This window comes from Haliotis rubra, unplaced genomic scaffold, assembly GCF_003918875.1.
Source record: "Haliotis rubra isolate DU_JTF1 unplaced genomic scaffold, ASM391887v1 Scf453, whole genome shotgun sequence".
NCBI lineage: Eukaryota > Metazoa > Mollusca > Gastropoda > Lepetellida > Haliotidae > Haliotis > Haliotis rubra.
Genome location: NW_025767139.1, coordinates 166134 through 276760, shown reverse-complemented (window position 1 = coordinate 276760; position 110627 = coordinate 166134). Strand labels below are relative to the sequence as shown.

The window sequence follows — 110627 nt, the reverse complement described above, 5'->3', positions numbered from 1 at the left end:
CATTCCACAAATCCCCATTGTCAATGTTTTTTATATTGTAAATATGACATATGACATATGTAACTTCTGGGAGAGGGCGTTCCTAAGTTGGATAACTTTCCATTTCATTTTCGAAGAAAATACGTTGAAAACAAAGTAAGAATGAGGCTATAGATCACCAGCAAGTAAGGTCGCCATGATAGGTGTTCAGAGTTCATTAAACGATATCAACCATTTCATAGGCGTAGGTTCATAATCGCTGTCGACCCGTGAAGATCCGGGTTAGAATATTGGTCTTCAGTAACTCATGCTTGTAGTAAGAGGCGACTAACGGGATCGGGTGGTCAGGTTCGCTGACTTGGATGACACATGTCATCGGTTCCCAATTGCGCAGATCGATACTCATGCTGTTGATCACTGGATTGTCTGGTCCAGACTCTATTATTTACAGACCGCCGCCATATAGCTGGAATATTACTGAGTGCGGCGTAAAACTAAACTCACTCACTCATGAATCGCTGTCAGACATCGTATTTGAATAATGCTCCAAAACAAGTCAGTCGAAGGGGTGTGCATGCAATGCATATGTCACTTCAACAGAATGATACGTGGTTTCCACCAGACATGAAACGATCTATGTTATCGGTAGGCCAGAAGAGGTTCAAGTGATAAAGAAACTGAGGTAAACGACCTCTCAAACCAGAATCATATTAGTCCTTAAAAATGGCGTGTTTCCAGATGGTATCATATGCTTTGTCTCAAGATCAAAGAAAATTGATACCATGTGTTGTACGGCAACATTTTTGAAAAAGGATTCTAATTGTTTTTAATGATCAATAAAACATATTGAGTATTTGTTATTAGTTTATTTGTTTCCAGATACCAAATGTATCTATTATTTACAAATTGTTCATGGTTTTACCGACACAGTAACCTGGCTTCAGATATGTGAGGAGACGGCCCCCTTGAGGTTGTGATTGCATTCACTCTGAACAACCAAACAGACAATTTCTCCATTGTTCGGGATAATACCTTTACGAGACTTATACAGTATGTTAAGTCAAACATATTCAGCCTCTTTTTGAAAATGCCGCTACTTCTTCTTTGATACTTATAATTATTTACCCAATGTGTAACAGCATCCAAGCAGTCTAAAGGCATGGGACACTAGAAATGACCTTCACGTAAGGGAAACAAACGTGTATTCAAACGCTTAAGGAGTGCTGAGATTGACAGCTTGGACACTCCACTCTGTTCAAAATTATAAGATTATCACGATCATTATAATAAATTATCATATGCTATACAATGTTATACATTGATAATATAACTGCAAGTGAGTGAGTTAATATTTAACGTCACATCGGCAATGTTTCAGCCATGTCGTGACGAGTACAATTTTGACGTTGATGAAGAATATCTAAATATTATAAAACCTGTCATCAAAGGAGAGTAAAACAACTATAGTATCACAGTCAGAACTAAAACTAGCATGTTAAGTTAAAACTAGTAGCACTATTTGGGCAATACAATATAAAAACAGGCTACAGGTCGCCAACAACTGAAGATAGATCACCACACTAGGGTCCATGGGGACTTTTGCTACCTGCATAGATCCTAGCTGTATTTACACCATCCCATTGGCGATTGCGCTTCCTTAAAAAATGTGGAAGATCCAAATTTACTTCAAATGTTTACTGCAAGTGGCATTTCAGATGGGGAGAAAAGTAGTTGAATATTTGCAGATTGTTTCACACGTGTATATTTTAATCAACGACTTTGATGATGACTTGTTTAGAGTGAGTGAGTGAGTTAAAATTTATGGTCACATCGGCAGAATTTCAGCCATTTCGTGACGAGAACAATTAATTGTTATACATGGTAATTAATGGTAAATTATAAATAAAACTGTGAAGGAAGGACAGTAAAATAACACGATTATCACATTTATTAATATAAAACTAGTATTTAAATCTAAAACATTTTAACTATAGATGACAAGACAATATAAAAACAGGCTATAGATTGCCAACAACTGAAGGTAGATCACCATACTAAGGACCACGGACTTACTGTACAATTGCTTCCTACATGGACCCTAGCTGGATTTACGCCATCCCTTCAGCTATTAGTAATTTTAGATAATCTAGCCTCAAATTAAAAGAACATATATTCTACGATTAAAATAGTAGTAGGTTTAAATTTATTTTGAATGTTTTGGGACTTATGTACCGATTAGTTTAGAAAATTTGGTAAGTAAACACTTTGTGTATCCAAGGCAGACAACATTTCTTTGCTTATCATCATATACTATGTAGTAATCAAAATAATACTGGTAGAATTTCAGAAAACCAATATTTTGTGTAATGCCACACTTGAAACATGGTCAGTTATAAAAATGAAGCTGTGTATGAACAGGCAAACTGAACACTCTTATAAAGATTCTATAGATAGGTTCACAGCGTCAGGCTGCATTCCTGTCATTCCTGACAGAGATAACCCGGACAAATATATTCTGCCATAGCCTATTTTACGTTTTATCTGAACTAAATACTTGACATATCTCCACGTGTGCTCATAACAATTGTACGCCGTCATCCTTCACCAACGTTTTACTGAAATGGATTAAAAGTATCTGATTTCACTTTACTTCACAGGCAATAAACAGTGTTTCTAGAGGTAACAAGGCAGATTTTTTTTTCTGGCCATTAGGCTATATTTTGCGCGAAATATGCCGTAGGCTGGGCATATACTGACCTGATTCTCTGATATGACTCACAATAGGGCGTGTCAGCAGATCTAGGTACCGTCTTTGGTAAGTGTCTGTGAGTGAGTTAATATTTAACGTCACATCTGCAATATGTGAAGGTAGATCACCATACTAGGAACCATCGGGACTTACATTACATTGGCAACCTGCATGAATCCTACTGGATTTACACCATCCCTTCAGCCGCTGGTGATGTAGGAAGATTTAGCCGAAAGTTAAGATAACAAAAATATAACGATTGAAAAGTATGTTTTTTACGAAATTGACTTTGAAAGTGTTTGGGACTTATGTTCCCTCTCAGGAGGACAATAATTTTCCGATACTTTAACCCCCTTTGAGGATACAGCCACTAAAAAATCGCAGCTGCTAATTCATACTACCATGTTTAAAATAACATTTATCTATGTACAAAACATATTATTCAAAATTTATGCAATAATACTATTTCCTTTAAAAATTCAATTATTAAATGATAATTAACATTATAAAAAAGATCCTTAATTGTTTTGACATTAAAATATTTATCCCTTGTGATGGAAAAATCAATGCAAGGTAGATTTACATACTAGGTAAGTGTCAGTTTTCTCACGAGCAGCAACCCTTTCTTGTGGATATATTATATATACAGTTAATGCATCCTCAGTTATCCAGCATCTCATATCTCCGTAATGTGTGGACTACTCAAGCTTCATGTCTTCATTACCGAAGCTATACTATTCACACTTTGCTCAAGGGTCAAATCATTAATTCAACAGAAAACAGTTGTTGGGTCTAATTTAGTTTAAATATCTAAGCTTATTGTAAGCATGGATCGTAGGTTTCAGTATGTCACTGCATCTTGTGGATCCCATACCTGCTATTGACATGTGTTGTGTACTTGTCTCTTTGTATATCAAATATATTGGCGAGCTGCTTTGTGAGAAAGCTACTAATCATTAGCCTTATGCTGACGATACTCAGTTGTTTGATGGCATTACCTGGGGCTGTGACAACAATTCTGTCTTAACCAGAATTAAAGACCATATTGGTACGTAGATGTTCAGTAACAAACTAAAACTAAATGAACACACGATAGGGGTTATGATTGTTGGCACAAGTAACATGTTATTAAAATCACAACATGATCAGTTGAAAGTTGGAAATATGGTCATTCAGCCTTCTCCATATGTCAGAAATCTTGGCGTCCTACTCCAACCTGAGCTCTCCGTGAAGAAACAGATTTCGGATGTATGCAAAAATGTTACTTCCATCTCCATAACATTGGACAGATCAGACATCTACTGACACAGGATGCTGCGGCTGCCCTGGTGAGAACACTGATTCTTTCACGACTTGACTATTGCAACAGCTTGTTGGTTGCAACTTCACAAGAGTCCATCCAAAAGTTTCAACGAATCCAGAGCACAGCTGCCCGCACAGTTGCTCTCCAACCTAAACATTGCCGCATCACATCGTCTCTTCACTTGTTGCCTATTGAAGCTCGCATTGACTAGAAGATGCTTCCTCTTGCTTATAAGTCCATTCATGGTGCTGCACCTGTGTATCTTCAAGAACTCCTCTCTCCTTACATGCCAACAAGAACTCTGAGTTCATCCTCGCCTAATCTGTCCTGTGTACCAAAGTGGAGCCACAAATCATTTGGCTTCAAGTCTTACCAGAACATGGCATCTTTCAATTGGAATTCTCTCCCTGATGAACTTAAGCTGTCTACAACCCTTGAAAACTTTAAGCATCACCTCAAAACCATTCTCTACAAAAAGTTCTGTGGACTTCAATAATTCCTTATTCATTGTTAGCGCTATCGTAATACCTGGTGTGGAGTTTGCCGCTATATAAATGGACACATTTATATTTGTCAATGACTCATTCCATGATTTGCAAAATGGTTGGTTGGTCCAATGAAAAATATTTTAATGGTTACTCATGTATCAAGTGCAAATTTATCCAGTTTTAAATGGATACAATTTCAAATTCTACCATGACTTCAGTAAACACTGGATTGTGATTGGTTAATTAAAGTCATTCAGAAGTATATAATCACGTTATACAGGTCTCTGTTTTCCGTGCGCAATCATACATGGTTTACGGTAATGCACTATTTTTGTCTGCCCACTAACATGGCGGACACCAAACAACCTACCAATGCATTGATAAATTACGGCGATTTTACTGTCGGAAATTACACATATGTCTTTAAAGATGGATTTAGCGATGACGGGCTCGACTCACTACTTGCGTAAATCACAGCAATAGGTGTTTATACATACAAAAGTACTTCGAAAGCATGGAAACAAATATTCAGTCGAACAAGATCAAAACATCGTCTGCTTTCCGAATAAAAATTCAGCAAAAACAAATATGTTTACGTTGATTCTATGTTATGTCAGAATAGATCCAGCAATAGACTGCTAAATAATTTCCGTGTTAAATTTATTATCAGTTTTCGTCAACGATATCGCCACTGATCTTGATCCGGTAACGGAGGATGCATTAACATCGAACGCCGAAGAAATTGTAATGCCTTCCGTCCACATAAATAAACAGTTGGGTTATCAATTCAAACAAAATGATATTTTGAAATTTGTACTGTTTCAAATTTAGAGGTAGTAAAACACAATTACAGAATCTGCAAACCTTACCGTGTTTATGCCAGAGGTACACCCTCATGTCCTGATCCATCCTTTCTGAAATATCACCACAAATCTGGCTCTTTGTCAACAGACTCGCGAACATGCCAGCGAATCCGATTCAATTTGAATTTACTACACTTTGAAGCCACTAGGTCACAAAACACTTTCCAAAATGTAGAAAATAATATCCGTAGAATCGAATTTGAGCACAAAGTTCACACATGGGTGTGTAAGAGTCACCATGGCAGTCGCACGCAGACGGAGAGGTGAGTGAAATCATCAAGTTGACAGGGCGCAAAACTCAACAGTATCTAAATTCGGTAGAACACGGACTTCTCGTTACAACAAAAGCTCCTCTACTCTTAAATTTTGTACCAGTACCAGTAATTAGATATCAAAGACTATCTCAGTCATACAATCAGGTTAACCTTGCGCAAACTGTCAGAGGCTCTCCTGTCGCATCTTCCCAAATTTGCACGTAAATGTAAACAATGACTTCCGAGAAAAGGTCAAGGCCATGAGGTTGCTGCCATTATTCTGGTGGGGTAAATGTCTACGGTGGAATTTTCAAATGTGAACCAAGCTTTTTAAACTTATTTGATATATGTTTTCCAAATTATCAGTTAATGATTGGTCATTGATGCATTGAAAAAACAAAACGTTATTTGTTATTACTGAATCTGGAGTTTGTTAGTCATTGACGGTTTGCCACCAATCACCCCGTTTCGGGCGATGCCACTTGAGATTGGAATGCGAGGCCGCTTCACGTATTGACTCGTAACCAAAGAAAGAGCTCCAACTGAAATTGTTCATAAAATTGTCATGGTAGAATGGAGATAAACCTACTGTGTGGGAAAATCAGAGGTATATAACGAAATTATAATAGCTCTAAATTTCATTTAAAACCGAACGCGTAGCGTGAGGTTTTAAATGAACAATTTAGAGCTATTATAATTTATACCTCTGATTTTCCCACACAGTAGGTTTATCTCCTAATTATAACTCAATGTTTAAGTAAAGTTGGGAATTTTTGTGATCCTTAGCAAAGTGTGAGTTAAACGCCGTAGTACGGCGAGGTCGAAATGTTCGACGTATGTTATGACTACAGTATAATGGCGTATTGACAGCGTTTAGGGAAACTGGTAGATATAAAAATGGGGGTTCACAGGAGGAAACCGTCAGTACTCCTCAAGATTCCATGGTGAGCGGATGTCCATGATGGAGGATCAAGCAAGGCCCAGGAGCGAATACCTGCCATCTGTCCTTCAATAACATCATGACCTCATCTATTTCACACTGTACAAGTTCGACCCGTGAAGACCCGGGTTAGAATTGATCTTTAGTAACCCATGCTTGTCGTAAGAGACGACTAACGGAATCGGATTGCCACATGTCATCGTATCCCAATTGCGCAGATCGATGCTCAGTTTATCAACGGACTGTTTGGTCCAGACTTATTATTTACAGATAGTGTGTGAGGGAGTTTAGTTTTACGCCACACTAAGCAATATTCCAGCTATATGGCAGATGTCTGTAAATAATCAAGTCTGGATCAGGCAATCCAGTGATCAACAGCATGAACATTGACCTATGAAATTGGGATACGAAGACATGTGTCAACCAAGTCAGCGAGCCTGACCACCCGATCCCGTTAGTTGGCTCTCACCACAAGCAAGGGTTACTGAAGACCAATTCTAACCCGGATCTTCACGGGTCCACTCACCACTCAGGAATTGGGTGCGGTAATTGATCGGAGGGAGGGGGTGGATGGGTAGATCTGTCAGTTCTGGGGCGCTGTCACCGCTCTTCATCTTGTCGGGACGGATGTGGGTGTCTTGCAGCAACCTGGACCACCTTCAAGGTCCTCGACAGTCTTCCCCATGATTTTGCCTTCAGATACTCCCATAGCTTTGCCTTTTTTGTCCTCCCTCTGGTAGTCAGTCTTCTTAATGTCACAGAGGATGGCGTGCTCGAGAAGAAAGTCGCGAAAGAGCTGCGCCTCTTGAACATCAACACAAAACTGTGTCTTCTTGGCCCAATCCTTCTTGGCCATGGTTGGTTGACAGGAGGCGGATTGATAGGACTCCACTGACGGTGCCCGAGAGGCGCTGGAGTCAGCATCATCGCCTTAGGAGGGTGATGCTGTAGGTGACGATGGATCACGTGCTCCATGTCACGGTCAGGAGACTTCTTTGCAACTTTTTTGAAACAAAATTATACGTCGACAAACGCTGGCTAAATCCTCATTGTGTGACAGGGCTTTTACAATTTGCATATCTTCTATCGGAAGACTGTCACATGATTTTCTGAGCTCATCTGAAGTATTGTATTTCAAGGCTAATTATAGAGTCGTTACATGCATATCGGTCACACAAGGAAGGTCCAGGGTTTGCTATCTGTTTCTTAGTTACTGCTCAATTATTAAGATTCATTTGCCTGGGATCACCATGTTGTTGTTTCACAGTCTCATTTCTCAATATCGTTTTTAATATGATGTGACTCTAGTCGTGTAGGGGCCGGGGGTAGCCTAGTGGTTAAAGCGTTCGCTCGTCACGCCGAAGACACGGGTTCGATTTCCCACATGGCTACAATGTGTGAAACCCATTTCTGGTGTCCTCGACGTGATATTGCTGGAATATTGCTAAAAGCGGCGTAAAACTATACTCACTTTAGTAGTGTAAGGACCTATGTGTTGGATGATATTGATTAATACCACCGCATTCTAAGCAATTACATTTGTACAAAGCAGAGTCCCATTTATCTGCACTGAGCTCGAGTGAGTGAGTGAGGTAATATTGTATGTCACATCGGCAGTATTTCAGCCATACCGTGACAACAGCAAGATTTTATAATAAATAAAGGTAAAATATAAAGCCCTGTCAGTGACAATAAAACAACAAGAATATCACAGATATGAATATAAAACAAGTATGTAAATAAAAAACATATTAATTATAGAAGACAATACAATATAAAAACAAACTCTGGACTAAAGGTAGGTCACAATACTAGGGACCATATAAACGTCCGAGCTCGAGTATCTTTAGATTTTGTTTTCTTTGCTCTTTACCACTTGACGGAGCACAATACCAGTTGGTTGACAGTGATACAATAACAAAATACTTACAGTAGATGTAAAGTACATCCCTGAGTGAGTGAGTGAGTGAGTGAATACTTACCGTCACATCGGCAATATATCAACCATATCGAGACGAGAAAAATTACTTATTATATGAAAGAACACTAAAATTAGAAATTAAAAGCCTGTTAACAAGTACATTCCTGAAGAGACAAAATGTAAATATCTGGTTTAGTGTCTTGCAATGGAAGACTCAATATAATCACCATACAGTTAGTATCTGGTGAACATTGCCGGCAGTGAGTATATATTTTTAATACCTTAAACATGGATTCTCACACGTCTAGGCTAATGTTTACCGTAAAGAATATTACATTGACCTGATGAAATGGAAAACTTTTGTCTTTCACAGACTAACCCCGACTTTTCTTTATCGTGTGACTGACTTAAATGTGGGCCACTGACCTTGAACTGAAATACAGCATTGCATCGGCATTGTTTCAGCTTGGCATTGAATTGACCAAGTGTGTGCATGTTCATGATATACCACAATATACAAGACAAATTTGTTATACAGATTCAGATAGAGCACTGTTTACGATATGAATACACAATGCCATAAATAATACGTGCAACATGTGTTAGTCGAACTGTTTGGAAATGGGCTATTGAGCTATTGGTCACCATCGACTATAGCTTGGCCATTTAGCAGGGAATGTGGAGGATGTATGTTAACACTTTAGCTACCGGTACTTGAACATAATGCTAGGTCGTCTGAACTAAATGTTAAGTAATTGGTTGGCATATATCACGTGTTAATCATTACTTTGATTTTAATAGGAAATGGGGAAACCAATTTACAGTATTTCAACTTCCTGGACAGAATCTTCGATAGTCACCACATCAAAATCAAATGCAGACCAAAGAATTAAGTTTGCATTAACATTCTATGAATTTCCCATGTTTTATACATTTAATAATACATGCCAATTTCTTTCAAGTGGCATTGGATGTACTGGCATTGGATGCTCACACAGGAAAACAGATCGTTTATTGCAGATTTATTACTTTGTAATGTGAATCGCTTGCAGTTTTAGAATACACCTAGTCAAGGGACATACTCCTAATCTTGAACATCGTCGGGGTCTACTTGAGAGGCTCGCCTTCATGTCTGTTGAGCATATATTTGTGACTAAAGCTCACGGTGCCAATACAACATCATCGCAAAATGCCCTTGTCTTGTACAGAGCTCCATATGGCCATTTATACTCATGTAATAATAATGTTTGGCTGCATGACGATTTTGACCCTTCCGGTGCACCATACATTCATTATAAGTGAACAGTTTCAAGAATGCACTCTTACGTATTAGAATTTCAACAATAGTTGATGGGAGGTTATCATATGAATAACCTATCAAATATATGATAAATTTAGAATAGCCACAAATGTTAATGCTGCAGAGTGTTCCGAAATATACTGCTACCGCTGTGCCAGTGCCACATGGTTATAGGAAAAACGTCCTCGATAAAAAAGTCCTTTTGTAGTAAAAACTAATTTAGTTATATTCACTCGACAATATATTGATTAAAAAAACATGAAGAAATCACATATAATGACATTATTTTTTAAAATTGTTGTTCGACCTTTTAAACGACATCTAAGTAAACATGATGTGCTCACGGATTAAATATCTAAACTGACTTTGATCTGTAGTAAAGACAGTTTAAGTGTTTCAGTGTGTAAGCATCTCACCCAGAGCTAGTTTCAAATGTACCAGTAAAAACATATTGCAGGAATATATATATCCTGCTATCCTACAATATGAGTACCAATTCCACCATGTAAGTTATCCAGACCAACAAGGGTGGTTTGAGGCTAGTCTTGGATGGGTATATGTTCACCAAACACGCAAGTCGCAAAGCCAAGATTGTATGGAAATGTTGTCGTACGTCCAGTACCGAATACATGTGATGCATTATACAACATAAAAAATAGAAGGAGCAGTGTTTTTCTATACATTTCCTGTTAGAAAATGAAAAGGGGACCTTTCTCCGATGACTTTTTGACCAGGGCAAAGATAGGACTTTTTCTGATTACTTTTTACCGGTACTTCTTTACCGAGGACTTTTGTACCGAACACAGCACACAACACTACGTTGTCTGGGTCAATTGTTAAGGTCCAATGATTTATGTGTGCCTCTTGACAAAGGTATGGTTAATCCTAGATGGCTATACGTGCTGCTAACATAAGCGTTAGTGAGTGAGTGTGATTTTAGACACTTATAGCAATATTCACACACCCATGTGGGGAATCGAACTGGGGTCTTCGGCGTGACGAGTGAACTCTTTAACCACTAGGCTACATACGTGTAGCGCGGTGAGCAACATCTGCCACGTTCATCACATGGTCCAATCAGTTGATTCATCTCGGTTAGAGTATAATAAGCAACCAACTCGGTAAGCACACTATTGAAACGTTTTATCACCTCAAAGCTGAAATATTGCCGAGGTGACGTTAAATTTTAACTAACTCACTCATAACGTCAAAGCACTTTGACGCAAGTGTCGCTCATCTTTTACTAATAGCACAGGACAGAGACATACCTCATCACAATACACATACGGATTTATTCTTTTCAGTGTCATGAAGCCATCTACAGGAGTTTCATTCATAAGAACCGCCATTGAGGGGGAAGTGTTATCCCTATATTTTTCCGACAATGAGGGCAACAGATGACACATGACCACCGTCTCCATCAAAGGTCATGTTGACGTTGTTTGTTGTAAGAACCTGTGTTTCAGGGACCATGAAAACCCACACGTTCCATTTGGTTTTCCCGTCGGTCTTCATAGAATCAAACAGCATGTAGCTTGAAGACAATGTCTGGCCATTGAACACAACTGCCTTGGGTTTTGCATTGGCATTCTTGTCGCAGCTAACTCCCACCCTAAGATGCGCAGAGTTGTAGCCAGAGCTAGGTAGATAGACGGTTGTCTGTGCATGTCCATTGCTGATAGGAATGACCATGTCTTTGCCATAGTATGTGCTTTGGTTGCACGTGGGCATTCTGTCAATGTTGTAGTTGGTTTTAAACGTGTAGAAGCAGGTTGACGATCCAGGCAGTCCGACGGAACCATGATCCTTAGATATGTTGAAATGGTAATTGGGATGAATAGCTGGATTACCATTTTCGAAAAGAACGCATGTTTCATCACCAGTGGAAGGACTGACCCAACTGTTAGAGAAGTCCAGTTTTACATTTTGCCACTTACGGTCATAGTTGTGGAGAAGAACTACCACCTCTTTGGTGAGAGGGTTTGCTAGGGCAAGAGGTGCAACTGTTCTTTCTCGTCCACTGTATTGACTTGAAACACGAAGAAACTTTTGATCATAAACAAAGTTTGTCCAGAACGTGAAATATTTCGTCATGTTAAGAGCATGACCATCTTTTGTAAATAGGGAATCCCGTAGGGTGGGATGACCCGGATATTGAACATTTCCGTGCAGAAAAACTAAAACTATTTCGATAAACTCTCTCAAGTTAAGGAAAGTAAACATGAAACCATTGGGTTGATAAATGGTCTCAAAGTCAATCATTCCATTTTCGAAACCGGGGGAAGCTCCGAACACATTTCCTCTACCAAACTCACTGACAACTAACGGAACATTTTTGCCTTTCTTGAGATGGGAGTAATTCTCCACCATGTCAATAGAAGCGACCAGACGAGCTTCGTTGATGCCAAAACGTGCATAGTTTCCACCTGACACACGCAGATAACTGTAGGAATGGAAAGAGAAAAAGTCCAAATGATCAAGCGTCATGTCCATAAACTTAGCAGTTCTCTTCCAGTAGCTGAAGTTATTTTCATCTGCTTGTCGTAAAGCCATACTGGTGTAGGTTGGTCCAGCAACTTTCATTCCAAATCTTGATTTCAGCTTTTGGGCAACGGCCTTGTGGAAATCTATGTTGGTTTGTTGGTCAATAATCTTTTCGACCCAGTCAGGTTCATTGATGACTTCAAATGTGTAAGGAAGGCGCCCTCCTGTGTAGTCTTTAGCACTCTGAACCATCAGCGACACAAATTCTGCTGCAGCATCAACGTTGTTTGGGAACTGACCTTCATGACGAGACTTATTGATCCAGTCGGGCCAGCTCAGACCTGTAAAGAAAAGTTTGATTAAAAAGGAAAGTCAAACATTATCAGCCCGTGTTGAACTACTTTCCGTGTAACCCATGAAGGTCCTGGTCAGAATATAGATCTTCAGTAACCCATGCTTGTCGCAAGGGCGAGTAACAGGATCGGGTGGTCAGGCTCGCTGACTTGGTTGACACATGTAATCGGTTCCCAATTGCGCAGATCGATGCTCATGTTGTTGATCACTGGATTGTTTGGTCCAGACACGATTATTTACAGACCGCCGCCATATAGCTGGAATATTGCTGAGTGCGGTGTAAAACTAAACTCACTCACTCACTTTCTGAGTAAATTAGTGTGAGTTGATAGACTGAGTGATACATGTTTACGACTGTTGGTGGAGTAGTGAGTGAGTCAGTAATATTTCAGCCACATCGTGACTAGAATAGGTCATATGTTAATAATGGGTAATGGTGTATAATAAAGTCTGTCGCCGTAGGACAGTAAAACAACTAGAATATCTCAGTTACAGATTAAAACTAGCTCGTAACGCAAAAGGTATATCACTATAGAAAACAACACAATATATACACGTGCTCATGATCGCCAGCAACTGAAGGTCGATCACCACATTAGGGACCATGGGGAGGTATAGTACTTTTGCTACCATCCATGTAGATCCTAGCGCTTGGGGACACTATTTATTTCCAGAATTTCAACCACAGTGCAATGCATACCCTGTGAAGAAACCTGGAAGAGAATATAGGAACACTTGTACATTTATGTGTTTCCTTATTCGTTTCCATGAGAATACTTTGAATGTTTAGCGGGCATACAGGGGCATACATGATTTCAGCAATAAGTTGGTGAGGTACAAGATCACGGGAATATTAGGAACTAAATGGAAATCGAACCAATGACAGACAAAGAAGCAACTTAGTGTGTTGTGGAACTGCTGTTCCTTATTTGGTTATGGTTCAGTTATCTCTGAAAAAGTTTATTCCTCTCTGTAGATATTTCTTCAATCAATCTAATGACTTTTGGCACCTTTTATGTTCCAGACCATGTTGTCGATGGCACTCCCATAGCCATTTAGTTGTCGCATATACGTCGCCCAAGTCTTTGACTGAAGTGTATGGTCCTGGAGATAGCTGGGGTCTGGGTACCCAGAGTGACTAGGACTCTCTGGCCACTGAAAATAAAATGATACATTGCAGTATGGGTGTGTCAGTTTTTCTGTTGACAGCGTTAATACGTTTTATTTCCATGTTGTGATGAAGCCCATTTCTGGCCTATTATTGCTGGAATATTGCTAAAAGCTACGTAAAACCTCACTCACTCCATGTTGGGATGAAATGAATATAAATTGTCCCAGGCCAACTTTGTCAAAGCAAACAAGTTCAAGGTGAGGTGAGGTGAAGTGGGATTTAACGTCGCACTTAAAGATTATTTCGCTCATATGACGACGTGCATGCGTGTGTATGTGTGGCTGGTTTTACTAGCCCAGACTTAGGCTTGTATTTTAGTGCTAGCTCACTGAGATACCATGCCACACTGAATACCCCACTCAGACACATTATACTGACTCCGAGCCCACCAGTCCTTGTTGTACCCATTAATGTCGAGCGCCAGGCAGGGACCAAACAAGTACCATATTTTAACGTCTTTTGGTATGACGCGAACGAACCCGCGACATTACCCTCCCCGGCCTGACGCTCTTACCACTACACCACGGAGGCGGTCACAGTTCAAAAGATGATTTAGCAAATATGTTGCGAAACAGTTTTAGGATTGTATTTACCAAAACATATTGCCAATATCAATTAAACTAATATATATTCAGGCTGTTGAGAAATAACATGGTAAGCCCTACAATATTACATGAATGGATACTTGGCCACTGACATCATTCAATAAGCAAATCATTTACCAGTATATCTGCCGCCTGCAAAATGCGTTTTATGGCATACATACATTTGGGAAGAGGTTTTATTTGCTTGCTGCATTTGGAATGAGGTTATCATTGAGGTCTCTGTTCAGCCAACGCCCAGCAGCTGTCCCGATTGATTTACATTTTGGAATTAGGTTCCCTTGCGTGAGCCCATTGATTTTGTTCCATCTTTCAAGTTCATAGTGGACATGTCCACCCTGGGAGAGCCACTCGTTGTAGATTGTGACAGTTGTGTAAGAAAACGCTGATCCCCACAGCAACAAGGTGCACAGAACCGGTAGGAACATTCTGCGGGAGTACTATGCCACTTTGGTCCTCTGACAGGAGCTTTAAACCTTAAGTTTAAGGTAATGTGCTTGTGAAAATGACTTGTGCAGAGTCATGTGAGATAAGAGAAGACAGAAGAATTGATAACGAAAGGTGCATCAGACCCAATAAATAACCTCCCTCTGCTCTCCCTGTTAAATGTATACGTAATCTGTGGGCAGCTTGAGTATGTAACGTTGTTAAACGTTGACCGGAACCTCTACACAGTAAACAATAATTGTTAGGGTCAATGGGCGAGTGAGTATAGTTTTATTCCGCCTTTAGCAATATTTGAGCAATATGGGTTTCACACATTGTAACCATATGGAGAATCGAACCCGGGTCTTCGGCGTGACGATCGAACGCTTTAACCACGAGGCTACCTCACCTCCCTTGTTAGTGTCAGACTGTGATAAAACAGAGAGTATTTTAAAATCTGATACTTAACTACACATCGTTACATTTCTCTAAAGGGTTTATTTCAGGCTATCGCAGATTAAGAACAAACCATCGAGGATATTCTACTGACTGATGATATTGCGTATAATAAATACTGTCTAGTCTTTGAGTTAATGGTACAACATATACGATATATGCCTTATAAATAATTTTGTAATCTCTATCACAGTCCCAGCGCCACGTTATTTCAGTGATGCAAAACCTGTAAACGAAGCCAATCCAGATTCCCTGACGTTTCGCCTTCATGCGGTATGCACCTACCCTGCCATCGGCAAAATTCAATGAGAGACAGAAGAGTTGATAACGAAAGGTGCATCAGACCCAATAAATAACCTCCCTCTGCTCTCGCTGTTAAATGTATACGTAATCTATGGGCAGCTTGAGTATATAACGTGGATCAGAACCTCTACACAGTAAACAATAATTGTTAGGGTCAATGGCTGAGTGAGTACAGTTTTACGCCGCCTTTAGCAATATTTGAGCAATATGGGTTTTACACATTGTAACCACGTGGAGAATCGAACTCGGGTCTTCGGCGTTACGATCGAACGCTTTAACCACGAGGCTACCTCACCTCCCTTGTTAGTGTCAGACTGTGATAAAACAGACAGCATTTCAAAATCTGATACTTAACTGCACATCGTTACATTTCTTTAAAGGGTTTATTTCAGGCTATCGTGGATTAAGAACAAACCATCGAGGATATTCTACTTACTCATGATGATACTGAGTATAATAAATACTGTGTAGTCTTTGAGTTAATGGTACAACATATACGATATATGCCTTATAAATAATTTTGTAATCTCTATCACAGTCCCAGCGCCACGTTATTTCAGTGATGCAAAACCTGTAAACGAATCCAATCCAGATTCCCTGACGTTTCCCCTTCATTCGGTATGCACCTACCCTGCCATTGGCAAAATTCATTCTTTTGGTATGACGCGAACGAACCGGCGACCTTACCCTCCCCGGCCGGACGCTCCTACTAATACACCACGGAGGCGGTCAAAGTTCAAACGATGATTAAACAAGTATGTTACGAAACAGTTTTAGGATTGTATTAACCAAAACATATTGCCAATATCAATTAAACTAATATGCTTCAGGCTGTTGAGAAATAACATGGTAAGCCCTACAATATTACATGAATGGATACTTGGCCACTGCATCATTCAAAAAGCAAATCATTTACCAGTATATCTGCCGCCTGCAAAATGCGTTTTATGGCATACATACATTTGGAAAGAGGTTATATTTGCTTCCTGCATGGACACTTATATGATGATTTTACCGCATACGTACGTTTGGAAAAACCTCTATGTCTCTGTTCAGCCAACGCCCAGCAGCTGTCCCGATTGATTTACATTTTGGAATTAGGTTCCCTTGCGTGAGCCCATTGATTTTGCTCCATCTTTCAAGTTCATAGTGGACATGTCCACCCTGGGAGAGCCACTCGTTGTAGATTGTGACAGTTGTGTAAGAAAACGCTGATCCCCACAGCAACAAGGTGCACAGAACCGGTAGGAACATTCGGCGAAAGTACTATGCCACTTTGGTCCTCTAACACGAGCTTTAAACCTTAAGTTTAAGGTAATTTGCTTGTGAAAATGACTTGTGCAGAGTCATGTGAGATAAGAGAGACAGAAGAGTTGATAACGAAAGGTGCATCAGACCCAATAAATAACCTCCCTCTGCTCTCGCTGTTAAATGTATACGTAATCTATGGGCAGCTTGAGTATATAACGTGGATCAGAACCTCTACACAGTAAACAATAATTGTTAGGGTCAATGGCTGAGTGAGTACAGTTTTACGCCGCCTTTAGCAATATTTGAGCAATATGGGTTTTACACATTGTAACCACGTGGAGAATCGAACTCGGGTCTTCGGCGTGACGATCGAACGCTTTAACCACGAGGCTACCTCACCTCCCTTGTTAGTGTCAGACTGTGATAAAACAGACAGCATTTCAAAATCTGATACTTAACTGCACATCGTTACATTTCTTTAAAGGGTTTATTTCAGGCTATCGCGGATTAAGAACAAACCATCGAGGATATTCTACTTACTCATGATGATACTGAGTATAATAAATACTGTGTAGTCTTTGAGTTAATGGTACAACATATACGATATATGCCTTATAAATAATTTTGTAATCTCTATCACAGTCCCAGCGCCACGTTATTTCAGTGATGCAAAACCTGTAAACGAATCCAATCCAGATTCCCTGACGTTTCCCCTTCATTCGGTATGCACCTACCCTGCCATTGGCAAAATTCATTCTTTGGTATGACGCGAACGAACCGGCGACCTTACCCTCCCCGGCCGGACGCTCCTACTAATACACCACGGAGGCGGTCAAAGTTCAAACGATGATTAAACAAGTATGTTACGAAACAGTTTTAGGATTGTATTAACCAAAACATATTGCCAATATCAATTAAACTAATATGCTTCAGGCTGTTGAGAAATAACATGGTAAGCCCTACAATATTACATGAATGGATACTTGGCCACTGCATCATTCAAAAAGCAAATCATTTACCAGTATATCTGCCGCCTGCAAAATGCGTTTTATGGCATACATACATTTGGAAAGAGGTTATATTTGCTTCCTGCATGGACACTTATATGATGATTTTACCGCATACGTACGTTTGGAAAAACCTCTATGTCTCTGTTCAGCCAACGCCCAGCAGCTGTCCCGATTGATTTACATTTTGGAATTAGGTTCCCTTGCGTGAGCCCATTGATTTTGCTCCATCTTTCAAGTTCATAGTGGACATGTCCACCCTGGGAGAGCCACTCGTTGTAGATTGTGACAGTTGTGTAAGAAAACGCTGATCCCCACAGCAACAAGGTGCACAGAACCGGTAGGAACATTCTGCGAAAGTACTATGCCACTTTGGTCCTCTAACACGAGCTTTAAACCTTAAGTTTAAGGTAATTTGCTTGTGAAAATGACTTGTGCAGAGTCATGTGAGATAAGAGAGACAGAAGAGTTGATAACGAAAGGTGCATCAGACCCAATAAATAACCTCCCTCTGCTCTCGCTGTTAAATGTATACGTAATCTATGGGCAGCTTGAGTATATAACGTGGATCAGAACCTCTACACAGTAAACAATAATTGTTAGGGTCAATGGCTGAGTGAGTACAGTTTTACGCCGCCTTTAGCAATATTTGAGCAATATGGGTTTTACACATTGTAACCACGTGGAGAATCGAACTCGGGTCTTCGGCGTGACGATCGAACGCTTTAACCACGAGGCTACCTCACCTCCCTTGTTAGTGTCAGACTGTGATAAAACAGACAGCATTTCAAAATCTGATACTTAACTGCACATCGTTACATTTCTTTAAAGGGTTTATTTCAGGCTATCGTGGATTAAGAACAAACCATCGAGGATATTCTACTTACTCATGATGATACTGAGTATAATAAATACTGTTTAGTCTTTGAGTTAATGGTTCAACGTATACGATATATGCCTTATAAATAATTTTGTAATGTCTTTCACAGTCGCAGCTCCACGTTGTTTCAGTGATGCAAAACCTGTAAACGAAGCCATTCCAGATTCTCTGATGTTTCCCCTTCATGCGGTATGCACCTTTTTTTGCCATCGACAAAATTCAGTGAGTCGTCACTGAAGATAATCCTGCTTCACTGCTTGGTGAATCTATATGGCTGAACCATTGCCGATGTAACGTAAATTTTAACCCACTTACCTATGATTATGAAACATGATAGGGGTATGATATATATCCCATATTTATGTTAGAGCACTGCAGTTTAGTGCATAGGGTTTATGGTTTGGGAACCACATGGTTATTTTTTACATTAATTAAATGCTCATGCTGTTGACCACTCGATTGTCTGGTCCTGACTCAATTATTTACAGACCGCCACCATATAGCTGGAAGTTCCTGGTTGTGTTATTTCCAAACGATTTGTATGATATATTATGTCCACTTTTGTGAATTAGCGCACACGTTCAGCTTGCTGTCCAGGAGATCAATGTATGCGACCAGTTCAAACTTTCGATGAGGAATGAATAACTTCATGCTTTATGTAATGAGGGAAACCACGGTAACCCCGCATTTTCTTCTGAAATAATTGACTTCCTGACTCCAATGGCCTTTATGGCGGTGTGGTAGTCGGGTGGTTAACTCGTCACATTGTAGTGATCTACCGTCAGTTGCTGGAGATCTATAGCCCGATTTTATATTGTTTTTGTTTTGAAAAGATGTGACATTTTACACTGAACTCAAACAACGTAAAATTTGAACTCACTCACTCACTCGTCACATTGTAACACTCTTGACGTTAATTGCTCCCTGAACCCGGATGTACATACCATTGATAGGAAAATCGTAGAATATCAACGGTTTCCGATCTTGTCTCAAAACCATCCTCTTCAAACGAGCATTCGACTAAGCGCACATGAGCAGGACTCTGGATATGTAGGGCTATACAAATGTCTATTTTGATTTGATTTGATTTGATTTGATTGATGGCGATGACAAAACCCTCCCCTGTGGAAGGACTGCCTGTATTGTGGCAGCTCCCAACAATAATATGATTTAGAAAAGGATCGGTTGAGTTTAGTTGCAATATATTTTGTCTGATGGAGAACTTGCAGAGTTATTACTCCTCAGGCCTATGCAATCACCTCAAGACTTGTCTAATGTGTGAGGTGGTCTGTGACATGTGGCAACCAAGTCAGCGAGCCTGACCACGCGACCCCTTTAGTCGCCTCTTACGACAAGCATCGGTTGCTGAAGATCAATATTCTAACGCGGACCTTCAAGTGCAGTGACATATACGTAACACAAACGATCACACACCATACCACACACGCCTTGACACAACATTACACACCCCTTAACACGCCTCAAGACACAACACGATACCTATCGCATAACACACCCCTTAACACATCTCAGGACACAACAAGATAGATATCTCAACACAGACATCTTGACACAACATTACATCCCCCTTAACACATCTCAGGACACAACAAGATACCTATTGGCATTGGCCAGTAGCAAGCTCATTATACAATTCAATAATTTCTAATAAAAGTGGATGTTTACAAGAAAGATTTTCAATAGCCTGAAGACACGAAAGAGAATCGGAAAAGATTATGTATCGTTTATATTTACGGTGTTTATTAACATATGTAAGAGCTGTTAATATGGCGTTAGCTTCTGCTGTGAAAATAGAGCTATCATTTTGTGGTCGAAAAGATAGTGTTCGGGATCCAATGCCAGTGGCACATGCCACCACGCCACCATCCTTGGACCCATCTGTAAATATGGATTTGTATGTATTATATTTATTGTTTAATTGATTGTATTCTTATTTATATTGTAATTCATTAGTTTCAGATTTTCAAGACTTTGTCAGAGTTAGGTCAACTTCAGGCCTGACCAGTTGGCAAGGAGGAGAAGAAAGAAGACGGGAAGGAGATATATTTTACAGCTCAATGCCGGCAGCAGAAATGAATGGTTTAGTTCTTAGCCCAAGAGGCGGAACAAGAGATTTCTTATCGTACAAATCCTCATAAAGAGGATTAAAGATACAGTGAAATGCAGGATTAGACTCGTTAGAATATAGTTTAGTAATATATTGTAATGATAATTTTATACGGCGTTGGGTAAGAGATGGTTCATCTGCCTCGACGTAGAGACTGTCAACAGGAGATGTTCTGAATGACCCAAGACAAAGTCTCAGACCTTGGTGGTAGACAGAATCTAAAAGTCTTAGGTAGCTTTTGCAGGCTCCACCATATACGATGGAGCCATAATCAAGCTTCGAGCGGACCAGTGATCTATATAGGTGGACAACCATGAGCAATCTCAAGGCTCAGTTGCAGGATTTTCTCAGTTTCTGAAAAGTGACTCGTAGGCAATCAGAAACAAAGCCCCAGCTCATGGAAAATATCCGGCAGCATAAAAAGCCAATCCAGTACATCACTGACGAACTAGCTGCAAAACCAGGCCACATAGTTCTGCGTACAGCCCTATAAAATGTCCGCAACAGAACGCCAGACAGTGGGAAGACACGGAAGACTAATCAGTACTGATACAGAACGCCGACGTCTTAACAGCGGAGCCTCCATTGCCGTAGACCTTACCGTGGACCTATCCTCACCCCTCGTCATCGTCGTGAACGTGTACAGTTTGTCCTACAACACCAAAACTGGCGATACAGGCAATGGAGAACTGTTCTGTTCAAAGATGACAGTCGGTACTGCGTATCAACTGCAGATGGCAGAACGAGAATATGGCGACGACGTGGCCAGCGTTACTCAGACCAATGTGTTATTGAAAGAGACTCAAGGAGAGGTTCAAGCATCATGGTATGGGGTGGAATAGGCCTGAACCAGAGAGTGGGTCCTGTGGTGTTCCAGAACCTTGGTCCAGGGAGAGGAGGTGGCATCACAGCGGTGCGCTACATCGACCAAGCTCTCAGACCTCACTTCATACCATATTTTGCATGTCACCGGAAGAACATTTTCCAGCATGACAACGCCCGGGTCCATACTGCCAGAGCTACACGGGACTTCCTACAGCAGAAAGGTGTCAACATTATGCAGTGGCCAGCCCTTAGTCCTGATTTAAACCCAATTTAACATCTTTGGGATGAAATTCAGATGAGACTAATGAATAATGTCATACCAAGGCCGAACACAGCTAATTTATTGCGCCAGGCCTTTCTCAGAATTTGGTTCCAGGTGCCAATGGCCTTCATCAATCGATTAGTGCACTCCATGCATAGACGCTGTGCTGCAGTTATTGCCGCTCGTGGTGGTCATACTAGATACTGAGGTCAAGAGTCTGAATGGACTGCAAACGTTTACGTAATGTCTTGGAATTGTGCTGAGTTATTCATTCATGTGTCAGGATATTGTACAGAAAAATGTTTTTGATCCGCTTATAATGTCCATTTCCGTAATGATTTGATAACGGTGCCTATCTAATTTTGAATTCGTACTGACGTTTTCTTTTGCTGCTGAGTATATATATATAAACCCGTGAACAGTGCAGTCTAAATGTATACATACATTACAAGGGATGCAAGGAATCATAGTGGCCGGTCAGCTCACAAAACATTTGTTCTTGAAGACTACACAGCATAGGCGGATCCAGGGTGTGTGTGTGTGTGTGGGTGGGGGTGGGGGTATGCAGGAGTGCGCACCCCCCTTTTGTGCTGTGTGCTGAAAGTTTGTTAAAGGACCATTGAAACTCGGTTGAAAATGAAGTGTTCACCCCTCCTTTTCTCAATAATGTGAGAATTAGGTTCTGTTGGGTGAGGCCGTTTATTTTATTCCGTCTTTCAGGTTCATAATGTACACGTCCACCTTGGGAGATCCACTCGTTGTAGATTGTGACGGTCTTGTCAGCGAACGCCGCTCTGCACAGAAACAAGGAGCACAGAAGCAGTATCAACATTCTGTAGTGAAAGTATGATACTTCTGTTTACCACCAGCAACTTTTAAATGTTTTTTTTTGTCAAACATGGGAGAGCAGCACGTGACAGTTTTAGATAGTCCCATTATTTCAGATAGGTAGAAAAAGTGGGTGATAAGACGGGTCTAGTCCAGACTCAAATATTTACAGACCGCTGCCATGTAGCTGGAATATTGCAGAGTGCGGCAAGCAAAGCAACCAAGCAACCAACCAACCTCGTTCCACTAAGCTCTCGAAAGCCTAAGATCTCGTACCTTTTCTCGCAGCATTTGTACTTCCTATACTGTAACATTTACTTACAATAGTCGTAGCGCTACGAGAGCTTTGTCTGACTGAGTATGGTTTTACGCCATTTTTTAAGCAATATTTAAACAATATCACGGCGCGGGATACCAGAAATGGGCTTCAGAAATTGTACCCATGTGGGGAATCGAACCCGGGCCTTCGGCGTGACGAGCGAACGCTTTAACCACTAGGCTACTCCACCGCCCCTACGAGAGCTCTGTGAAACGGGGCCCAGGTGTCTCAAACTCAACAGTGTTCTCCTCTGCTCTTTCTGCAATATTTCAACGTCAATAGCCTTCTGAATAGTTGAATTTAGGTCCTTTCAGTTTAGAGATGAAAACGATAAATGCATCATCGCCAGGAATATGAAATATGTCACAATACAAGGGTGAATGTGTGCCATGCTATCATACTATGAATTAAATACTATGCTATATACTTGACCAAGCTGGAATAAAGCAGATATTATCTCTTCCAAAGTGTCTCTGACTGAGCAGAAAGTTCACCAAACGTCTCCGCTTATAGAACAAAAGCTACACGTGCAAATACATGTTTGCATGTTTTGCAGCGGAATGCAGTCTATTTATATACAAAGCACACAAGGTAAAGGCGAGACAATACCCCAAATTAGTAGTAGTTGAAGTAGTAGCCTTAATTACACACACCGATATCATCGTCACCATGGTGAACATCATCTGTGCTATGTTACAGATAACATCTAAAGTGCACTCATCACAAGGACCTTCTGGCACTCGTGAAGAGCAACCTCCTCGTGGTGAATGCTGGGCAACGCTAATAGGTCTTCCCGCGTGTGGACCTGGGGCAGAAAAGGTCCTCAACGCCCCATTGGTGGTCGATAGAGGCGACTAAATTAGGCAACCTGTCTGCTGTTCATTGCACCCCTGTGTCGGTGGAGGAAGGGATGCTGATGGTTGCAGGAATAACGTTCCTTTGCCCTATACACCACACAGACGTGCCTTCTTCTCAGTCACCCTATGTAAAGGTTTAACATCAGTTTAAACTCATGCAGTCAATGGGAGTCGACCCTAACCCCATTCAAGAACTCCATTACCATTATTCGAAGGAAATGCATAGAGTTAAGAAACATTTTGATGATTTACAAATACTTTTACAAGTTTTTGAACTATCATCGTTTTGTTTGCAGGAAATCTATTTCAAAGAAAACGATCATTTTTTCAGTACAATTCATACAACTCCTTTTCTCCTCCAGGTCCAAAAGCAACTGGAGCCTCTTCAATATTAGTGGGACGGAGCGTAATACACAGACCGTTCCCTCTGAATGCTTCCCTTTAATGGATGTAGATCATTATCTTCTGGATTACCGGATAACAGCTCTATGTTCACAGCAGAATCAGGGAGGTGGGGGTAGCCTTGTGGTTAAAGCGTTCGCTCGTCGCGCCAAAGACCCTGGTACGACTCCTCATAAGGGTACAACGTATGAAGCCTATTTCCGGTGTCCCCGCCGTGATATTGCTAAAAGCGGCCTAAAACCACACTTGCAGCAGAAGCAAACACCACATTAGCGTCTCTTGAATATATTCAAAACCACCCTTAATATATACAATCTAAAATATTTTTGGAATTCTTGTCTTCCGGCTACGAAAGTATGTCGTGTAAACATCCTTTTTTAATAAAAATACTTGAATTATATAATGATCTTGCTACTGGCCAATACGACACCGTTCTCTGATTGTTTTCCAACCATGTTTGAAGTTCTGGTAATACAATGGCCAATTCTGCTGCTATGGTAGCATTGAACAAATCTGTGACACCAGTTGTCATACCACACGTCGTTTTCAAGAAGGTGATCAGCTCTTACATCCCTGGGTCCCGTTCCTCAAGGCGATCGTAGCGCTAAGTTGATCGTAACTCCTATACTTTAACATAGACTTACGACTGTCGTAGCTCTACGATCGCCTTGAGGAACGGGGCCCTGATCTAATGCAAGAGATGCAAGTAAATATAAATACACATAAAATTAAACAAAATATCGGTTGCACCTGCTTGGGACTATGCAACACATCTTGTAAACATCCACTTTTAAACGAAATAATCAAGTTTTATAATAATCTTGCTACTGACCCAATTCGACATCGTCGTCTGTTGGTTATCCAGTCATGTTGGCATTTCTGGTAAACACAATGGCAGATGCTGCTGCTAAGGTAACACTCGACAAATCTGTGACACCATTTCTATTCCCATACTGATTATATCTCTTACAAAATAATGCAAAAGAAGTGGGATTCCCAAGTTGGTATCAATAAATGACATCAAATAAAACCAAGAGTCTCTTACACCTGCTTGGGATGTTGGTCAAGATTTGAACAGTTCATTGTGCGACGATGTATTGGCCGGACGTTGGGGTAGCCCAGTGGTTAAATTATTCGCTCGTCACGTTGAAGACCCGGGGTCGATTCCCCACATGGGTACAATGTGTGAAACCCATTTCTGGTGATCCCCGCCGTGATGTTGCTGGAATATTGCTAAAAGTGGAGTAAAACCATACTCACTCACTCACTCTGGCAACTGCAGATACACTAATAAATACCTATTAACATTTGATGATCCTCTATTATGTGTCCCTTCTGATGAAGGAATCATGGTTTAGCATCTGTTTCAAAGTTTTATCAAAGAAGGATCTTTGAAATATAGTTAAATAGTTTTCATTTAATTGTTGATTTTTAAAAATATTTTATTATATGCTTTGTTAATTGGTATGTGCTATTTTAAAGTCTTTAGATCACATTGATAACTAACAATGTTAGTGGTTGTTTCCTCAAAGGTAAGTAAAGTATTGTAAAAGTTATCTTGCTCCAGAGCACGTTAGACCAAGTCTTTCAAAGTAAATTTAAGGCTACTATGTTTTAGTCTATTTGAATTCGTTGCTGGATTTGTTTATAATCGCAAGCATCTGATGGGATGGTGAAATCGACCGAGGGTCCATGCAGCTACCACAAGCACTGTACGTCCCCATGGTCGTTAGTGTGGTGTTCTGCAGTCCGTTTTTGTAGCTTGAGTAAGTAACCTAACTCAGTGTGTATCGTGTATCAGGACCCTCCTCTATACTCTGATCAACCTCACTTAATCCATCATTCTTAATCTTGTATGTAAATCCAAATAATCACAGCATCGCCCGCTCTTGGGATGTCCTTTCTCTTGTATGATTTCAATCAAACGAAACCAAATATTCTCATAGTGAAATTTATCTACAGAAGTTTCCAAACAACGAGTGCGACGGATGTCACGTGGCCACCATCTCCATCAAAGGTCATGCTGACGGTGTTGGTTGCACGGACCTGTGATGAAGGGACATTGAACACCCAAACGTTCCATGTTGTTTTCCCGCCAGCCCTCATAGCATCAAACAGCATGTAGCTTGAAGACAATGTCTGACCATTGAACTGAACTGCATTGGGTTTTGCATCGACCTTACGGTCTCTGCTCACTGCCACTCTAAGTTGAGCAGTATCGTATTTGGAGCTAGGTAGACTTATGGTTGTCTGTGCATGTCCGTTGGTGATGGGGATGACCATGTCCTTGCCATAGCGTGTGGTCTCGTTAGTCGTGCGTATTCCAGCAAAGTTGTAGTTGGTTTTGAACTTGTAGAAGCAGGTTGATGATCCGGGGAGACCAACAGTGCCATTAACCTTCGATATGTTGAAATGGTAACCAGCATGAATGGTTGGATTACCATTTTCTAGCAGAACACACGTTTCTTCACCCGTGGTAGGGTTGAGCCAGTTGTTGGGAAAGTCCAGTTTAACATTCTCAAATGTACTGCCATAGTTGTGGAGAAGAACTACCATCTCGTTGGTGAGAGGGTTTGCCAGGGCAAGAGGCGAAACCATTCTCTCCTGTCCATTGTATGGACTTGAAACACGGAGAAACGTTTGGTCGTTAGTAAAGTTTTGCCAAAACAGGAAGAATTTGGTTGGTTGAAGAGGTTGACCATCAACGGTAAATAAGGAATTCCGGATGGAAGGATGACCCGGGAATTGTTCATTTGAGAGGAGAAATATGGTAACTCTGTCTATGAACTCTCTCATATTAAGGAAGCTAAACATGAAGCCGTTTGGTTGATAAATGGTTTCAAACTCTATCTGTCCATTTTCCAAATTGGGACTGACCCCGAAAACGTTACCTCTCCCAAATTCAGTGTTCACTAACTGAACATATTTTCCTTTCTTGAGGAAAGAGTAATTCTCCACCATGTCCAGAGAAGCAACCAAACGAGCTTCAATTATGCCAAAATATGAATAATTTCCACGTGAAAAACGGAGAAAGTCGTAGGAATGGAAAGAGAAAAAGTCCAAGTGATCAAGAGACATGTCCATAAACTCAGCAGTTCTCTTCCAGAAGCTGAAGTTATTTTCGTCCGCTTGTCGTAAAGCCATACTTGTGTACGATGGTCCAGCAACTTTGATTCCAACTCTTGATTTCAGTTTGTCAGCGACGGCCCTGTGGTAGTCAACATTAGTTTGTGGGTCAATATATTTTTCCTTCCAATCAGGTTCATTAATGACTTCAAACATGTAGGGAATTCGTCCTCCCGTGTAATTATTGGCACCCTCAACCATCAGTGACACAAGTTCTGCTGCAGCATCAACGTTATTGGGGAACATGCCTTTATGCTGCGACTTATTCATCCAAACCGGCCAGCTCAAACCTGTAAATGAGAATATATGACACTTAAGTCAAACACATGTATTCCGTGTTAAACTACCTTCTGTGTAGTATAAGACATATTTGGGATTTCACTTTCTCCATAAGCTACAGATTCTGGTAAGATTTAGGTTCAGTTCCTTTCGGGATCAAAACCGATATTCACTGCCACTCAATTCAGCCGGGGACACTGGGACACTGACTTATCTCCATCTATGTTTCTCTGAAAACGCTTTGGTGACTTACCCTGTATGTTCCAGACCATGTTAGAGATGTTTTTTCCATAGCCATTCAGTTCTATCATGTAGTTCGCCCATGCCTTTGTCTGGCGTGCTGGGTCCTGGAGGTACGTCGGGTCTGGGTAACCTGGCTGAGTAGGGCTTTGTGGCCACTGGATGAAATAGAATGGTGTGATATAAATTAGCCAGTTATCTCTGTGAAAGAAAATTGTTAATGTGTGCGTTACTTTCATGTGTGGGTTAACCCGCGAAATATCCAGTTTAGAATTCGTCTTCAGCAACTCACGCTTGTCGTAAGAGGCGACTAACGGGATTGGGTGGTCAGGCTTGCTGACTTGTCATCGTATCCTAATTGCGTGGAACTATGCTCATGATGTTGATCACTGGACTGTCTCAATTATTTACAGGCCGCCGCCATATAGCTGGACTATATTGCGGAGTTGGCAGCGTAAAACAACAAACAAACCAAACTCATGTGAGGATTAAATACAATACATGTTCCCAGGACAGGATTGCTGAACAAAGATTTCTTTACAAAGGGTGACAGAAACTGAGATTACCAAATAAGTTTATTGGGCCCTCGTACTGCATATGTAACATATAAATAATGCTTGTATTAAATTTGTGATAATTCCATGATTTCTTATTTGTTTGTTTGTGGCAACATTTCAGCTGTAAAGCAACTGTCTTTAAATAATCGAGCCTGGGCCACGCAATCCAGTGACCACCATCAAGAGTATCGATCTTCGCAATTGGGATATGATGACATGTGTCAAGGAAGTCAGCAAACTGATCCTGGTTCTACGTCGAATACAGGGTATAAACGTGATTAGATTAGTAGTCTTTTCATAATAAACATGGCCTCCTCCGTGGTGTAGTGGTTAGAGCGTCCGCCCGGAGAGCGGAAGGTCGCGGTTTCGATCCCCGACCGCGTCATACCAAAAGACGTTAAAATATGGTACTTGTTGGTCCCTGCCTTGCGCTTGGCATTAATGGGTACAACTAGGACTGGTCGGCTCGGAGTCAGTATAATGTGTCTGAGTGGAGTATTCCTGCTTCACTGCGGCATGGTATCTCAGTGGGCTAGCACTATAAAACCAGCTTAAGTCTGGGCTAGTACAAGCAGCCGCACATACACATGTGAAATATTCTCAAGCACGACGTTAAACCCAATTTCACTTCACCTCACCTCCCCTCATAATAAACATAGTTTTTCGTGTTATGTAATCTAGAAAATACTGCATCATTGTTATTACACTACTTACTGTCTGGGTTTGTTAAACACCGGCTTGAACCGTGAAGGTCCGGGTTACAATTGATCTTCAGTAACCCATATTTGTCGTAAGAGGCGACTAACGGGATCGGGTGGTCAGACTCGCTGACCACCCGACACGTCATCGGTTCCCAATTGCGCAGATCGTTGCTCACGCTGTTGATCACTGGATTTTCTGATCCAGACTCTTCAGTTGTTGGCAATATATAGCATGTTTTTATCTTGTATTGTCATTTATAGTTACACTGTTTTAGATTCAATTATTTGTTTTAAAGTCGAATCTGTGATAATCTAGTTATTTTACTGTCCTTCGTCGACAGGTTTTTACAATTTACCATTACTTACTATGTATACAATTCATTGTTCTCGTCACGATATGGCTGAAATATTGCCGATGTGACGATACATTTCAACTCACTCACTCTGATCCAGATTCAGTTATTTACAGACCGCCGCCATATAGCTGCAATATTGCAGAGCGCAGCGTAAACTTAAACTCACTAAGCAATATTCCAGCTATATGGAGGTGGTCTGTAAATAATCGAGTCTGGACCAGACAATCCAGTGATCAACAGCATGAGCATCGATCCGCACATTTGGGAACCGATGACATGTGTCAACCAAGTCAGCGAGCCTGACCATCGCCTGACCTGATCCCGTCGCCTCTTACAAGCATAGTCGCCTTTTGTGGCAAGCATGGGTTGCTGAAGACCTATTCTACCCCGAATCTTCATGGGTCCCAAAGAAAAACGATTGTCACAATTTTACTGTCCACACTTACTGTTAGTTTAATCCATATCTTATAGTCATGCATGTCTGTTCTGTTGTCACCTGCTGTGATATTGCCAGAATATTGCTAAAAGTGGCGTAAACTCACTAAATCACTCGTGCATGTCTGATCAATACTTTTGTTCCCGTTTACAGTATCGAAGTGAACACGGTAAGGCTAAAGGGTCTTAGTAGGTGTAGATTGCTGGAATATTGCTGAAAGCGGCGTTAAACCCAACTGACTCATTCACTATTACAGATTCGATTATTTTCTAGAATAATGTTTCGGCGTTCACCAACAAACAAATAAACAAACAATATCCTAGTGTGCAAAGTTAAAGTCTCCACGGCATAAGAGTCTTAGCAGGTGTGGATCTTGGCTAAGTGGTGCCATAGACTATCGAATATAGCCAGAGCTAGACAATTTAATAATGGTAGTATCAACAACAATCTGCTCCGTGATCATAAAAATACATTAACTCACACACTCGGACTGCCTAGTTCAACTTTTAAGGAAGGTAAAACAAGATTCTAACAATAATCTCCTCAGACAAAGTATAAATTCGGTAGGAACACATCAACAAGGACCATGAATTATATTTCCTAACTTCCTTTCATGTATGCATTATGCTTTTTACCTTGTACTTACATTTGGAAAAAAATCATCCCTCAGGTCTCTGTTCACCCACCGTCCGGCCGCCGTCCCGATAGATTTACACTTTGGAATTAGGTTCTCTTGGGTGAGGCCGTTTATTTTATTCCATCTTTCAGGTTCATAATGTACACGTCCACCTTGGGAGAGCCACTCGTTGTAGATTGTGACGGTTGTGTCAGCGAACGCCGCTCTGCACAGAAACAAGGAGCACAGAAGCAGTAACAACATTCTGTTGTGAAAGTATGATACTTCGGTTCACCAGCAGTAGCTTTTAAATGTTTTATCAAACACGTGAGAGCAGCACGTGACAGTTTTATACATATCTAAATATTTGAGATAAGAGTAAACAAAGTGGATGATAAGACCGGAGGTCTTAAACTGAGCTGTTAACATTCTGCATTATTTCAACGTCAGTTTTAAAGTGTGTCAAGCTATCATACTAAGAACTGGGCGCAGCTGGAATAAATTTGAGATAAGAAGTATTATCTCTTCCAAATTGTTTCTCTCAGCAGAAAGTTCCCCGAAATTTTCCGCTTCTAGGACAACCCTACACTGGCAAAAGTACATGTGCTTTGCAGTTTAATGTTGGCATATCAGTCCAAATATGACAGATTAAAGGTCACATGAAGCGTAAAACACAACTTTGCAGATTCTGATACCTTTCGGTATGGACGTACCGAAACAAATCATCAAAAATGCAAATTCAACTTATAAAGTTGAAAAATAACGCAATGAAACAAAACCGCGCGAAATAGGAGTTCAAACGATTCACTAATTTCCCCCCAGCGCTGGGGGCAAAAAGTGGTTCCAACAGCTGGGCTACGCTACGCTGGGTTGCGCTCATAGCACATGCACAGTGAAATAGGTTCGCGCAGCTTGGAAGCGGGTTGTCCGGTGAATACTCAGTGAAAGGCTTTGGTGTGAGCTATTTTTCTAATGTTTTGTTGATATTTCACAGGCGCGAGCTTTTTTATATGTTATGACAGTAGATTGCCGATTGAACTGTTTATATAATTTCACTTGTCTACTTCACCACACGTTCTTCTTACAGAGTCACTTTCTCAGTTCGATACTTAAAAGCAATTTCATTATTTAGCGTTGACAGAATTTCTAACTGTGATTTAGATATGTCGTTGTCACAGACAAAACTCAATGTCTGTTTTATTGACACCTATGTTTCTGCCTGCCTGCCTGTCTGCTAATGACAATATTCAATACGCAACTTCGATCACTGACCACATGCAATTTGAACTCAACACCTATCAGGCTGTACACCATAAACAAAACGCATTGATTTATGGCCCGAGTTCGGTCTGTGTCATATATGTAATTACACAGACAGGCAGGTGTGATACTTGTACATAAGACATGTTGATTGCAAATGTCTGTTGATTGCAAAATGTTATACACAGAAAATGAGCATGTATTTAGAAAACCCAACATCTCCATATATACACGCCCAATGGGCCGTGAGGGCATCTTCAAATGAACCAGCCGTTACACTTGAGTGTACACCCACCCGCTCTGACTGGGTTCGGTGTCCCGGGTGCTTCGTTTCTTGGGAAGTAAACCCAAGTACAAAATATTGCACTTTTGATTTGCGATTGTACGTTTATAATTTTGTTTATATGTTTTTTCATAATCAGCAATGTATATTATATGTCATGAATAAGTGATAATTGTGTTTTAATTATGTTTGATTTTTTGGTTGCATGTGGCCTTTAACAATTTCCTATATTACACACACCGCTATCACCAGGGGCCGGATTCACTAAATTTCTTAGAATATTCTTAAGCCTTAAGAATTCTTAAGTCTGGTAAGAATTCTTACTTTCCATAGCAACCTATCTAAAACAACGATTTTTGCTTAAGCAATATTCATCAAACCTCTTAGTGCTTAAGATGTTTTCGCATGTATGATGATAAAGATGATTTGTGATATGCCACAACTAATATCTGAAGTACATTCAACACGAGGACGACGTTCTTGCACTCGTGAAGAGCAACCTCCTCGTGGTGAGTAATTGGTAACGCTAATAGGTCTTCCCATGTGTGGACCCGGGGCAGAATAAGTCCTCAGCACCCCTTTGCTGGTCGTAAAAGGTGATCGAATTAGGAAATCTGTTTGCCGTGCATTGCTCCCTGTGTAGGTGGAGTCTGATGATCAAGGACCCCAGGTCCAGGTCTAGTGTCCCGTTGCCCAATACACCACTTCCGACCTAGAGAGATGGTAGAATGCACCCGATTAGATCCATTGGTTGGTAACGCCAAGCCCTGTGCATGCTGAATATTTTGCATATTTAGTTGCTAATTGCGTCTTCGTCAATTCGATTTCTGATATAAAATACTGGTATATCAAATTGCCTTCACTCCTATACCGGAAGGCTGTTGATCATGAGCCAATCTGGTAATGTTGACTTCAAAATAATGTGTATCTCATTTTTGGGGTGCTGTGGGCCGACCCAGTCTGACATGGAACTGGAACTACAAATATTCGTGTCAGATTCGCTTGAGTATATCACCCCTGCATCCCTGGTGTCATCTTTGACATCGTCCTTCTTGACACTCCATGGTGGGTGCTGAATCATTTTCTTTTCAACATGAATCTACAACCATCTGGTTTATTGTGTAATGAAATAGAATGACGTTTTGAAATAAAAAAATGCCGATCTCCCCATTAAACCCTTTTGCTATTTCTAAGGCTATCTCAGGATTTGAGGGGTGGTGAGGTGGCCTATTGGCTAAATTGTTCGTTAGTTACGCCGATGGCCTAGGTTCGATTCCTCGCATGGACACAATGGGCGAAAGCCCATTTCTGGTGTCCCCTGCAGTTGCAATCCTGGAATATTGCTAAAAAAAAGCATAAAACCCAAATCACTCACTGACTCACTCAGGGATTTATAAAAACATGTCGGCGAAGGACAGTAAAAGTAACTACAATAAAACTGTAAAACTAGTATGAAAATCTAAAATATCTTAACTATGTAAGACAATGCAATATAAAAAAAACGTGCTATAGATCACCAACAACTGAAGGTAAATCACCATACTAGGGACCATGGCATTTTACAGTACCTTTGCTACCTGCATGGGTGAAGTAAAGTAAAGAACGATCACAGAGACAGCAACCTTTCAATCTTTTGTCCGCCAATGTTGAAGTTGCTGTGTCTGCGAACTTCATGTTGTGGAATCCGTGTCGGAGAGAGATCCTTCAGCAACCTTTCAATCTTTTCGGGTGGTCAGGCTCGCTGACTTGTCAAATGTCATCGGTTGCCAATGTTGAGGATTGCTGTGTCTGCGAACAGAACATTAAATTCATGTCGAGGCATCACTCAATCGCTCCAACATGTCGGAGGAGGATATTACCTCAGAGCTTGTAGATCGGGGTGTTACAGCTGTCAAACGTTTCACCTTTGAAGAAAGAGGGCATTATTATAAAAGCCCACACATATATTTTAACGTTTGCTCGTACATCCCTACCACAGACACTTAAAGCCGACTAGATGTATTTCTATAACATATATCTTCACTTTAACGGTATAAATGTCAGAAGTTGGGTCATGGGTCCAACTCTGTTAAATGCCTCCGTTGTGGTGACGGCCATGAGAACCCAGATTGCGACAAAGAATGTAAATGCGCAAATTATCTTCGTCGTCATGGTGCGTCATTCAAATCCTGCCTGTGTGGCAAAGGGAATACAAAATTTAGACAAACATATCGTGGTTTGACACCAAAACGCTACTGACAAATGAGATCTCAAATATTACATTCTCTGCCGCAGTCACTTGTTCTGTGGCTACAGGGGATGTTGGGGTTGCCTGGTGGTTAAAGCGTCTGCTTGTCATGCCTAAGGCTCAGGTTCGATTACCCACATTGGTACAATGTGTGAAGCCCATTTCTGGTTTTCCAAGTCCTGATATTGCCGGAATATTGCTAAAGCGGCTTAAAACTAAACTCACTCACTCACTGTGCCTACATCCTCTGTGACATGTCAGATTGACTTGACATGGAGCAAGTCAGAAAACCTGTTACTTCAGCTTCAGTCATAACATCGAAATCCCGAGTCACTCAGTCTTCATCTGGATTTCAGACTGAAAATCAGACTGAGACACCATCACAATCATCTGACAAACAGCCTGACGCTGTGTGTGAGTGAGTTCATGTAGTTCATGTTTATCGTCACATCGTCAATTTTTCAGCCATATCGTGACGAGAACAGTTAAGTAAAATTATTCACTGGAAAAAAAGTCCATGTTTACAAGACATTTCCAATTTTGGAAAGATGATGTTTCCAAAGATTTACAATTTTGGAAATGTCCACAAGGGGAGATAACTGGTTGATGATGGTAAATCATTGTTATTTGCACGCCCCGGGACCTAATCCCTTGTTGATTGATGAGTGAGTCAAGGCAAGTAATAGTCACCAATTAACAAGGCCTACTGCCTTGTTAATTAACAAATTTTTATGCCTCTTACAGAAGCCTCTGGAAGTAAGTTAAATCTTTGATGGGCATTAAGAAGTGGAATGCAATACTGTGACCTGATTTTCACCTGATGAAGGAGCAAGCATATGCTCCGAAACTTCGTGTTATTCACAATAAAGAAGTTGACATCCATAAATCTTGCTTTTCTTATTAAAAAGATAAGTTATTAAAATCTGCTGAGCTGTAGGCTTGTTAATCATGTTGCGATGTGATTATCGCTCTAACACACCTGAGATATTCGTCAACAGTGTGGTATGCACAGGCGGTGAAACTTGTATTGTATTACATTGGGTTGGTTGCATATTGTTTTGTGTTATGCTGTCAGTTTATATGAATGTGTGGATGAGGAAGCTCACATATTATTACATTGAAAACAGACTAAACGTAACATTTATTCCATGGTCAATATCGCAATGTTAGTTATATGGTAGGCCATAGGTTGCCAACAACTAAAGGTAGATCACCATATCAGGGGCCATGGGGACTTACAGTACTTTTGCTACCTGCATGCCTGACGCTGTGTATTCACCAAAAAAGGAAAGAAATTAAACAGAAAACAGAAACATACCATGCCACTACCTTCAGAAGTTCCTGTAGAGAACCCATATGGACCTCTAAACATGGACATTACCCTGTCCTAACAGGAAAGACGGAGGAAGAGGTCTTCTCACACAGGAAAGAAGGAGCAACAACTCTTCCTCACATCATGCAAAAGATCGTCAATTGAGCAACCGTGACACCGTTGCCACTTGTAATTGCAGAGGTTTTTCAAAAGCCTAACCCACTCCGTCAACACGGCTTCCTTAAAAATGGAAGTCGGACAACTGGTAGTCTTGACCGCGGACTTAATGTACCTCCTGATAAGTGTGAATTTGCACGGCTCCTACGGCAGAAAGCTATGAATACACAATGCCATTTCGAATGTGGTCAAATGCAGCACATTATATATTTGGGATTACACTTTTAAGTAAAGTACAGATTTTAGTAGTTTTGACGGATTGAGACCAACCCACACTCTCAGAGTCAGGCACCTTATCGCCAGCACACAAAATCAGCCGCCTAACCCACTCGGCCTCTGCGGCTTCCAGGCAAATGGTAGTCAGACAACTGGAAATCTTAAACGTAGTGTATCTTTGATTTGTAAATTATTGCTAGATTTGACCAAAATCGCCAGCGGCTGAAGGGATGTTGTAAATCCAGCTTGAGTATTTATTTGATAAAATATACAATTAATATTAACTATACAAAAACTCACAAAAATAGCAAAAGTTTACAAGACAAAATACGTACTGGAACTTCATAGCACTGTATGAACTACATTTTGTTAGCACTGGAAAACATTACAATTAAAGTCCAACTAGCCTTGAATTGAAAATGAGACCATGTGAGATGGGATAATATATATATATATATATATATATATATATACACATATATATATATATATTAAACCTGCAAATAATTGAAAATTGCTTGTATGCTTTCTCGTTGCAGAAATGGCTGGACAGGAGGGAAAATGTGATATGACCGAGGGACTGTGAGACAAACCAGGGCGAATGGGTTGAGTAGACAGCCCAACAGCTGTTGAAATCTGAAAAGCTAGAACTATCTTTCCTCAAGATAAGTCATCCAAATCCTCAAGTTACCCTGATCACAATCCACTCAGAGTGACTGAGTGTGTGAGCGAGTGCGGTTTTACAACAATATTCTAGCAATATGATAACGGGGCACATAAGCAAGGCCATGCTACAATACACCACTATTTCATAAATATAAATTGCAAATATGATTAAAAGAATAAAACAAAACAGCTCGAGAAATGTTTAACTCCCATACAATTTCAGAAATTCTATTAGCTTAAATGCAATTTGAAATGTAGATTTGAGGCATGAACCAGAGATATGCCACGAAAAGAAGATGAGCTCTGTTATCTGTACGTTTTTCATCACAAGATGTCACCACGTAACCTAGACCAGCGAAAAAGACTGGTCTGTGATATTTACTCTTATATAATATTTCTTCTGATCCGAGCAATTTCCCACCACTGGATAATCTTTAAAATATTTTCACTTTTATTGTATACATTGTGAGTATTAAACTCACTCACTTACCCCACCACTGGAGGTGATACGTATGGTAGTTAATATATGGATATGATATGGTAGTTTATATATGGTGCTGCAGGGTAAGTAAAGCAACATCTTCACCTTCGGGTGACATGTGATTGGTTATTCACATTTATTCAACGCGGAGAGAAAAGCATAATTTTTCTGCTTTTTCTGTCGCATTTACCCTTGAACAACTCGACCCTTTTTCCGGACACTTTCTGAAAGCTATGCAATTAATAAGAATTATTTGAGTTTACGTCATTTTCTCAGCTAATACGTGACGTTGTGGGAACGTTGTGGATTGGTAACGTCATGACAAAACGTTGTGACAACGTTAAAGTGAATTTCTGCTTTGTTTCTTATGTACTGTTCACTACTGGGATTTTAGTCACAATAGGGCTGAAATATTACCGATGTGAACATTTAACTCACTCACTACTGGGAAACCTATTCAACGATTAACGTTAAATAGAACGTTAAGACAACGTCAAATACGTTAGCATAAAAAACTTAGCTTTTGCCGACGTAAAAATGGCGTGTGACAACGTCAGGCCAGAACGTTGTGACAACGTAAATGGGAGTCTACTCACGGATAGTCAACAGGTTGGCTAATTCCATATACAGGGAATGTTGGTTGTATATATTCTGTATTTACGTTTGTGAATCTCACATGTTAACAATTGTCCTCCTGAGAGGGTACGTAAGTCCGAAAACATTCAAGGTAAATTTAAACTTTTTTAGTCGTAGAATATGTGTAATTTTAATATATGGCTAGATTTGTCTAAATTGTTAACAGCTGAAGGAATGATGTAAACCCAGCCAGGGCCCATGCAGGAAGCAAATGTACTGTAAGTCCCAATGGTCCTTAGTATGGTGATCTACCTTCAGTTGTTGGCAATATATAGCCTGTTTTCACCTTGTATTGTCAACTATAGTTAAACTGTTTTAGATTCAATTACTCGTTTTAAATTCGAATCTGTGATAATCTAGTTATTTTACTGTCCTTCGTTGACAGCTTTTTACAATTTACTATTAAGTACTATGTATAAGATTTATTGTACTCGTCACGATATGGCTGAAATATTGCCGATGTGACGATAAATTTTAACTCACTCACTCACATGTTAAGAACTATACAAGCAAGTACATTTAGTTAGTTCCTATTATGTTATACTCACATTATGGAAAGACAACAATTTTCTGTTTTGCTTTTAGTCTTTGTCCTCAAATATTCAGATTAACTATAGTAACTGTGTTGACATAGAAACGAATGTGACGACACACTTGATGAAATAGTGCCATTCGTAAGTTTTACGGCGTTTGTGACTGAGTAGATGCATTATCAATGAACGGCACTTACTAGAAAGAGTTCCTGCTAATTGGATTATATTTGCTTAATATTGGGTTTATGATGGAATTGGCTCTGCGTCAATCTCATCTCTATCGTCAACTCAACTTCACTTTATGCATCATTCTTAATCTGGTATGTGAATAAAATATTCATCTGCTCTTGGGATGTCATTTCTCATGTGTGATTTGAATAAAAACAAGCAAAATATGCTGAAAGTGAAATTTATCTACAGAAGTTTCCCAATAACGAGTGCGACAGATGTCACGTGACCACCATCTCCATCAAAGGTCATGCTTACGGTGTTGGTTGCACGGACCTGTGATGCAGGGACCATGAACACCCAAACGTTCCATGTTGTTTTCCCGTCAACCTTCATAGCATCAAACAGCATGTAGCTTGAAGACAATATCTGACCATTGAACTGTACTGCATTGGGTTTTGCATCGACATTAAGGTCTCTGCTCACTGCCACTCTAAGTTGAGCAGTATCGTATTCGGAGCTAGGTAGACTTATGGTTGTCTGTGCATGTCCGTTGGTGATTGGGATGACCATGTCCTTGCCATAGCGTGTGGTCTCGTTGGTCGTGCGTATTCCAGCAAAGTTGTAGTTGGTTTTGAACTTGTAGAAGCAGGTTGATGATCCGGGGAGACCAACAGTGCCATTAACCTTCGATATGTTGAAATGGTAACCAGCATGAATGGTTGGATTACCATTTTCTAGCAGAACACACGTTTCTTCACCCGTGGTAGGGTTGAGCCAGTTGTTGGGAAAGTCCAGTTTAACATTCTCAAATTTACTGCCATAGTTGTGGAGAAGAACTACCATCTCGTTGGTGAGAGGGTTTGCTAGGGCAAGAGGTGAAACCATTCTCTCCTGTCCATTGTATGGACTTGAGACACGGAGAAACGTTTGGTCGTTAGTAAAGTTTTGCCAAAACAGGAAGAATTTGGTTGGTTGAAGAGGATGACCATCCTTGGTAAATAAGGAATTCCGAATGACAGGATGACCCTGGATATTCTCGTTTGTGAGGAGAAAGATGGTAACTCTGTCTATGAACTCTCTCATATTAAGGAAGCTAAACATGAAGCCGTTTGGTTGATAAATGGTTTCAAACTCTATCTGTCCATTTTCCAAATTGGGACTGACCCCGAAAACGTTACCTCTCCCAAATTCAGTGTTCACTAACTGAACATATTTTCCTTTCTTGAGGAAAGAGTAATTCTCCACCATGTCTAGAGAAGCAACTAAACGAGCTTCAATTATGCCAAAATATGAATAATTTCCAGCTGATACACGGAGATAGTTGTAGGAATGGAAAGAGAAAAAGTCCAAGTGATCAAGAGACATGTCCATAAACTCAGCAGTTCTCTTCCAGAAGCTGAAGTTATTTTCGTCCGCTTGTCGTAAAGCCATACTTGTGTACGATGGTCCAGCAACTTTGATTCCAACTCTTGATTTCAGTTTGTCAGCGACGGCCCTGTGGTAGTCAACATTAGTTTGTGGGTCAATATATTGTTCCTTCCAATCAGGTTCATTGATGACTTCAAACATGTAGGGAATTCGTCCTCCTGTGTAATTATTGGCACCCTCAACCATCAGTGACACAAGTTCTGCTGCAGCATCAACGTTATTGGGGAACATGCCTTTATGCTGCGACTTATTCATCCAATCTGGCCAGCTCGAACCTGGAAATGAGAATATATGACACTTAAGTCAATCCGTATTAAACTACCTTCTGTGTAGTATTAGACATATTTGGGATTTCACTTTCTCCATAAGCTACAGATTCTGGTAAGATTTAGGTTCAGTCCCTTTCGGGATCCAAACCGATATTCACTGCCACTCAATTCAGCCGGGGACACTGGGACACTGATTTATCTCCATCTATGTTTCTCTGAAAACGCTTTGGTGACTTACCCTGTATGTTCCAGACCATGTTAGAGATGTTCTTCCCATAGCCATTCAGGTCTATCATGTAGCTCGCCCATGTCTTTGTTTGGCGTGCTGGGTCCTGGAGGTACGTCGGGTCTGGGTAACCAGGCTGAGTAGGGCTTTGTGGCCACTGGATGAAATAGAATGGCGTGGTATGAATTAGCCAGTTATCTCTGTGAACGAAAACTGTTAATGTGTGCATGACTGTCATGTGTGGGTTAACCCGCGAAAGATCCAGTTTAGAAATCGTCTTCAGCAACCCACACTTGTCTTACGAGGCGACTAACGGGATTGGGTGGTCAGGCGTGCTGACTTGTCATCGTATCCTAATTGCGTAGAACGATGCTCATGATGTTGATCACTGGACTGTCTCAGTTATTTACAGGCCGCTGTCATACAGCTGGACTATATTGCGGAGTTTGCAGCGTTAAACAACAAACCAACCAAACTCATGTGAGGATTAAATACAATACATGTTCCCAGGACAGGATTGCTGAACAAAGATTTGTTTTCAAAGGGTGAAAGAAACTGAGATTACCTTATTGGGCCCTCATATGTTCAAGTAGTTGTACCTCAATTACATACTGTACATGTAACATATAAATAATACTTGTATTTAATTTGTGATAATTCCATGATTTCCTATTTGTTTGTTTGTGGCAACATTTCAGCTGTATGGCAGCTGTCTTTAAATAATCGAGCCTGGGCCATACAATCCAGTGACCACCATCAAGAGTATCGATCTTCAAATTGGGATATGATGACATGCGTCAAGGAAGTGAGCAAACTGATCCTGGTTCTACGTCGAATACAGGGTATAAACGTGATTAGATTAGTAGTCTTTTCATAACAAACATGGCCGCCTCCGTGGTGTAGTGGTTAGAGCGTCCGCCCGGAGAGCGGAAGGTCGCGGGTTCGATCCCCGACCGCGTCATACCAAAAGACGTTAAAATATGGTACTTGTTGGTCCCTGTCTGGCGCTCGCCATTAATGGGTACAACTAGGACTGGTCGGCTCGGAGTCAGTATAATGTGTCTGAGTGGGGTATTCCTGCTTCACTGCGGCATGGTATCTCAGTGGGCTAGCACTATAAAATCAGCTTAAGTCTGGGTTAGTACAAGCAGCCGCACATACACATACACACGCATGCACGTCGTCATATGAGCGAAATATTCTCAAGCACGACGTTAAACCCAATTTCACCTCACCTCAACTCACCTCATAATAAACATATCTAGAAAATACTGCATCATTGTTATTATTATTGTATTGGTTGCATATCCGAAATACACTACTTACTGTCTGGGTTTGTTAAACACCGGCTTGAACCGTGAAGGTCCGGGTTACAATTGATCTTCAGTAACCCATGCTTGTCGTAAGAGGCGACTAACGGGATCGGTCAGACTCGCTGACCACCCTACACGTCATCGGTTCCCAATTGCGCAGATCGATGCTCACGCTGTTGATCACTGGTTTTTCTGATCCAGACTCTTCAGTTGTTGGCAATATATAGCCTGTTTTTACCTTGTATTGCCATCTATAGTTAAACTGTTTTAGATTCAATTACTAGTTTTAAAGTCGAATCTGTGATAATCTAGTTATTTACTGTCCTTCGTTGACAGGTTTTTACAATTTACCATTACTTACTATGTATACAATTCATTGTTCTCGTCACGATATGGCTGAAATATTGCCGATGTGACGATACATTTCAACTAACTCACTCACTCACTCTGATCCAGATTCAGTTATTTACAGACCGCCGCCATGTAGCTGCAATATTGCAGAGCGCAGCGTAAAATTAAACTCACTCAGCAATATTCCAGCTATATGGAGGTGGTCTGTAAATAATCGAGTCTGGACCAGACAATCCAGTGATCAACAGCATGAGCATCGATCTGTGCATTTGGAAACAGATGACATGTGTCAACCAAGTCAGGGAGCCTGACCATCCAATCCCGTTAGTCGCCTCTTACAAGCATAGTCGCCTTTTGTGGCAAGCATGGGTTGCTGAAGACCTATTCTACCCCGGATCTTCACGGGTCCCAAAGAAAAACCATTGTCACAGTTTTACTGTCCACACTTACTGTTAGTTTAATCCATATCATATATGTAGTCGTGCATGTCTGTTCTGGTGTCACCTGCTGTGATATTGCCAGAATATTGCTAAAAGTGGCGTAAACTCACTCACTCACTCACTCGTGCATGTCTGATCAATACTTTTGTTCCCGTTTACAATATCGAAGTGAACAAGGTAAGGCTAAAGGGTCTTAGAAGGTGTATATTGCTGGAATATTGCTAAAAGCAGCTTTAAACCCAACTGACTCATTCACTATGACAGATTCGATTATTTTCTAGAATAATGTTTCGGCGTTCACCAACAAACAAATAAACAAACAATATCCTAGTGTGCAAGGTTAAAGTCTCCACGGCATAAGAGTCTTAGCAGGTGTGGATCTTGGCTAAGTGGTGCCACTTTGCAATAGTTTGGTACCAGTGTCCAAGAAAGAGACACCCTTGGTTCTTTGAATATAATTCTTCAGTTACGTCTATGTACACATATAACTGCAACTAACAAATACTTGCAGCAAAGAAAATGTTATAGAATATAATCAGAGCTAGACAATTTAATATTGTAGCATCAACAACAATCTGCTCCGTGATCATAAAAATACATTAACTCACACACTCGGACTGCCTAGTTCAACTTTTAAGGAAGGTAAAACAAGATTCTAACAATATTCTCCTCAGACAAAGTATGAATTCAGTAGGGATACATCAACAAGGACCATGAATTATATTTCCTAAATTCCTTTCTTGTATGCATAATGATTTTTACCTTGTACTTACATTAGGAAAAAAATTATCCCTCAGGTCTCTGTTCACCCACCGTCCGGCCGCCGTCCCGATAGATTCACACTTTGGGATTAGGTTCTTTTGGGTGAGGCCGTTTATTTTATTCCATCTTTCAGGTTCATAATGTACACGTCCACCTTGGGAGAGCCACTCGTTGTAGATTGTGACGGTTGTGTCAGCGAACGCCGCTCCACACAACAAGGAGCACAGAAGCAGTAACAACATTCTGTAGTGAAAGTATGATACTTTGGTTCACCAGCAGTAACTTTTAAATGTTTTATCAAACACGTGAGAGCAGCACGTGACAGTTTTATACATATCTAAATATTTGAGATAAGAGTGGATGTGGATGATAAGACTGGAGGTCTAAATCTGAACTGTTAACATTCTGCATTATTTCAACGTCAGTTTTAAAGTGTGTCAAGCTATCATACTAAAAACTGGGCGCAGCTGGAATAAATTTGAGATAAGAAGTATTATCTCTTCCAAATTGTTTCTGACTCAGCAGAATGTTCCCCGAAATTTTCCGCTTCTAGGACGCTGCACTGGCGTACATGTTTTGCAGTTTAATGTCGGCAATAGGACAGATTAAAGGTCACATAAAACGTAAAACACAACTTTGCAGATTCTGATACCTTTCGGTATGGACTTACCGAAACAAATCATCAAAAATGCAAATTCAACTTATAAAGTTGAAAAATAACGCGATGAAAAAACGATGAGTTCAAACGATTCACTAATTTCCCCCCAGCGCTTTGGGCAAAAAAGTGGTTCCAACAGCTGGGCTACGCTACGCTGGGCTGCGCTCATAGCACATGCGCAGTGAAATAGGTTCGCGCAGCTTGGAAGCGGGTTGTCCGGCGAATACTCGACGAAGGCTTTGGTGTGAGCTATTTTTCTAATGTTTTGTTGATATTTCACAGGCGCGAGCTTTTTATATGTTATGACAGTAGATTGCCGATTGAACTGTTTATATAATTTCATTTGTCTACTTCACCACACGTTCTTCCTATAGAGTAACTTTCTCAGTTCGATACTTAAAAGCAATTTCATTATTTAGTGTTGACAGAATTTCTAACTGTGATATAGATATGTGGTTGTCACAGACAAAACTCAATGTCTGTTTTATTGACATCTATGTGTCTGCCTGCCTGTCTGCTAATGACAATATTTAATTCACAACTTCGATCACTGACCACATGCAATTTGAATTTAACACCAATCAGGCTGTACACCATAAACAAAACGCATTGATTTATGGCCCGAGTTCAGTCTCTGTCACATTATGTAATTACACAGACAGGCAGGTGTGATACTTGTACACATGACATGTTATGATGTCTGTTGATTGCAAAATGTTATACACAGAAAATGAGCATGTATTTACAAAACCCAACATCTCTATATATACACACACAATGAGGGCATCTGCAAATGAACCAGCCGTTACACTTGAGTGGACACCCACCCAATCTGACTGGGTTCGGTATCCCGGGTGCTTCGTTTCTTGGGAAGTAAACCCAAGTACAAAATATTGCACTTTTGATTTGCAATTGTACGCTTATAATTTTGTTTATATGTTTTTTCATAATCAGCAATGTATATTATATGTCATGAATAAGTGATAATTGTGTTTTAATTATGTTTGATTTTTTGGTTGCATGTGGCCTTTAACAATTTCCTTTATTACGCACACCGATATCACCAGGGGACGGATTCACTAAAGTTTTTAAGCCTTAAGAATTCTTAAGTCTGGTAAGAATTCTTACTTTCGATAGCAACCTATCTAAAACAACGATATTTGCTTAAGCAATATGCATCAAACCTCTTAGTGCGTAAGACTTTTTCGCATGTATGATGATAAACATGATTTTTGCCATGCCACAACTAATATCTGAAATACATTCAACACGAGGACGACTTTCTTGCACTCGTGAAGAGCAACCTCCTCGTGGTGAGTAATGGGTAACGCTAATAGGTCTTCCCCTGTGTGGACCCGGGGCAGAATAAGTCCTCAGCACCCCTTTGCTGGTCGTAAAAGGTGATCGAATTAGGAAATCTGTTTGCCGTGCATTGCTCCCTGTGTAGGTGGAGTCTGGTGATCAAGTGTCCCGTTGCCCAATACACCACTTTCACCTAGAGAGATGGTAGAATGCACCCGATTAGATCCATTGGTTGGTAGCGCCAAGCCCTGTGCATGCTGAATATTTTGCACATTTAGCTGCGTATTGCGTCTTCGTCAATTCGATTTCTAATGTATAAAATACTGTTATATCAAATTGCCTTCAGTCCTATACCGGAAGGCGGTTGATCATGAGCCAATCTGGTAATGTTGACTTCAAAATTATGTGTATCTCATTTTTTTGGTGCTTTGGGCCGAACCAGTCTGACATGGAATTGGAAGATAACTACAGATATTCGTGTCATATTCACTTGAGTATATCACCCCTGTATCCCTGGTGTCAGCATCTTGGATATCCTGTGATCTTTGACATCGTCCTCCTTGACACTCCATGGTGGGTGCTGAATCATTTTCTTTTCAATATGAATCTACAACCATCTGGTTTATTGTGTAATGAAATAGAATGACGTTTTGAAAGAAAAATTGCCGATCTCCCCATTAAACCCTTTTGCTTTTTCTAACGCTATCTCAGGATTTGAGGGGTGGCCTAGTGGCTAAATTGTTCGCTAGTTACGCCGATGGCCTGGGTTTGATTCCCCGCATGGGCACAATGTTCGGAGCCCATTTCTGGTGTCACCTGCAGTGGCAATCCTGGAATATTGCTGAAAGTGGCATAAAACCCAAATCACTCACTGACTCACTCAGGGATTTATAAAACCTGTCGGCGAAGGACAGTAAAAGTAACTACAATATAACTGTAAAACTAGTATGAAAATCTAAAATATCTTAACTATGAAAGACAATGCAATATAAAAAAAAGTGCTATAGATCACCAACAACTGAAGGTAAATCACCATACTAGGGACCATGGCATTTTACAGTACCTTTGCTACCTGCATGGGTGAAGTAAAGAACGATCACCGTCTCCGCAGTGGTTCACTTCTGGTGGAATGTGCACAGAGACCGCAACCTTTGAATCTTTTGTCTGTCAAAACATTTGCCAATGTTGAGGTTGCTGTGTCTGTGAACAGAACATTAAATTCATGTCGAGGCATCGCGGCAGGCATCCGACATGTCGGAGACCCGTGAAGATCCGGGGTAGAATAGGTCTTCAGCAACCCACAAAAGGCGACTATGCTTGTCGAAGAGACGACTAACGGGATCGTGAGGTCAGGCTCGCTGACTTGGTTGACACATGTCATCGGTTCCCAATTGCGAAAATCGATGTTCATGCTGTTGTCTGGTCCAGACTCAATTACTTACAGACCACCGCCATATAGCTTGAATATTGCAGATTGTGGCGTAAAACTCCACTCACTCACTCACTCCAACATGTCGGAGGAGGATATTACCACAGAGCTTGTGGATCGGGGTGTTACCGCTGTCAAACGTTTCACCTTTGAAGAAGGAGGGCATTATTATGAAAGCCCACACATATATTTTAACGTTTGCTCGTACATCCCTACCACAAACAGTTAAAGCCGACTAGATGTATTTCAATAACATATATGTTCACTCCAACGGTATAAATGTCAGAAGTTGGGTCGTGGGTCCAACTCTGTTAAATGCCTCCGTTGTAGTGACGGCCACGAGAACCCAGATTGCGACAAAGAATGTAAATGCGCAAATTATCTTCGTCGTCATGGTGCGTGGCAAATGGAATACAAAATGTAGACAAACATATCCTGGTTTGACACCAAAAAGCTACTGACAAATGAGATCTCAAATATTACATACTGTAGTCACTTGCTCTGTGGCTACATGGGATGGGGGGTTGCCTGTGGGGTCTGCGTGTCATGCCTAAGGCTCGGGTTCGATTACCCACATTGGTACAATGTGTGAAGCCCATTTCTGGTTTTCCAAGTCCTGATATTGCCGGAATATTGCTAAAGCGGCTTAAAACTATACTCACTCACTCACTGTGCCTACATCCTCTGTGACATGTCAGATTGACTTGACATGGAGCAAGTCAGAAAAACCTGTTGCTTCAGCTTCAGTCATAACATCGAAATCCCGAGTCACTCAATCTTCATCTGGATTTCAGACTGAAATTCAGACTGAGACACCATCACAATCATCTGTCAAACAGCCTGACGCTGTGAGTAAGTGAGTTCATGTTTATCGTCACATCGTCAATATTTCAGCCATATCGTGACGAGAACAGTTAAGTAATATATCAAATATTAATTAAATTTGAAGAACAGTAAAACTACTAGAGTATCACATATATCAAGGCAAAAATAGTATCTTATCATAAAACGATATCATTAAAGAGAACAACGCAATATAAAAACAGGCCATAGGTTGCCAATAGCTAAAGGTAGATCACCATATCAGTGGCCATGGGGACTTATAGTACTTTTGCTACCTGCATGTCTGACGCTGTGCATTCACCAAAACAGGGAAAGAAATTAAACAGAAAACAGACACATCCCATTACCTTCAGAAGTTACCGTAGAGAATCCATATGGACCTCTAAACATGGAAATTACCCTGTCATAACAGGAAAGACGGAGGAAGACGTCTTCTCACACAGGAAAGAAGGAGCAAGAACTCTTCCTCACATCATGCAAAAGATCGTCAATTGAGCAACCGTGACACAGTTGCCCCTCATAATTGCAGAGGACTTTCAAAAAACTAACCCACTCACGGCTTCCATAAAAATGGAAGACGGACAACATGTAGTCTTGACCGCGGACTTTGTGTACCTTCCTGATATGTGTAAATTTGCACGGCTCCTACGGCTGAAAGCTATGAATACACAATGCCATTTCGAATGTGGTCAAATATAACACATTATATATTTGGGATTACACTTTTAAGTAAAGTACAGATTTTAGTAGTTTTGACGGATTGAGTCCCATCCGGGATTCGAACCCACCCTCAGAGTCAGGCACCTAATCTCCCAGAACACAAAGTCAGCCGTCTAACCTCTCGGCCTCTGCGGCTTCCAGGCAAATGGTAGTCAGACAACTTGAAATCTTAAACGTAGTGTATCTGTGATTTGTAAATTATTGTTAGATTTGACCAAAAGTGCCAGCGGCTGATGGGATGATGTAAATCCAGCTTGGTCGATGCAGGTAGTAAAAGAGGGGGTCTCCTCATAGTGCAGGCACCTTTTGTTCATAATTACTGCAGCAATCAGGCATGTCAAATAGCAAAACAAAGGAATTACTGGGGGGACCGTATCAGTATAAACATGTGACACAGAGTTAAAACTTTATTTTTCAATACAGTAACATACTGAATAGTATTTATTTGATAAAATATACAATTAATATTAACTATACAAACTCACAAAAATAGCAAAAGTTTACAAGACAAAATACGTACTGGAACTTCATAGCACTGCATGAACTACATTTTATGTTAGCACTGGAAAACAGTACAATTAAAGTCCAACTAAACTTGAATTGAAAATGAGACCATGTCAGATGGGATATATATATACTGAGTCAAAAAAGAAACTTCACAAAATGTAATTTGAAAAATAATGACTAATTTTTCTCTGATGATACATCTATGTTTCCGAAATGGGATCCCTATCTTTGGACTCTAGAAAAACGTTAGCAAAACCCACTCAAACCCATCCATTCGTCGAGCAAATGACGCTAGTGCCAAATCAGGTTTTGCACGTGCAGTCGATCACGTGATCTTCGCATCGAAGTTTTCTTCATATGCACGTATTTGCATTGGCCTCAAGAATTGAAAAAACACTTTAAAACCACAGTTGTAACGGTACTTGAAATGCCACGATCGTCAAATGTGCAACGTGAACGTGCCGTTGGCATGTTGCAAGCGGGAAGATCGGTTATTGACTTCGCAAGAGCAATGGGATGCAGCGGACGTACTGTGTATGACTTGCGAGGTCGTCTACAACAAACTGGCACCACTTCTGATCGCCCAAGGTCGGGTCGTCCACGTGTGACGTCACGAGCAGAAGACCGTCAAATCATCCTACGTCACCTACGTGACAGATTTCTGCCTGCTACACGAACCAGGGCTGAGATGTTTAGAGGTCGACTGTCCTCACAGACCATTCGAAATCGGTTGCGGGCTGGCAATCTCCATTCTCGACGTCCATATCGTGGGCCAATATTGACGCCTTTTCATCAACGTCAACTTCTGCTGTGGGCCCAACGTCACCTCCGATGGACCCAGAGAGACTGGAATCGAGTCGTCTTTAGCGATGAATCCAGGTTTACCCTCAGATTCGCGGGCGGCAGGCATAGAGTCTGGAGACGACGTCGTGAACGGTATGCCCAATGTTGTGAACAGGAAGTCGACAGATTCGGGGGCGGAAGTTGCATGGTGTGGGGTGCTTTCAGTGGGAACAACCGTTCCCGACTTCTGGTCATCCGTGGAAACCTCACAGCTGCTGCTTACCGCGACCAGGTGCTCACCCCTGAACTCGTTCCTTTCATGGCGGCTCATGGCCCAGGTCCACAGTTCCAGCATGATAATGCTCGGCCGCATACCGCGATATTGACACGAAATTTCCTTCAAAACGCTGGAATCAACGTCATGGACTGGCCATCGAGGTCCCCTGACCTAAATCCAATACAGCACGTTTGGGATGCACTTGGGAGAAGGCTTCGTGGTCTTAGGAACCAACCTCAGAATTTGCAGGAACTTGGCGCTGCCTTGCAAGAGTAATGGCGCAGAACCCCAACCACGTGTTCACAAGCATCAGGTAGTCGATGAGGAGACGGTGTTTGGCAGTGGTGAATGCGTGGGGCGGCCATACACGATATTGAACTGAGAAATTTCGCATTTTTATTCTTGTGACTTGACATTCTGTATACCAATGTTTTGGAACGGCGGTGTGGCCTAATGGAACTGATTATGGCACTGCCAGTGTATCGAGTACATCACACAGATCTCAGCAATGAAATGATAACATCTTACCATCTCTTGTTCTCTTATAGTGCCCTGAAGAAAGAATGTGATGTTTCTTAATTGAAAATTGCTTGTATGCTTTCTAGTTACAGAAATGGCTTGACAGGAGGGAAAATGATATGACCGAGGGACTGTGAGACACACCAGGGCGAATGGGTTGAGTAGACAGCCCAACAGCTGTTGAAATCTGAAAAGCTAGAACTATCTAGACCAGCGAAAAAGACCGGTCTGTGATATTTACTCTGATATAATATTTCTTCTGATCCGAGCAATTTCCCACCACTGGACATTTTCACTTTTATTGTATAAATTGTTTTCGTCACGATGTGCCTGAGATATTGCCGATGTGACGTTAAGTATTAACTCAGTCACTCACCCCACCACTGGAGATGATAGGTATGGTAGTTAATATATGGATATGATATAGTAGTTTATATATGTTGCTATGGGGTAAGTAAAGCAACATCTTCACCTTCGGGTGACATGTGATTGGATATTCACATTTATTCAACGCTGAGAGAAAAGCATAATTTTTCTGGTTTTTCTGTTGCTTTTACCCTTGAACAACTCGACCCCTTTTCCGGACACTTTCTGAAAGCTATGCAATTAATAAGAATTATTTGATTTTACGTCATTTTCTCAGCTAACACACTGAGTTTTCGTGACGTTGTGAGAAGGTTGTGGATTGCTAACGTCATGACAAAACGTTGTGACATCGTTAAAGTGAATTTCTGCTTTGTTTCTTATGTACTGTTAAGTACTGGGATTTTAGTCACAATAATGCTGAAATATTACCGATGTGACTAAAACTTTTAACTCACTCACTACTGGGAAAACTATTCAACGATTAAAGTTAAATAGAACGTTAAGACAACGTCAAATACGTTAGCATAAATAACTTAGCTTTTGCCGACGTAAAAAATGCGTATGACAACGTCAGGCCACATAAATGGGAGTCCACTCACTGATAGTCAACAGGTTGGCTAATTCCATATACAGGGAATATTGGTTGTATATATTCTGTATTAACGTTTGTGAATCTCACATGTTAACAATTGTCCTCCTCAGAGGGTACGTAAGTCCCAAAACATTCAAGGTAAATTTAAACTTTCCACTTTTTTAATCGTAGAATATGTGTAATTTTAATATATGGCTAGATTTGTCTAAATTGTTAACAGCTGAAGGAATGATGTAAACCCAGCTAGGGCCCATGCAGGAAGCAAATGTACTGTAAGTCCCCATGGTCCCTAGTATGGTGATCTACCTTCAGTTGTTGGCAATATGTGCCTGTTTTTACCTTGTATTGTCAACTATAGTTGAACAGTTTTAGATCTAATTACTAGTTTTAAATTCGAATTTGTGATAATCTAGTTACTTTACTGTCCTTCGTTGACAGCTTTTTACAGTTTACTATTAAGTACTATGTATGAAATTAATTGTTCTCGTCACGATATGGCTGAAATATTGCCGATGTGACGATAAATTTTAACTCACTCACTCACTCACATGTTAAGAACTATACAAGCAAATACATTTAGTTAGTTCCTATTATGTGATACTTTTATTATCGAAAGACAACAATTTTCTGTTTTGCTTTTAGTCTTTGTCCTCAAATATTCAGATTAACTATAGTATGTGTTGACATAGACACGAATGTGACGACACACTGATGATATAGTGCCATTCGTAAATTTTACGGCGTTTGTGACTGAGTAGATGCATCATCAATGAACGGCACTTACTAGAAATAGTTCCCGCTAATGGGATTATATTTGCTTTATATTGGGTTTATGATGGAATTGGCTCTGCGTCAATCTCATCTCTATCATCAACTCAACTGAACTTTATGCATCATTCTTAATCTGGTATATGAATCAAAATATTCATCCGCTCTTGGGATGTCATTTCTCATGTGTGATTTGAATAAAAACAAGCAAAATATGCTGAAAGTGAAATTTATCTACAGAAGTTTGCCAATAACAAGTGCGACAGATGTCACGTGACCACCATCTCCATCAAAGGTCATGCTTACGGTGTTGGTTGTGTGGACCAGTGGTACGGGAACCATAAACTCCCAAACGTTCCATGTAGTTTTACGTGAAGTATCATCATTCTTCATAGAATCAAACAGCATGTAGCTTGAAGACAAAGTCTGGCCATTGAGCTGAACTGCACTGGGTTTTGCATCCACCTTGAGGTCTCTGCTCACTCCCACTCTAAGATGAGCAGTATGGTATCCAGAGCTGGGAAGACTTACGGTCGTCTGCGCATGTCCGTTGGTGATGGGGATGATCATGTCCTTGCCATAATATGTGGTCTCGTTGTCCGTGCGTATTCCAGAAAAGGTGTAGTTGGTTTTGAACTTGTAGAAGCAGGTTGATGATCCGGGGAGACCAACGGTGCCATGAAGCTTAGATATGTTGAAAAGGTAATCGGCATGAAAAGCTGGATTACCATTTTCTAGCAGAACGCATGTTTCTTCACCCGTGGAAGGGGTGAGCCAGTTGTTTGGAAAGTCCAGTTTAACATTCTCAAATGTGCTGCCATAGTTGTGGAGAAGAACTACCATCTCGTTGGTGAGAGGGTTTGCCAGGGCCAGAGGTGCAACCATTCTCTCCTGTTCACTATATTGACTTAAGACCCGAAGAAACGTTTGGTCGTTAGTAAAGTTTTGCCAAAACGTGAAGAACTTGGTTGGTTGAAGAGGATGACCATCAACGGTAAAGAGGGAATTCCGGATGGAAGGATGACCCGGGAATTGTTCATTTGAGAGGAGAAAAATGGTAACTCTGTCTATGAACTCTCTCATATTAAGGAACGTAAACATGAAGCCGTTTGGTTGATAAATGGTTTCAAACTCTATCAGTCCATTTTCAAAATTGGGATTGACTCCAAAAACGTTACCTCTCCCAAATTCAGTGTTAACTAACTGAACATTTTTCCCTTTCTTGAGGAAAGAGTAATTCTCCACCATGTCTAGAGAAGCAACTAGACGAGCTTCATTTATGCCAAAGTAAGAATAATTTCCAGCTGATATACGCAGATAGTTGTAGGAATGGAAAGAGAAAAAGTCCAAGTGATCAAGAGACATATCCAGAAACTGAGCAGTTCTCTTCCAGTAGTTGAAGTTATTTTCGTCCGCTTGTCGTAAAGCCATACTTGTGTATGATGGTCCAGCAACTTTAATTCCAATTCTTGATTTCAGTTTGTCAGCGACGGCCCTGTGGAAGTCTATATTCGTTTGTGGGTCAATTTGTTTTCCCATCCAATCAGGTTCATTGATGACTTCAAATATATAGGGAATTCGTTCGCCTATGTAGGTTTTTGCACTCTGAACCATCAGTGACACAAACTCTGCTGCAGCATCAACGTTATTGGGGAATTTGCCTTTATGTTGTGACGTATTCATCCAATCTGGCCAGGTCAAACCTGGAAATGAGAATAAGAGACACGTAGGTCAGTCACATTCATTCTGCTTTAAGCTAACTTCTGTGTGGTGTATGATATTTTTGGGATTCCACTTTCTCAGTAAACTGCAGATTGTAGATGCAAACCCCACACTCTCTGGCATCTATGTAAAATGGTGTGTGGATCGGTGATCGATGCAAATTTTTACAACTCTTGGTCAAATAAAGAATCTTGCACATATTTTCGAGAGAGTTATATAATCTAAACCACTCAAACTTGCCTTTTCTATGTTTCTTTTTTTTATACCTCAAACACTTTAACATAGTCCCTAGTATGGTGATCTACCTTCTGTTGTCAGCAATCTATAGGCTGTTTTTTAAATTGTATTGTCATGTATCTGTGATCATCTCGTTGTTTTACTGTCTTTCGTTGACAGGATTTTTTAATTTATCTTTTATTGTTAAGGCATTTGTAACTTGATTTAATCACGATATGGCTGAAATATTGCCGATGTGACTTGAAATCTTAACTCACTCACTCACTGACTCAAACACTTTAATGACTTACCCTGTATGTTCCAGACAATGTTAGATATGTTATTCCCATAGCCATTCAGTTCCATCATGTAGTTCGCCCATGTCGTTGCCTGGCGTGCATGATCCTGGAGGTACGTCGGGTCTGGGTAACCAGGGTGACTAGGGCTTTGTGGCCACTGGATGAAATCCGGATTGTTAATATGTGCATAACTTTCATGGGAGGATTACATAAATATAGCTTGTCCCAGGACAGTATTGGGAAACAAAAATCGGCTTTCATAGGGTGACAAAATCTGAAATACCAAATAAACTATTACACCCTGATATGTTCAGGTAGTTGTACTTCAATACCATTCTGGGGCGGTGGGGTAGTCTAGTGGTTAAAGCGTTGGTTCGTCACGCCGAAGACCCGGGTTCGAATCCCCACATGGATACAATGAGTGAAGCCCATTTCTGGTGTCCCCCGCCGTGATATTGCTGGAATCTTGCTAAAAGCGGCATGAAACTAAACTTTCTCACCTTGTGATGTAAACAGAGAAAAATGCATTGCATACGATAACAAGGCGAAAGAAATACCAGGGGGTAAGGCATTAATCTATAGTTTTCTCTCTTCGTTATATGTCTACAATACTGCCGAGTCAGTCAGTCAATACCATTCTGTACATGTAAACAAAATTACAAATATTTAATTGTGAAGTCAAATTCCATGAAGTATTGTTTGTTTGTTCCCGTAATCAACTATAGGTCTTGAATAATCAAGGCTAGACCAGACATTGCAGTGATGAACATCTTCAGTGTCGTTCTACGCAAGTAGGATACAACGGCATGTGTCAAACAAGTCAGCAAGGCTGACCATCCAATCCCGCTAGTCGCCTCTTACAACAAGCATGGGTTGCAGAAGACCAATTCTAACCTGGTTCTTCAGGGGTCCACTTAAATTTGTAAACGGATAGAAAATGATTAGATGAGACATGTGTCACTGCACGACTATATTATTATCATACATTCAATTATTCACAGATTCCCACCATACGGCTGAAAAAAACAACAAACAAATATACAAACAAAATCTAAGTGAGCAAAGGTATAAACTTTAAAACTTTATAGTCTTGGGCGTGGATTTTGGCTTATAGGTGCCATTGTGCGATATTTTGTACCAGTGTCAAAGAAAGTGACACCCTTGTTTCCTGTGCAAATGGTTCTTCATTTAAGTCTGGAGCTAACAAACACTTGAAGCAAAAAACCCCATTAATTTAATGGTTGTAATATTAACAACGATCTTCCCTTTGATTATGAAACTACGTCAACACCTCAAGAGTATAAATTCGGTAGGGACACATGAACCAGGACGTTGAAAGCATACATAAATGAAAATATTTCCTAAATTCATGTCATGTATGCATAACAATTTTTACTTCATACGTACATTGGCAAAAAGACCATCCCTCAGGTCTCTGTTCACCCACCGTCCGGCAGCCGCCCCGATAGATTTACACTTTGGGATTAGATTCTGTTGGGTGAGGCCGTTTATTTTATTCCATCTTTCAGGTTCATAGTGAGCACGTCCACCTTGGGAGAGCCACTCATTGTAGATGGTGACAGTTGTGTCAGCGAACGCCGCTCCACACAGAAACAAGGAGCACAGAAGCAGTAACAACATTCTGTAGTGAAAGTATGATACTTCGGTTCACCAGCAGTAGCTTTTAAATGTTTTTTCAAACATGAGAGAACAGCAGGTGACACTTTTTAGATATTCCAAGTATTTCAGATAAGAGTAGACAAAGTGGATGATAAGACCAGGTGTCTCAAACTCATCAGAATATTCTCCTCTGAACTTGCTGAACTCCAATAATATTATCTGTAATAGATGTTAAACCTAGATGTTTAAGTTACATGCTAGTTTTAATTTTCTATCTGTGATAATCTAATTATTTTACTCTCCTTCGTGGACGGACCGCCTCCGTGGTGTAGTGGTTAGAGCGTCCGCCCGGAGAGCGGAAGGTCGCGGGTTCGATCCCCGCAGGAAACCCGCGTTAAAAGACGTTAAAATATGGTACTTGTTTGTCCCTGACTGGCGCTCGGCATTAATGGGTACATCAAGGACTGGCCTGCTTGGAGTCAGTATAATGTGTCTGAGCGGGGTATTCATGCTTCACTGCGGCATGGTATCTCAGTGGGCTAGCACTATAAAACCAGCTTAAGTCGGGGATAGTACAAGCAGCCGCACATGCACATACACACGCATGCACGTCGTCATATGAGCGAAATATCCTCAAGCACGACGTCAAACTCAATTCTTACCTCACCTCACCTTCTTGGACGACTGTTTATAATTAACTTCATTTATCATGAATTGTTTACGTTTGTAGTCACGATATGGCTGAACTATTTGCCAATGTGACTATACTCACTCTTCAATATTTCAACGTCAATATCATGTGCTATTAGATGGACCCAGGTGGAATAATGGCAGCTGTAATACAGTGATATACTTATCTATTCCAAAGTAGAATAGAAGCTATAAACACAGAAAAAAACAAACCAACACAAGGCCATATAAAAATAGTTTCTTGTTTCTTATTAACGCCCGACCTTAATAAGAAGGTCCTTTCTTTTGCACTCGCATTTTGCGTGTATAAAGCCGGCAGACTTCTGAAATCCGTCTCAGTTTCCGACATTCTAAGTTTTCGACTAACACTGTATATAAAATCAGAAAAAATATTAACAAATACAATTAAAATCCCTACCTACCCATTTTTTAAAAAAAAGAATGTGATCAGAAACAAGATATCATGTGGCCAAAATATGTGTATATTTAAAAGCAATATTCAAACTATAACTATCGAGTGACTGGGGATGAAATATTATCTTTCCCGAGTTATGTTAATTATATATAATTTTACAATCTAAAAATCGCTAAAATGAAAACAGTATTCTCTATCAGGAAACCCGCGATGTGGGCATTCCCATATCCCACGCGTGATTGACTGTTTTATTTTCTGAAACAGCCAAACAACGTTCACCAAAAGGTGTAACCTCCCTGGGGACTTACAGGAAAAATACTACCCTGTGTCCTCCTTCCTTTTGGTAATAAACTAATAATAATGTCCAGGGGTCATACTGCACGGTGCCTGTTGTTCATCCACAGTATACAATTACTATTGCCTGTAAATTGTTACTTTAAGCTTCTGTAAGATAATGCTGAAATTGATAGAATGTACAATAACTTGGATGTTACAGGCCACAACGTATTTTGAGGCTATGTGAAAAGCCCACGAAGTAAGGAGGTCACAAGGGACCTCTTCTAGATAATATTTGTTGATAATGTCAGAAATGCTAGAAAAACGCGATTCTGTCACTGAGCTATGAATATATCTTATATCATGAGAGGTTTCCATGTGTAGACAGTGGAATTATTCTTATTCGTTACCGCTTCAACATGATCTGGCAGCCATTACCTGGAAAGTTTTGAATCATGACTATTTGAGTTCAAAGAACGGATAATGTTCTTCCCTATGAAAATGTCTTAGTCATGGCCACGTTTGAACAATCAGCAAGGACAAGTTTGGCGTGACACAAATAAAGGTCTAGTATTGAATATCAGATAGCAAGTTATTTGTATCCGAATGCCAATAATGAATATGCTTTGCAGGAATCACATGCAGGAACCACAGGCCCTCGTTTCTTTGCCAGGATTAATTTTTTTTAAAAAGTATATACGAAAATATGAGATCACCCCCAACTCGAAATGCTTCGCAGTACAATACGTCATGGTTATTGCACTGTGAAGCATTTCTAGTTATTTTTTTAGTTTTAATCCTGGCAAAGACACGAAGGCCTGTGGCAGGAACGTCATCATCTGATGCGGTATGTTTCCATGTGCTAGACTTTGAGTCCGTTACTTTGACTTGTAACGCATCTTGGGTCTGTATATCCAATGATACACTGCTTTTTGATATGAGCGAGTTAAGTTTTATGCCACACTCAGCAATATTCAAGCTGTATGGAGGTGGTCTAAATAATCGTGTCTGGACCTGACAATCCAGTGATCAACAGCATGAGCATCGATCTCCTCAAATGGGAACCTATGACATGTGTCAACCAAGTCAGCGAGCCTGACCACCCGATCCCGTTAGTTGCCTGTTACGACAATCATGGGTTACTGAAGATCAATATTCTAACCCGGACCTTCAAGGGTGTACTTAACAAAGTGAACAATGAAATGTCTATATGCTGTAACTAATAATTAACTTAACTTGATAATGAGAACTTTCATGACTTCGGGTGGCACTTAAACATGATGGGTAAGTATGATAAGGTGAGCTAACACAGGTGAACAAACAAACACATGAGGAATCAGTTATAATGTCTTGATAGAGAATTACTCAAAATTTGTGTTTAGTGAAAAATTCATACATTTTGATATTCAAAGTGAAGTATCTTATAACCATGCAGTATAGGATGATTATCAACTGAGATTATCCTTGGCTTCATTAACTTAAGTCCCCATGGTCCCTAGTATGGTGATCTACCTTCAGTTGTTGGCTATCTATAGCCTGTTTCTATATTGTATTGTTATGTATTGTTCAAATATTTTAGATTTTATTGCTAGCTTTAAACTTATATATCTGTGATAATCTAGTTGTTTCACTGTCCTTCGATGACGGAATTTTATAATTTACCTTTAATTGTTAATAACTATTTATAACTTGATTTAGTCACGATATGGCTTAAATATTGCCGATGTGACTTAAAGCTTAACCCTCTCACTCACTTGGCTTCATTATCTACTCAATGGGCTATGAATATATGGTATAACATGAGTGAGTTCCACGTTAGCCACGTGCATACAGTGGCCTTATTAGTACTCGGTACCGCTTCAACATGACCTGGCAGCCCTGACCTAGATAGTTATAAATCGCGAAGTGAATATTTGACCCCACAGAGTTTTTCTCATGAAAACGTCTTAGTCATGGCTTCTTTGAATAATCAGCAAGGACAAGTTTAGAGTGAAACAGATCAAGGTCAATTCTGAACTGTAGCAGATTATTTGTTATTTGTATCCGTTGGACATTAGTGACTATTCTTTGCATAACGTATAGTTAAAATGTTTTAAATTAAATTAAAAGTTTTAAAATTATATCTGTGATAAACTAGTTGTTTTACTGTCCTTCGTTGACAGGTTTTTATAATTTACCTATACTTAGAAATATATAACTTCATATAGTCACGATATGGCTGATATACTGCCGATGTGACAGTATTACTCACTCATTCTTTGCACTATGAAGTCAGAACCCATATTTTATCACCCAAAACTGTTCCACAGGAGATATTGCTTGTGTGAGATCAAACTATATCTCCTAGGAGATATCGTTTTGACAGTAGATTTTTTACAATGCCATGATAATACTATGACGTCATGAATGATGACGTCACAATGGCATGCCAACACATGTTGTCAAACTCGATTTTGAGAGTGTGAACATTCCAACAACTCGCCACCAACACCAATTTCAGAGTTGTTAAACTGTTGTCGAGGAATAGGATCAGTCTCCATCAAACTTTCGGTGTTATCAACCTCGTGTTGTTCAGAAACAACAAGTCGCAGTCAACGAAATTGTCACGTGACCGCACCGATACAGACATGGCGCTCAAATAACACGAAAGTTTGACAACATGTGTTTGACCACAGGCAAATAGGGTTGCGCAACAATGAGAAATGACCAGTCTTCCTATATGCGAGCAAAGGTTGGCAACGTACTTCCCTCGCTTCTGTTCGAAAAATATTCTTAATATCAAAATAAAATATCGCCTCCATCAAATATAGACACCCATGTCCTCACAGGGTTGTGCTCTCAGATTTCCAACCTCATATTTAATAATTACTCACGTAAAACATATTTAACAAATCCTTCTTCGCCTCCTATTGGAAGTATGGGGTAATCACTACTATTTTCTCTGCAGAATACTATATGACTTTAACCTTGCATGTATCTGTTCAAACATGTGATCCCTTAGTGGCACCTGACATTACGGATTAAATCTGCTCATACACGCTGCCCACTTTTGTGAAAACGCAACCCTGCACATGCCACGTGACCACTATTTCAAACAGTAACGCACACCCACACCTAACGAAACTGCTTGTGCGCTTCCCATCTTCGTGCCTAACGTCCTTCCGTTGAGCCGACACATTTTAACCACAACAAACGTCTACTCTGGGCACAATTGCACCTGCAGATCACTAAATGCCCTGCAAAATGTGTGTGTTGACGCCATGGAGTGGCCATCGAGATCGCCAACTCAGAAACATCCAACATGTATGGGATGCTCTTGGAAGAGATCTTCTTGCCTTGGGACATCATCGCTAGAACGTTCAAGAGTTAGGCGCCATGCTGCCACAGCAATGGCGCAGGTTGCATACGCGGAACCAAACAAAGCTTCAATGTAGGTAGTATATCAATAATTCTACCATGACTTCAGTTAATACTGGACTGTGATTGGTTAATTAAAGCCATTCAGAGGTATATAATCACATTATATACCTCAGACTTTCCAACACAGTATGTTTATCTCCTAAGTAATCCCATTGTTCTATTGTTGACTATGAATAGTGCACCAAGCACACATATACTGAATTGTTGTAAGGGGGCTGGAATAGACGAATATCCGCCATTTTGATTTTATGACGTCATCACCACCTGTGTGACCTCATTAGGCATAACCTAGAAGCATGACTTCACAATGACCTTTGAGAACACAGTCCCAAATCCGCCATGTTGGTGACCTAATTGAACACCTGGCTGACACTGCGACCGTGGGTAAGCGGATGGGGGCAATGACCTTGTACTGAGCTGACTTTGTAATAAACAACTTTCCCAGAGGTATTTTTAGACTCGAGTGGGCAATATAAGGCCCCCGAACAGTCCCCACGTCATTCAGTCGCCAGAGAGAACGTCTGCTCTCTGTGAAAAAAACGGTCTATGCCCTTGACTCTACTGGTTCTGGTAGCCGTTTACTTCGAAGATAGAAAATGAAAGCAACTCACTGTGATATCCTGAGGAAGAATCGCTCCGGACTAGTGAAAGCTATACAGCTTGTAGAAGAGGGGGTCGACAAACTGGAACAGTTTGAAGTCCTTACCATCTTCATGAAGGCAGAGATTATCGAAAAACCACAAACCTCCTTTGACCGTGTCAGAGCTTTCTTCGATACCCTTCCGTGGCGAGGACCCAAAGCTTACATCCTTTTCTGCAAAGCACTGGAGGAATGCGGAGAGATACAAGCCATTACATTGCTGGGACGAGAGACAGAGAAGACAGAGTATCCTCATGGTCATGATGATCTAGGTGGTTACCTATGTATGGACAGTATCCCTCTCAAACCTCAAACACGGTTCCAAGAATGGCTGAATTTCTTTCAGTCTTGGCCTGTGCAGATGAAACAGAGTCCTAGTCAAATGTCAGGATTTGTGTACTTAATCAGAGGAGACACTTGCAAGTGTGTTCAATGCGGTGTTGTTCTCAAGAACTGGGACGTAGAGGATGATTCTTGGGTCGAACATGAAAAATGGTCTCCAAACTCTCCGTATTTGGCCCTGGTTGGAGTACCTCAGAAAGAGGTGGTCCGCTGGGGTAGTCATGTAGATTTACATGTGTAAGAGTGTGATGTTTATTGTACAATACTGTGTGTATTTGTGACTATTTGATAATAAATCTATATTGGTTGTCATTGGTTGATGTGGTGTATAAAAGTCTTAAGAACAGGTAGGTGAAGGGAGAACAGAGTGGCACAGTGGAAGCGCACTGGGCTCATAACCCAGAGGACCATGGATGCTGCTAACAACATGTTTTTAGGAGTTAGAATTAGGGCTAGGAGACATCTATATAAAGGACAGAAACGGTGATTTAGCTTTATTTAGCCTAGGACCAGTGATAGTGACACTTCATCTGAAACCTCTGTGTGAGAGTCAGTATTCATTCTGAACAAGAAAATGAACAGGAGATACTGGAGACCCTATCTAGACGACCCTAAGAATTAGACCAAATATTACTACTTGCAGGCTAAAGGATATCCCAATCCGTTTACTAACGTTGATGATTATGTGATCTATTATGAGAAACAATGGGTAACGATGGACCTACCCCAATCTAAAGAGACTTTTGCACTCACTTCTCCAACCCAACAAGTCGTTCAACAGGCCAAAGCACGTATTCAGATACAGGATTCTGTATCATATGCAGTGGGGTCCAAACACACAAGGAATACTGAAACAAGTACAAGACACGAATAATATGTATCATGATGTGTTTTCCAATTGTACCAATATAATTCTTGTGTCGAAGGCTTGACTGAAGATGAAGACAAAACATCTGATGAAGAGAGTGAAGGACAGGACGATGAGGAGGAGCAATAAGACAATTCACAACAGATGTAAAGTAGTCTTCTGGGAAAGCTCCTATCCCGTAGTTCTTCTGGTTTGAAACGGAGATAAAATACAAAAATGAAATCAGTATATCTTGTTTTTTTGTCATGTACACCTCGTTAGGATGGGAAAACCACATTAACTTGGTGTGCCTAGTGGCAGCAAGATACTCTCCAGGGAGTTGAGAATGGTAATATGGCTGATTGACATCCAAGGAAAAATTACCAGCGCTTTGAGCATGCATGCGAGATGGACTATAGTGCTATATTAATACCCATATAATAATAATATACACCAGTGCATTGTCATGCATACATTTATGATTATTCTTCCATGCTAACACTATACAATTACACCCCATTCCTGATACAATTTTAGATGAATTCCATGAAAGTTGCATTCATATATATGTTGGAAGCGCACGTACAATATCCATGATGAGAACGTATATTTCTACAGTAAAAGCTGACACACACGCCCTAACTAGTGTTGATTCTAATTAAAATGTAGCATTTTATTTATGGATGTTTTTGGTTTTAAAATACATCAAGTATTGTCTTATTATGATGCATTCATTCAATACAAAATCATACTATTTAGTTTGAGAGTAGGGAGTAATTCAGGGGGCTGCTAATTCCACCATTACATAGGTTGTTTACACTCGCGAGAAATCTCCAGGCTAACTGTCGACAGAAAGTTCCCTCCCCTGCCACAGCAGTGCCCCCCGCCCTCTTCCCTCCCCTCCCCTCCGCCACAGCAAAGTCCCACACACGCAAATGTGGGTCACCAGATCGCGTCTCTGCTAGCACTGTGAGAGAGCTCTTTGTACCACACAATTCCAAATATAACATATATGTTATATTTACATGGAAGTGTATATCAGTCTCATGTTTTTTTGGTGGTTGATTCATTCAATACGATCACAAAAATATGGGATTTGGGTATAACATCTCAATATCATCCTAGAGTTCACCCCCATTGGATACACTTGGCTAGTATGGAATTTGAAACAATCACAAACATATGTTGGCATTACAAGGAAGGATACAATGACAATATGGATTGGATATTCAAATATGGAATGTGAATACCGGTAAGTTTGAAATAAATTTGAAATTCTATTTATTTGGGTTGTTTTGGTGATGGTCAAGACAAACTCAAAACATATGTAGTGAGTGATAACCTCAACTCATTCTCAGAGGGGTTTTTATAGTTAAAATTGAAACCGGATGAAACTAGTTTGTGGTCAGTGGTCAAGTGAGTTCGATAGTTGTGCACGGTCATTGTCCACTGTGAAATGAGTACTATCCAAGCCGTGTCTATGTGTCAACTGGGATACGATGAAATGCATCAGGTACACCAGCAATCATGACAACCCTCCCATGAAGTCCCCTGTTAGGTGAGGAATAGGCTTCTGTAGAACAATTCTTGCATTGATCTTCAGCATGATATATTTAGTCCGAAGTCTACACATGAAGATCGGGGTTAGAATTGATCTTCAGTAACGGATGCTTTTCATAAGAGGCGACTAACAGGATCTATATGATGGCGGTCTGTAAATAATCGAATCTGCACCAGACAATCCAGTGATCAACAGCATGAGCATCGATCTACGCATTTGGGATATAATGACATGTATATACAAGGTCGACAAGCCTGACCACCCGATCCCGCTAGCCGACTCTAAAGATAAGCATGGGTCGCTGAAGAGCACTTCTAATCCAGATCTTCACGGGAAGTAAACTGACCGGAAGGGGCATCCTGGTAGTTAAAGCGTTCACTCGTAACGCTGAATACCCAGGTTCATTCCCTACATGGTCGAATTGTGGGAGACCCATTGCTGGTGTGTTATAAGGTAAAAATGCATCCCCAGACCATTAGAAAAGTACATCTGATTTCAGACTTACTGATATGTTTGGAAATGTTTATTTTTGTAGCACTTTCAGACAACAACATGAGTTCATAAAAGTCATAAGACTATCTATAGCGTTTATCTAAACGAAAATAAAAATACAGCCAATCCTTGATGTTCCATACGACCACCATGAACACCACTGTTAACAGTACATTACGCTTATCTGCCTACCTTTTGTAGATAGATCGTGAGAGAAGTACAACTCAAATTGCAAGTCACATGCTATCAAGTGTCAGGCAACAGGTGTTAGACCGTACAGGTGCAACGGGTTATTGAGTATCTTTGTTCGAGATTTGACATAAACAGTCCACCAAAAATGTACCAGTTGATGAAACATTTAAATTTATTTACAAGCAGAATTCATTTATTGAAACACAGAACACATACTTAAAACATAACCATCATTGCCTTTGTCGTTTCAAAGAGCGCCCCAAGTTGATAAGGCTGCATTATGCGTTTCAGTTTAGATGCTATCAAACGTGATGTGTACAGTCTGTTGTCTGACAGTATACGTTGATATCAGGTGTAGTGGCCTATCAAGTTCCTTTCAAAACAATTTTGTTCTTTAAGATTTTGATTTGCAAGAATTGCTCTACAGAAGCCTATTCCTCACCTAAGAGGCGACTACATTGGATGGTTGTTATGGTTGCTGATGTAGCTGACGCAATTCTGGTGAATGTAGCGATAGACAAATAAAAAAGCCAAACAATTATTTCACATCGTGTCTGGATCAGACAGTCCAGTGAACAACAGCATGAGCATCGATCTACGCAATTGGGATACGATGGCATGTGTCAACAAGTCAGCAAGCCTGACCACCCGATCCCATAAGTCGACAAGCATGGTTTGCTGAAGACCAATTCTAACCCGGATTTGTTCTTTCAGTAGAATGTGAAATACAGAACCAGCTTGCATCCAGACAGGAAACACTTTATTAACAATGTCCTGCTTGACTGTGTTGAATTTTCCACCATAAGGGATAACTATTTCAAAGTAAAAACTGTTAAGGATCTTTATAATAATGTCCATTATCATTTCATTATCGAAGTTTTAAAAGAAATAGAACTGATTGATGAATTTTGATTCATATGTTTTGTATAAACATGCATTTTTAGTATTGGTGATTTAATTGAAAAACTGAATTTGTATGTGGCTGTGCCTTCGAAGGGGGTTGAGGTAGTGTAAACATATCGTCCTCCTGAGAGGGTACGTAAATCCAAAAACATTTCAAGTCAATTTAAGTCTACCAGGTTTTTAATCGTAGGATTTTTGTCATTTTAATGTATGGCTAAATCTCAGCATAAACGCCAATGGCTAGAAGGGATGGTGTAAATCCAGCTAGGGTCCTTGCAGGTAGCAAAGGCACTATAAGTCCCCAATCTTTCGTAGTATGGTGATCTACCTTCAGTTGTTGGCGATTACTAGCCCATTTTTACATTGTATTGTTCAAAAATAGTTTTGTGCTTTTAAAGATATATGCTAGCTAGTTTTAACTCATTTTGTGATAATCTAGTAATTTTACTGTCCTTCATTGAAAGGGTTTTATATATTATATGTGTGTATTATGAATTTAGAACTAGTTTTAGTCACGATATGGCTGAAGTAATGCCGATGTGACTTTAAATTTTAACTCACTCACTCACTTTATTAACAAGACACGTTTCAAGATGGAGTCCTCACCATGATCAGTTTAACGTCTAATGAGTGTTCTGCTTTCTGTAATATTGTTACATATACAACTGGTTCCAATTGAACAGGACATGATTTTAGTTTAAACATTTTCCTCTTTTTCAGAATGGACCAAGGTAAAATTTAGTAATTAATTCTTACACACCATGTCTAAACTGTATGCATTATGCATCTCTATGTCCTCATACACAAGCAGCCTATTGTTCTGTTGTGCTGTACCCTATAGTTGAAATGTTTTAGATTAAATCACTAGTTTTAAATTCGAATCTGTGGTAATCTAGTTATTTTACTGTCCTTCGTTGACAGGTTTTTACAATTTACCTTTACTTACTATGTATAAAATTAATTGTTCTCGTCACGATATGGCTGAAATACTGCCGATGTGACGTTAGATTTTAACTCACTCACTCATACACAAGCAAATACTTTCACATTACAGCTACAGGTTATATACACCCAATATCTTTATTTTGGTCACCTGTATTACATTTGATGTCCATTAATGAAGCCACATGTTGACCACATCCATGAAATCTGGAACTAATGAGTTTCAGAATCGTCACGATATGGCTGAACTATTGCCAATGTGAAGGTAAATATTTACTCACTCACGCTGTCACCATAACCATTGCGTCAAATGTGTGAGGGAGTGAGTAGGGTTTTATGACGCTTCTAGAAATACTCCAGCAATATCCCGGTGGGGGACACTAGAAATGGACTTAACACATTTTACCCATGTGGGGAATCGAACGGGGTCTTCAGTGTAACGAACAAACGCTTTAACCACCAGACTACCCAACCGCCCCCTGCATCAGCGGAACAAATCTCTTCTCAAGATAACTTTATTTACTGAAGTTTACCAACAACAAGCGCAACGGATGACACATGACCACCGTGCCCACCGAAAGTCATGCTGATTGTGTTTGTTGCGTGGACCTGTGATGCAGGGACTAGGAACTCCCATACGTTCCATGATGTTTTCCCTTCAGTCTTCATAGCATCAAACAGCATGTAGCTTGAGGACAACGTGTGGCCATTGAACGCAACTCGATTGGGCTTTGTATTGACATTCTTGTCTCTACTGACTCCGACTCTGAGATGCGCTGAGTGGTAGCCAGAGCTTGGAAGATGGATGGTGGTCTGTGCATGTCCATTGTTGATTGGAATGACCATGTCTTTACCGTAGTATGTGTTCTGGTTGTCGGTGTGTATTCTGCCAAAGTTGAAGGTTGTTTTGAACGTGTACAAGCAGGTTGATGATCCGGGCAGACCAACGGTGCCATGAACCTTAGATATGCTGAAACGGGTATTGGGATGAACAGCTGGGTTACCATTTTCGAAAATAATACATGTCTGTTCACCCGTAGAAGGGTTGATCCAGCTGTTTGGAAAATTTAGTTTCACATTCTCAGGTTTACTGCCATAGTTGTGAAGAAGAACTACCATCTCTTTACTGAGAGGGTTTGCAAGGACAAGAGGTACAACCGTTCTTTCCTGTCCATCGTATTGACTAGAAACACGAAGAAACTTTTGTGCATAAGTAAGTTTATGCCAAAAATTGATAAATTTGGTCGCGTGAAGCGAATGACCATCTTTGGTAAACAAGGAGGTTCGAAGGTAATCGTGGCCAGGACGTTGCTCATTGTCGTGTAGAAACACAACAACTCTTTCAATAAACTCTCTCAGGTTGAGAAAAGTAAACATGAAGCCGTTTGGTTGATAAATGAGCTCAAAATCTGTCATTCCATTTACAAAATCAGGGGCAACTCCAAAAATGTTACCCCTTCCAAATTCACTAATAATTAATTGCACTGTCTTTCCTTTCTTGAGATGCGAGTAATTCTCCACCATGTCAATAGAAGCGACCAGACGAGCTTCGTTGATGCCAAAGTAGTTGTGACTTCCACCAGATACACGTACGTAATTGTAGGCATGGAAAGAGAAAAAGTCCAAATGATCGAGAGACATGTCCATAAACTTAGCAGTTCTGTTCCAGTAGCTGAAATTATTTTCGTCCGCTCTTCTTAGGGCCATACTAGTGTAGGTTGGGCCGGCAATTTTCATTCCAAATCTTGATTTCAACTTTTGGGCAACGACCTTGTGGTAGTTTATATTCGTTTGTTGATCAATAATCTTCTCGGCCCAATCAGGTTCATTTATGACTTCAAATATGTGGGGAATTCTTCCTCCTGTGAAGTCTTTGCAACTCTGCACCATCAGCGACACAAACTCTGATGCAGCGTCAACGTTGTTGGGGAATCCGCCTTGATGAGGAGACTTATCTATCCAGCTTGGCCAGTTCAGCCCTGAAAAGAAAGTACATGCACATTTCAAAGATATATGGCAAAGTCATTCACCCAGTGTTCAACTCGTAAGAAAATAAGTGATGGTGGGACTGTTTGCGAGATAACTGACATTGTGCTGACATGGATATTTTGAGTGAAATGGCACCAGGAATATAACATGCCTGTTAGAAAGAACACACCGTTATGACAATCCTCAGAAACCGACGAGTATAGGGCGAAAAGTAAATTGATCGGCCACTGAAAATCGGTGATGAAGCTAGGTGTTCCGGAAAAGGTTAAGTATGTGTTGCCCTTCCAAAAGTACTTGCCATTCACGTAATTTGACATTGTTGTGGAGGCTAGAGCTTGTTCAGCTTGACATGAGCTACTCAATATATGCATGACCCGAGTTAACTTCATTAAATAGGGGAGCAGAGAATGTTTTCAATGTTGCGCTCCTGCGAAGCATGCATACATTAATTCATAGAAGAACTTGTCCCGGGAAACAACACTTCTGAAAGATATCATTTCATGTCTTAATTGAATTGTTTATACAGTCATATGCTATCTGGCTTGGTTTACTAACTTAACAACGTACCAGCGTCAGTTACCTTCACGATCCGATTCACATTCGCTTTCACTCTCTACACCCAGTTCAAATACCAAATTTTATATTTCATGATAAACCGCAATATTTCTGTCCAAGTAGTCCTTTTTACAATTTTGCAACTGACAAGGGTGCACCCCCTCACAATAATGGACTCGACCAGTTGTGACACGGTCACGCAATGCATAAGTATTCACTTTATCAGGTCAAGATGAACTAGCCGCAGGACACTTGGACACCCATTTCACATATTTGTTTTCTATAATAATTGGTATACCCAGCTAACACACACTGTTTTCGCAACGTTGTGGGAAGGTTGTAGATTGGTAACGTCCTGACACAAAGTTATCACAACGTTAGTATTACGACATCTTATAACGTTATGTCACAACGTTACAGCAACGTTACATATATACATTGTCAACACGTTGCGGATCAACTATTACACTAAAACTTGGTGTCACAATAGGGTTTTCACTTTTCACTTTGAGATTCTTTCTTCACTATTCAGTTACAGCTTCAGAAAACACACAAAAGAACGTGCAAATTGACGAGTAAACATTGAAGGGAATTTCTGCTTTGATTCTTATGTACCGTTCACTACTGAGACATCTATTCAAATATTAACGTTAAATATAACAATATGACAACGTGAATACGTTAGCATCAAGTAACTTTAGCATTGTGACGACGTAAAAATAAATGATAAATGGGAGTCCACAGTCGAAAGCATGACGCTGGGACAACTTGTTAGCTGGGTATACTTTTGTACTGATTTGATGTCTTTACGAAACCTTTTAATTCCCATATCATGTTGTCGATGACACTTCCGTAGCCATTTAGTTGTATCATGTACGACGCCCATGTCTTTGACTGGAGTGCATGGTTTTGGAGATAGGAAGGATCTGGATAACCATGGTGGCTGTGGCTCTGGGGCCACTGTATACAATGAAATAATACAAATCAAGTTTGTAAGTTTTCTCTATGAAAAAATATAGGTTCATATTGGCATAACCTTATTGTCAGGAACAATGAAAATGTGGGTTCTCCGAATAGAGTAACTGAAATATGGGAATAACAAAGGAGGTATTACACAGTAATATATGTAGGTAGCTGTAACAATACATGATCATGTTATATGATGTTCATTAACATAGTTATACTTCAGACATTTTTCTTTTAGTAAGAATACATCGATGCAATATGATTATAGAAAAGAACATTGAGTTGATTATGGAAAATATAATCTGTAGCAGCAAAGTTGGTCTCCCCAATTCTCGTTTTGAGAAAGCCAAACATATGGTATATTACAGCATACCTACCAATACATCGACTCAGCGACGTACAAGGACATTAAAATCATGCATGGGTTGTATCATGTCCCTCAAATCATTTCTGAAATGTTTGGGTATTTTTTTTTATCCCATACGTACATTTTGAAAGAGATCATTGCTCAGATCAGGATGAAGCCAACGCCCAGGAGCAGTCCCGATGGATTTCATCTTTGGAATTAAGTTCAAGTGGGTGAGACCATTAATTTTGTTCCATCGTTCAGTTTCATAATGGACACGTCCACCCTGGGAAAGCCACTCGTTGTAGATTGTGACGGTTGTGTCGGAGAACGCCGATCCCAACAGAAACAAGGCGCACAGAACTGCTAAGAACATTCTGCTGAGGTATTTTAATCATTCTGTTGGCAAACATGGGCTTATAAATATTTGATTCAAGGTTGGAATCTACACGTGGAAGCAGCATGTGACATTTGTCAGGTAGAAAATAGAACGTAAACAAGATAAGAGTAAACAAAGTAAGCCGGTAACTCACTGTACAATTTAAACTGACTGGGCAGCCTTTAGACATTTAGTTTGTTTCAGCTTCTAGATGTAAAGGAACAGTGGGGTAGCCCAGTGGTGAAAGCGTTCGCTAGTTGCGCCAAAGTCTCGGGTTCGATTTCCTACATGAATAGAGTGTAATGAAGCTCATTTCTGGTGTTCCCCACCGTAACATTGCTGAAATATTGCTACACGTGCCTTAACACCAAACTCACTTACTCAAGTAGATGATATATCGTCATCAAGAATACTTGATATATCATAAGGGTTCATATTGTGTAATGCTATATTTTCCCTTTCTATCAGCTCTAGAAAGACTGCATGGCTTCGGGGTGTAGGTATTCACTGTTCCTTGCATCTGTACAACAAACCCAATGTGAATAAGTCTGGATTTTAACAATATTTCAATATAACACTAGAAATTGGCTTCAAATATTGAAGCTGTAAGGGGAACCGAACACGGCCGAATGATATATCTACTTGGCTATCCCACTTGGCCTCAAAAACTGAATGTATCCCCTGTTGTGTCAGAGAACGCCGATCCCCACAGCAACAAGGTGTTCAGAGCAAGAAGCAACATTGTTGGGGATGATATAACACTTGTTTACACCAGCATGTGAGTTTAATGTTTGCATCAAGACTATAATCTACATGTGAAAGCAGCATGTGCCAGTTCTTAGTTAATTTATAAAACACATTCGAGATAAGAGAAGAACTAGCATATGAAAAGTAAACATGTGTCAGCCTAAACCGCAAGATTTTTCCTCTAGCAACATCCAATGAATGGTGAGTCTGAAAGTTTGATGTTTTGTTTTCTCCTTGCGTAGCAAAGAGTATGCCAAATATATTAGACTATCGCGTAGTCTGGCAATATATATAATTTCGATAAACAAACCCATATAAATTGAAAAGGAGCCCCAGGGAGACCAAAGATTCAGAGACTAATGGAATCTGCATTTGGGGCTACACCTGCTGGGATCATTATCAATTAGAGTGAGTGAGTGAGTTTAATTTTACGCCGCACTAAGCAATATTCCCGCCATATGGCGGCGGTCTGTAAATAATCGAGTCTGGACCAGACAATCCAGTGATCAACAACATGAGCATAAATCTGCGCAATTATGACAGTGCAGAGAAAGTTTAAACGTGATTCAATGGGGAACCAGTGAAGTGATGTGAGGACTGGAGTAATGTGACATGATTTTGACTGTAACGAAATATGATATTTAATATGGTCTTGTAAGTAGTAGTATACACAATAGGGATTCTGGACCAGGTCCTTCCCAAGGCCTTAATTTCCAATTGTGTGGAACCCCTATTGTGTGTACTACTACAGGAGGTGGATGCAAAATTTCACGAAAATCGGTCGAATAGTTTCTGAAATAAGCACTTTTACCGAGCATGGGGGTCCGTCTGTCAAAGGGCTAAATGTTCCGCGTATTGCTGTACTCGTTATAAAGTAGCGAGGCTGAAATGTTTTAGCAAAATGTCTGCTGCTGTCACAACCCCAACGAGGGAGAAAAAAATGAGATAGATGTGATGTGCAAGGCTTCCTCGCTCGTGGGATTGCATCCAGCTGCTTTCTCTCGACGAGAGTGCCCTGTTCTAGATAACCTTACTCCAAAGTTTCGGAAGTTGCAAGGAACTCATAGAGGCTAGACAGGATACGAACTCACAAATCACACAGTTGGACAAAAGCAAGCTGACCCCAGCAGCTTAGCGGACTGAGCCACCACAGCTCCCGTTAGTCTTGGTAATTGATTTTCCTAGTCTTGTTGGGCTAGCGTCACAGTTCAGAGGTCACAGTTCACAGTTGTCGTTTTCCTAGGTTGAACGAGTGCGGTGAGCGAGTCACAGTGTGTGTGTGTGTCTTGGCTCAGCGAAAATACTTTGCCTCTGCAGTCACAGTAACATATCATACTACAACTAATAGCACACACACACAATCAAAGGAATTATTCAAAAGCGGACGATCTGTAAGGTACTGTGTCGTGAGGTACGATCATCAACTGCTCTTGGACAAATGCTCTCGGCGGTCCGTCTTTCAAGTAGTACAAGTTCGGTTCGCCGTCCTTGATGTCGACCAGGTCTATGTTGTACGTTTTCATGGACCATATCAAATCGGTGGTGCATTTTCTGCTGTCTCCCTCCTATTCCTTCGACTGGTACAAGTACCTAATGCTGACATTGTCCGGTAATTTGTTTTCTGTTTTATCGCGACATGCCGCTGCTGATTTTGCGGCGACAGATTTCATTTTGATGGCTTCTACGGGTCTCTTACCCACGAGTCTGGTGACTTCGTTGTTGATGGCAGCCACCACTCGAGGCAAGCTTTCGACCCATTCTGTGTTTCTGTTTCCGGGATTCCTGCGAGTACTGGTGTGAGAACAGGCGTTCGGCTAAGGTGCGATTGAATCTCTCGACTATGGCTTGGCTGCGGTGTGCTTCGGCCACGCCTCGTCTTACCTGGACTCTGTGCTTGGCCAGCAGCTGCTACAAGGCTCCCATGAACTCGCGTCCGGGATCGATTTGCAATATGGCAGGCCAGGTTAAGCAACTGCGTTTGTAAATGGGTTATAAAGCTTTGGCGACTTCGTTCGAATCTTTCTTCATCAACGGTTCGGCTTCCTTGTAGCGACTGGCAACATCGACGATTGTCAAGGCATACTTGTAGGTTTTGTAGGTAGAAACAGGAGGTCGGCTTGATGAATGCAATTCGACGTCGAAATGTCGAATTTTCTTCTCGGGATGTACCGAGGCGCCGGCAGGTTAACTTGCCAGATAGCTTGTTTTCTAAGCCAAGCTTTGGTGACGTCTTCTGAGACTCTAGCGGCTTTGGCGAGTTTCGGGAAGGTGTCCGTGCCTTTCCAGTACCCGCGTGGGCTGTAATAAATTTTCTCCATGATGTATATATATTGTGCGTTTTTTAATTGTTTAATATGCGCGTGTGTCCGTACGTGTAAGTGGTGACTCCGTTGATGGCGATCAATCGCTTCGTGTCCATGGGAGACAGCGACGTCTTGTTGATTCTCAGTCCGTATATCCTGTCCGTCGCTTCTCAGCATGTTCATTTGGTGTTTGAAAGTTTTATTCTTGAACAGGGCTTCCTTGAATGTGACATGCTTGATGTGTTTTTGCTTGATTTGTCTCTAAACATCAGAAACTGTACACAAGGCCTCCACTATAGCTTGTGTCACCCCGTGTTAATCAAATGAGTGAGTGAGTTTAGTTTTACACCGCACTCAGCAATATTACAGCTATATGGCAGAGGTCTGTAAATAATCGAGTCTGGATCAGACAATTCAGGGATCAACAGCATGAGCATCAATCTGCGCAATTGAGAACCGATGACATTTGTCAACCAAGCCAGCGAGTCTGACCACCAAATCCAGTTAGTCTGTTAACTAAGAGCTGACAGATGAAAATGTGAGGCGAGATTCAAGACCACTGGTGAGGATGTTGGTCTGGCCAGCCATGACACTTAGATATGTCTACTTTGTAACCCGACCCCCAAAGTTAGTTAATTTTCTTGCAGATATTAACAGACCCTGAACCTGAAGAAATGTAAAGTTGCTTCATTTAGGGCTTAAAGGGGCACTGATGCAGAACAATTTCCGTGGACTGGTTGTTGCTTTTGTTATTGTTTTTCTCCTGTGTGTACCCGGATGATATCCCAGAATTCTTAGCTGGTTCGTGACCCCTGCTGCGCCACCCGCATGCGCAATTGTTAGTATAAGCATAGATTGATCACCAAAGATGAAATCGTTTTTACTCGATAATATTTCCATCTTCATTATGATGGTAACCAATAAAAAAAATTGTAGTTTAACCATCTGCCAGTGCTTAAAAAGGTTAGGACTAAATCAGAACAAAGTCAATGTACGTCTATATAATTTTTCTTATAATCCTGATTAGTTTATTTTCATATTTGTATGCATTTTCAAACTTAATAAAAAGCACACGATATGCTTATAAAATGCTTATGGAGAATTTATAACATGACTGTAATATCTGTATATTTTATATATTGCCAAAGTGAATCATATTTCACACACGCGCCCTAAGTGCGACCTAGTGTATGTTCTGTCTCATTACAGTGCACGGCAAAAACAAATGATTCTGTTGAATGCTACAACAAATGAATAAAGACAAAATGCAAAAATATTATAATTAAAACAGACTGTAGTTATGGGAACAATGTCAGGCTATTATACCTTGTTCCTGTTCCATATCATGTGTCTTTTAACAGTCTAATGTGCGAAAAAGTTATAGGACTCGTTTCAGGTTTTTCACCTTGGTGTATAGTCTCATTGGTCACCCGAGATAGCACCCCTTCCAAATAATTGTATGATGCCCGCCCTTCTTTAAAAAAGTAATTCAGTTAGCCAATAATGAGCAATCAATCAACGTACTGGCGGTTAATCCATTGAAGGAAGGACGTTGTTTTTTCACAGACACTTTACGACAGGGTGTATTCAGTATAGTGAGTGAGTGAGTTTAATTTAAAGCCGCATTCAGCAATATTCCTATATGGGGACGGTCTGTAAATAATCGAGTCTGGACCAGACAATCCAGTGATCAACAGCATGAACATCGATCTTCGCAATTGGGAACCGATGACATGTGTCAACCAACTCAGCGAGCCTGACCACCCTATCCCGTTCGTCGCCTCTTACGACAAGCATGGGTTACTGAAGGTTCATTCTAACCCGGACCTTCACGGGTCGAGCCATTATGTAATCAAACGCATGTGTGTGAGTCTCTCATCGTTCATGGCACTATCTTTATTAAAACTTTGAGTGAGAGAGTGAGTAATTTTTTATCGTGACAGTATTGTATTTCTCAGGTTTCTTGGTTATTGTGGTATGAATGTTGCAGGTCGAGCTAATGTCATCAGCATAAGGTCATCAGCATTAGGGAATCATTAATTGTTTACATGTTTCCATTCCTTATGTTTGAATACGGTACCACGCAGAATATGTTGAGGACGTCATGTAAAACAACAATCATGAATTTCTTTGGAATAGACACGTATATTGAATTTTCTGTCCCTTTTAACTCAAATGAAGAACAACATGGCAAGTATGCAGACCTCAGCTACGAACTTCATGTTTCATAAGTACCGTGCTGACTGGCTCTTCACTGTTTTTGATGCCTTAGATTTGGTACCGCCACATTGGGAGACTACCCCAGTTTCCTGACAGGAACAGATCTGGGTAACAGGGAAAGCAGTAGTGTTGAGAAGTCTACACCTTCTTCAGAAAGTTGGATCAAATAGGCAGCGCTGTCTGGGAGGTGTTAAGAAAGAGAAAAGGGCCCGAGCTGATGATGAGTCTAATCTGCCTGACTGTGGCCCTTCACTGCAGTTATTTGCCTTTATTCGGTTTATTATGTGTATAGTAACATGATGATAATATTGTAGTTTGCATACGTTGCATTACCGAACTGCTCAGATTCACTCACTCATACAAAGATACTTGTGAGCATCCGGGTCTTGAGCAATCTATGAGTGGGTGAGTGAGTTTAGTTTTACGCCGCACTCAGAAATATTCCAGCTATATGGCGGCGGTTTGTAAATAATCGTGTCTGGACCAGACAACCCAGTGAACAACAATATGAGCATCGATCTGCGCGATTGGCAACTGTTGACATATGTCAACCAAGCCAGCGAGCCTGACCACTCGATCCCGTTTGATGCCTCTTACGACCACAAGGGTTACTGAAGGTTCATTCGAACCCGACCTTCACGGGTTCAGCAATCTATGCTTGTCATAAGAGTAAGCGAGTAACTCACTACTAGCTCACTCAGGCTCACTGATTTGATCGAGGCATGTACTTTTAAAGCAGATCGATGGTCAGGAGATGTCAATCACTGGATTGTCTGGTCTAGACTCAATAGTTCACAGACCCCCATCAAAAAGCTGGAATATTGCTAATTGCGGCGTTAAAGGTCAAGCAAACAATCGATAAATGTTAAATATGAATTAATATAAAACAAATTCATCGTGTATGGCATCGTATAAAGATTGCCAGGGACGCACTGGTCCATTGGCAAATCGTGACATCACTATTTACAATCAATACAGATAACTGGGCCTGACGAGAACAAGGGGGGGGGGGGGGGGGGTCTTCGGCGTAACGAGAAGAGGAACCTCATGAAGGCCGCATGCATGGGATATAATCAGCTTGCGTTGTTGCCTTTCCTGGAATGCCCAAGCTAAAAACAGAGGAATGAAAGCAACGAAGTATTAAACAATATACTTTATTTACCGAGTTTTCCAGCAATGAGTGCAACGGATGTTACCTGACCACCGTTCCCATCAAAGGTCATACTGATGGTGTTGGTTGTGTGGACTTGTGATTCAGGGACGATGAATTCCCACACGTTCCATTTTGTTTTCCCCTCAACCTTCATAGAGTCAAACAGCATGTAACTTGAAGACAATGCACGGCCATTGAACGTAACTGCCTTAGGTTTTGTATCGGCATTCTTGGCTCGGCTAATTCCAACTCTAAGACGAGCCTCATGGTAACCAGAGCTCGGTACACTGATGGTCGTCTGCGCATGTCCGTTGCTAATGGGGATGAGCATACCCTTGCCGTAGTATGTGATTTGGTTATCTGTGTGTAGTCCAGCAAAGTTGAAGTTGGTTTTAAATTTGTAGAAGCAGGTTGATGTTGCAGGAAGACTAACACTACCATGAAGTTTTGACCTGTCAAAATTGGTATTGAGATGTACAGCTGTCTTACCATTTTCGAACTGAATACATGTCTGTTGACCTGAAGAAGGATTGATCCAGTTGCTGGGAAAATCCAGTTTCACATTCTCAGATTTACTACCAAAGTTGTGGAGAAGAACTACCATCTCTTTGGTGTGGGGGTTTGCAAGGGCAAGAGGTGAAACTGTTTTCTCCTGCCCATTGTACTGACTAGAGACCCGGAGAAACTTTTGATCGTTAATAAAGTTTTTCCAAAATGTGTAGAATTTCGACAACGTAAGAGGATGGCCGTCTTGTGTAAATAAGGAATTCCGAAGGGAAGTGTGACCTGGGTATTGTTCATTTGAAAGAAGAAACGTGGTGGCTGTGTTCATAAACTCTCTCAAGTTAAGGAAAGAAAACATGAAACCGTTTGATTGATATATTGTCTGAAAGTCAGTCATTGCATTCTCAAAATTGGGCCCCATTTGTAAGCTATTTAAACCTAATCCAAATTCGGTGTTTACTAACTCAACTTTTTTGCCTTTCTTGATATGGGAATAATTCTCCACCATGTCAAGAGAACCAAACAGACGAGCTTCATTGATGCCAGCATAGCTGTGACCTGATACATCATGCAGATGGTTGTAGGAATGGAACGAGAAATAGTCCAAGTGATCAAGAGACATGTCCAGAAACTTTGAAGTTCTCTTCCAGAAGGTATTTACATCTGATTGTCGTAAAGCCATGCTGGTGTACGATGGTCCGGCAACTTTCATTCCAAATCTTGATTTCAGTTTGTCGGCGACCGCCTTGTGGAAGTCTATATTCGTTTGTTGGTCAAGATACGGTTCGTCCCAATCGGGTTCATTGACGACTTCAAAAATAGCGGGAAGGCGTCCTCCTGTGTAGTCCTTGCAGCTCTGAACCATCAGTGACACCATCTCTGATGCAGCGTCGACGTTATTTGGAAATTTACCTTGATGTTGAGACTTATCCATCCAGGTGGGCCAGAACATACCTGTAAAAAAACAACATGTACATGAGAGAGAAAGGTATTCATTGCATTTTACACAACTTCATGCAATAAAGACTGTGTGTGGATAGGTTAAGTTGTAGACAGTTACATATGATCAGACCCTTGAAGATCCGGGTTAGAATTGATCTTCAGTAACCCATGCTTGTTGTAAGAGGTGAGGCGTAGAAGGCGACTAACAGGCTCGCAGACATGGTTGACACATGTCATCGTATCCAAGTTGCGTTGGTCGATGCTATATATGTCGGTCACTAGATTGTCTGGTCCGGACTCGATTATTTACAGACCGTCGTTATATAGCCGGAATATTGCTGAGTGCGGCATTAAATAACAAACCAACCAACTGATTAAATGAAAGGTCAGGGGCATTATTAAGACTCAGATGTTAGCGTCTAAAAGGTAATCCCATCTCTAACCAAAGGCACAGTATTTCATGCCTGATGCTCTCTATTCAACTTTAAACACCTGGAGAGATATCCTCCATCTGCTATGGAAGAATTTACCCTAAACAATTCAAATGCTTTTTCATAATTACTATTATTATTATTATTATTATTATTAAAACCTTCTATTTCCCAGACCAAGTTGTCGATGTCTTTTCCATAGGCGTCGAGCTGTCGCTGATATGTTAGAAATGTCTTCCTCTGGAGTGCTTGGTCCTGGAGATACTTGGGGTCTGGATACCCATGGCGACTTGGGTTTTGAGGCCACTGCATTAAAAAAATAATATTGTAATAATAATATAATACAAATTGATCAGCATTATCTATGAAGATTTCCAGGGCGTTTCAAATTAAACACATGCAATGTGCGATGCATGGCAAGTGTTAACCCTCATATACCAGCGTACAGACCACAGAAGATTCTCCTTCTTCCTGTGTCAAAATTTAGTGTGAAGGCTGACAAGGGTATAGTACATTCTAGAACGCTGTAACTTGAGATGTAATGTGAGCTTTGAGTCAAGAGTCAGCTCCACCATATACCCAAGGCAAAGAGTCCAGAAGACTCTGCAACTCACTGGGTCAAAATATAGTGGAATAGCCCTCGGGTCTGTAGTACAAATAGTAGTATTGTTATAAGGTAAAAATGCATCCCTAAATCAGTAAGAGAAGTACATCAGACTCCCTATATAGATTTACAGTTTGGCTCATGATTGATAACGGCTAGACACTGTTGGGAGACAGAAAGTCTAAAGATAATGGCGTTTAGCCATAAGTTAGATATGTGTCTGTCTTGAGACACAGAACACAATAACAGATCAATAAAAGGGAAAGTTACCGAACGGTACTTACTGATAATTTCCAATCATAATATTCATGAGTGCTGGGACGGATAACGAATCAAAACGATGAGTTGAAACATGTGATCAAGATCAGGCCAGGATCGAACCATATAAAAAGACAGGTTTGGCACTGAGCGAGTGGTGCGCGCTTTTAAGTGACGGAAGCCAGTCCACACCAGTCAGTCGCCCCGCGTGGTACGAGCCTACCCTGTCTGTTGATGAAGTTGTATTTAGCGATGGACTTACACAGAGTAAACTATGTGAATATCAAACTTGGTGTTGCGTTTATCTATGAGTGTATGTGTGCCAGTACATAAATGTAATGCGGTTAGCTAGGAGTCACGATCGTCCGACCCCTCACTCCTGGACTTAGCATCCTGCAACGGACCAAGTGAGTGGGGTGCCAGAGCTACAATGTTCCCCTGACAATGGGAACGGCCACAATTAGTAGGTAACTTTTGTAGGGTTTACTAAAGGCCAAACGCCAGTTACGACAGTATCTTGCAGAAATCAGACGCAATAAAGCACAAGTCTAAACACAGAACGCCACACTGCCCCTTTGGTGTAACGGGTACAGTGCATTATGCTTGTAACAGTGTTAGACAATGAATAAGACTGAGAAATAAAATCGTAAAGACCCAAATGTTATTTGTTTAATGTTCCATCATCACAGTCAGGTGATTTTTCATTAATGCTTAATCCTGGGAGGATATTCTTCGCACAACTTTCGTTACTAACCATGCATCACGTCGTATCAGTAGAGTGAATGGTTTGGTATATAACGAGCGAAAGGCGTTCATAAATATAGTATTACATGGGACATAGTTTAGTATTGTATTTATTACTCACCCAACATTAGCAAAATAATATCGAGCAAACTCCTTCTTTCCTAAGAATTTAACGAGTGTGATGACTCAGATTTCCGCGAGTCGAACAAGGTCTAATATTATTGTGACAGAGGTTTTAGTATGTGACGTCATAACTGTAAACCATTTTGACGTCATACGTACGGCGTCACGCGATGTTATTACACAATGTAACATTGTAAACTAATTAAACATAGATATTACTAAACGAGTGTCTGTCAGATACCATTTATCTTACGAGTTGTTTCAAAACGTATTTAACGAGCGAAAGCGAGTTAACCCCCTGGGTGCCACATGGACAGTATATCCTTCACCTTCAACCCTCACTTTGAAGTCCAATAAAAATATCCCACGCACACAATTATACTTCACAGTTTCGAATTCTACGGGAAATTTCCTGTTTCTTGATACCATCAACTATTATTTTAGACAAAGCTAAAGTGCTGAAAATAACCTTTCATAATAGGCTTCATCGAAAATGTCACCATTTTTGACACAGTACGAAATCGCGATTCACAGCATTTCTTGCTGTATGTTTTGAAATGTGAAACTCGGATATTTAATAGGAGTATTGAATTTCAATAATAACATATTCATGATCACTGATATCACTTTTTCATGAAATCACTAATGAATAATTCTTAAACGTTGCCGATGTACCTAGAATCGGTTGGGATGTTTTCGAAAATACACTTACACGAACGCCGAAGTGCGCTTGCCGCCATATTGGATAGTGTTTACAAAATCACGTTTCGCCAAGACCGGCGTTGGGACGCCTATTAGATCACGTATATTTTATATTTAGCTTCAAAACATGCATCACTAAATTCCCCATAAATTTTCCCCATATGTACCCTTGTCAGCGAAGCCGCCATTAGTAAGAAAACGGTCATCGGTAGTGATGTCATACGTCCACATTGTGGTACACATTGGACAATTTCTTTTAGATGAAGGTTGGTTGAACAAGAGTAAACACAATCGCCCTATCCTTCCGATTACACTTTCAGTATTTTGATGTATATTTTGCGTATCGTTCAGATATTTTTTTCATGAAACTAATTCAGTATCTACATTTAGCCATGTTCAATATATTTTCATACGTGGATATTGGGTATACGTTTTCTTATTCTGTAAGAGTTTTTGATTGTTTCAATAATATTTACATAAGAAAGTGATACATTTAATGTAGTACACTATATTTAAACCTTTAAACAATTGTTAGAAGATGAAACGTAGCCATAATTGCAACATGTACTTTAGTTCCTATGAGGTACAAGATCCAATACATTGGGTCTAATTGCAGTTTCATATGAACAGGTTAATGAACATAGATTTAATTCAACTTTATAAGTAAAACTGATAATATTAAAGAAACTGATTTATACTTTTGTATAAAATGTGTATGCACTCATATTTAAAGGAATTGTCTTGTTTATTCAATTTGTTTGTGTCGTTTTATAGAGAAAACAATGATGTGTATTGATTGGCCAGGTGTGCGTTTGCCAGAATCATTTTATGATTCACGATCATTGTTCATATTCAATCAAAATATATTGTGATGACATGATATCAAACTCTAACTACATTTATGCGAAAATTGTTTAAAAATATATAAACTATGTCATGTCTAGCTTTGGACAAATCTTACACCCATATTCTAATAGTTTCATACAAAAAAGCTACTTTTTGCATCTTTCATTGCATACATATGAAGAGAAATAGATACATAATCATAACCAAAGAAAATTCTTATCCTAAAAACATATTCGGATGTTGTGAAATTTTATTTTTCATTTACGTTAAATTGATGCCAAACAGGTGTGCGTGTTGCTCACAATAAAATACGCAGTCATACCGTCCAATTGTTGATATGTTTAGGACACTAGTTAAATGGCAAAATCAGTCATTTTATGTTTTGTGTAAGAGTGTTAAATTCTGACATAGAACCCGAGATCTTTTATACAATTAATGGAAATTAGGTAAGATATATACTAATCAGCATACCGAATGTCTTCAATTTCCGACGTCGCTAAATCCATTAAACAAGGAATGAATTATTTTCAGTAATTTCATTACATTGAAGATAAGGCTCGTACTCCGTTAATAATGATGCCAAATTAGTCAAAATGCATGTACAAAAACGGTAGAAAATGTATATCTAAGAACTAACTTATATATCAGATAGGGCCATCCAAACCGCTATTACGTGCTTTCTCTTGTAGTACATTGTCATCTTTTCTTATAAATTGTAAAACTGCCAAAGCGTATCCGCTCACACTGGGGAACTTTCTGATGGAATAGTTTGGTTCACCGTGAACAAAACATAACGAACATATAGCGTCCGTATCCACAACAAATCCTCTCAAAGTGAGCCGAGTTACATTGACCTAGTTTTAAGCATAGCGGAGTTATGCCCCCTTATCTTTATACAAATATGACCTCTCTGTAGTCGTTTGACGTCATAGAAGAAAATCTATTTTTTACATCTATTGCGAGTCATTTTTAATGTTGAGCGTATTACGTTATGCATAGGCACATACACCCATTTCATATACACTAATGTCGTTCAGATATAAGGCTGTATTTTCTTCGATCACACTTTCCGTAAATATGCAAAATAGAAAAATCGTAGCACAGCTTTATTATCACTGCACGATAAAAAGTGGTTGAAATTTACCGTTTTTTTAACGCATCACAAACTTTTGGACAACATTTAGCAGTGTCTATTTCTCAAACCGCAGCGGTAGTTGCACTTATATTTATACCAACGGATAGGAAATTCAATAGTGTACATGTCTGTGTAATTTTACAGTCGTACACATATCCAGGACCACGTGACCGCAATTCTCGCACAACGTTCACGTTTCAAACCTTATGAAAATGTGCGCCTGAAAAAAACCCTCGGCATCCAGGGGGTTAAATACGTTTTGAAACAACGAGTTTAAGATAAATGGTATTTGACAGACATGAGTACAGTGATCTGTTTCTTACACACCATAAAATTGCACCATTTTATGGTCGAATAGATTCAAATTTCATATTTTCTCATCGTAGCTGCGCAATAATACACAACACAACGTTTATGAATGAGTGACGTCACTTGGTTTCCCAATCACTACTCATCCCCAAGGACCCTCCACATCTTTGCGTCATCAAGGCAATAGTGATAATTCAAACTAGATAAGATCACAGAATATCTATTAACGAAAACGATGATGTTACCAGGTAAATGAGGATGAATTTAATTCTTGCAATTACAAACTATTTGAGCGTGTGACGTCATCATTATCGTTTGGTGGTTGTCGTCATCGGAAGATTGTTTGGATATATCTGCACATTATGGCTCTGTACTTGTATACCAGTTTACGCTCAATGTTCTCCCATCGGCCGGAGCCAAAACTGTTGAGTGTGTCTAATTAAGTGCACCCAGTGTGATTGAATGTGACATTGCTGAGGTTACGTTCACTGTAAATGGGGGACTACTCTTCTTCGCCACAGCCTTCTCGTTTTCAAGAGCCCAAACCTGCCACATGGAATGTAACTTAATTTACGGGGTTGTCAGTATGAAATGTGAGCTGATTACATCCTGTATGTTATTAAGAAATAAACTTTGCATTATCATCCGCCGGAGGAATATCTTAAGCAAAGACTTATTTGTACATCCACCGTTCCTGTACGTGTTCGATTGAATAGAAAGGACGCGTGTCGCCGTTTGTATTCATGAACACTTGCAAACGTTCCATGTTGTACATTGTTTCAACGAGTGTGTTTTGGTTCTGATTGTCATGAGCGAATTTGATAACATTGGAATCACATAGTAGCTCGGAGCTGGAAGTGGGTCTTCATCATGTTTATCAGTGAAAAATGTCATCTGCATCAACTCAACAAAGCAACAACGAGGCAAATCGATCTCACAATGGACGAGCACTGACGTTATCGTGTCAGGTATTTTTGCAAGACGACACATGACACTTGTCTCATCTATCAAGTAAAAGTACCAATGTTGTACATTTTGAATATTGGAAGTGAATCCCGGGCTATATCTCTAACAGTGATTTTAAAATTGTTTACACATTTATCACTGATTGTTCGAGCCATTTTGAATTCATGACTGGAAGTATTAATAAAAGGAATTAGAAAATAAATAGGTTCGTCTTATATTTCTTCTAATTGTGTTTCATTGAATAAATACATGTTTATGTTGCAATCGCGAAAATAACAGGTAGGTGTAAAGGCTTTTTTTGGTTTTTTGGGTGATTTTGTTCGATTGAGGTGAGGTGAGGTGAAATTGGGTTTAACGTCGTACTTGAGAATATTTCGCTCATATGACGACGTGCATGCGTGTTTATGTGTATGTGCGGCTGCTTGTACTAGCCCAGACTTAAGCTGGTTTTATAGTGCTAGCCCACTGAGATGTCATGCCGCAGTGAAGCATGAATACCCCACTAAGACACAGTATACTGACTCCGAGCCGACCAGTCCTTGTTGTACCCATTTATGCCGAGCGCCAGGCATGGACCAACAAGTACCATATTGTAACGTCTTTTGGTATGACGCGGTCGGGGATCGAACCCACGAACTTCCTCTCTCCGGGCGCTGTTCGATTGAAGCACAAGTAGCCTATCAATGAATTTTAATCAGGAAAGTAGTCCGTCATAACGTGACCCTAGGTCATCGCCATGGAGTGGCCAATCACGGGATTAGAAATCTATCTCACACATATGTGTGATACCACTTACCTCACGTGGGTTTCTCACCCACGGGAGTGTAAGAAAGTGATATCTTCAACGGGTGAGTAAAAAACACAATTATATGTTGTCGAATACCTGTTAAAAGGTGAGGATCCTCCGTTGTGTATCCCTTGTGATGAAAGACTTACGGTCAAGCATGTCCTGCTTCACTGTTTGGGCATATCCCATCACAAGGGATAACTATTTCAAATCATGAAGGATCCTTCTAATAAAATCAGTTTTAATTTGGTTATTGCATTTTTTAAAGAAAACACGTCACAATTTAATTCTGGACTCACAAAAGTCCAGAAACTCTCCGCACTGTGGGCACTTTCTGACAAGGGATTTGACCTAATTAAACATGCAGTTGTTATGAATATATGCCAAGGATGAAAAAATGAAAAAAAATTCTTTCGAAAACTTTAAATTGAAACTCGCTCGCCCATGAGTCAACTCATTTTGACTTAATTCGACTAATTTTAGGCGATATTAAAAAATCTCTCCCATGGGCGAAAAACATTTTAGCCCATGGGCGAGAATATAGACTTATACTCAAAATATATGTTTTCCATGTTTTGGAAGTTGTAAATGAATGAGTGTATGTTTATAAGTACCATGAAACAAAATTCAACTCATATTGACTTAATTCGACTAACTTAGAGCGATATTAAAAAATCTCGCCCATGGGCGAAACACATTTTGGCCCATGGGCGAGAATAATGACTTTTATTCAAAATATGTGTTTTTCCATGTTTTGGAGGTTGTAAATGAATGAGTGTATGTTTGTAAGCATCATGACACAAATTTCAACTCATTTTGACTTAATTCGACTAATTTAGAGCGATATTAAAAAATCTCGCCCATGGGCGAAACACATTTTGGCCCATGGGCGAGAATATTGACTTTTACTCAAAATATATGTTTTTCCATGTTTTGGAAGTTGCAAATGAATGAATGTATGTTTATAAGTATCATGAAGCAAAATTCAACTCATATTGACTTAATTCGACTAACTTAGAGCGATATTAAAAAATCTCGCCCATGGGCGAAAAACAGTTTGGCCCATGGGCGAGAATAATGACTTTTACTCAAAATATGTGTTTTTCCATGTTTTGGAGGTTGTAAATGAATGAGTGTATGTTTATAAGTATCATGAAACAAAATTCAACTCATATTGACTTAATTCGACTAACTTAGAACGATATTACAAAATCTCGCCCATGGGCGAAAAATGGGTTGGCCCATGGGCGAGAATAATTACTTTTACTCAAAATATATGTTTTCCATGTTTTTGGGGTATGGTGGTTTATCCCTTATTATAAACATATTAATTATTACTTTAGCTCTCACCTACCTCATCATATGTAGTCACTAGGCACTTAAAACATTAGAAGTAATGCCATGAAATGTGGCTCGTCAATGGTATGCGTGTACGAACGGATAATATCAAAACATACACGTCAGAACAGCCAAAAATTAAGAAATTGGTGAATATGAAATATTACTGTTAATTTGTAATTCTTGGAACATAAACAGTATTGTGAGAGCTTAAAAATGTAACTGCATTGAAATATGTCTTGTCAATCCTATTGACATTTGCCAATAACCACTTCCAAATAAAATAAATAGTCCATGCTGCTTCAGAACAAATAAAGGTCAATTAGGGAGCCCCAACTGGGTAATTAAGGAGAGAAGTCAATACACTGTCACTTCCTGCCCAGGACGTCACACGTCACCACTCGGGAGCGAAGGGCCTTGTCAAACCTCCTCACAAAGGAAACAAAAAGCATCAAAACTGTGTTTTTATTCTACGTGACACTCGGTATGTCGTCATAGTATTCATTGTTGAATAACTTCTATCGTGGGCAACCCCACACTTGCGAGGTGTACCTACCCAGGTTCGCACGTTTCGTTTTAATATTTTGTGATCAATTATTTTGTAATTCCCGTCTGCCCGTCACGGCTATTCTTCGCCCGAGGTTTAAGGGAGTGAGTCTATTATATTAATTGTATTTTTATTGTGTCGTTTAACGAGCTGGACACGGAGTGCTGTTATCATGAATGTTATCATATATTAGTGGGATGCACTGATAGTAATGAAAACTTATAAGAAGATAGTGTACCTCAACATACAAACCTATCCCGATAGCTCTCATCGTCACTCTCATGTCAATCCATTGTGGCTGTTGCAGTCCTCCTGTACATCCTGTATATATAAGCAAGTTGGGTTTTTTTATTTAGGATTTATTATTGCTTAACACACATTTAACCGAGATGAAGTAGGGGGTCTCAAATTCCATGTATGCTTTTGCTCTCATAAGTTAGACATCCCATTTGTCAGACACGCCAATTATCAGACAACTTTGGATCAATCAGGCGTGACTGTGATTACAAACCTAGTTTTACCCAGTGGCGTAATAGACCCGTCCCATAGACTAACGAGATGTTTTCATATTAGTGGTTAGTGGTATATTTTAACACTAATTATGAGTTTGTTACTTTTGTGCAGAAATACTTTGATCAGAATACTAATATTAATTGACTTCGGCTTCTCACAGTTTGTGTTCATAATGTTCACTTTGATCAAAACAGGATTATAGATTTCCCATGTAACTAATTGAGTTACTCCCAGCGGTACAATGGTGGATACGAATGGCTGTTGGGCTTCCTCTGCTCCCCCTATGAATAACTGACAAGAAACTTGAAACCAAGATGGAGTAAACAGTTAAAACATAAACTCAATGAAGCTGCAGGTTTGCACCTTAACAATAAAAAAAATCAAAACAACACAAATATTTAATAAGAATAAATAACCATCACTAAGCTATCGATAGTCACACATTCTATTGATGGATCGATAATTTTTCATTTCCACCATCGATTAATTGCTTTCGGAATAATTGCAATTCATCGATAGTTTGATGCATCATTACAGCCCTATTAATTAGATCGCTTAATATATTCTTAAGCACATAACTTTGTTAAAGGTAACAGTGCAGTGTACCTGCGTGCAACCAACCATAACTTATGTTGATTTGACGTGTCTGGGACGTCTAACTGATCGGAGGACACCAGAGAGTAAGTTGCATGCAATATTTTTAATATTGCCCTTGTGGATTGCCATTATGATTTGCACACATTATGTTTTGCAGACAGTGTACATCACTATCTATGTAATTGTATTATTGTTATGGAGCGGCATTGACATGCATGTTTATGTTTGTTTGCCAATCCCGTCATGATTACTTGAAGAAAACATGTTTAAACTATACATTGAACTATCCATAGTATTAATATGTAGTCTTTACATTAGGCAATGAGGAATACACAATATATTCAAGACTGAGTTTGATTTTACCTTTTAAAAATTGTCAATATTTTTGCAACAGCCGAAAAGATTTACCTTGACCTCGTTATGCACAGGTCCGTGGATGTGGTCTCTCGGTATTTTAGAAACTATGTCGTTAAGACAGTTGAGAGTGTTGATCTGTATGCAGTCTTTCTGCATGCATTTTCACGAGATCCATTCTCCCCTTTTCCTCTTTTCACTATGAACTTATAACCATTTACACAAAGGTATCTTTCACCACGAAATGTAGGGTGAGCTGAGTTAACACATTTTACATTTGGTAGAAAGCTAGTGTCCTATTCCCTTAAAACAACACCGTCGTCACAACATCAAACATCCAAGGATTTTTACCTCGACCCAAAGGTCTAACCAGAGACCATATAATAGATCTATTATATGGTCTCTGGTCTAACTTACGGTCTACCCAGTAGACATCAGTTGCTTGATAACGGTTTTAGCAGCTACGCCGAAACGGGTGTCCCCAGTTTGCCAGCAGATATTTTTAAAGGTTTCAGGTCACTGAACCATGCTAATCTCTTGAAACAACAGGTGATACACTTTTAGGCCTAAAATTATCCAGTTAGGCAGATACCGCTCATTAGGCTATGTGGGACTTCATGCCTCACTGGTTTTATGGGATTACGGTTCACCTTACCACTGCGCTGAGCCCGTGAACAGAGTTCACCTGAACTGACACTAACACGAGTGAGTCATTAAATTAATGATTGGTGTTATGTTTAAACTGAACACATCACTTATCTCGTTGACATATCAATCTGATAAGGTCATAACAGAACTACACAGAAATAACATTGATGTAGTTGCAGGGTCGTGGTTGTGTGAGACCTAAGAAAACAAATATCGCCAGCTTGAAGAACGGCTAGGGTAGACTGCTGCAAGATGATGTCGAGACTCCACTTGCTTACGGTGTGTCTCACCTTGTGGGACTATGAATAATGATGTATGCTTGTGATATTGTGTATATAATGTGATATTTTATAATAATGTATGTTTGTATCATGGTGGTAGTGCTAATATTGCCTAATGGTTGTATTTCATAATACTGTTGATGAGATTGATGATGATAATATGTATATTGACATAAATGAATGAATGAAGTCACAGCGTCAATTTTATGGGCAGCCAAAATATCCTGGACCATATTACAAACGGAACAACCTGCCCTGCACGCTCATTCATGTGTGTCCTCGTATCCCAGGTAACCCCTGCTGCCTGTTAGGGTACAGCGCCGAAACGCCGCTTACAATATAATAAAGAAGTTGTATATCCATATAACTTTCTCCGTTGTTCAAATTATCATGGTCTCAACAGATATTGCATTGTCATAAGAATTCAAGAGAGATTTTCAAGTTATTGTGTTGTCATCCACATGTTGATTTAGCTGGTTTCTTCCTCATTTCCAATTTCATCATTCTGAGTTTCACCTTAGTTGAGTATTTCAGTGTGGCTCGCAAAGACGAGGTCACGGAGCGGAACGATGACGTTTAGTGTATCTCCGCGTTCAGTTACGTAATTTCCGCAAAGCGCCTGCGGCAATTTGCGTCGAAAAGTCGTTGTGTCCCCATCCGTTGGTCTTGTGTATTGGAGTTATACAGCCACGACTTTCAAGTGTATTTTGCTTTCCAAATATATACAATCCATTGATCACTCTGGGCTAGGTGTGAGATGTACAGGTGCTCGTGAGGGTGTTTTTAAAAGACTGACTGCGCTTATCGCGCAGCCAAATATCGTACATTCTAAGGAAATCTCGAATTGATTGTATTATAAGGTGTCGAAATGGTGTTAAATTCTCTTTTGTGCATCAACTTATTTGTCATGCAAAATTGGTGTGTATATATGTGTGATTGAACAACCCTGTTTACTGAGACAGGAATAGGAACTTTCACCTTTCTCAAGACGTGCACATTTATGCGTATATGCTCTTGAAAACCTTGTTTGGCAAGATGTGCTTTTCAATTTTGCTATTGTGTGCATGTTCATATTGTATTTCAGTTTTGAACATATGGTTTAAACATATTTATATTATCAGAGAATCTGGTTTGGTAAACAAGCAAAACATTGCTTTTATTAATACCTCACAGGTACATATAAAATATAACAGAATACACAAGAACTGGATAAACAAAAACGTCAAATTAATTCCTATCATAAGTAGTAGCAAACTGTCGCTGACGCCTTCGGCTAGGTGGATAAAACGGGACGCAAAAATCCTCGAATACACCGCATCACAATAGTAAACAGAATTTATCTTAACGAATGTTTAAAGACAGACAGACAGCTAGACATAGTTTATCAAAGTGCCCCATGTATGTAAACAAGATATATAATACATATAACATAAACGCATAATGTTTTACATACATCCAGCCTTAACAGGCTTATGAAACACTGTTATCTAGAGGGTCAAAATATACATCATAGAAAGATTTTTATAAAACCATATTTATACATAACCTTAGGCAAAAAAATATCTTAAATCTCTCTTCATGTAAATATAGCTTGAAATTCAGTCATATATTTCACTAACAAGGTATTGACCAGTCGATTTGAACCACTGCTTCACGGTTTACTGACTGCCGTGGATGCACATTTTCAAGGGTACAGCTTCATTAAGCCTTATGCAACCAACCATAAAACGTGCTGTTTTAAGCGGTCTGTCTTTTGGGAGGTCTATCTTATGTACATTCACGTGACACATAAATAAACTATTTTGTCTGTCTTATGGGAAGATACCGTTTTTTTCAATGGGGCGGGATATAAATGATTTATTCTGCCTAATGATTTGTACACCACCACCCAAGCAGTGCACAACCGTGCACCCGGCATACATTGTAATTTGTTCGGTTGTAGAAAAAAAGTCATAGGGAAAAAAGTAATAGATTTGGATAGGAAAAAAAGTCATAGGAAAAAAGTCATAAACTCAAAAAAGGTCAGTATTGATGATGTATTTTTTTTAACAAGTCATAACAATATTATCATCAACAGCACTACCACATTTGAGCCTAACTTATAAAATTAATGTAATCATTCAAGTAAAATACATGACATCAGAAAATGCACTGTCATCATAACACTTTGATCTGCAACAGCACTACATCAGTCAGTTGTCCCAGCATATTTTTATTATTTGAACCGAATGTTCCAGCCAATGCCATGAAGAGTTTGGATCACAGTCTGACGGCCAGCGAGTCTTATATTAGCTGCTAGAAGGGAGCCATTTGAGTGAGAGCATTAACTGATAATCCCATGAGTTCATTAATCGCTGTGATATCGTCAAGCTCAAAGCTAGTTAAATAAACAATCAGGTGACTTGTGACTTTTAATCCCACAATCTGTTCATCTCTCCTGTTTTGATAAGATCCAATTGCTTAAAGCGTCACACTAAAGGAATAATTAACTTGAAAGTGAAATAGTATAAACAAAGTAAATAACTGGAGGACATGATGTTTTATAATAGTTATTTTTTCTATGTCTTTTTTTTCATGACTTTTTTTCCTCTGACTTTTTTCCGTCCACCATTTGTTCAAGGTCACGTGAATCAATCAGAGATGGACATTATTACATGAGGTAGGGTAAATGTGCATTGTACGTACGTGCTTAGGAACCTTGAACTTGCAGTTACATTTAATTATTTGCGTACAGATATTGGTCTAGAATAATTTATCGATTCGTTTAGTCTTGAAGATGTATTGATGCAGGGACTCCATTATGTTCTTGTTGACATTGTTGGTAGCTAGAGGTGTTCCTAATTTTCACAGTTTGGAGTGAGTGAGCGAGTAAGTTTAGTTTTACGCCACACTCAGCAAATTCCAACTATATGGCAGCGGTCTGTAAATAATCGAGCCTGGACCAGACAATCCAGTGATCAACAGCATGAACATCGATCAGCGCAATTGGGAACCGATGACATGTGTCAACCAAGCCAGCGAGCCTGACCACCCGATCCCGTTAGTCGCCTCTTACGATAAGCATGGGTTACTGAAGATCAATTCTAACCCGGATCTTCACGGGTTCGGCGCAATCGGGAACCGATGACATGTGTCAATCAAGCCAGCGAGCCTGACCACCCGATCCCGGTAGTCACCTTTTACGATAAGCATGGGTTACTGAAGGCCAATTCTGACCCGGACCTTTACGGGTTTCACAGTTTTGTCTTCTTGAGAGGGTACGTATGTCTAAAAACATTTGAAGTAAATTTAGATACACCAGGTTTATAATAGTAGGATACTTGTGTTTTTAAGTGATGGCTAAATTTGTGCACAGTCGCCAACGTATGAAAGGACCTTGTAAGTCCTTCTAGGGTGGGTGGGGTGAAGGGGTGGTATGGGAGCATTGAGGGGGCAAGGCAGGCTGAGCGAGTGTAGTAATTTAGGGGCTATGGGCGGCCTTGACCGTGGAGTTTGTTATGGATGGTACTTGAGAGGCGGCGGGGGTCGGTGGTGGCTGTAGGCGCGCGGACCTCGGAGGAGACAGTAGTTGTTGGGAGGTAGAGTTGATGTGAAAAAATGAAGGAATATAGAGGCGCGCGGACCTCTGAGAAGACAGGTGGTTGGAGAGAGAGGTGAAGTTGTAGATGGCTTGATAGTGAGCAGAAAGTGGATCGAGATTGCTAGGTTGAGAGGTGGGCGCGGACGTCGGAGAGGACAGTCACGCACATATGGGTGAATTTGGAGTGACTACATACCAATCCGTGAAACAATTAAGTAATGAAACAATAGGCGAGAGCTTTCAATACAACTGATAGCTCATGACAGGTAATTAATGACAGATGGTCGGATTGGGGTGTGCTGATAGCTATAGTCCGGGAAAGCCCCTTTTAAGAGAACAAGAGTTGAAAATGGTTTGGCTCAACCGGCAATGGGTATGGTTGAGTGAAAGTGGGTCTCCCGGCAATTCGCTATTAGCTAATCCATGTTACCGTAAATAATCCAGATTTTTTAATGTCTCTCTAAGTTAGTCAAATTAAGTCAAAATGAGTTGAAATTTGTGTCATGATGCTTATAAACATACACTCATTCATTTACAACCTCCCAAACATGACTTCTGATCGAAATTATACATTCTCGCCCATGGGCCAACCTCTTTTTCGCCCATGGGCGAGATTTTTTAATATCGCTCTTAGTTAGTCAAATTAAGTCAATATGAGTTGACTTTTGTTTCATGATACTTATAAACATACACTCATTCATTTACAACCTCCAAAACATGGAAACCATATACTTTGAATAAAGTAAATATTCTCGCCCATTGGCGAACCTATTTTTCGCCCATAAGCGAGATTTTTTAACATCGCTCTAAGTTAGTCGAACTAAGCCAATATGAGTTGAATTTTGTTTCATGGTACTTATTAACATACACTCATTCATTTACAACCTCCAAAACATGGAAAATCATGTATTTTAGTAAAAGCCAATATTCTCGCCCATGGGCAAAAATGTGTTTCGCCCATGGGCGAGATTTTTTAACATCGCTCTAAGTTAGTCAAATGGAGTCAAAATGAGTTGAAATTTGTTTCAAGGTACTTATAAACATACACTCATTCATTTACAACCTTCAAAACATGGAAAAACATGTATTTTGAGTAAAAGTCAATATTCTCGCCCATGGGCCAACCTATTTTTCGCCCATGGGCGAGATTTTGTAATATCGCTCTATGTTAGTCGAATTAAGTCAATGTGAGTTGAATTTTGTTTCATGATACTTATAAACATACATTCATTCATTTACAACCTCCAAAACATGGAAAATCATGTATTTTAGTAAAAGCCAATATTCTCGCCCATGGGCAAAAATGTGTTTCGCCCATGGGCGAGATTTTTTAACATCGCTCTAAGTTAGTCAAATGGAGTCAAAATGAGTTGAAATTTGTTTCAAGGTACTTATAAACATACACTCATTCATTTACAACCTTCAAAACATGGAAAAACATGTATTTTGAGTAAAAGTCAATATTCTCGCCCATGGGCCAACCTATTTTTCGCCCATGGGCGAGATTTTTTAATATCGTTCTAAGTTAGTCGAATTAAGTCAATGTGAGTTGAATTTTGTTTCATGATACTTATAAACATACATTCATTCATTTACAACCTCCAAAACATGGAAAATCATGTATTTTGAATAAAAGTCAATATTCTCGCCCATGGGCCAACCTATTTTTCGCCCATGGGCGAGATTTTGTAATATCGCTCTATGTTAGTCGAATTAAGTCAATGTGAGTTGAATTTTGTTTCATGGTACTTATAAACATACACTCATTCATTTACAACCTCCAAAACATGGAAAATCATGTATTTGGTTAAAAGCCAATATTCTCGCCCATGGGCCAAAATGTGTTTCGCCCATGGGCGAGATTTTTTAATATCGCTCTAAATTAGTCGAATTAAGTCAAAATGAGTTGAAATTTGTGTCATGATGCTTATAAACATACACTCATTCATTTACAACCTCAAAAACATGGGAGAACATATATTTTGAGTAAAAGTCAATATTCTCGCCCATGGGACAAAATGTTTTTCGCCCATGGGCGAGATTTTTTAATATCGCTCTAAATTAGTCGAATTAAGTCAAAATGAGTTGAAATTTGTTTCATGATGCTTACAAACATACACTCATTCATTTACAACCTCCAAAACATGAATTCTGATCGAAATTACACATTCTCGCCGAAAGAATTTTTTTTCATTTTTTCATCCTTGGCATATATTCATAACAACTGCATGTTTAATTTGGTCAAATCCCTTGTCAGAAAGTGCCCACAGTGCAGAGAGTTTCTGGACTTTTGTGAGTCCAGAATTAAATTGTGACGTGTTAGAATTAGATTTGTTAAATGATTTGTAAATATTATACAGTCATGCAGTGATTATGTAAGACCCTGTTCACCGTATGATCAAAGATATAGACTGTACTTATTGAGGATCACAATTGATGTGGACTAGCTCAGAGATTTTCTGTTTTTGGAACCATTGTGTTACTGAGAGGTACACTCAGTTCCACTGGCAACAAACATTTGCAACAAATCGACACAGTGGATGTTATAATCTGAACCAGAACATCTGTTGTCGACATCGTGAAAATACATAAACTTGCATAAGCTCACGTTGTCTGAGGTCTTATATTAAGAATGGTGGGAGTACGGCTCATCCTACAATGTAGCGTTCAGTATTCACACCATGTTGTCGTTGTACAAAGCAAACCTGGTGCTGCGATCTAGAGTCTATGTTAGGTTGGGGAGCTTGGATCACTTTCTACAAGGCACCCTGGACATTAAAGTCATACATGAAACATATCGCTTCCTAATATTGTGGGCGGTTGATTATCCCAGTGGTTAAAGCGTTCGTTTGTCAAGCCGAAGACCCGGGTTCGATTCCCCACATGGGTACATGGGTATATGTGTGAAGCCCATTTTGAGTGTTCCCCGCCGTGATATTGGTGGGATATTGCTAAAAGTGGCTTAAATTCAAACTAACTAACTCCTAATGCTGGGTGTTGTTTTTCTATATAATAACTTAGTATGTTTTCATTTTATACGTACTTTTATAAAGAGATCTTCTCTCCGGTCTCTGTTCACCCAACGCCCAGGAACCGCTCCGATAGATTTCATATTTGGAATTAGGTTGATTTTGCTGAGTCCATTAACGTTGTTCCATCGTTCAACCTCATAATTGACACGTCCATCCTGGGCAAGCCACTCGTTGTAGATTGTGACGGTTGTGTCTGAGAGCACCGCTCCCCAAAGCAATGAAGTGCACAGAGCCTGTAGAAACATTCTGCAGGTATATAATGCTATATCTGATTTGCAACATGGGCTTAAATATGTTTCCAATCTGCATGTGAAAATAGCATATGTCAGTTGTCACGAAATCTATGAAACATATTGTAGATAAGGAGTGGACAAAGTAAAGGGGTCATATTATGGGTTATGCACGAATGTTCTTTAATGTTTATGGTCGGAGTACCGATATTCACACTATTTACATACAACTGCAATTTTATGTTGAATAATATTCGTTAATTGTGTTTAGAAAATTATAAATATTCTCGAAAACCAAGATCAATTCAGTTCTGTCTTTTTGAAATTTATTAAATGAGAGAGAGAGTGATTGAGATAATACAAAACGTCTTTGTGACTATTATCAAATGAGAGTTAATACTTAGCCGTTTGATGACGAATATACAAACAAACTATCAAAACCTGTCTCCATTGGACATAAAACCAACTGGTGAATAACAGATTTTGAGTGAATGAGTTAAATTTTAACGTCTCTTAGGCAATATTTCGGCTTTATAGTGACGAGATAAGTGGAGGTGTGTGGCCCTGTGCATAGAGTGAGTAAGTTAAGATCTTAAGTCACATCGACAGTATTTTAGCCATATCGTGACTAGATCAAGTTATAAATATGTTAACAATTAAAGGTAAATTATAAAATTCTGTCAACGAATCCTGTGCATAGAGCTCAGGTCACAAATCAGTTAAGCAACGTTGGGCGCGGATAGTCCTCGGATGGTTGACCGTGTTTGGCAGCTTGACTCCTGAGACTTTCTGGGACTTCAGTCCTACTCCACAACGAAGCACATGTGATACAAGTGGTCTCACCTTAGGCAAGGGAGTTTGTTCAAATTTGCCTGTATTCATCCAGCAGAAAATGGGTACCCGGGGAAATAAGTCGTGAGACTATTAACCTTCTAGAGCCTAACAGGCAGCTTGGGTTATCCGGGGTAATAATGATCAGATTGTGCGCTTTGAGCAGGATATCTAGCCTGGAAAAGGCGCGTTATAAATATTCTAGTTATTATTAAGTTCTGCATACATAATAAATACAAGTTGTTAAAAAGCAAGTTATTAACGGACTATTACATATGATGATTAAAACTAGCATGCAAATCCAAAACTATTTTACATTTGACGACAATACAATAGTATGGGCAGCTGAAGGTAGATCACCACACTATGTACCATGGGGACTTTTACAGTGCTATAACAGTTTTGACTTAAAACTAGCATGTCATCATACAAAGATATTATTATACAGTACGATAAAATGTCAAACGGGCTATAGATCATCAGCAACTGAAGGTAGATCACCACCATGGGGACTTACAGTCTTGCACGCTATCTGCTTGAAACCCTTCTGGATTGACATCATCCCTGATGGTGCTGGCGATTCTTGAGAAAAGTCGCCAAGCTCTAACAACACACCTATTCTACTGCTAAAACAATAGCGGATAAACATACTTTGATCTGATCTCAATACTGATCTTATTAAATAGCCATATACCAAGAATATATAACTTTGTTCATCAACACTTATGAATGCGATATATTTCTTGGTATGATATAAGATCATCAGTACATCTACAGCTTATGTTAAACTTCATGGGCAAATTCCCATTCCTGATTTTGCTATAAGACCATAAATTCTGGCTTATATAAATAAGGAAAAAGGCGGGGACAGATTGTGTCCGTGAGATCAAACCCAACTGTAGTCAGTTCTAGAAATATGGCTGATATGTAAACACGTCCCAAGCCATTGTCAGAAGCCTCTCATAGTTGAAGCACCACTGGTTGAGTGAGTGAGTGAGTGAGTGAGTTAACATTTAACGTCACATCGGCAGCATTTCAACCATATAGTAACGAGAAATGTTGTACATGCACAATAAATACAAGTTGTTAAATAACCAACTGTAAAATAACTAGAGTATCACAAAACTATCCAGCATGTATTTTTATAACTAGGAAACTATTTTAGACAATACAGTGTGAAAATGGGCTATTGATCGCCAACAACTGAAGGTAGATCACCATACTAGGGACCATGGGGACTGACAGTGTCTTTGCTACCTGCATGGACCCTAGCTGGATTTACACCATCCCTTCAGCTGCTGTCGGTTGTAGGCAAATTTAGCCACAAATGACAATAATACTACGAATAAAAAAGTGGAAGATTATATTTTACTTCGAATGTTCTGTGGCTTACGTATCCTCTCAGGAGGACAATAATTGTACGGTACTTCAACCTCCCTTGAGGATACCACCACTAAAAATCTAAGTTGCTAATTTAACTACCAATAATAAAATATACTGAGAGAAAGAAATAAAGGATCACAAAAAAATTCAAGCGTTCCTTTAATAGTTTCCAGTTTTCATCACCAGCTTTGAATAGCGCTGTGGTGATGAAAACTGGAAAATAATAAAGGAACGCTTGAATTTTCCTGTGATCCTATATTTTTTTCTCACAATATATATATCTACATACAAAACATATCAATCAAAATTTATCAATTAGATCAATTTCTTTTAAAATTTCAATAATTAAATGATAATACAGCTAAAAAGATTCTTAACGCGCCTCCGGTTGAAATGGGGACAGGGAACTCAACCACGAGCCACAGATGGTAACGCAACGACTATGAACTACTTTTGAACTTGTGGAGGGTGGTTTTACGGTCAGTGTAGTAGCATATGCAAGTCTCAGTCATGGGTATGTCACCTTGAACTTGTTGTTCCTGCGTTAGGGACAGGTCGGAGATAGCTAGGATAAGTTCCTAACAGTCTGGCAACAATTCACCCTGACCTACATTGAGTTTATCTTTAATACATATTTAGCGTAGTAAAATAGTTATCTGCAGTAAACCAGATTGCGACTTCAGATTTCTAATGTTGCGCAATAGTCCAGTTACATTTGGTTGGTAACTGATAAAGTGTAGACCAATCAGATTAGCAGCCGTTATCATGGGCTGGAGTCCACGTGTCAGGGTGGAGAGGCACGACATGAAAATCAAGGACGGTTTTAGTAATGGCCATCATACTGCAGCCCGAGTTACGTGAATTGTCCAAGATCGATGAATTGCAAAACAACACAAACACAGACATAACCTATTAATTAGATTATACCAGTTGATCAATCAATCTGCTTTAAATACGTCTAGTATAGAATATGTCGAAATTTCTGTCTCTATTGACCAAGACCTGAATTACTGTTAGATATATCATCTGTGAAAGAGGAAATTTCAGATCGGTTGCTACAACGTTGTGATTTAACGTTGTCACAACTTAAATCTGTGGACTTCCAGATGGTTCTTATGTTGTAGAACGTAAATCTTGACACATCCATATTTGTTGCTACAATGTTGTCATGTAACGTTGTCAAAATGAAAATGTGGAGACACCCATATTTGTTGCTACAACCTTGTCATGTAACGTTGTCACAATGTAAATCTAGAGACACCCATATTTGTTGCAACAACCATGTCATGTAACGTTGTCACAATGTAAATCTAGAGACGCCCATATTTGATGCTACAACCTTGTCATTTAACGTTGTCACAATATAAATCTGGAGACACCCAGATGGGCTGTTACAACCTTGTCATGTAACGTTGTCACAATGTGAGTGAGTGAGTTAAGATTTAACGTCACATCGGCAATATTTCAGCCATATCGTGACGAGAACATTTGATATTGAAAAAGAATATATATATATAGATATTATAAAAAGCTGCCGACAAAGGACAGTAAAGCAGCTAGAGTATCACAGATATATATGTAAAACTAGTAATTGAATCTAAAACATATTAACTATAGGGGACAACACAATATAAAAATGGGCTATGGATCGCCAACAACTGAAGGTAGATCACCATACTAGGGGCCATGGGGACTTACATTACTTTTGCTACCTGCATGGACCCTAGCTGGATTTACACCATCCCTTCAGCTGTTGGCGTTTATACCGAGAAGTAGCCATACATTAAAATGACAAAAATACTACGATTAAAACACCTGGTATACTTAAATTTACTTGAAATGTTTTTGGACTTACGTACCCTCTCAGGAGGACAATAATTTTACAATACTTCAACCCCCTTTGAGGGTACAGCCACTAACAATCTAAGTTATTAATCAAGTCTACCAATAATTAAAATACAAATATGTACACAGCATATTATTCAAAATTCATTCATTAAGTCAATTTCGTTAAAAAAAACCAATAATTAAATGAGAATTAACAGTAGTAAAAAGATCCTTAACTGTTTTCACATTGAAGTATTTATCCCTTATGATGGAGAATTCAACACAGTCAAGCAGGAAATGCCTGACTGTGGTTCTCTTGTCACAAGGGATACAAAACGGAGGATCCTCACCTTTCAATAGGTACGCATGCGTGTATCTAGTGTGGCCAATACGACATCGTCGCATGATGACCTCTTCAAATCTGGACCGACAACCCAAGTAGGTATAACCAATATAGGGTTTTATTTCATGTAATTTATTGATACCCACCTGGGTGTCCCACTTCTTCTGCTTCAGATCACTGATGTAAGTTCTAAGCCAGCTTTATAATAAGAATATGGAATAAGAAGTGGTGTCACAGATTTGTTGAGTGCTGCCTTGGCAGCAAGATCAGCCATTGTGTTCCCAGAAATGCCAACGTGGCTGGGTAACCAACAAAAGACGATGTCGCATTGGCCAGTAGCAAGCTCATTATATAATTCGATTATTTCAATTAAAAGTGGATGTTTGGAAGAGAGATTTTTAATCGCCTGAAGGCAAGAAAGAGAGTCAGAAAATATTATATATTGTTTATGTTTGGGATGTCTTTGAATATATTTAAGAGCTGTTAAGATGGCGTTTGCTTCTGCTGTAAATATAGAGCTGTTATCAGGTATTCTAGAAGATAGTGTTCTGGATCCAATGACAGTGGCACATGCCACTGCGCCACCGTCCTTGGACCCATCTGTAAATAAGGATTTGTATGTATTATAGTTATTCTTTAATTGATTATATTCTTGTTTATACTGTAATTCGTTAGTTTCGGATTTTTTAAACTTTGTCAGTGTTAGGTTAACTTGTGGCCTCACTAATTGCCAAGGAGGAGAAGAAAGAAGACGGGAAGGAGATATATTCTCCAACTCAATGCCAGCAGCAGAAATATATTGTTGGATTCTTATCCCAAGAGGTGGAACAAGTGAATGTTTTTTATTATACAATTCCTCATAAAGAGGATTAAAAACGCAAGTGTGAGCAGGATTGGATTCATTAGAATATAACTTTGTGATATATTGTAGGGACAATTTGATACGGCGAAGTTTTAAAGATGGCTCATCGGCCTCAACGTAGAGACTATCAATGGGAGAGGTTCTGAAAGACCCAAGACAAAGTCTTAGACCCTGGTGATGGATAGAATCAAGTAGTTTGAGGTTGCTTTTACAGGCCCCACCATATACGATAGAGCCGTAATCAAGTTTCGATCGGACCAGTGATCTATACAAATGAAGGAGGGTGGTTTGGTCCCCTCCCCACTTTGAACTGGAAACGACTTTCAACAAGTCGAGTGCCTTCAGGCATTTGGCTGTTAGATTTTTTATATGTGGCAGGAAGGTTAAATGCGAATCAAAGATGAGACCAAGGAATTTAGCTTCCTTGACAACTTTGATGGGTGTGCCATTTAATGATAATTCAGGATCTTTATGAGGTTTGTATTTCCTACAAAAATGTAGACAGTTGGTTTTGGATTTTGAAAATTTAAACCCGTTTTCAAGACACCATTTATGAATTTTGTTGAGACAAATTTGTAATTGTCTCTCAATAGTTCGCATGTTTTCACCACGACAAGAAATATTAAAATCATCCACGAAAAGAGATCCATCGATTTAATCACTTAAAACCTTTGACAGACTATTTATTTTAATACTAAAGAGTATGACATAAAATACTGCCTTGTGGGACACCCTGATCCTGATTGTAATGATCAGACAGGGTAGAACCCACGCGAACTTGAAATTGCCTGTCCGTTAAAAACTGTGATATAAAAAGAGGCAAACGGCCTCTCAATCCAAAATCGTGTAAATCTCTTAAAATACCATGTTTCCATGTGGTATCATATGCTTTTTCTAAATCGAAAAAGATCGACACTGCATGTTGTTTTTTAATAATGGCATTTTTAATAAAGGATTCTAAACGCACTAAATGATCGATAGTACTTCTGTTTTTACGGAAACCACATTGAATGTCTGTTATAAGGTTATTAGTTTCCAAGTACCACACAAGTCGATTATTTATCATGCGCTCCATGGTCTTGCAAACGCAGCTAGTTAATGAGATTGGTCGATAATTCGAAGGATCAGTATGATCACGTCCAGGTTTAGGGATGGGTACAATAATAGCAAATATCATCAAAAATGTTTAAAAGGGTTTCTAAGTATGAATCCGGTAAGTGTTTCAGTAGCTGATAATGTATGTTATCAGCACCTGTAGCCGTATCATGAGCTTGATCAAGAGCAGTATGAAGCTCATGAATAGAAAATAGTTCTTTGTAATCTTCCCCATTATCTGAAATGAAGTTAATAATTTTCTTTTCCTGTTGTTTTTTATAATTTTGGAATTGAGGTAAATAATTCGATGAGGAAGAGTGTTTGGCCAAAGTTTCTCCAAGTTTATTTGCAATATCAGATTTACTAGTTAATAATTCGTCTCCATCTTTCAGATGCTTAATGCTAGATTTAGAACCCTTACCTTTTATTTTCTGGATCATATTCCATACTTTTGATATCGGCGTTCGTGAATTTATTTTTGATACATAATTTCGCCAGGATTGACGTTTATTTTGCTTTAAGGTACGCCGTGCCTTAGCATTTAAAATTTTAAATGGATTCAAATTATGGACCATAGGATGGCAACGGAAATAATTCTCAGCTTTCTTCCGTGCCTTCCTAGCCTGTTTGCACTCATTGTTGAACCATGGTTTTCGTATGTGTGGAATTGCAGAGGATTTGGGGATACACTCATCAGCAATATTAATTAGTTCATCAGAGAAATCCTTTATAGGATCAGTACATTCTATAAAGAGTTCGGGTTTAAGTCTGCTACAACACAGAGCTTGATACAACGGCCAGTTAGCTTTTTTAAAGTTCCATCTCGAATATGGAGTAATATCATTTGGGTTTACAGGTTTTAGTATAGTAGGAAAATGGTCACTTCCACAGAGGTCATCATGGACTGACCATTCAAATTCATTTGGTAATTCTGAATTCGTGATTGATAAGTCGAGAGCAGAATAGGTTCCTGTACCAGGGTGTAAATACGTGTTGGAACCATCATTATAAATACATAAATCATTGTCTGCACAAAACCCCTCCAGTAGTTTACCTTTAGCGTTTGTATTGACACTACTCCAGAGTGGGTTGTGCCCATTTAAATCTCCCATAATAATACAGGGCTTCGGGAGTTGGTCATATAGAGCTTGAAGATCAGTTTTGTGAAACGTTGAAGACGGAGAGATAGATACAGAACACAATGTAAACGCAACATGTAAAGTAATTCGCACTGCAACAGCCTGCAGATGAGTAGTTAGTGACACTGGGCTCTGGATAACATTCTGTTTGACTAATATGGAAGATCCTCCCGTGGCCCTGTCACCCGGAGGTGAAAAGCAATGATATGCACTGAAAGAACGCAGGACAAAATCATCTGTCTGTTTTAAATAAGTCTCCTGCAGACAGAACGCTGATGGTGTTAAATCCTGGACTAAAAGATGCAATTCATTGAAATTAGTCCTTAGTCCTCTGCAATTCCACTGTAGGATATATTCTGATAACCTATCTTTTGGGGGGATTTATTTGGGATCTACCCCGCATTTTTTGGTGGGCGACAAGCTATGTGCCCTACTACGGACGTTTTCAGACACGTCCATATCCTCAAGAGATCCATATTTATTGAATAATTGAATTTGATTTTCTGACCCCTTTGGGGCTCTGCCACTGAGTTGTTTTGAAGCATCTGGCTTTTTGTTTTTGGTTTTAACGAGAACTTGCTGAGACTTTGTGGACGACTGAGAAGATGGTTGATGATCAAGGGATGTCTCTGATTGGATTCGAGATGTACCGGGAAGTGAGTTTACAGTTTGTGTAGATGTAGCAGGCGAGACAGGTTTAGGAGATTCTGTTTTGTGCCAGGTTACGTTTGTCTGACAACTAGCAGATACTTTAGTTACTCTAGATGTTGCCTCAGCCGTTGTTCTGGAAATGGAAGCATAACTGTCTGACTGTTCTGAGCCGTGGACTAGTTTCTTGGCATCTGCAAAACTAATGTTTTGCGTGAATTTGATTTGATTGATAGCCATTTGCTGTTTCCATACGGGACAGTCCTTAGAACAAGCTGGGTGGTTCCCCGAGCAGTTGATGCGCTTTTTGACATTACTGTTACAATCTTCTGTCTGTGTGTCTTTTCACCACAGTGAGCACACACAACAGACAATGTACAAGTATTTACGCCGTGGCCAAACTTCTGACATTTAAAGCACCTGAGAGGGTTTGGAATGTAAGTCTCCACATTGAGGTTACAATAACCTGCCTTGAGAGATTTTGGAGCAATGGGTAAAGAAAAAGAAAACAGATAAGTATTGGTTTTGATGGTTGTATCGTTTTTACGTGTAGAAAAACGTTTAACATAAAGTACACCCTGATCCTTCATTTCGGAAACGATATCTAGTTCCGACATGTCAGCCAGCAATCGCTCACGATCTCTAACGATTCCCTTGCTCGCGTTAAGGGTCTTGTGAGCCGTGACAGTGACGGGAACGCCGACAAAAGTTTCAGTGTTCAGTAGGTTGTTTGATTGGTGCCTCTTGACACACTCAATTAACAACACACCAGAACGTAATCTTTTAACGTTCTTCACATCGCCAGCAACGCCTCGGATACCTTTAGACACAGCAAAAGGATTTAATTTTAATGGTGTATCATCTTTGGTCTGAATTACAACAAAACGTGGCCAGTAATCAGTTGGTTTGGGCAGTCTAAGTTCGTTGTCAACAGGGTCATTGTCAAGAGGACGTTTGGTTTTTTTGGTTGGAGTTTGATAAGCCATGGTTATTTTATTAGATTTCATTATCCGAGCTCCCCACCCACCACGGAGTATCACAAGGACAATGCTAAAAACAAGTGGATTTCCAACTTGCAGCACCAAGGATACCCGGATGATATACTCCAGCAGAAGAATTAAAAGATTAATAATTCCACCAGATTGGCCCATGAGCCACCGCCTTCTGGGCATAAGACTCTAGGCAAAGTTCATAACATAATAATTCAAAATCACAAACTTTTTAGATAAACAAGTAAGCCCGAAATTAAAACAATTCCAAATGTAATTTGTGCAATGACATATACAGATATAGTCTATACACAGGGCTTGGCGTGACCAGCCGATTGATAGAACCGGGCCAGTTCTACCACCCGTCTAGGTGAAGTAAGGGCCGAAGTGGTGTGTTGGGCAAAGGAAAGCTAATCCTGGAACCAATGCCCTCAACCACCAGCCTCCCGTCCTCCACCGACACAGGGGCGCAACCCACGGCAAACGGGTTGGTGGACCAAATGTTCCCCCGGGTCCACAACGGGGGGTTTAAGGGCACTTAGCGTAACCCAGCACCCACCACGAGGAGGTGGCTCTTCACGGGTGCCTTGTCACAATGTAAATCTGGAGACACCCAGATGGGCTGTTACAACCTTGTCATGTAACGTTGTCACAATGTAAATCTGGAGACACCCAGGTGGGTTGTTACAACCTTGTCATGTAACGCTGTCACAATGTAAATCTAGAAATAAATAAGAAATACAATGTCAGTTTGAAACTCTGATACACTTTGTGGCTGGATACAAAGTGTCAAGTGCCTACTTTGACGTCTAGTTTGGTGGTGACTGTAAGTCCGGTGCTAAATCAGATTCCTATCAAAGATACCCCTGCTTATCGTACTAGTGATTATTTCGACACAAAGCAGTAAATGAGTGCGTGACTTTAGGTTTACGCGGCTTTTAGCAATATTCCAGCAACATCACGACGAGAGACACCAGAATGGGCTTCACAGATTGTACCCATGTGGGGATTCGAACTCGAGTCTTCGACGTGACAAGCGAACGCTTTAACCACTAGGTAGCCCCACCGCCCCCACTAAGCAGTGAATAATCAAAGATTGGTAAATTTGCAACCGGTGACTGCACTGACAACCCTTTCAACATCTGATTTCGTCCAAGATGTTTATTCCAATTGCCTAGATCGATGTTCATGGTGTTGATCATTGGATTGTCTGGTCCAGACTCGATTATTTGCAGACCACCACCGTACAGTTGGAATATTGCTGAGTGTGGTGTTAAGCAACAAACCAACCAACCAACCTAGATGTGTTTAATTCCTATGATTTATTATTTACGATATGAAGACACACGAACTCAAATATGCCCTTAGCTGAGCTTAAAATGAAATGCTTTAAACAAAGGAAGCATACCACATTCACTTTCACATAAGAAACCACATGGTCCCTAGTATGGTGATCTACCTTCAGTTGCTGGTGATTTATAGCCCGTTTTTATATTGTATTACCTTGCATAATAGTATAAGTTTTTAGTTCCATGCTAGTTTTATATTTTTATCTGTGTATATAAAAATATAAAACTAGCATGTAGCTAAAAAGTTGTTTTACTGTTCATCGTAAACAGTTTTATTACTTCTAATATTATTGATCTGTACTGATAATAAATTGTTAACTCCCTCCCTCATATGAAACCACGTGGAAATGAGTTAAACGGTGTCATGTAAAATGTAGTGTCAAACGATGAGCTTATGTAGTTCTAAATGACCTAACATTCATATTCCACGGAGGATTGGCTTCACCGAATATATAAAGCATACATATCTCATAATATCTTTCAGTTGAATCTTTCCGTTTGTATGTTGGCTCAGACACATTTCAAACAGTATCCATCCTTAACGTGGCACTCTCTTTTAGCATATCATACCCAATGTATGGCGTTAAACAAAAAGTAATATTGATTTGCACAGATCCTACTATATAGTATCATTATGACAGAGATAACTTTAGCGTGCTAATGGTGGCAGAATTGACACCGAAACGTCGCTCTGTTCAATAAATCAGGCGTTATGTTAAACAATATGGCGACAGACGTACACATCTCTACACTGCTCCTAGAAACTAGCCAGATAATGGAGGGTTACCAGCCGTTTGCAATCGCAAATAATAGTGTATGTGAAGATGATGGTACAAGCAACGTGTTTGACTGTTCAGGGCTCATTTATGATCCAAATGTGCATAGAAATATCCAACCCGAGTGTGTTCAAGTAACCAACACAGTCCGGAGTAATGGCGTCGGTGAGTTGAACTCTACTACTATTGACTCTAACCATCAAAAAACATGTCAAAATCTCATTGAGTACGTACGATTGGAAATAGGCAATTACCCAAGGGATACCTTTGTGAGCAGCTTGATTTTTAAGGCAAATGAGAACCCAAACACCTTGGACGAACTTAGACTTTCTCTGTTGAAATTGTGTAAAATGTCTGACTCATTTCCTCACAAGGATAGTGTATTGAAAATAAGGAAAGATCGCCGCGCCGCTAAACAGGGTGAGAAACTTGAGAAGCTGGCTAGAGATTGTCTTACTTTATATCAATGCTATATTGGAGATATGACAGATGACATTTATGATGTTTTGAATACCCAACCCAGGAAAGGGTTACAGACAATCAACGCAAGTAACACACAGACCCAGGGAATAATAGGCTCAATCAGTGAGACAATAGCCCGACTGGACAAGGACCTCTCTACTTTAAGAGGCGTGTATACCCAGGACATTGAGCACTTACATAACAAAGTCAACCAGCTTGGGATTACAAACAATGCACTCGATTCTGAGCTTGCTCAATCAAGAGAGGAAACAGCACAATTGAAAGGCTGCATGGAAAAGTTACGTGAGAAAATCAAGAAAGCAATTGAACAGTTACACTCCGAACAGAAGGCCACACAATGCTAGCTGGATAACAGTAAGGGCCACGTGGAGTCACTACACACCATGATATCTGAGTGCAAGCATGATATCAATGCTGCACAGACTCAAGAGCTATCGAAAAGAGATGAGAAGTCATCTAGAATGGCGAAAGCAGTTGAGAGACTTGAAGTACGAAACACTGAATTGAAAAAAACATGAAGGAGCTGGGTTCGAAACTTGACGATGGGTGTCTAGATATATCTCGTATCTCGGATGAACGCCACTTAGGCATAGGATCAATCAAATCAAAAGTAACTTTATTCAACCAAAGACTAACCTCCATAGAAGATGATATGAAAGCATATGAAGACAAATGGAAGTCCTCCTCGACAGCAATAAACGACATGAGAAAGAAAATGAATTCCATGGAAAGGGGCATAAAAAAGAAAGGCAAATCAGCCACATACGCTGCGGCAGTAGGACACAAGATAAACCTCACAAGCAGCGCAGAACAACAGCCCTTACAGAAGAACAATCAAACAAATGACATAAGGAGTCAGCAAACTGAGAGTTTACAAAAGCAAAATCAGAGACACTCTGAGAATAGTGAACAACAGGCGAACAACAGAGTGAAACAACGGTACATAGAACAGCCAACACAGTAACCAAAACCTCCTCGTCAGTAACCACTGATGACGATAGAGACAACTGAACAACCAACACCATGACTCGCGAATCAACTGTACCCATTAGGGATATCAACACAGAGAAGAACGACACAAAGCACAAAATCCAAATTCATATCAGTCGTAGATGAAACCACACAGGAACTGGCGAATCAGATTAGTTCTGTGCTGGATCTGGTCGTCGCAGAACCAGAAGATACTACATCAGGAGATTAAGTAAGTCATGCTCAGAAGCATCCATTAAGAAATACTTGTCAGAAAGGGGAGTTACAGTGACACACCTACGTCTGTTCAGCAAGCCCGAGGGACAGTTTGCATCTGCATAAGTCAATGTTCTTGCCGAAGATAGAATTCGCGTAGAAAATGTCGACTTCTGGCCTAAAAATATAGTTGTTAAGCCATGGCTCAGTAGACAGAAATTCTGGCAACAAACTGAAGAGCGACAAGCACGTTCTGATTCCACAGATCTCAATACTGATTATTAATGGATCATCACAAGCAACTGACTCTAATGTCTTGGAAATGCAGGGGCATCATGGCAAGTGTGGCTTACTTGAATCCCCTATTGTCTGATAACAACATTCACCTGTGTGCTATCTCCGACCATCAATTAGGAACATATAACAAGTCATTCATGGACACTCTACACGAGAACTACTTTTCTATCACTTCTCCAGCTCCAGATCCCAAACAGCATTCCTATGCCACAAGGACCTCATGAAAGTTGCCCAGGATCTAAATATTGAAAACGACAGAATAACTGGAATAGAGCTTTCATTACCCGATCACCTTCCTTTATACTGTCTCTTCATATATCTGCCGTCCTCCAACCTCACAGGTGACCTGTATAGAGAGAGGCTACAGGAACTCAAAGTGAATATATTCATCCTTGGCAGTAACAGGACCAGTTATCATCCTTGGTGATGTAAATGCTAAAATACCAGGTCCTCGAGCGAGAGAAGTGCTGGACCACAGAGCCAAATTAGTCAACAAGTTCATAAAGGACCATCACCTGTTGTCTGTTAACCTGCAG

General features: G+C 40.0%; 5 protein-coding genes across 5 annotated transcripts; all 5 read right to left on the bottom strand.

Moving 5' to 3' along the window:
* Positions 1 to 11062: 11062 nt before the first annotated feature.
* On the bottom strand, positions 11063 to 14872 carry LOC124289964 (beta-porphyranase A-like). The gene is made up of 3 exons (XM_046726629.1): positions 14603 to 14872; positions 13646 to 13790; positions 11063 to 12622 (listed from the first exon to the last, which is right to left on the bottom strand). Exons 1-3 carry the CDS (start codon positions 14834 to 14836, stop codon positions 11166 to 11168), a joined length of 1836 nt encoding a protein of 611 aa, XP_046582585.1. The 5' UTR covers positions 14837 to 14872; the 3' UTR covers positions 11063 to 11165.
* An 11417-nt stretch (positions 14873 to 26289) lies between these two features.
* On the bottom strand, positions 26290 to 30948 carry LOC124289989. Its single transcript, XM_046726650.1, has 3 exons — positions 30694 to 30948; positions 28011 to 28155; positions 26290 to 27768 (listed from the first exon to the last, which is right to left on the bottom strand). The coding sequence occupies exons 1-3, from the start codon at positions 30925 to 30927 to the stop codon at positions 26309 to 26311; spliced, it is 1839 nt and encodes a 612-aa protein (XP_046582606.1). The 5' UTR covers positions 30928 to 30948; the 3' UTR covers positions 26290 to 26308.
* Positions 30949 to 38847: 7899 nt separating this feature from the next.
* Positions 38848 to 43655, bottom strand: LOC124289961. Its single transcript, XM_046726627.1, has 3 exons — positions 43426 to 43655; positions 40561 to 40705; positions 38848 to 40328 (listed from the first exon to the last, which is right to left on the bottom strand). The coding sequence occupies exons 2-3, from the start codon at positions 40616 to 40618 to the stop codon at positions 38869 to 38871; spliced, it is 1518 nt and encodes a 505-aa protein (XP_046582583.1). The 5' UTR covers positions 40619 to 40705; positions 43426 to 43655; the 3' UTR covers positions 38848 to 38868.
* A 23601-nt stretch (positions 43656 to 67256) lies between these two features.
* Positions 67257 to 71000, bottom strand: LOC124289959 (beta-porphyranase A-like). Its single transcript, XM_046726625.1, has 3 exons — positions 70754 to 71000; positions 70115 to 70259; positions 67257 to 68734 (listed from the first exon to the last, which is right to left on the bottom strand). The coding sequence occupies exons 1-3, from the start codon at positions 70985 to 70987 to the stop codon at positions 67275 to 67277; spliced, it is 1839 nt and encodes a 612-aa protein (XP_046582581.1). The 5' UTR covers positions 70988 to 71000; the 3' UTR covers positions 67257 to 67274.
* A 6395-nt stretch (positions 71001 to 77395) lies between these two features.
* LOC124289986 lies at positions 77396 to 96931 on the bottom strand. Its single transcript, XM_046726646.1, has 3 exons — positions 96666 to 96931; positions 79452 to 79596; positions 77396 to 78871 (listed from the first exon to the last, which is right to left on the bottom strand). The coding sequence occupies exons 1-3, from the start codon at positions 96897 to 96899 to the stop codon at positions 77415 to 77417; spliced, it is 1836 nt and encodes a 611-aa protein (XP_046582602.1). The 5' UTR covers positions 96900 to 96931; the 3' UTR covers positions 77396 to 77414.
* Between the last annotated feature and the right edge of the window lie 13696 nt (positions 96932 to 110627).

Excerpts from the sequence above, each read along its gene's own strand:
- LOC124289961 (XM_046726627.1), bottom strand. The coding sequence starts at position 40,618 with ATGATAGACCTGAATGGCTATGGGAAGAACATCTCTAACATGGTCTGG. Across the intron at positions 40,329-40,560 it reads CATGGTCTGGAACATACAGG|GTTCGAGCTGGCCAGATTGG; the intron begins GTAAGTCACCAA and ends TCTCATTTCCAG.
- LOC124289986 (XM_046726646.1), bottom strand. The coding sequence starts at position 96,899 with ATGTTTCTACAGGCTCTGTGCACTTCATTGCTTTGGGGAGCGGTGCTC. Across the intron at positions 79,597-96,665 it reads GAGAAGATCTCTTTATAAAA|TGGCCTCAAAACCCAAGTCG; the intron begins GTACGTATAAAA and ends TTTTTAATGCAG. Across the intron at positions 78,872-79,451 it reads CTTGGTCTGGGAAATAGAAG|GTATGTTCTGGCCCACCTGG; the intron begins GTTTTAATAATA and ends GTTTTTTTACAG.
- LOC124289959 (XM_046726625.1), bottom strand. The coding sequence starts at position 70,987 with ATGTTCTTAGCAGTTCTGTGCGCCTTGTTTCTGTTGGGATCGGCGTTC. Across the intron at positions 70,260-70,753 it reads GCAATGATCTCTTTCAAAAT|TGGCCCCAGAGCCACAGCCA; the intron begins GTACGTATGGGA and ends CATTGTATACAG. Across the intron at positions 68,735-70,114 it reads CATGATATGGGAATTAAAAG|GGCTGAACTGGCCAAGCTGG; the intron begins GTTTCGTAAAGA and ends CTTTCTTTTCAG.
- LOC124289989 (XM_046726650.1), bottom strand. The coding sequence starts at position 30,927 with ATGTTGTTACTGCTTCTGTGCTCCTTGTTTCTGTGCAGAGCGGCGTTC. Across the intron at positions 28,156-30,693 it reads GGGATGATTTTTTTCCAAAT|TGGCCACAAAGCCCTACTCA; the intron begins GTAAGTACAAGG and ends TATTTCATCCAG. Across the intron at positions 27,769-28,010 it reads CATGGTCTGGAACATACAGG|GTTTGAGCTGGCCGGTTTGG; the intron begins GTAAGTCACCAA and ends TCTCATTTACAG.
- LOC124289964 (XM_046726629.1), bottom strand. The coding sequence starts at position 14,836 with ATGTTCCTACCGGTTCTGTGCACCTTGTTGCTGTGGGGATCAGCGTTT. Across the intron at positions 13,791-14,602 it reads ATGATAACCTCATTCCAAAT|TGGCCAGAGAGTCCTAGTCA; the intron begins GCAGCAAGCAAA and ends TTTTATTTTCAG. Across the intron at positions 12,623-13,645 it reads CATGGTCTGGAACATAAAAG|GTCTGAGCTGGCCCGACTGG; the intron begins GTGCCAAAAGTC and ends TTTTCTTTACAG.